This window comes from Rhipicephalus microplus, chromosome 3 (genome assembly GCF_043290135.1).
Source record: "Rhipicephalus microplus isolate Deutch F79 chromosome 3, USDA_Rmic, whole genome shotgun sequence".
Lineage (NCBI taxonomy): Eukaryota > Metazoa > Arthropoda > Arachnida > Ixodida > Ixodidae > Rhipicephalus > Rhipicephalus microplus.
The window spans coordinates 80,291,020-80,435,198 of NC_134702.1; positions in this window are offsets into that span (position 1 = coordinate 80,291,020).

Consider the following 144,179-nt stretch of genomic DNA (forward strand, 5'->3'; position numbering starts at 1 on the left):
TTCACGCCACTAATGCCTCATGAAAGAAATCTCTGACAAAACAATGTGGGAAACTAGCTCGGCCAGGCCTTTTTCTTCCACAACTACTGTGTCTGTTTCTTGTTATTATTCTGACTCGCATTGCCAATAACAGTGACATCGCTTTAGAGAAAAAGATAAAATACAACTTAAGCCCCGCCGCGGTGGTCTAGTGGCTAAGGTACTCGGCTGCTGACCCGCAGGGCGCGGGTTCGAATCCCGGCTGCGGCGGCTGCATTTCCGATGGAGGCGGAAATGTTGTAGGCCCGTGTGCTCAGATTTGGGTGCACGTTAAAGAACCCCAGGTGGTCTAAATTTCCGGAGCCCTCCACTACGGCGTCTCTCATAATCATATAGTGGTTTTGGGACGTTAAACCCCACAAATCAAAAATACAACTTAATTTATCTCATTTCCCGAAAAACGTCGGCAGCCACTGCATGGTTGCCACTTCCCACGTTTTAAGTTAAAAGAACAAAAACAAGCTTCCCTACACGACTCACCTTTCCCTAGTTTTTTTTCAGTATTCAGTATTCGAGAATTTGCATGTCTCGAATCTCCTTGCATTAGTTATACTTTGGTCACTAGGGTCAGCATCCCCGAAGATATGCGGGAGTCTCTTTCCCTAGAAAGAGTCAGGCTCTGACAAGAGCAGGGATTTTTTTCCTTATCCCCTTCAGGCGCGAATCATGATGCATCATCCGCAAATGTCTAAATTCTGCACTAAGAGACACGGTACTGCATTTCAAGAAAGAAAATTAAGAAATACGTCGTCGTTTTTGGTAACATCGCTAATTAACCTACTTAGTGTTTAGTTATTCTGCAGCCAGTCTTGTTCAAATAAAAAGAAGTAGTAGGGAATCCTAGGCTCTCAACTGACACGCAGTTCGTTTTTCGGTGCGTCTATTTTGAGCAAATAAAAATAATACATATCAAGTTGGTCCTGAAAGCGGCATGTTGAGTGAGCCGCCGATCAGTGAAGTGCCTTTATAGCAAAGCGATCGGCCGCAGTCATGAGCGCATTGGGGATGAGTAAAGACGGGTTAGCTATGCCGATGGGTAAGTTGATGCTGTTCCAAATGTATCATCCTGGTGACTTCGCACTTGTTGGAGGAACGGGCAAAAACAAGTTGCGCCCACTTACGGGGACGCTGTGCCTTCAAGAGTTCTAGAACCCAAAAGAATATACCACGAAAATATCTAACGAAGAAGAATAGAGTAAAAATGGTAAGCAGGAAGCATCAAGAAGCATGCTCGGGATTAGGCCCAGCGTATCTAAAAGGAGGCAGGGAATTAAGCATGCGAGGCGGGGAGGGGAGAGGGAAGCGCCGCTCTCAGAGGTTGGCTTGTTGATGCTAGGCGTGCTAACCCGTCAGTATTTGTTTGAGTCCAAGAAAAAAGAAGATGGAGCAGGAGCATCATGTAAAATGAGACAGAAACACGAAGATGAAGTGGCTTCGAAAGAGACTCGCTTGCGTATGCTAGCTCCACTCGATCCTTTTTAGGGGCGAAGCTCCTTATGGCGTGGCTTGTGCGTCCCTCGTAGTACTTAACCACCAGTGGCACATACCTGAAATAGGTATAACATTTGACCTCCAAGGTGGTGCCGGTGAGAGATTTCTTCTGTGCATTGTTTAACAATAAAAAGTAGTGCTCACTGTACATGCCAATGGCTGCTAATGGGAAATGAGAGACAGGAGCATTCGGCTTTTAGTTAACGCGCACGCTGCGATCCCCATTAGCAGCCAGTGGCATGTACATTGAGCACTATCGGACAAGAAAGGGTTGCTACATTATACTCGCTGGGTGTAACCTCCTTAGTTTAGAAAGGTTTAGCGAGCGTTGAGTCGCAGGGCCATGAATACAATGAACTAGTATATACCATGAATGAATTCAAGGTGGTTAAAGGGGGGAAGCAGATACGAAGCGCAAGCCGTAAGAAATTAAAAGCTGAATCCTCCTGTCTCTCATTTCACATTAGCAGCCACTGGCATGTACATTGAGAACTATCTGACAGAAAAAGGTTGCTACGTTATACTCGCTGGGCGTAACCTCCTTGGTTTTAGAAAGGTTTAGCGAGCATTGGGCCATAGTGCCATGAATACAGTGAACTAGTATATACATTTGCGTGTTCAAGAGATTCATATTATGCCGTCATATATATGTATATGTACAATGGGTACCGTTCGTACATGGAAAGAAAATTTCTAGCGTGTACAATGAAGAATACGTGCAGATATACGTACGCGTCATGAAGAACGAATACACATAGTGTACAGATATGCAACTTGAATAAAATGACAAACACCAGCCTACCTTCTCAGTATTGAAGTAATGACGTAGTAAATTTGTTATAAGAAGAATAAATCGTCATCTTTTGTTTAGAACAAACGTTCGCCGACTTCGAGTACCATATACTATAGTATAGGGGAGAGCAATATGCTGTCCTATTGTTTAGAACAAATGTTGGACGATTTAGAGTTCAATATACTCCATTAAGGGAGAGCAAAACGCCGTCCCGTGTGCCTTACACTTGATGAGGCCACCCAGCCAGTTTTCTTCCCTAAGGTGTACGAAAAATGGAATCAACGAGACATTGGCATGCCTAGCTTAACTTATCATGAAAAGCCTCCGTACTCAATCCGGTTATTTAGCAGAGTTGTGCTGTCTTTACCCATAGCGGTACTTAGATTCTAAGCATTAAAGAATACAGCAGGAAAACAAATCAAGTTGACATTTTGGCATGTAACCAAATAACTGTGGCGAAATGAGAACGCCTGGTATGGTGCCATTTAGGTGTCTGCTAGAAACTTCTCACCGAAGGGTAAGTTCAACCAATATAAGGTCTAATAGCTACCGAAACAAATAAACGAACGAACTCATGAACGAAAGAATGAATGAATGAAAAGAAATGCTAGCAGTTCCGAAGACATCGCCCGATGCTCAGCAGATGACAGATCCTAAAGGCCTAGCCCGGGCCAGTAATTCCTAGTTGGATCCTAATAAAGTTTATGGCCTCCCTGTGTACGAATACAATCGATGGATGAAGAGACTTAGAAATGGGACACATGCGACTATATACGTTTTGATGCATTGTATTTGCAGATTTCTGGTTTCTGCTTAATCTCTAAGGATAAGCATTGTGCTTGTGCAGGAGTATCTTAAGGGGCTTGATGTAAAGGTCCTGCCACAAAATGCTACTATATAGGTGTGACAATGCTTCATGGTGACATACACATACATGTCATTTGACAGGTTACGCGGCAAGTAACTACATTTTTCGAGCGTCTACTGGTGCATTGGCACGCAGTACCTTGACACTGTGTACTCCTCTTATAGTTTGGCGAGACGGCAAATGTACATGACGGCGATTCGGGGTGAGATAAATTGCTCTTAGTCGAGATTCAGGTTTGGCAAGTGATTCGACATTGGAGGTTAGATAAGCAGTTTGTCATGCAAAGCGGTGGCATGTTGTCCTGCACAAACGATCTTGCACAAACAGACATTTCTTCCTCCAGAATCGAGTGCATACGTGGCAACAAAGTCCAAAAGTGCGCTAGGTAAGAACACGCCTGAAACAACTGCTGGCACTGCTGTTGAGGTGGGGTGGTCCACTTCGCCGTCTTACAGCCGCTTCACATGTGCATGCCACCTGCATTTTTTTTTGGACAAAGGGCTGTATGTTTTTCGCTGAGAGCCCGCCGTGCCGCATTCTGCGCTCGAACGCCTCCTTTTCGCGCAAGCCTTCGTTGCGTTCACGTTGGGACCAACGACAAACGCTTTCTGCACTTCATTTCTGTAATGTCTTGCGGACACATGTTTCTTTTGCTCTTACGAAGGCACGACAATGCGCCTGGTCTTACTGCGGGCTTTCACGACGGCGGAAGAGGGGGAGGCGGCTTGGCTGAGCGTGCAGCCATATATATATCACAGGCCTCTACTATATACAGCGTCTCTCACATCATATCGTTGTTTACGGGGCATTAAACTCCAGATACTACCTTTACTATCTCCAGCTGACGTGCTGGCCTGGAACAAAGGACGTAACTTACGTTATATACGTATCAAAGCATCCGGGTTGGTTCGGGTTCTCACCTTCTTGGCTGGGGATTAAAGCTAAAGAGCACAGCTTGACTCCAATCTTATTCCTTTTTTTTATTTTCGCAACGCCGGTAATTGACATTTATATGTGGTGGGCTCAACGCATGAAACATCACATCTTTTCTGCGCTCTTTTTTTTCATGTCATGAACAAAGCTGGGTACAAAGCTAGGTACTGAACAAAGCTGGGTACCAGTAACCGTAAAGTGTCTCAAAAGTCTTGCCATATCGAACATTCTCGCGTTGAGCAGTTGATATAATGTCCTTTAACCAGAATACAGGGGCGTCAGTGATAATAGGGTGGGTAAGTTTTATGAGTTGGATGTTGTTGAAGTTTAGAGCAAGGAGTTCTCTTAATAAGCATGGCTATTTCTGTGTAGCAGTTGTTTAGAAACGACGAGAATAGGCAGTTTACACTCCTTAGATTTAGGTATTTGGGTATTCTGAAGCAATGGCCTTACTAAGAGTACACACGCCGATATTTTACGCCATTTACTGTACCATTTTAATGTTTTGCACTTTCCTAAAGATAAATAAGCTTTTTATCCTGTGCTACATTTTCCAGTAATGCTTGACGTAAGGAGTTGATTACAAAATGTTCGCGAAAGCAAGTATCAAAGCTTCCAGGAATTTCTAATTATTTTTATTTCACCTAGCTTATTGCTGGTGCGTTGCTGGCTCAGCTGCAAAGCCAAGCACATAGTTGGTGCTTGGTGCACCCGTTTCCAAACTAGTCATAGCAACTTTCTTTACAACTTTTTACACACTTACACACATAGCGGATCACTCTATTCATTCCTTTCCACAAGAAAGGACACATATCTGTGCCTGGTAAAAGAGACAAAGAGACTTGAAAACGTTTTACAAAACACTGCTTGCTGGGAATTCCTCATTACATGGGCAACAGACAATCGATTTTCACACTGATATGCCCTCTAAGAATTCTCTTTTGGCAACGGAGAGATGGAAGAAAATTTTACGTAAGCATTTTAAGGATTTAGTGTACGCACGTGTTAAGCAAGAAAAAGTTTACTTTTAACTATTTAAACCGAGCCTCATATGCTAGTGTCCTAACTCGTGATATAATGCCCTTTTTATAAAACACTTATCTGCAAGAGCTTTACAATGAGTTTGCTAGTAATTAATTGTGTCCAAATCAGGTTGTACTAAGAAAACTTCAAAAGTTCCAAAGCCGAATGTAATACAGAAAACAGGAAACTATTCTTTTGCTTTGTAGCTACATAGAGTTAACTAGGTCTTACTAATGCATTGAGGGACGCAGAGAAAGAAAGAACAGTAAAGAAGAGAAAGACATTGCCAACGATAGAGACGAAAAATAATGAAGCAATAGTAGTGCACGAAGGTTAAGAAACCTGCCCAAGTAACGATTCTTAAGGGCTTCATCGTGATCTTTTCCCTTTTTTATTCATGCACTGCTGACTCAGCATTCCAACAGATATATCTATTCCAGCTCATTTATGTGGAACCACCGGGCGCATTCAGGGCAGCAAAAGCACACCTAATTCAAAAGCTCCGTAGCTTCTCTTTCTTAGTTTTATTCTGCCTCGTTTCATCAATGTTCATGAAATGCGGTTTGAATAGTCAATCTATTAGAAGAGCTTCCACGAACATACAAGTTTAAAAAAGACAAAATGTCAGAGAATTCAAGTCAATGGTAGTAAAAGAAACAGCCTTACAAAAATTGGTACATGTGTCATGATTGAGTCAACTGGGAAACGGAGATATTTTCAGTTTGAGACATATCGCGTACGTGATCGTAAAGAGTTACCCTACTATGTTACCCTAAGAGAAGATGGCATTAGGGTTTGGTAGAAGGTAAACAGCCCTCAGTAAGGGTCGTTATTTCAATATTTCCGTGACATGTTAAGGTAAAAAAAACTGTGCCATGCGGCCAGGTCCTTCCCATAGTAGCACTTGCAACAAAACAACTTCAGACTAACAAGAATAATTTGTACTCGGTATCATTAACTACGCCAATGATTACGTAAAACCATGGGCACTGCTCGGCGCACAGAGGACAACCTAGGGTGGATGATGGTTAAAACGATTTACCAAAACCGTGTAGTTTCCCAGTATTCAGCACTCAGTCGCTGAAACGAACGTTTCCACACGTGGCGTTAGCTCCATCAAAAAGCATCTTTCATTGATGTTTGAAAGAAGGTCACATAACTTGCCAAAATGTTGACTTTGAGGCGGTGAAACTCCGTATCCAAGAATTTTTTTCATTGCTTTCAGCCTTCGTCTTAACATGAACTACCTCCTGATTTCCACTTTCTCGATTTTGTGCAGGAATTCTAGATTTTCGATGCACCCATTTTCTCTACTCTCAGCAGATATTCACACCTCTTTTGTTTCCGTTTCGGATCCGGCTGCCATTGCAGGTCCGTTTCCCGTTTCGATCGCTCGATACAGCACAGCATAAAACACACTAGGAGTATGATGAAAAGAAAAACAAAAGGACAAGGAGGTTAGCCAGTTGTAAAACCAGCTGCCAACTAAAAAAAAGAAAACAAAACGAGAACAATATTACTTTAGACGACACTACTTCAACTCTGTCTCTGAGACTAGTTTTGCGTGAAAAATGCAACGCTGTGAAAGCCTTCCGTGCCGAGGAGGGTTTTTGCCAGTGTCCCAAGACCTTTCCCTTCGAAAATGGGCATTTGTCAAGGCTATCGAACATCCTTGATAGTTTTTTGCACGTTCAAAGAATGAATGTAAACAGTTCATATGGATACCCGGCCACTTTGGAGATAGAGGCAATGAGCTCGCCCATGCCTATGCCCGAGAATTACTCTTCCAGACCTCCAACTCCGGCATATCGCACCCACCTTTAGCCCTGTGTATGAACCTGTTTCTCACATACGTAAAAATTCTGATACACCAAAGACTCGAAAAACAGAAACTCCTGCTCCCAGGAAAAAACCTTAGTAAGGAATCGCAAGTAGCGTGGCATCACCTGCAGTACCTGACCTACTCCAATCTATACAGGCTGTCTAAGATAAATACCAACACACACGCACCATGATGCACGCTCTACACCTCTAAAGTAGCCACCCTGTACCACACTGTATGGGAATTTCCACACAATCCACCTTTGCGATCTGAGACACCACACATCATAAAAGGGTGGAAGCCGGCTCTTCCGAGCTCGAATTGGAAAACCCAAGTGGCCCTCGTGGAACGTGCGAGGAAAGTGGACCGCAACAATTGGATTCCGGACTGGGGATATCACTAACCGATCTACTCGCGCGCTAAAGTGAATAGTTCTCTCTTGTTGCGTTCAAGCCTGGGCACTTACAAAGAAGGTGGTTGAATGTCCCCTCGCAACTACAATTGTCATATGACGGGCTACTGGCCATTCCCAATCGGAACTGGTAAGCCTTCTTGAATGTCACTCCCAGCCACAGGCGGCACAGGACTGTCTCCTCAGTTCTAGCGATTCCCGTCAAAATACGGAGTTGTAGATTCGAGCCCAACATGAGAAGACTTGAGTTGGTAAACTTCATCGAGTTCCACTGTGGGAGTGTCATTCAGGTGTTACTGAACGTAGGATTATTCCTTCTTGATAACGGTATGGGTAATAGAGAGATCATCAGCAGATTGAGCAGCTTCATATGAATATTCGCTTGCGTAGATAGCACAGTGGTCCGGTATCCACTGGTAGAGTATGTTGGGCATTAGTGATTAGGTAGAGTATGTTGGGTATTAGTGATTTTCTACTGTGTGGTGATGAAGCAATCTCGCGTCAGGGCGTTTGATTCATGACGATACGGTGACATAATTCCCTGGAAATCTGATCTGAAGTCGGATAAGACTGACCATGCATGCGTGCGGTGGTCCTTCAATTACGAACTCATGGACCACATGAATTTTATTGCACACATTTAACATGAACTGAAGGATGCATATGCACATTACTGTGCCTTTAGATTAAATTAGTGTCGTAAACTATAGGTACTAACATCAACAATAAGGTATATTTTCGAGGGTTTCGTTTCTTTGCTAGATACAAGCGAATGAATCCAACAGACATACCAAGCAAAGCACGAGCACCATCATTCATTAATTTCAATTACACAGCGGTACATATGGTGTAAATCTAAATATATAAAGTAGATAAAAATTACCATTTTGTTTTATAAGCTTTGAGCCTATCGCCTTCAAAGTACGCGCCCAACGCTTTATGAATTTAGCCACATATAACTCAAAAATAGTAGGTCAAAATCCCAACGATGAAAAAACGATATTCATTTACTTTATTTTAATTCAATTTACGTTATAATTGCTGCTCTACAGTTAAATGGAGCGACGAATGCGCCCTGTGCTTCTCTTGGCCCATTTGTAATGAAGATTTATATGGTACAATCAACAATAGCAGCACGTCCAATAGCCATTTAGTATACTGCGCTATTTAGTACTATCAACAGTAGCAACAGACCAAACAATTATTGTATTTTATTTTTTGATTACAGAAGACAAAAAGAGACAGAAATTAGGAGAAAGGACAGCTGATCCATCACTAGAATTTGGTGTTAGCGCACTCCAATGAAGTTGTGTGAGAAGATTTGCCTGCTTACCCCAGTACCATGCTATCCTTGTTGGAGAAATGGAAAAAAGACAGAATAAATAAAGAATCACATTAAAAAAGCGTTCTTTCGAAAAATTACACACAGTTGGGTAAGGCAGTCGACTTTGGTGCACCGTAAGCATCACAGCGTAAACAGCCATCCTTTAAAATTTTAGACTCCTTTGTTGAATTTTGTTCATTTCACTGTCGACAAAATGACACGGTAAATCACATCACCGAGGAGAAAAGTATTGAAGGCATGACTCACACCATTAAGAGATAAAAACTACTGGACCAGTAAATCAAGCTTGAAAAGCAGTGAAAACATGAGACACCTAATTCTGTTCAGAGTCTGAGAGAAAAGTTATAAAAGAAATCTTTAGTTTTTGTTCGCTTGGTTTTTATGGCGGGGAGCGGGCGGGGGCCGCTAGAACGAACAAAGGTGAAAAAAAAAACTTCCCCCCTACCCAAGAAAAGACATAGTAGAAGGTACATTGTTCCTTCCTCCACATGAGTGTCGCAATTTTGTTCAGTGGTTTCAAGGAATGACGGTCTCTATATGATGTGTGAATGGTTTAATAAAGCCAAGCGCGATGCCATCTCATTGCTTAGCGAGGACCTAATGACCCGGCACAGGTACGGGTGTCTTATATTTATTCAAAAGGTAAATGGAGACTATGACACCATGGAATATTCATGTTATGTGTATATATTCAACAAATGCAACCAATCGTAGTGATACGCATCAAATATGCACCCAAGTAGCCTCTGAGAACTGTACTGCCGAAAAAGAAATACTTAACCACTCCGTGATGCAGCCCGTGGTGCCAGAGCTTCGCCTGCAAGACTTCAGCGAGAAGGCCTTCACTGCGTTGTTGCGGCTTTTTATTCTTCCCACGATTGAGAACAGGGGCAGGGCTTCGCGAAGCAGAAAGAAACACGTTGTGCTGACTTAAAAAAAAATAACAATTGCAAAAACACGAGCTTTTAGGTGGTTGAGATTTTCTGTTCATGGGCAAAACGCAATCTTTAAGCGCATTCCCGGAGGCTGAAAAATAGAGAAGAAATGCAGCGTAGTTAACTTTTTGTAAGTGTTTCTAGATTGCAAATGCTTCTGTTATTTTTTTGACTTTCCGGACGAGTTGCGTTGGCCTACACTACCACTCGCTTTTTACTTTTTTCGTCTCCCTGATCTTCGCATTTAGGCTCGGGTGCTTAGAAACCTCTGAACAAACGTGCTCTTGTCGGAAGGACTGTGAGGGTGTACGAGGACTAAAGACACGTGGAGCGGTGAGATAATGTTCGGTTCCTAGTCAACGCTTTCGCACTGCGTCGAGCTGAAGTTGAAAGACATCATGTGCTTTCTTGAGTCCGGCTCAATGCTAGGGACAAAAGCCTTCATTGCTACATGGTCGAAACGCATGCGTTAGGCACCTGAAGTGAAAATGCACGAAATTGTATCTGCCTCTTATCTTTGCGTGTTTTCTTTATTTCTCCTTGTCTGGTACGACAGCCAACAATTTGCCAAGATCTTCGCGTGCCTGAACTGGTGAGTCAGGCTCCGCTACGCTGTATTTCCTCGCATGAACATAGGGTATACGGTGTATAAACTTAGCCAAATGACCCAATGTTAGTACACGTTAAAGAAAGCGTACTAAGCAAAAAAAATGACAGCAGATTCATGGAGTGCATGATGATTAGTGGGGTGCAGAATCTGTCAGGTCGTCTGCGCTGCCATCCGTCCGGTCGTTCTTGCTTCCGTCCGTCCGTGCAGCCGTCCTTCTAGAGAACACTCCAAGTAGCACCATTTCGCATCTTATCATCATATATTCATCATATAGAAGTACCGCCATCCAGCGGACATTCGAAGGACTAATCGAGAGGTGGCACGGCCGGACTAGAGGAGCGGCACGCGCACACTCTCTTATGGCCTGCGCTTAGTGTCTAGCGCACACCTTTCAACGCAGCTAGTTCATGGCATGGCGGCCCAACCCTCGCTAAACCTTGCTAAAGCAAAGGAGGTTACACCCAGCGAGTTTAATGGGGCAAACATTTCTGGTCAGATGGCGCTCAAAATGCGTCATTCTGTTACTATTTTTAGTAAACGTCATAATCAAGGCAAATTTCATTGGATTGGAGATTAATCCAATGATACTCATCTCTGTAGGTTATTTCATCAGAAACAACTATCTTTTTATGTATGACTAAAGTGCGCGGCTTTCCTTCTCCATTCAACTGAGTGCGCGTGTGCCGCTCCTCTAGTGCGGTGGTGAAGTGGTTACCTACTACTACAACGCACTACTACTACTACTACATACATTGCGGACGCACGACACACGCCTCAAGGAGCTTTGCTCCTAAAACTGCCGGTGCTACTTCATACTGTTTTACTTTTACTATTACCATGTAGTTTGTCTCACGTATTTTGAGACATGTAAGCAGAACAGCGACGATATTTTTTCACGTTTTTCTCGCATCTTGTTCGTTCTCACATTGTACAGAACCCCCTCCCCCCACTAAAACTAATGATCACATATTTCGTTTTTTTTATTTCATTGGTGGTGCCCCCAATTTTATTCAAAAGAACAATCAAGCCAGCCACATTCAAAAGTCACAGGCACCATCTCATTGGGGGTAGTATACGCAAATGGGCTTCACTGTCAACAGGTCTTTAAAAACCAGCATTTTATCTCTATTCTTGGGTTCCGTTTCATGCGGGTGAAGTTCTTGTAATTTTTAGGGGCGAAGCTTTTTAAGACGTTGATCTGTACATCTCTTGTATGTGTGTAGCAGTAGGTAACCACCGGTGGCACACACCCACTCTAGAGCGCGTATGTGCCACAGGGTATGCGAGATGGGAGATGGCGGTACTTGAAGTGTTCACTAGATGGAAGCACGGATGGACGGACAAACAGACTAGCAGGCGGATGGATGGATAAATAGACGCGCGGACGCACGAACGCATGGGCGCATGAACAGACAGACAGACAGATGGATGGATGCACGGAATCACGAATGGACGCACAAACAGACGTATGGACGCACGGATGGACGCACGGATAGTCGCGCGGACGGTCGCGCGGGCAGACGTAAGCAAGAACGAATGAGCGTACGGAAACACGGACGGGCAGATGGACCCATTGCCCCACACATCATCATTCACTCCGTGGATATGCTGTGGTTTCTTTTCTCACACCTTACATGTACATGTTTTAGTGCTATGTAAGTTCGCGATGAATGATCAGTCAATCGGTTGTTGCGAAATCTTCAAAAGATATACATGTTCTTATGGGAACGTAATTGCACTGAGGAGTGCTATATATGTATTTATATGCATGTGTACATATATGTTCAGTTGTGTAACCACGTTTTATGTGTTGTTAAGTAACTTTCTGTTTTAGGTCATGCGAATTGTGTGACTTGGTTACGCGTTCCACACATTTCGTTGTGCGAAGTCTTGCATTGTTCATCTTCCCACCCTACCGAAGTCCCCGACTAGTGATTGTAGTATTTCTGAATGCATAAATAAATAAATAAATAAATGAATAAATAAATAAATAAATAAATTTATTTATTTATTTATTTATTTATTTGACCAAGTGTAATCACCAAAGAAGACGCTGGGGCCTGATCCCCAGCGTCTTTCTTGATCATTACACTTGGCCATGACTGCGAATGCGTGCAGCTAACGGCAATGTGTCTGCTGGGCGGGCTTGGCTGCGTGATAGCGGTTGGCCCTGACTACACTACAACATGGAGTGACGATCGTCGACAAAGCGTCTCTGGTGGACAACACCGGCTGTTTTGCGCTGTTGCATGGTGCGCCTATGCTTGGGCATCTGTCAGTGTGTTTTCTGCAGGGCAAGGATGACCCTTGCGAGTGACACAAGGGCCATCCGACACCATGAATCAGACAACTCTGTCGCCTCAGTTTGCCGGTGTAGTCGTTTTCGGTGTTTACGAGTCGATCCGCGAAATGTATGAGTTAACAAAAACCATGGTATAGTGATCTACGAGGTGTTCAGTTGACGTGACGGGAGTCAAAACCCTGTAATTGCTGTCGTCAGCAAGCTCGCAAATGGTGTAGTTAGAATGATCAATGCTAGCACCATCTACACGGGGCGCATCGACAGGCTCGGCTATGTTGGCGTCTCAAGATCTTGACAAAACATTTAGATGTTCGCCGATTAAGTGTTCGTATGCATTGGCTTCGGAAAGTGAAACGCTTGCACACTCGATCAACGACTATGGCGAAGTTTGCACCTATGACGCCGACTGGCCAGGGACGATGTTTCTGCTATATACAGGCAGGTCTGGTTTTTAGGATGGTAGTAGTTTATCGGCTGATAGTTTTATGTCTTTAAGCATGATCAGCTTGGGGTGTGTGACTATGAGAGCAGCAACTTGGAGGTGGTGGTGATCTGTGGCAAGAACGTTTGATACCTGAGTCCCGGCGCAGAATGACAGATCTGAACCGCAAAGCCAAAATTGTGTTCTGTTTCTGTGCCTTCGGCGGGTCATTCAGCCCAGATGTCTCAGGATGTATTGCAGGTCACAATGGTGTCAGGATGATCCCTGTAACCTGACTAACTGGAGTGACGCCCGTCACTAGGGCCATGTGCAGTATCGGTCTCTGGCTGCGATGAAACGGAGTTGGGTAGTGAGAATGTGTGAAATAACATGTTGCGAGCTGCAGTGCAAAACTGCAGTTTCAAGGTAAAACCCTTCCTTACCTTCATCCTCGGAGGCGGTCTGATTAGGCTAAGCGGTGACAGAAAAATTGTAAATGAACATTGCGGCACCAAGCTGCTCACGTTATATTTATTTGAACGACAAGATTATGCCATGACATGGGTGTAAACAAAAGCGCCGTGCCATGTGCACCTTATGTGGCCAATTTCACTTAACTACATAAATGATATTGTCGCAGTGCAACGCGAACAAAAGATGACAGCAGTTTATGGCAACGAAAAGAGCGTGTTCAAGATCAGCTGTACAGCAAGACGCCTGCTTCGTTGTCGTCCCGAAAACCGCCTGACCCACTAGCTGGAATTTACAAAACATTCCTATCATCGTTCTTTTTCCTATAAACACGTGTCACTTGCCCCTCCTTATAAAAGCATCGCCCCGATGCTGATTCAGACCCACAGTACTTTTTTGCAGTGCAGTCAGTCGCTCACATACGGCTTCATACGCACTACAAGCACAAGTTCAGGCTAGTGCTGGCGACGCATCGGGCAGTGGACTGTCGGAGACGACCTCGCAGGTGACGCCACTGAGCTGGCGTGATACTCGGTATGGCCCTAACTATCACCTTAGCAGCTTCTCGGACAGTCCCGTTTTCGTACGTGTGTCCAAACCCACACTATGTCACCGATTTTTTACGTTACAGTTATATGGCGAGCATTGTAGTGGCCTGCGTCGTAGTCTTGTCGCTGGCGGATCCGTAAGCGGGCGAGCTGCCTAGCTTCTTCCACGCGTTCAGTGAACACGTCAGCGCCTGTGTCGGTAGCGTCCCATTCCTGTGGCAACATTGCATCCAGCATTGTCCGTTTCTCCCGTCCGTGAACAAAGCTGAATGGAGTCGTGCGAGTCGTTTCTTGTTTAGCCGTGTTGTATGCGAACGTGACATAGGGTAAAATTTCGTCCCTATTCTTATGTTGGACATCCACGTACATCGACAGCATGTCTTCAATCGTCTTGTTGAGGTGCTCAGTTAGTCCATTCGTTTGCGGGTGGTACGAAGTGGTCTTATGGTAAGTCGTTCCACTAAGCATCAGGACGTGGTCTAAAAGAGCTGCCGTAAGTGCTGTTCCGCGGTCTGTTATCACGATAGTCGGGGCACCGCGGGGTAGCATAATACTTTCTATGAAAAATCTTGCCACTTCTGCTGCGGTGCTCTTTTTAATAGCTTTTGTTTCGGCATACCTGGTTAGGCAGTCTGTTGCGACTATAACCCAGCGATTCCCTGCAGTAGAAGTAGGAAGGGGTCCCAAAATATCCATTCCTATCTGGTCAAACGGTGTACGTGGAACCTGAACTGGTTGCAGCTGACTGGCGGGTCTTTTGGAGGTGGAGCGGGTGGGGAGCTTCGAAGGGTGGTGGCGTACGTCATGGGACGTTGCTCAGGGGCAGGATCAGCTGTCGAAAATGCTTGGCGGATTTCGTCGCGGACGACTTGAGTGACAGATGCCGTGGATGTATCCACTACCAGAGTCCACAACCTTTGCAGTTCTTCACGAACAATCTCTCTAATCATGTCGCGCAAGGAGCTATGACTGTCAAACGTCACAGCAGCAGCCTTAATTTGGGGGCTGCTGCACAAGCGGTCATATTGTCGGCAGCGTTGGTGAAGGGCCCGCTCGAGAGCCGACGCTTCTTTGATGAAGTTCTCTACAGTGCTTGGCGGGTTGCGCAGAAGTCCGGCGAACAGCTGCTTTTTCACGCCACGCATGAGGTAGCGCAACTTCCTACCTTCGGTCATCTGCGTGTCAGCCCTCCGAAATAAACGTGTCATGTCTTCGGCAAACATGGCGACCGTTTCGTTGGGTTTTTGGACCCTTAGCTCTAGTAGTTAGTGGGCGCGCTCACGTCTGTCGACATTCGCAAAAGTTTCAACCATCTGCTGGTGAAAGTTGGTCTATATGGACAGGCTGCCTTCTCTGTTTTCGTACCAAGTACGAGCGCTGTCATCAAGATAGAAGTAGGCCCGGCCGAGCTTTTCCTGAGCAGACCACTGGTTGATCTTCGCAACACGATCATAGTGATCTAACCAGTCTTCTACATCTTCGTGTGCGCCACCACCAAAGCGTTCAGGCTCCAGGGATTGAAAAAACGTTACCTGGGATGAAGCGAGGGGACTAGAAACGTTTGCCAAAGTCGACAATATTATCCTCATAAACAACGACGCTGCTTTCCTGCTGTGCGCACATGACACCTGTCTTTTTACTTCTAGAAAAAAGTTCATCTAAAATTGTCGACAGAGCCCAAAGCGTACTTATGAATATACTGTGATTGTGGATTTCATTTGGAAAAAAAAACAAAAGATAGATTTCTATATCTTGAGGTACGGGAAATAATCCTCATGAATCTGCAACGCTTGACGGGATACCTGTGGAAATTGTGGAGAAGCATAAAGTTCTAGGCGTGACTTTTTTCACTGATATGACATGGTAATGTCATGTAAAATTATTGTCAAAATTCTTATCGCGTGCTGCTGGTGTTCTGTCGTGACGTCGGCATTTTCTCCTGGGAAAAGTTGAGGTGAACATCTGCCAAGCTCAGTTTTCCTCGCACATAAGGTACTGCCTGTTTGTCCGGGGCACTGCAACTATTGCAACTTAAAAATAATTCACTCATTGCAAAAAAAGCGCTGCGCCATATTGCAATTGTCCCACGCAGTTTCTCTGCAGGTTCTTGTGCCACTGCAAAAAAAAAATACTCAGTGTGAAACACATGTACAAGTTTTGACTAATTTATAACTACTTCCTTGGAAGGAAATCATTCCAAATATTTGCTAAATATTTGTCAAACATAAGTATACAACACGCGGTTTCACAAAGCTGAAGCTCGGACAGATGGCTTGTTCCTCGTTTTCGCACAAAATATTTCCTACACTTCCTTAGATACAAGTTACCCTACCTTCTTCATAAACGTGTAAGTAGTGACCGTAATGGTTTTGTGTTTACAGAAAGAGAAATTCGTGAATTTTTCGTCACCCTAGCATAGTATTCTTTGTAATGTACTTTTATTTATTTATTTATTTTTATTTATTTATTTATTTACAGATTACCTACATCGCCATATGGGCATTACGTAGGGAAGGAGAACAAAACCGATCCGTACAATGAAATGCGTAGCAAAACACATAAACACACGCAAAAAATCCCCGTGACGTTTATAAGGACACAAGTATGAATCAAGATAAAGATACATCTTTAAAACACATAGTACATATATAATCCAAGCAAAACTTCTCAGCATAGAAAAAATTAAAATTTACTTGTTATATTAACGAAGCAGTCAGTTAAGCTGTTCACTCTCTTACTGTTTGGGGGAAAAACGAGTAAAGACAAAGTGTTCGATTCGCATTTGTAGGTAGAAATATTTTTCCTATTATCACAGCGGGTGAATGTGAAGGGTGGTTCAGCAATGTAAATATGGTGATTTATTCCTGCGTTAGAGTGATATGTCAGGAGCAATAGTTTAAGCCATAGTTTCTGTTCACGTACGCCCAGCAGATCCCATCCTAAAATGGCCATCATTTGCTAAACCCTGGTGTAGGGGCTATGATTATTTAAAACAAACCTTGCTGCTTGGTTCGAAAGTTTTTCTATTTTATTTATAAGATAGTCTTGGTGGGGGTCCCATACTGCGCACCAATAATCAAGTATAGACCTGACCTGCAAAAAATATAAAGTTTCTTTGATTTCGCGTATCGCCTGTTTGAAATTCTTGCGAATAAAGTAAAATTATGTATAAAACGTCACCAGAATGACATTATACTTTCTATTGTGCTCTTTATCTTTGTCACGCTTATCGTTCATGAGTGGAGATACGGTTATTCAGTTGTAGCGGCGTTTCTTCGCTCTAGAGTTCTATTTGTAGAACATTGTTCTAAATATTTCTTTGTTTATTCTGCTCTAAATGTGATATATTTGTTAAAAGGTTGAATTAAGAAACTGCTGCCTTGTAAGTGGGACCCCCATCCGTTGAGGGAAAAAAACATGTTTGAAATAAAGATTTATTTAAGTTTTGATTTTCCTCTTCCCGTCTGTGTTAGTCGTGTGCAAATAGCAATTAAAATCTACATATAAGGCAGTATTGCGTCCTGCTTGCTTGCATCACATGCACATAGACCGCTGATGTCTGGGGCGTCCTTGCTGACTTTTCGCACACGCAGGCGTGGGTTAACTGCAAATACCCTGTCCCGGTAACTTGCCAGTGTCACTATGCCACAATTGAACATTCCACGCACCGATAACTCTGTTTCTCTTCTTTAGAAAATTCCTAAATTTAACTAAATACCCATATCGTGTTCAGAACCTTGCTAAGTCGAGTACATATTCTCAAAATCATTAAAGTTTCGTGAGCCACCCGGTATATACGAAATTAACATAGAGGCAGAAGGCGACTATTAGCTGCTTGCAACAACGCATACTTCTTATGAGTCCGCAGAGACCAAGTATTCTTCAGGCTTTAACACTTTTAAAGTCTTCCCAAGGCTGGCAAAAAAACAATTGTCTCTAACTAATGCGGAAAACTCGGAGGCGGGCAGACGAACTAGCACTGTCTTCCAATTCAGAACGCAAGTATGGCGCTATCTGTTGCCAAAAGTTGCCAGTGAGAGAGAGCATAAAACTATACACTAAACGTGTGCGCTCTGTGTGAGATTCATGTGGGTTTCTCGAGTAGTCACAGAAGAATCCGCGAACTTTGACAGCGGGGAGCTCTCGTAAGCAAAAGTCAGGCTGCTCCCCCCCCCCCCCCCCCACAGAAAAAGCTACGGGAAATACGCAATATACTCGATTGTCATAGCCCCCGATCACCTCGTCTGTGGTTTGTGGCTCTTTGCGAAATTGCAAGGCACAGCGATCGGCGCGCAAAAAGATCACCGAGGCGTAGTGAATAACAGGACACCTGTCGCTTTGTGACAGAGAAACAAGCATTTACGTGAATGCACCAACGAGCACGTCCGTGTTTTCGGTCTCCCTCTGACATTTTCTGCCGACACCAGCGCTTGTCCGTGTGCAGCGTCCCGCGTTGCGTGTCCGTTCGACAAGTGCGACGCATGAAACAAACACGGCCACATGCCCTTCAATTAGCAAATGCATCTGGCGCGTGATACTGTGAACAGCCTTTTGTTTCGTCATTTCCTCAATTGGCGGGACGATTTTGCTCTTCTCGGTCTTCCATTCCACCCGCGTCCTTCAATATTGCAAGCTCGTCTGTCCCAGCCCGTCGCTAACCCCCGAAAAAAAATTCTGTTGCTGATTTGACGATGCATGGCCTAATTTAGAAGCTAGTCGTTTGGTTGACGACTCAGCGGGAGCGATTTCAGCCGGTATCGACTTACATTTTCGTGTCTGGAATTGCGCAACAAATCGCTTTTTCGACCTAGGCCTTATTAGCAATTGTTTCTTTGTAATTTCTTTTGGACAGCAAGATTCTCTTCTTGACGTATTTAGCAACGAACACCTCATTACAGATATTCCACGACTATGTTAGCAATGCGCTCAAGGAAATAGTTGTACACCACTTACGTAGCTGAAGCACTCAGAATAATGCGAGTCACTACATCGCTTTCCTGCGAATGAGCTTCAGGAATCAATCTGCATCGCACGCAATGTACACCTTACTTAGGTCGCGTTACGAGATTCCTCAAATTTGTAATACGAAATACAAGTTAGCGGCCCCGCCGCGGTAGTCTAGTGGCTAAAGTACTCGGCTGTTGACCCGCAGGTCATGGGATTAAATCCCGGCTACGGCGGCTGTATTCCCGATGGAGGCGGAAATGTTGTATGCCCGTGTGCTCAGATTTCGGTGCATGTTAAAAAACCCCAAGCGTTTGAAATTTCCGGAGCCCTCCACTACGGTGTCTCTCATAATCATAACGTGGTTTTGGAATGTTAAACCTCTCATATCAGTCAATCAATCTATCAATACAAGTTAGCAGTAATACTAGATCACATCAAAGTGTGGTGATATACTTTAGTACAGACACTTTGTGCGCGATGAAAGTCAGAATGCGTGCTTTGGTTCAAAAGTTTAAACTTGCTGTTTATGTATGTATGTATGTATGTATGTGTGTATGTGTGTATGTGTGTATGTGTGTATGTGTGTATGTGTGTGTGTGTGTGTGTGTATGTATGTATGTATGTATGTATGTATGTATGTATGTATGTATGTATGTATGTATGTATGTATGTATGTATGTATGTATGTATGTATGTATGTATGTATGTATGTATGTATGTATGTATGCATGTATGTATGTTTGTATGTGCAAAACATTTCGAACATACCTATTGGCGTCGGAGCTAACTGCATGATTAAGTGAGGCAAGAAGAGCAGAACAAAATGGTGGTTCTGTGGGGCACAGGAACTGCCATTTACAGTGCTGGACTCATTTGCACTAGATAGCTTGTAAACATATGCGCAACAATATCTTTCCATTTTCAATTGACCTATGAGTACTGGAAAGAACAATCGCAACCAAGAGTTCGTAAATAAACAAAGAGAAAAAAAAACACTCTATTGAGGCCTGTAACGCGTGCATTATCGGAAATAGAGTCTTGATGAAAGTGCTGATTTTACCAAAAGCACAACAATTTCGCCTCGCAGAGCTGTTTCAGAAATATTTACACCGAGGTGGAATTCCGGGCATGTCGCCCACAAAGGTTCCAGTCAAAATAAATTTTAACAATTGTTCCTGTAAAGGAGGGAATCCTATGTTGATATTTAAGCGACGAGGCAAGCTGAACGCTTCCCTCAGAAAGATAAAGTTTGCATTTCATTGTTTCGACTTCTCTGTTCTCTTCTCACGTATATGGACGGTTTTATAAGAGGAAGAAGCCATCATATAAGATCAATTTCACTCTGGAGTCTTCATTGGCGTATCCAAGAGTATTAATGACTCGACCTTCAGGGAGAAAAGTAATTCATGTTGTTAACTAGTGAACTATGCCTCTTTTTCGCGAAAAGTAAAAGGGCTCCGGTAGGTCACACAGCTTCTCTTCTCTAGCAGCACTCTATCCTCAGGGTGCGCCTTGGTGTGTGTAACTCTCTTCACAAGTCCACTATTGCTACACAGCGTGCACGAACAATAACTTCACTAAATACAAGATGGCTTACGCTTCAAAGCTACTGTGAAGCGAAGCAGGGCACAATATAAATGACAACACTTCAGTCGATTTTATATATTAAGATAATATGTTAGATGTGGCAGGTATTTTCGACGTCAATTCTCCGTCTTCACTCCACATCATTAGACAATTTTTATTGTGCTGGCTTAGTATCATTGTTTCTCACACCGGAATTATTGAATAACCCTCCACTTTTGACAAAATATGACGATTTTATTGATAAAAGGCTCTCAGAAAAAGCTAGAATGAAAAAACGAAATCGGCAGATCCCACGTAACTGGGAATCGACGTTACCCGAAGCATGCGGAGGGAAGGTGACCGTGTTGCAGTTTTTTTTTATGGAGCCACACGTCATGAAGTGACGCTAAATTTATGTACAAATGTTGCACACACAGACATATCTTGAACAGTTGCAGAAGTTTATATAACCAGTTGTTTGCACTTGCGCAGCGATGTCAACTGAAAAATGCGTATTAGCAACGCCAGAAGCCGATATGAAGCGCTGATGCTCGCGAGGAAGGTGGCCCTGGACACTGCAACATAAATCAACTTAAGCGCATGGCAACTAACCACAATCGACGTTAACACGACGTGACGCCTGTATTGAAGGAGTTCATATGTAATGTCTATAAAATTGGGTAGGTAGCGCTGCAACCACTATTGACGTTTCACGAAGATTAGCGTCTATTTGAAAACTAGCTTCGAGAACTGGCGTAGTTCTGAGGTTAAAATGCGTCAATGCCATGAAGAATGCTTGAGGTTGATTCCAGCTGGGACACTGACATTTATTTTTTGGATTCGTCGGGTCGACGCTACTGATGTTAGGTATCTCGCTACCGATGTCAGGTAACGCTCAGGCGTTAAAATTGCCCATGTGTGTTCGCATCGTTCCTCGGTAGATACAGTGTCAATTACCTCTGCACATACCCGCATACCAGCGGCACATACTCGGCCATGGGGTATGTGTCACTCTGTGGCGCGAAGTGTTTGACGACGTAGGCGACGGGACTGTGACATTATCCATGTCTTGATCAGCGCGTCATATTCTTGAGAGCACCCAAACGAGAGCACCCAAACGTAAGCGGATAGATAGATAGATAGATAGATAGATAGATAGATAGATAGATAGATAGATAGATAGATACGCGCAAAGTCAACGAAGTTTGCTAAGAAATGCTTCGCATTTAATATATCTTCAATTGCCTAGACGGCAAGCTTCTCAAATGTGCTTGATGTGAACTATAACGCATCTTTTCTATGAATAAATTCTGCCTGCGAGAAAAGAAACATTTGCCAACACTCAAAAGCAACAGCTATTTCTACTCACGGTATTTGCCTTCCTTAAGTGATGGGACCTTCCAGGGCTTAGAAAGTTTAGTAATGAAATTTCACAACGTAGGCTGGGTGCTGGCTACAGAGTCACTGGCTACAAGTTACCTTAGTCTTTTAGAGCAACCCCTTAACTTTCTCCCCACATAAAAAATGCCAATACCAATAAAACGAACCACAGTAAACAGACATTGAACGGTCCCACGTCTTTCTTGCGAGGCGCAGTTGGCGATAGGCGCTCGCCGTGAGTCGTAAAAGACAGCCACCGGGCAACACATTTTGCGCCAGGCGGGCAATTTGAATCTGCACCGCGGAACAAGAGGTGCTTGCGGGCAAACGCTCGGCTTGTTTCTTCAAGAGCGCCACGTAGTTCATTTTGTATTGTTGCGTGCCTTGTATTCGGTGTTGCTGTGGGCACGACAGGGACGAGATAGAAATGGCGGAGGAGGATGATGCAGCGCTGCACAGCAGACGATCTGTTACGCGTGAATTGAAAAAGAAAAAAAAAAGTTGGTTGGAAGTGAGCATTATCGAGACTGGCTGAGCTGAACCTATTTTTTGCATGATTTTTATTTGTCGTTATGTGCTTTTTTTCCTTTTGGTAGTCGTCGTGTAAGAAAAGAAAAACTTGGAGCAAGCCAGTTAAGCGAAGCACTCAGAACTTCCTGAAGTGATTCCTACACCGGACCTAATAGAATCAAGAACGCTTCCGTACACAAACGTGCAAGAACACATGCACTACACAAATTAGTGTACTAGAACGGCACAGAATGGTGTATTTCATTTTGTGAAACTCGTTATATGCTCGGGCTGTTGGCATCGCCTGTCGTCGTAGCCCATCACTGTGGCTCTTGTCGTCAGCTGTCCCGATAAAGCAAGTAGCAAGTAGGACGGCATGCTCGCTCAGGAATTCTTTATAGACGGTAGTCTTTCTCGCGATACTTTAACAGAAAAACTTTGGTCTGCCTGTTTGTCTGCTCTTTTGTTTGGCTGTTTGTCACACGATTCAGCCAACTGAATGAGTGGGCATGGAACTTCAGCGAAGAGAGTGGGCATGGAACTTCAGCGAAGATGTACACGCATCTGACACCCTTCTGTTATATTGTGCAGATCTCGACCGTGATTGCCTCATGTACCAGTCCTTTGCCCGGAGCCGCGTCCGCGCACCCGGTAGCGTTCCTGGACACGCGCTTCAACCAAACCCTGCGATCACCTGACTTTCCCGCTTGCCAGCCTTCCGGATTGCGCGTTCGGGAATGCCTGCCGGTGCTCGACCCCCCCACAGTTATCAGCATCGACGGATGCATCAACTGGCAGCTATATAAGGAGCTGGATCTTCGGCCGCCCCTTTAGTGGGCATGGAACTTCAGCGAAGATGTACACGCATCTGACACCCTTCTGTTATATTGTGCAGATCTCGACCGTCATTGCCTCATGTACCAGTCCTTTGCCCGGAGTCGCGTCTGCGCACCCGGTAGCGTTCCTGGACACGCGCTTCAACCAAACCCTGCGATCACCTGACTTTCCCGCTTGCCAGCCTTCCGGATTGCGCGTTCGGGAATGCCTGCCGGTGCTCGACCCCCCACAGTTATCAGCATCGACGGATGCATCAACTGGCAGCTATATAAGGAGCTGGATCTTCGGCCGCCCCTTTAGTGGGCATGGAACTTCAGCGATGATGTACACGCATCTGACACCCTTCTGTTATATTGTGCAGATCTCGACCGTCATTGCCTCATGTACCAGTCCTTTGCCCGGAGTCGCGTCTGCGCACCCGGTAGCGTTCCTGGACACGCGCTTCAACCAAACCCTGCGATCACTTGACTTTCCCGCTTGCCAGCTTACCGGATTGCGCGTTCGGGAATGCCTGCCGGTGCTCGACCCCCCACAGTTATCAGCATCGACGGATGCATCAACTGGCAGCTATATAAGGAGCTGGATCTTCGGCCGCCCCTTTAGTGGGCATGGAACTTCAGCGAAGATGTACACGCATCTGACGCCCTTCTGTTATATTGTGCAGATCTCGACCGTCATTGCCTCATGTACCAGTCCTTTGCCCGGAGTCGCGTCTGCGCACCCGGTAGCGTTCCTGGACACGCGCTTCAACCAAACCCTGCGATCACCTGACTTTCCCGCTTGCCAGCCTTCCGGATTGCGCGTTCGGGAATGCCTGCCGGTGCTCGACCCCCCACAGTTATTAGCATCGACGGATGCATCAACTGGCAGCTATATAAGGAGCTGGATCTTCGGCCGCCCCTTTAGTGGGCATGGAACTTCAGCAAAGATGTACACGCATCTGACACCCTTCTGTTATATTGTGCAGGTTAGTTCACCGGTTTCCCTCTATGCTAAAAAAACAAACAACGTTTGTTTGCTGATGCTTCCATGCCCACAAGTTTTGCTTATGTCCATTTGCGAGTGCGTTCATGTCGTTAGGCTTCTGGCTATGTCCGGTGATGTTGAGGAAAACCCGGGCCCGCCAAAAGAAGATACGGGGAAGCAATACAACGAGTTAATCTCGTTGATTAAGGGGCTGCACTCTAAGATAGACGCAAAACACGAAGAACTTATGTAATTCATTAACGAAGTTAGAGAGGCGCAAGTGTCTCTTGAACAAAAAGTGGCAGAATTAGACAACCGATTATGCGCAGTTGAGGAATGTGTCCGGGTCTCAGACAGCGAGCCGAATCGTCAACGGCTACCAGAGGTACTTTCGGTTAACAAGCGCCTTGACGAATTTGAAGATCGCTCTCGCCGAGAAAACTAGATTTTTTATGGAATAGAAGATTGCGATTCGGAAACGTGGGCGCAATCAGAAGAAAAAGTTTGCCAAATCCTCAATGAAGCTCTGAAGCTAAACTTGGGAAGTAGCGACGACCGCATATCCCGCGCGCACAGGCTAGGCAGATTCGTAGTTGGCAAATCTCGACCAGTGATCGTAAAATTTGCTTCTTTTAAGTTCCGAGAAAGCATACTGCAGTCTAGAAGTAGTTTTCGCGAGTCTCATGTGTCAATCAGCGAGGATTTCTGCCGCGCAACAAGAAGCGTGCGCAAGAAGCTTTTTGCGTGCGCAAGAAGGCGAGTGGCGAGAAGTATACCGTCAAGTACAATAAGCTTTACATCAACAAAAAGTGCTTTGTGTACTCTCCGGTGACCGACAGCGTTTGTGAGCCGCATACACATGCGCAGAACTCATCAGAAGCTTCGTCCTCCGCTACGCATGCCGACGAAGATACGCTCTTATCCTAACAAAGTTCACCCCTCGGCCACTTATCGCAACTACTCAGTTTTATATTCTAACGTACGAAGTGTTCTTAACAAACGGGATGCATTATCTTCAATTTTTAATAACTGCGCCACCGATGTTGTAGTGTTAACGGAAACCTGGCTCACCCCTAGCATTGCAAGTGTAGAGCAGTTCGATTGTGAAAATAGTTATATCATTTACAGATGTGATAGAGAAGAATCGCCAGGAGGTGGTGTACTTATAGCCGTAGCTGATTATATAGTTTCTAGCCAAGTAGTAATAGCATCACCTTTAGAATTTGTCTGTGTTTCCCTCCATGTCAACTATCAAAATGTCATAATTTGTGGCTGTTACCGCCCTCCGAGTGCGACGCCAGTGTTTTGCGAGCAACTGCATGATGCTTTGTATGATATTGTCGAAAGGCACCCGCATACACCTGTTTTTCTTCTAGGCGATTTTAACTACCCGAAAATAAACTGGTCACTTCCTTTTTGTTCATTAAGCTCACTTTCAGCCGACAGTTTACATTTCGTGGAACTGTGCGAAGACTTTAACCTTACCCAACTCGTAACGCAGCCAACAAGAATGGGCCCCACTTCATCAAATGTTCTTGATCTGATTCTCACCACTGTACCAGACCTTGTCCATTCTATTTCATATATCCCAGACACAAGTGACCATTGTTTCGTGCACTTCAATCTAACAGGTTCTTTAAGGCGTCGGTCAAACAATCGGAAAACAATAAGAGACTACTCACGCGGCGATTATGACTCAATCAACAGTGAACTCGAATCGAATTTTGAGAGCTTTGCTAATGGCTTCTTTGATCGCAGTGTTCAACAACACTGGAACTTGTTCAAAATGAAAGTTGAATCTTTAATCATGCGATTCATTCCCACATACGTTATCAAGGGTCGCCAACGCCCCCCTTGGTTCTCAACTGACATAAAAAAAATTGCGGAATAAAAAGAAACGGTTGTTCCGTCAGGCAAAGCAGACTACTTCGTTCGCCCGTTGGCACGTGTACAAATCTGTCCTTTCCGAATACAGAGCAGCTATCAAGGAAGCCAAGCGCGTTTTTCTTAATAATACCCTTCCCTCAATTCTTGTAACCAACCCTTCTAAGTTTTGGAAAACTGTTAAACCTAGGCAAAAGAAAAACATTTCGCTTACGAACTCAGACGGGCAGCCAGTTTGCTGTGAAGAGTGTTGCATTGCATTAAATGATTTTTTGTTACTTCTTTTTCAAGTTGTTCTGCTTCTCCGTTGCCACAAATGCCTAGTCGTGATTTTTTACCCATGTATCCTGTTACCGTTGATGCCGTTGGAGTGCAAAATTTAATTCACAAGCTTAAGTTATCCTCTTCTTGTGGCGTAGATGAAATCAACTCAGTTTCTAAAAAACACTGCATTGTATTCATCAATTTACTTGTCCCTAATCTTTTCGCAATCTATTCAGACCTCCACTTTGCCGCTTGACTGGAAAGTGGGGAAGGTGGTCCCTCTGCACAAGTCTGGTAACACACAATCTCCTCTCAATTATAGACCAATTTCCCTAACCAGTGTTTCTTGTAAAATGTTAGAACATATAATTTACTCCAACCTTGTCTCATTCCTAGAATCAAACTCTTTTTTTACTCCCTACCAGCACGGATTCCGAAAAAGTTACTCATGTGAAACCCAACTTCTTTATTTTACTAATGACATAGCATCGGCTTTAGATCGTGGCTCACTTGTGCATTGCATTTTTCTTGACTTTCAAAAAGCTTTTGATAAAGTACCTCACCAATTACTCCTCCTGAAAATTAGTGCCTTAAACATTGATCCGAACATTCTTAAATGGATTGAATGCTTTCTGACTAATCGCACTCAGTTTGTAACAACTAATGACTATAACTCACCTCTTTCTAAAGTAACATCCGGCGTACCCCAAGGTTCCGTATTAGGCCCTTTACTTTTCCTTATATATATTAATGATCTCCCCGACAGCATTAACTCCACTATAAGGCTATTTGCAGACGATTGTGTAATTTACCGCAAAATAAACAATGAATCAGATAACCAATTTCTACAGTCAGACCTAGACACTGTCTCAACCTGGTGCAATAAATGGCTTATGACTCTCAACTCTAACAAATCTAAATGCATGTCAATAACCCGGCGATCTATTTCTCCCCCCTGTACCTACAGAATTAACGCAGTTCCCCTCCAGCATGTCTCTTCATATAAGTACCTCGGCGTTTAAATTACCAACAATCTATCTTGGCACACGCATGTTACCTACATCTGTAATAACGCTAACCGAACGCTAGGATACTTACGCCGCAACTTTTCTCGCGCTCCGCTGTCCCTCAAAATTTTATTATACCGATCACTAATTCGCCAAAGCTTGAGTACGCGTCCGCTATATGGGATCCCGTGCAGCAAAATTTAATCAACGCGTTAGAATCTGTTCAGAACCGCTCAGGTCGGTTCATTTGTTCTAATTATTCCCGTACTGCTAGCATATCACAAATAAAATCTAACCTTGACCTGCCCAATTTAACTGTCCGGAGGAAACTGGTGCGACTGCATTTTTTTTCATAAGATATTTTTTCACAATCCATCAATGAAGCGAGACCTCATTTCACAACCGTCATACCACTCATCGCACGTTGATCACCAGCATAAGGTTGCCACTACGTTTTGCCGCACCAAATTCTTTTCAGCAGCCTTCTTACCGAAAACAGCCGCCGATTGGAACCACCTTCCCTCTTCCGTTGTAACAATAACAGACCCTTTGTTATTCAAGACTGCAATTTCTCAGCAATGTTCGTAACTATACGCTGTTTCCATTAACTATCTTTGTCTTGTATGTGCTTGTATTCTTACTTATGCATTTTTAGTTGATTTATGTTGCCTTCGTGATTTGCGCATCTGACACTTGTTTCTTTTTTTTTGTCTTTTTTTCTTGTGTGTTATAAAATGTTGTACCCGCCCCGCCGCGGTGGTCTAGTGGCTAAGGTACTCGGCTGCTGACCCGCAGGGCGCGGGTTCGAATCCCGGCTGCGGCGGCTGCATTTCCGATGGAGGCGGAAATGTTGTAGGCCCGTGTGCTCAGATTTGGGTGCACGTTAAAGAACCCCAGGTGGTCTAAATTTCCGGAGCCCTCCACTACGGCGTCTCTCATAATCATATAGTGGTTTTGGGACGTTAAACCCCACATATCAATCAATCAAAATGTTGTACCCACCCCCTCTGTAATGCCCTACGGGCCCTGAGGGTATTCTAATAAATAAATAAATAAATAACTAGTGAACGTTCAAGATTTTGCTCAACACCCAGCCATCTTTATCTGGTGGCTGTGTTCACACTTTTGAAGATTGTCTATCAAACAGTAAATATTACGCATATCTGAGACGCAACATCCGTACGTGAGTTTTAGGTGGTGTGCTCTTATACTATAAATGCATAGATACCTGAATATAAATACTCTAGTATTTCTTACGATGCACTGACAATGCGACGACATGCACGAAAAAAGCGATGTTTTCTATGCCTCATTCAGACGATATGGCGCTGCCACCTACCAGTTCTACACAAGCTCCGTTCTCCGTTATTCACAAGCTTTCAATTCATGAAATAACTACCAGATTGCGTTCTAATCTCACGCAGCACCTCGAGACAGCATAATATCATCTTTTTGCAATGAGCGCCACCTGCAATGAGCACTGGGCGCTGTTTGAAGCAAGCAAAGTACACTGCCTTCTTATTTCTTACGTGTTTCTACAAACATGGCTCGTAGATTTATGAAAGGTGAGAACATGTGGTTTCAGTGCGAATTTCTGTCTCTAAAGTTTGGGTAAACTTGCTGTGCCTGTGACATTCTGCGAATTAATACGGTGCTTTCTGCGCTGAGAATTAGCGTAGAAACAACCTGCCATCACATGCAGCTAAAGCCTACCAACAACCTAAAAGCAACCAGATTGGTCTTCGGAATTGTCTATTTTTGCTTTTTCAAGGCCAACGCAGACATACGAACTCCAGAAACAGAAACTTGCGCTGAAACCAACCGCTCACACTTCTCATAGATGTACGGGATCATCACCAATGACATAGGCCTTCAATTCCTTTGAGGTTCCCCTCCCAGGCATTGTAGCCTCTCCAATTACCTACTACTCTTTCGTGCACATTTTGGATCTGGGGCTCACCGCTGTCACTGCGCAGCCGTTTGTTTTTGGGATAACCTTCTTCATTTTAGTGGACTAGGAATGAGAAGTGGGGCTTACCCAACTTTACGGCAGATATCTGTTCGTCATTATTGGATTTCTTTTTTTTGGTTCCTAGCACAAATACCGACTTGGCGAACACCCTCTTTAAAAGAGAGTGTGCTGCTGTAAATTCTCCCAGACGCCCACGCACAAGTCACGTGCATGAAGTGAGATCTGAAGTGATGAAGGAGACGGCAACGTTTCGGTGAAATACAACACTCATTGATATAGATCTTCGCCTTCACATCTCCATCCTCAGGCGTCATTTGATACCGAAGCACAATTTTTCCACATAGAATGGAAAAATTTCTCTTCGCACCACAGCACCCCAATTTCTTAAACTACTCATTTTAAAAAAAATCAGCAACTTCTATTGCCTCCAGAGAAAGACGACGTTGTGCATTAGCATTTTTATTGTGACAAGGTCTCTCAATCTGTGGTCTTAGTTCATTACCTGACGCCATCTCGCTTTGCGTGACTAGAGTGAAAACTGCTTATCAATCACGTCCCGCTTTTCAAAGATAGATGCATGAGAAATTCTGACACTACTATACTGTGCCGCAGGAGCCACTTCTATCACCAATTGGTCAAAAACAACACACAGGAAAAATGGCTATGGTTTAGTGTAGTTATGCCTGGGTGGCCGTATCAAGACGTATGATTAATCTTGATGTTTAGCTTGGTTCATTGTTCGGTTACGCTTCTCGAGGCTTGCCCCTCATTCTTCCTTTGCCTTCTCGGATCACTTTCTCTTCTCAGTTTTATTGCGACGACGAAGCCTGGGCTCTTTCACTCATAAACTCACTTTTAATATTTGTCGGCAAATCCAACCTAACCTCCCAATCTGTATATATGATGCAACGCCAGCTCCTCTTCTGATGTCATGTCATATGGCGCGGTGAGTGCCTCTGCCAGCGATCTAGTTGCTACAGGAAACAGTTCAGCTGACGGTGCGGCTACCAGCCATAGTTAAACTGCGAGAATGCGGCAAACTTAGCTCTCATAACGAAAGAAATATAATCTTTAAGCGAACATAATTTTGCAAACACTGGATGTAGCCTTACCCCCCGAATTCGAAACATTGTACCCCTTCAAGGCAACAACTTTTTTTGTTAATGCACTTCCTCTTCTTTTATTTGCGATATAGCGATGGCACATAATACCTTGTGTGCGAATGTGTATTAGATGTGCTTGGTAAGGCTGGTATCAATTGTGCGCTGAAGCATTCTCTTGTTGAATACGATCATATTTCCAGTGGCAAAATCTAGGCTAGTGTATTTGCAAGAGTGAAAGCCGGCTTGTCGTTGGGAAGTATACTTATAATAAATGTTTGAAAAAATTCAAAATAACACATGTAAGCATAAAAATAAAGATGCAAGAAAATCTCATTCTTTATCTCTTCCATTTTCAAAACCACGTGGTTAACAAGAGAGTAGACCGCAGAGCTTTGGTTCTCTCTGATAGTCTTCAACTTTCTAGCAATAGCCAGGTCAAAATGCACTTGTTAAATTGGTTGAATTTTCTTGCTTTTTTTAACCTAGAATTTTTTAATGCCGGGGCTCACCAAGAGTTCAATGACGTATTTTTGACATAGAAGAGTTGTCAGAAATGCGCACGATCAGAATAGAAAGTGAAAACTTCCGCCATAGTGGGTTGAACTGTTCATCTCTGCTCCTCGTTAACACAGGCTGCAGTACGCTATTCACTGCGTTATGGTCACATAATTTGAACCCTTGCAAGGAAGTATTACAACTTTCACGGCTCGTTTGGAGAGCCTATTTCACCACGCTATGCTCAATAACCATGTAACTGTTTGCGGCGGCGATATTAATATTGACATGCTGTCTAATGGAACTTCACAGCATGAGATGACGTGTTTGTTTGATAGCTTTGGATTGGCTAACATGATTAATATGCCAACAAGAGTTACTGCCTGTTCATCTACATTAATTGATGTCTTTCTCACGAGCATTAGTTCTGAGGATACTAAAGCTGGGACCATTTCATGCGACATTAGCGATCACCTTCCCATATTTTTAGCTATTAGGCAACGAATAAAAAAGAAACGACTTTCCATACCAGTGCGTTCTATAACATCCAAAAATCTTGAAAATTTTCGTCAGGAACTAATTAATACATCCTGGAACGATGTTCTCGCAAATGACAACCCGAACATTGCTGTCAATACATTCATAGAAAAATTCAAGGAGGTATATGACCATAACTTCCCTCGAATTACCCACCGCCCATCTAAAAAAATTAGGAAGCCATGGATCACACGGGACCTGTTGCATCAAATCAATGAAAAGAATGTAATGTATAATGCATTTCTCGTCTCTCGTGACCCACAGCTACTTAGTACCTTCAAAAAATTTCGTAATCGTCTAAATAAGGACATCCAAAAGGCTAGACAAAACTACTTTCATAACATTTTTATGCAATCAGCTGGAAATTCTGCTTCCACTTGGAAAAACATCAATAAAGTGTTAGGAACACCCACCTCAAATAGCGTAATTACGGAAATTACAATTAATGGTTGTGTTATTAATGGTAGTAACTTATCCAATACATTTAACGATTATCTAGTAAACTTAGCTTTTCCAGAAACATCTCTTGATGCGACATCATACGTTTCCAATAAATGCTCAAGTACTATGTTTGTAAGACCTACATGTGAAAGCGAGGTATATAAAACAATCATGCGGCTTAGAAATAGTAACTGCTGTGATTGTTTTGATTTTCAAATCAAACCAATTAAATACACCGCCGAAATAATTGCCCAACCATTTTCTGAAATCATTAACCTTTGTTTGGGAAAAGGAATTTTTCCTGCAATACTTCAAACTGCTAAAGTGTGCATCTTGTACAAAAAAGGAGATAAGAATAATTTAGCAAACTATAGACCCATCTCAATTTTGCCAGTATTCTCTAAAATAATAGAAAAAATTCTTCACTCCCAGCTGGCAGAATTCATTAACAAACATAATATGTTATGTGACGCACAATACGGTTTCAGGAAACATAGATCGACTGAGCTTGCCCTCCTTGATCAGAAATAGTTCATTCTACATAGCATAGAATGTAAACAACTAGTACTCGGTGTCTTTATCGATTTCAGTAAGGCCTTCGACTCTCTGAATAGACTATTACTTTTACGTAAGCTGGATTTATACGGTGTACGAGGTGTTGCTTTAGACTTGCTCGACTCATATCTAAGCAAAAGGAAACAATACGTGTGCATAAACAATTTTTCTTCGGTGACTAAACCAAATTCTCTTGGAGTGCCTCAGGGCAGTATTTTAGGTCCATTCCTGTTTAATTTGTATATAAATGATATTGTAAACATAGACCCTTCAGCAAAATTCGTTATTTATGCGGACGATACAAGCGTATTTTTTGCACATAACGATACTGACCAGTTGATTCAAAAAGGAAATAATATATTAGAGAAGATATATAAGTGGGCATGTTCCAATGGACTATTAATAAATGCGGAAAAAACCAAAGCAGTTATATTTCGAGCAAAAGGCAAGCAGGTACAAGTAAGTTCTCCGCTCTATCTTAATAACAGTCTGATTGAAATAGTTGACAATGTCAAAACATTAGGTATCGTATTTTCAAACAACATGCTATGGGATGCACAAGTAGAGCAGGTGGCAACAAAAACGGCACGTGTACTTGGTATAATTTATCGCAACAATTATCTACTTCCATTAAAAACAATACTTATTATTTATCATTCCTTATTTATGTCCTATGTAAACTATTGCTTTATAGTATGGGGTGACACAACACAAACAAATATTGAAAAGCTTACTAGACTTCAAACTAGATTTCTAAAAATTATTGCTAAGAAAGAACCATATCAATCAGTTATGTACATGCAACAAAAATATAAACTAATCAGTTTTCAAAATCTTTACAGTTACAACATTTGTAGGACTATAAAAAAAGAGCTGAAGCAAAAAACTGTACTATCTGACTTAGCCAACCTGCAACCTTCTGAAAATAAATACGATACCCGTAAGCATAACCTCTGGTTAATACCACGATCACGCACAAAGTATGGTGACCAAATGGTACGCAGTGTTATTCCCAGAATGTTGAATTATTTAAGCAGCAATGACGTAAATATAGAAACCATGACCACAAAAAATATTGCATCTCTGTTCTTATAAATTGTATTATGATGAAATCTACCCTTTTGTATCCGTTTGACCTCTTATGTATTTTTCAACACATGTATACACAGCCTCTTCAAGCTACTGATGTTTTGTTCTTCTATTCGTAGGAACTGTTGTATCCTGTTTACGTTCAGATTATGTAATTATTTTATTCCCAATAGCATGGGAATTTCTGTACATTATGCTTTTGTTCTCATTTGTATGCCATTGCTTGTGACCCATTTATTTTTAGGTAGCGGGAGCTAGTCAAGCTGTTTTAGTGCAGCTTTTACTCCCGCCATCCTTCATGTTGTACCAGACATGAAAATAAAGATTCAATTCATGTCAATTCAATATGCCTTTTATACCTATCGCAGTGGTCTAGCGTTCTTAGTAAAAAGTAGTAATTCATTATGAGCAAGAAGGTTTTGATTATGACCGCGGCATCTACGATTGGTTCCTTCAACACGTCGTTGCTAAGCATGCGTCTCATTCAGCGCATTTCTAATCGGAGTATGTGCAATTTGTAAACGCCAAACGCACCCCTAGGTGCTGAAGGTTTCCACAAGTGTCGGTTTCACTCATAGATTTTGTTGATTAATATGTGTGGTCCAACGTCCCAAAATCACCATATGATTATAAGATACGCCATAGTGGAGTGCTCTAAAAATTTCGACCACATGAGGTTCTTTAACGCGCACTGAAATCTGAGCACGCGGATCTATCGCATTTTCGCAACTATCGAAAATGCAGCTATTGAAGCTGGGATTCGATCCCGCCAACTGCGGGGTGTCACTGGATCATAGCCATCATTAATACCAAAAAAAATTCCAGTATATCCACGGAGTGAATGATAATGAATGGGGCGAGCGTCCGTCTATGCACCCACCCATCCGTCCGTCTGTCTATCTGTCCATCCGTCTGTTGTCTGTCTCTCTGTACGTACATCCGTCCACACATCTGTCCTGTCTGTCTGTCTGTCTGTCTGTGCGTCCGTCGATCCGTCCGTCTGTCTGTCAATTATACGAAAACTACTAACACTATCTAGTGATACCGTTTTCAAGGACGTATGCAGACAATGTGGTCTTGTGAGAAATTCCAAACACTAACTAAAAGTGGCTACATACTAATATTAGTACGACAGAGCAGACAATAACCCACACACTAAGAAACTTTGCCCCTAAAAATATATCTGCAACGCATAGAACAACTGCCTGGTTTGTCTGGATGTACCAAGCCCACGTTCGACGCTTACGCTGTCCCCGCGAAAACTCGTCGCCGGTCAACAGACAAGACACAACGTGCATTGCATTTCCCTCTGGTTGGGCTGTGGCGTTCATTAACTCCAACATGCAGGGAGTAGGTGGCCTCAGCCTCAGCCCAAGTTTGTCGTCCAATCAGTCGCGTTATTCTGGCTGTCACATCGCTTTGTCTGGATTCACACTCACCTGTGACTACAAGGACTTGTTTAATCATTGATGGATGTTAGTCGTCAGCGTGGAGATAGTCGGTTCAACTTGGACCGCTTAACCGCTGGACAATCCACGTTAAGTGGTGTTATGGCTATCAAGTACCAATACACATTGCGCTAGAGCTCTTCTAATAATGTACAGTAAACATTAAACTGGGTCTGCAGCAATGTTTTACTTATTCCTATATATGACGGAGGGACCAAATATGTTTTTTAAGCTGAACTCTGGCGCCTGTAAATTTAGCAAGTTGGCTGTTCCGTCCGTTTTCTGTGTGCGAAAAGTTTTGGTGGATGGAAAGGAGTGTTCTTGTTGCGACATTTCCCACTCAACCTCTTCAAGGCTCTAAGAAACACTCAATGCGGACACGTGTGGCATGCACAATGGCTTAACGAAGTGTCACACGGTTTCGAATGCTCCGCTGCTCGCTAATTCACTCTCACTGACTCTTCGTGGAGCGTGCTCAAGAGAATATTTCACCTTTGGCATTTGAAGCATAATTCGGCGCGGCTACAGGAAACTTTTTTCGAGCCATAATTATAGAGGGGGCAATCTAGCGCTAAGCTCTTCGCAGCAAAAAGTATACAGACGATGCACACCACTACCAATTTTCGCAGCACTTCCCTGAAAACTCGACGCTAGAAACACCGTCTGCCTCACCATCTTGGTTTTGATGGAAAACTGGGTAATGTTTAATGACAGTAGATACTCCCCTAATGCTTAAGAGCTGTCCTTGAAACAAGTGCAAAGAGTTCATCGCTTCGAGAATAGCGTCACATATTAAGAATAAGAGTGAAAAATTCAACTTAATTTTTGCTAACTGTAGTAATTCATGAAAAACTCCACGAAGTAGCTATTCATCGAACAGCCTCATGAGAGTTTGCAGATAAAAACGGCGCCAGCCTGTAATAAATCCCTTGGGGCTGGAAATTTACTTTTACAAACTCCTATATAAAAGTAAATTCGTCATTCCACCATTTTCTGCTCATAATGTATGAACATGAAAAGTCAAAGAATGTGAGTGTTTGCGGAAGTGTCACTAGGATCAAATCAAGAGTTTGAGCAAAACCCGTCTGTTCAGGATCAGAAATGAAGACAGTCAAAACACGACGCTGACCCGATAAAAGTGGAAAAGCTATTTTCTTTTATTTTTGCTTTTATTCAGGTCAGCGTCTCACTTCAATTGTTTCCTTGGTACCAAGAAAACTATCAGGGTTGTGGAATAGGTTTCTTCGATTCGTTACAAAGCTCGCCCTTACGACGCTTTATTCGAAAATGCTGTAAATAAGTGTTGGTTAAGTTCTATGTTTCACGTCGTATATATGGCAGCAAAGGTATCTGAAAAAAAAACTGTGGATCTAGATTGAAGAGACACTACACATACCTAAGCCACTCATGACACGAACACTTATCCTTCCACGTCAATACTCGATCACGTTGTACAGCACTATGTGAGTCATACTTTATCCTCTGCTGTAAATTGCAATAGCCGAAGTACACAAACGTCTTTGACGACACCGAAACACTAAAGCATGCATCCAAAATGTGTACTTGCTCTACTTTTTCTCCTCCGTCATCACAAAAAGACTATAGGTGTTTTTTCTCCTTCGAGGAACCAGTTGATACGTTCCAGTTATTTCACAGTCTGTGACGTTATGGAGTTAGACACTAAGAATATATAGAAATATGGGGCTCCACGCCTTGTTCAAATATTTTTTATAATTTCAGTGATACACACTTTAGCGTGACAACAGCAATGCCAGTCAGAGCTAGCAGGTGGAGGGACAAACTATTGTTGTACAAAAATAGCGAGCAAGTGTTTTCGTTCAGCCCCCTCCCCCTCTCCATCGCCTACAAATAACAGCGTACTCAATTTTGATTACGTATGACACACTTTGTGTAAACAAATTTGTATAAATTCCACGTCAAAAAAGTTGTAGAATGTGCAGGACAATGAAATAAGGAGCGGTGCTGTGGCTACGACGATAACCCTGGCTTGAAACCTATGTAGGCCATTCGAGAATTTTACTTCTCTTCTCTTTCCCTTTATGCAGGTTGCCACAAGTTTCACATTGTTCGCGGAGTTTATGGCAATTCCCTATAATAGTTTCTTCAACGATTTTTCTATTTTAGTGTGTCTGAGTCACCAAAATAACAAAAAAGAATACAGTTTGTGGAAAAGAATACAGCGTTTTAAGGTATTGTTTATGGCATGACTAAGACTAAGATAATGTAGTCTTTACCAAGGTTTTCTTTTTCCCATCAATTGCGGCTCACTTTTATGCGTTACCGAGATTTGACTCTCGCTCCTTTTGGGCACATGATTGTTTTCAAGTTGGCAAGCTGAGACTTTTTACTTTGTGCACCAGCACGAGTTGTTTTTGTCATTTACGCGAACTTCGCCATGTTAACCTACTGTAGCGCTTCTTTTCTAGCTGTCTATTTATGCTAGCGTCTGTAATACCAGGGTCTGAAATAATGAAACGGGGAAAAGTAAGCCCAAAGTGGTACTCGTTTGGGCTCCAACCTTGATGTCCTAGCATTATCTCTCGCTACCAGAAATCCTTTGTTTCCCGCGAATGGCAAGGTATTTCTAGGTCACGTCTTCCCCTCCACTGGGTATACATGCTCACAACAGTGTGTCTTTTTAAGAAACTCTACTTGTTTACTGATTCTACCGACCATTTTAAAATTTGTCCTTCGTCTCATCTGTTCCGTCTCTCCCTGTCGTCGTACTACTTGCGGCTCCTGCCTTATTTCCCCACCACCATTACTGCCTCTCGAGCCTAATGCCAGTTTCTTGTGGAAGAATATTCTCTGTCTCAGTCCTCGTTTTCCCCCACCATTTTCGCTCATTACCTTTGAATCGGCCTCCTCCCGGCAAGCACGCCACAACACGGTAAATACTGTCCTCCATGTATGTTACACGGCAAAGAATGAGGGGCTACCTTAGAGGGTTTCGTGATCATAGGTTGCTTTCTTCTGAGCTTGTTTTCAACCCTTTGTTCTGCCTTCATACTTTTTCTCAACATGAGGTAAGAAAGCGAGCGTGCGGAAGCGGTATAATATCGCCACTGATCCTCGAAGATGCACGTTTCTGGTGGACGAGGAATGCGTCAAGGTAAAATAAAAGCGTGGTCAGAAATAATCTTGGAGCGTATGAGAAGATACATAGATTTTCGCAGTGCTTTTTCTATAAGGTTTAGTTTGTTAAACGGTTCTCGAAAAATGGCTCAAGCAACCAGAGGTGATCGGCCACAAAATGTGTGGCAGTAAAATTTGTGAAAAAAAAGATAGACGAAAGCAAGATAATATGCAAAAGAGATCACTTATAGGAAGCAAGAGTATTTGTGTCAATGTCGTTTTTTTCATGAAATGATAAATGAAAATATAGAATATTATAAATATTTATAATAAAGATACATACCATCAGCTAAATAAACAAATTATGAATAATAGATGTACTTAAAGTAAAGTTTTTATATTGAGTAAACTTGTTACCAAATGTTTTGATGTCCTTAAGAAAGGCGAGTACAGTGCCTTCAGAAGAGTAGAATGACGTCAATTAGTGTGTCCAACCTCTACTGAAAAGCAAGGCCTTGTATATGTGTCTTCGTTGTGGGGAATTGCGAATTTATATCTTAGCGCTTCGGATTAACTATGGAAGTAGGAGTGCAGGATTCACGGTAGTAAGTTTGGGTAGCGTGACACTCCATAACATCCTGCTCCATGGAGTCTGTATTCAATAAGGCAGAGCAGACTACTCGTGTTTCCATTAAAGACGATAGTCTTTCTTGGGCACCTTCGACGCACAAATTTATGTTTGTCTGTTTGTGCCCTCTTAACAGTCCCCTAAGAGGCAGCAGACGATACCCCAAACGGCCGACCCCATCCTCAGCGCCCACCAATATTGCTCAAGATTCAGCGTTCATACTTGTGCGATTGTCTATTAAGAAGCAATTATTGCGCATATCTGAGGCACCATAACAACACGTCAATATTCTGTATGTGTGTCTTTTTACAAGAAAAGGCATACGTAGATAATTCTAAGGACCGTAGCATTTGTCACGTTGCGCTGGCCATGCAATGCTAGCACGAAAAGGCAAGCGCTTCCAACGCTTTGCTAAGACGACAGGGTGGTGGCACCTACCCATCGCCTTGCCTTCTACACCTTATCACCTCCGAGACGGGCGTGCACGCCGCGCGCTTCGGTTTTTAAGATAACTGCCAGATCGCGCTCATGTCTCGCGTGTGACGTGACTTGATGCTCTCGTTTGCCTCCACTGCACTCTAACACTGCACCTCCAGAATTCTATTCACCGTTTTTCTTGCTGAGAACATCAAATAAATGTTTTGTTCACTCTCTCCAGACGCAATACTATCGTCTTTAGGTGAAATTTGCAGTGTAACATGCATATACGGCGCCAATGTTTTCCCTCATGATGAGTAGTTCAACGCATTCGCTGCTTAAGAACCGTAGTCACCTGTAGTGTCACCGTATATTAATTGATGAGTGCCTCTGAGAAATCTGCCCGGAATCATCCAATTTCATTCTCATGTGCCCTTAGCATACTGGGTGGCAGAACAAGTAGAACGTCTTGGGGAACTTACGTATTCCGTGGCTGCAAATTTAAATAAACTCAACGTATTGCCACGCTTTCTACAATCGGATGTGCAGCACACGCTGCACACCAAAATTGTATTCTTATATACACCTTCCGCTGTATATAAAAATAATGGGCGCTCAAAGTAATACTTTCCTCTTGTATTAGTAAATGAGCAAGATGTGGCCAAATATGATAACGACTTATCACCATACGACTAAAATATTGTGGCAAACGCAATAATTTGATCATTGATACAACGCGTCTACCACAAGAAACATAAATGCCGAAAAGGTCAATATTCAAACCACCGCATTTTCGTTAAACCATGCGTGAAAAGCGATTTTGCACTGAACCGCAAGCGTTCTTTCGACGCAAAAGCATTGATTCGTCGTCTGTGTTCGCCCACTCTTGTCTTTACAAAGTTGTGAGCTGTGACTCATACTAGTAAAAATGAAGGCTGATCAACGTCACTATTTACACTATTCGATTGCGTAGAATCATTGGAGCACGGTACGAATTTTATTAGCCTACTGAAGTTCCACAGTATTTTAATTAATGTCAAACTTTTAGTTTAGAGTTAAAAGAAAATTATCGTTATCGCATGCGCAGACTGACACACAGGTGGGACGTCATTCGGCGTGCAATTAGTTATATCGGGGAGTTCAACCTCTCAAAACCTTGATGTAGCTATAATGCACAGTGTATAGTGCCCACAACATTATTTTGACGTCTAGCTTTATGGTGCACCCAACTTTAAGTAGAAGAGTGTTCTTGCATTTCACTCACATCAAACAGGATATAAAACCCACCATCATTGAGGTTCAAACCCCTATCATCGAGCTTAGTAGTCATTGTACTATGCTCAGTGTGGGGTCGCAATTTCGGGAGACCTCCACTACAGTGTCTCTCATATTCCCGTTCTACTTGTGGAACGTAAAATCTGATAATTATTTGACACACACACACACACACACACACACACACACACACACACACACACACACACACACACACACACACACACACACACACACACACACACACACGCACACGCACACGCACACACACAACGTACGCTTATGCAGACACACACGTTTATACTATATGCGCACGTACGCAAAAATGTCTGCAAATAAAACCGTACTTGCGTTAACTTTTCCGATAATACGCTATGGTTATCACACGAAGGCCGATGAATAATTAGTACCTTCAAACGAAAGCCTTAAAATTAATAACGGTTGTGTTATATGATGCGCATAACGTTGGCTCATGGCTTGCTTCGCGGAGGGCATTTCCTAAGGAGCTTCGTTGAACAAGTTCTTTAATAAGAGAGATAATACATGTCTTGCTTTAACAGCCTGTCCCATCTTTAACCATCTGGTTACTTCCATTACCTCGCTGGTAAGGGTGGGTTATGTAGGAGAACTCCTCAGAAGACAAGCTCTTGACAAACCGAGAGAGCGGAGTACTACATAGTAAAAGAAAAATCAAATGGGGATTCTGTACTTTTTGGCACACTACAATAACCTCGGCATGAAATATGGTGCTTTAGCAGGGCCCTTAAAAGTAACGTGTTTCTGTTTCTCAAGAAAAAAAAAAGCGGAAAAGATTTGGGGGAGAGCCCATGGAAAGATGAAAGATTCGTTTTTATTCTCATGGTCTGGGTATTCTCTGATTTTGCAGAGCTTTTCAGTAGTTGGGCTGACATCTCTTCAATTCTTAATACTTTTTTCGTTTTCTATAGATTCTTTTTCGGGTCTCATTCAGACAGCAGGAAAACGGATAATATATTATATATTTTTTTATTCGAATAACATTACACGTACTTGAAGCTTAATATTATCTGACTTTTATTATTTTTACTTCTTTATGACATCCTATGTTGGGGAATTTTCAAATGGTCTGCAACTGCTTCAATACTTATCTTGAATTCAACATGTCACGCCCCACCCGGAACAAGCACAACAAAACAATCGTAATGCCTTTCACGAGAACAAACGCTTACCGTCTATCCTTTTTCCCGAGAACGATAGCAGAATGGAACACTTTGTCACGCGACGTTACTAACTTAACTAATCAAAATGCTTTTTCAACGGCTATTCAAAATTGTGTATGATTGGAAGTGCTGGTCTTGTTCCCCTGTCCTATTGAACTAACATATTTCACGTGTTATCTTGCTACCATGCCACAACGCACACTGCATGTTTTTTTTTGTTTTTTTTTTTCACGCTTCCTGGTCAATGCGCGTAGTGTACTTTGTGTGTGCTTGCATTAGACTAGCATTGCCGGTTTTATTGTATATTCATGTAGCTATTTGTAACGAGAATTACTGCTGCTTTGCGAATCGTGGGCCGTGTTACTGATTGCGTGCGCTTGTGTGTCGTGACAATCTGTAAGCTTACTGTATTATTGCTTCCCTGTGTACCGCGGACCGTGTTACTGGTCGCGTGTAAACTTTGTGTTTAAACTCTGCACTGTACCACTCCTGCCCTGGCTGCCAAAGGGTGGCTGGCCGTATTGAATAAATAAAAAAAATAATAAAAAATAGTGCTATGGCTTTTTCATAAAATCGCGAAGAGGTTTTTCGAAAAAAAATAGTTATGTCAAAATACAAAATAAAAAAGCATAATGCTTTATCATGGTGGACTAAAATCAAACATATGGCAGGCATCTTTAAGTAAAAGGAGGCGTAATTCAAGGAAGGGGGGGGGGGGGTTGCACTCCGAAGTTAGGACTAGTTAATAACTGCCTGAAGAGCAGACATATTGTTTCTTATACAAAAGAGCAAAAACTTGGCACAAAGTCTAGAGATGAACCTTCATCAAAAGAAAGCAAAAGTGCAGAACGTTACCTCAGGCAAATAAACTTGTCTAAGTTAGATAGATATAGAGGAAGTGGTCAGAAGATGCTCTTTGTTCTCAGGCTGTTCAGCAAGGTTTATTTGATTATGGCGAGCACCCAGAGCAGTAGCGTTTTTGTATTTTTTAGTTTGCACTTTGGTTTGCTTCGTCCATGAGATTTCAGTGCGCCACCTCTAAAGCACCTCCTCCAGCTTTTACGGAAGAAACACGTTTTCTTTATAGCACAGGGATGCTATAGAAGCTGGCAACGGTCAGCGAAGACGGAAGAACGCTCGAAGAGGCAGGAAGACATTAGACGAGGTCAAACAAGAACGGGACCTGCTTCGACTAAATTGACTTCACAGTTTAAATGCTTTGAAGAGAAAATACAACGGATAACTGTTTCGCTCAAGGTGTATTTGAAAGCGTAACGAGGTCGCCAGGGTGAAGCAAGCAGCATCCGTTGTGCGCTGTGCTGCTTTCCGCGAGATCCACCTTTTGTAGGTTACTTCGTGCGCGCCTATATTTTTTTGCACATGAGTGCATGTGCGTGTGTGCGTATATGCGTGTGTTGGAAAAATGACGCGCTTGAGTTTGTGTTGAAGTCACGAGTGCGTTCGCGAACTCTGAACACAATAAAGTAAATTGTAGTAGAGCTGACTGGCTTGCCGATGGAAACCTATCCCCTTTTGTGTAGCGCGCAAGCCGACAAAGCACGAAGGAAGAAGACTAGCACTTGTCCCGTTGACTACGTGCTTCCCCCAACACAACAATGAATGGTTATAATTGAATGCCAAATTTAACTAACTTAGTTTAACTCACACTATGTGCGCGGGTCCATCATGTGAAAGTGCTCTTCCACACAATTCAATTTTCTATATTACAGGAAAAGAGAGCGCAGCACGAAATTATGTATTGTTTACAATTTTGAATATAACAGCTTATTCGTAGTCTCGAGCAAGGAGCTGTTGCGTGGCAACTTTTTATTCGTGAAATGGCTCCCTATGCTTACCCCACAATGCATTCACCGGACTTTTTTTTGTTTATTGAATGTATGTATTCAGCTGTATAGAGCAGGAGATAAGAAAGCTCGCTTGAAAGTAAATTAGTGGCGTATTTAGCTCATAAACGCGCTTACTCTGAGCTAAGATAACTGTAAGTGTAATCGTATGGTGCTCCGCTACTACTAGTTGTGCATACGCGCAGTATAAAGCGTTGCTTGACTGTATCACATCTCGTTTTCACATGAATTTGAACTCTCACGGTGGCTCCGCTTCTATCTTTTCTTTGACTTCATGACCAATGTAGTCACTCCAATGTAGTATCGTTCGTCGTGCGCCTTAGCAGATCTGCAAAATGACTGCTGAACGCAAGCCTGTCGCGCTCTCGCTTATGACTTTTCTCGTACCAGGAGTGTTGTACATCCACCGGACGATGCTGTATTTATATCTCAACCAGCACCGCAGTGAGCCGTGTTGGAGACGTTGACGAAGGACGCAATGGCGTTGCTTTGTATTGCTTTATGCCAGCGCTTAGTGCGTGCACTGGAGATGAAATGTGTCTCTTTTTGTGGATGTAATATGTTGCGCTGCATTCACACTTCCTCCCCAAGTAAAAAAAAAAAACGGTGGCGGAGCAGAAAATTACTTCGAATAAAGCCTAACATCAATCGTCTTATGAACACCTCTCTGAGCTAAGGAGGAGGGTGTTCGGTACTATCATTGTCTGTCCTGCTCATTTCTGTTTGCTCACAACTGAACAAAAAACAAACAGAACGAAGCAACCTGTACCGAAGCTCCTTACAGGCCTCATGAGCACCCTGTAACGAGCTCGAGACTTGTGATAAGACACCAGCAAGAAAAAAAAACACCTGCTCAATTCGAGGAACAGATAAGACCCACTAACACCCGACAGAAAGAAGGAAGGCAACACATGTTCGCCAAATATTCAGGAGTATGTGCAGAACTCGGAAGAGCCAGCAAGGAAGGCGGTGGAAGCTATTAGGCGCCGTTGAGGTGTCCCGGGCTTCAGCGAAGTTCTGCTCCAGCTTCGTTAGCTGGTGGAGATAGTTGGACCACCCGATTTTCGATGTTATGCTCTGTGCAATTTCGCCTTTAGGTGTATTGCCAGACACACTAATTTCGACACACTGCCTCTTTAGAGCCTTCCGGCTATTTACCTATGTTGTGTTTTCTTATATTGCCGTACAACGGTTGTGCAACACCTAAAGAGCTTTTTTCCGGATAACGTGCCAATGGCGAGTCACGCCATGTGTGATCGTTACAAAAGCATACAACAGAATACTTCTCGCATAAAGCGGAATTAACAGGACTTGGACGGACTGATAATACACTAAGCTGGAGTTCTTAGTGCGAGGGTAGGCTGAAGTGTTCTTCTGGCAAGAAGTAATCTTGAGGAGGCATTTACCTTTATAATACTTCCTTATACGAGACGATAGCCGTCTTCAGAGAAAAGCGCGCAAATTTTCAACAACGAAGTGCAAGCTGTTCTCTATCAAAAGACCGATTTAGCAGGATGCACAACTCCGCAACAGTTCCAACAGACCTTCATGCTCGTTGTGAGGCAGCCGAAAGCAACAAGGCAACACACCTTCTGAAATATAAGTGACATAAGAGTTCATTCCTGCCATAGAGTTTCATACAATATTATCTAGAAGGAAATCTGGCGCTAGTGTCTGCACAGGCTCCTACAGCGGCGCTTGTACCACCATAAGAATTACGGGAAGTACAGGCTTGGATTCGCTTCGGATGGATTACGTTTTTGAGATTCGCAACGCTTCTCTTTCGACTGTAAAACAAAGTGATATGAACGTATATGTGACAGGAACTTGCATCATTTATTTATACGCAAACTTTACCACAAAAATTTTCTGTGACCAGGCGGCAAACGTGTATCCCTATCCAAAAGTGTATCCTATCTAAAGTGTATCCAAAAAAGTACCCCTATCTTGACTTGTAGTCAAAAAGATAATAAAAACAGAGGATCTTTGGCTCAGTAATTTCCCACCACGCACTGCCGAGTGAGAGATTCAAGGTTCAACGTCACGCAACGGAATCTTTTGTTTTTGTGTTATTTCATTTCAATCTGTTAGTACCTGTTTTGCAACGTCCTATACAGAACGTAAATATTGCAGTGAAACTCTGGTGGACCCCAGCATAAAACACTTCCATGTTAAAAAGTGCTGAACTGACGATTAATAAAGGCGTAGTACCATAGTACATTATAAGGGAAAAATTCGCAAGCTTGACTGTATACGCAACACAGGAAAAATTCGCGAAATAGAAGCCTCTCTTTGGTGTCAATTCTCCGCAAAGCTCGGAACGTTTAAAATTCTTTACGAAGTCTTGCTCCCTGGAAATATGCGAAATATGTAGACAACGCAATTTAAGATATCGGTGCCAGAAAAGCCAGCACATTTTTTCAATAAAGAATAGCTCATGAGCTTTCAGAAACGTTGAAGCACATTACATGATTCGCTATGACGGGACAACAGGCTGAGTCTTCAAGGGATTAAAACCTGTAAGCGTCTACAACGCTCATTTCTATTATAAATTCGCCTGTATACAGGGCAGCAGCCTCAAAAAATGTTAACTAAAATTAATGAATTGCTGCTTCTTTGAGTAGTTATCCTTTTCTTTCGTTCTCAGTGTTTAAAGCAACACTAATATGAATGAGAAAAATCTGCGAATATGCCTTTAGGTTGCTCGCTACACGTTAGGTAAAATTTATATTCTCTCCACCGCATGAAAAACAACAAAAACGCTGTTTTTTTCTCGTCATTTGCCGCGAAGAACCACCTCTGACACGTGATACTTCGTTCTTTGCACTTACCTATGATTCCGCGAATATTCTGTGTCAGTCACAGGAGCATACCAGTTAAATTGGGAGCGAGAAACAAAAGCAATACTATTTTTCTCGGAAAATTTAATTGTTTCATGTCGCGTACTTGCGCTTTTTAGCTTCGACCATTTTTCGCACAATATCAAGAGTTCCAGAGTGCCCATGTTCTCCATAAATGTTATCTTCGGGCACCAAATAAGAGTTATATCAACATAAACTATTTTTTCGATTTTTTTTTGTTCGTTGCCATGACGGCCCCCTACGCTTAAGCGCTCTTCCTTCGAGCCAGTGAAATCTCTGCGGTTGGCTTACCACCAGAAAATTTCTTTTTAGTGCTGTCTGTAGATCGCTTGACCTCAAGTTCTGCAATCTGGTCGATGCTTAGCTTCCTGTCATCACTCTAAAAAAAAAAAACGTCTTTGACTCCAATGTGCTTCTTTCTTCTCGGCTCTCAGGTCATTGTTCCTCCAGCTGATTGGCATGAGTGTCACATCATTTTCACCTGCTGCAGCACTTGCCAGCCCTTCATAATTTTATTTACCTATGTATGTTTCAGAGGTGCGCGTCTTCACGAAACTTCATTTTCTAGAGATGGTAGACCCCTAATCTTTTTCCTACCGAAGGAATAGGAGAGGGAAGACCAAGAATGTGAATATAAAAATAAGAATGTTATTATTTTGCAGAAGCACTGCCCCTGAAACGCAAGTGCTTTTCAAGAAAACTCTGTATGTAAAGCTTTCTACACTGATTCTTGTTCCTGGAATTTGTCATGGACTCAGAAAAGTGGAATTCTTTTTCGCGGCATTAATTTCGCTGGTGCCGTAACTTTCCGCGATGCTGTAATTTATGCGTTGCCTGCGTTTACTGTGACTCTTTAGACGTGGTTGGATATGCTCGCCCATTTACTCTATTCGTTCTCTTTCTACAGATCAGGTAGTCTTGGTAAGCTCCGAAAAAATAAGATTCCTTTGTCTCGCAAAGAATTGCAGTTCTGCGTTCTCGGACATCTGTCTGGAAATTTCCACGAGCTGCTTCACACACGCAGTGTATAACATATCATCATTATCTCTTATTTTTATTTTATTTTGTTGCAATACTTCACAGGCCCCGGAAGAGACATGGAAATAGGGAGCTACACTTCAATACGTTATATATCGTATTATGAATGTGCAAACAGAATGAACAGAGTAAACAAAAACTAGAAATTAACAAACAATATAGCTAGAAATAGCCTTGAGAAGAAAAGTAGGAGATTACTAAATACAAACAGAAAAAAAATTCGGCATGTTGTAGGCCCGTGTGCTCAGATTTGGGTGCGCGTTAAAGAACCCCAGGTGCTCGAAATTTCTGGAGCCCTCCACTACGGTGTCTCTCATAATCATATTGTGGTTTTGAGACGTTAAACTTCACCAACCATCATCATCATCAAAAAATATCGGCAGCACAAGAGTAAGCCTTGCGCAGAAGTAATATAATACAAGTACAGCCACAGTACCTATTATAGTACAGCACCAATAGAACTGCATCACATTACATATTGTAATCAAAACAACGACGTGTGCCCCTGTAATGAAAAGACAAACGCTATCGTATCGACAAGTATCAATGCACAAGACTGTCACGAGAAATAATGAAAAAAAAACGTGAGCATAGTGTGTGGAAAATTTCTAGTTGAATTGAATGCAAAAGGCGTCGTAACATTTAAGCGTAGCAGTGTTATCGAGTATACTCTTCCAGAATAGGACGGAGAGAGGTAATGGTGAAAAATTAAATTATTGCATCGCACCATATTGGTGGGCGTAGATCTATGATTCACTTCGTACCAGATATGAGGCAATTTTTCCTACAAATTTCACAGTGCATGACAGACAGGTATTTGGGTGGTGAGATAGATGCATTGCTCTCAGTGTTGACGAAAATTTCTAACGTGTAACTATAGGCACATGTAGGTTATTTATTATTTATTTATTTATGACATACTGCAGGCCCCACAAGGGGCCCAAGCAGGAGGGGCATAATCACTCAAGTATAAACAAACCGACAATACAAGGTAAAATACAGCAACTTCTAAAAAGAAAAAGAAACATACTGTCTCAATTTTCTATATGTTCAATCCCATCAACACTACAGACAACAGATATGGGCAGATCATTCCAGTCAGATATGGTGCGTGGATAGAAGGAAAATTTGAAGACGTTTGTTCTGGCGCTGTAGGGGGTCAGGGATGCAGCGTGTCGATGTCGTGTACGCCGAGAAGTCAATGGCTGAATAAACTGATCAGGGCTAATGCCGAGTTTGTTGCTCTTAAGCTGGTAAAGAAATTTAAGCCTTTCTATTTTACGTCGTGCCTGCAACGTTTGGATCCCGTGCTCTTTCATGAGAGTAGTAGGCGAGTCTGATAAACGATATTTTGAGTAGATAAAGCGAACCGCTTTGCGCTGTATCATTTCAAGAGCCTGAATATTTTTTTGCTTGTGCGGGTCCCAAACTGAGCATGCGTATTCGAGTTTCGGTCTAATAATCGATGTGTATGCAAGAAGTTTAACACTTGGAGGAGCTAATTTAAGTTTGTGTCTGAGAAGGCAGAGCTTGCGAAAAGAGGACGCACAGACGTTGGAAACGTGCTGATTCCAACTTAGGTTGTTTGTAATGGTGACACCAAGGTACTTGTAACAACTGACTTCACAAAGCGGCCGTTCAGGAAGCTCATAGGAAAACGACAAGCTGTTCTTTTTAGTAATTTTCATGAAGACCGATTTTTCGGCATTTAACTTCATATTCCACCTTGTGCACCATGCCCGTATGCTAAGAAAATTAGAATTTAATTGAATTTGATCCTCGTGGCAAGTTATTTCGTTAAAAAGAATACAATCAACCGCAAATAGTCTAATTTGTACTGGGCTGGTAATCACATCAACAATATCATTAATATATATAACAAACAAAAGAGGGCCTAGTACACTACCTTGCGGAACGCCAGATGTGACGGGTAAAGATTTGGAACATTTATCATCAATACTAACATATTGCGTGCGGTCAGATAGATAAGAAGAAATCCAGTTTGTTATAAAGGCCGGAAGTCCAATTGCCTGTAGTTTGAGCATGAGTTGCGAATGTGGAACAAGGTCAAAGGCCTTTCGAAAATCCAGGAAAATTACGTCGACCTGGCCAGTCTTATCAAGGACGCCGGCAAAACTGTGAACAATAGAGGTTAATTGAGTGACAGTAGAAAATCCTTTTCTAAAACCATGTTGGAAGCAAGATAATAAACCGTTATCGTTGAGAAACTTGGAAATGTAGTTAACTATAATATGTTCTGAAATTTTACAGCAAGATGATGTTAATGAAATGAAACGATAATTACCAGGAACCATGACATCGCCTTTTTTAAACACGGGAACAATGCGTCCGACTTTCCTATCAAAGGGTAGGACACCAGAAGATAATGATGTGTTGAAAATTGCCACAAGAAAGGGTGATAATGCTTCAGCGTAACGGGAAAGAAAAACGTTCGGTATCCCGTCAGGACCAGGTGAAGACTTAGTTTTTAGGTTAAGCATCATAGAAATCACACCAGATATAGACACAATATCAGCATTGATTCTGCAATTTGAAACAATTTGGGGCATAGGCTCATGTACTGTCGAAAGTACACCGTGGAAATAAGCGTTGAAATGCTCAGCAATGTCTGCCTTATCAACGAGGAGCGCATTATCGTGACGTAATTTTTCAATAGGTTTTCTGTTGTTCGACAAGAAGTTCCAAAATTTCTGCGGAGCAGATCGAATGAAATTCGGCAACTCGTGCTCAAAATAACTTCGTTTAGCGGTTGCTACGGCTTGATTAAGGGCTAATTGAGTGGTTTGAATGATGTCACGAGAGGACACTCCTCGCTTCAGGCGTTTTAATTTTCTTTTCAAGTGTAAAATATCCCGTGAAATCCAAGGGGTTAGCTTACGCGTCTTTCTTACCTTGTCTGGAACAAAATGTTCGATACAGTGAAGACATGTTCTTGAAAGTATCCCACATTTGGGCAGTGTTAGAACCGTGGAAGTTGCTTAGGCGGAGTTCTAAATAATCTAACACAGATTCATCATGGGCACGGGAAAAATTTTTGACGCGAATACATTTAGCTCGAGGCACAGTACACACTTTTTCCACAGAGCATGAAAAAGACACCATATGGTGGTCAGAAAGACCATTTTCAATGCAGACATAATAATTTTGTATTGATTGACTTACAAAAACAAGGTCAAGTACAGAAGCACAGGTCATGCCGACACGTGTTGGTTGCTTCACCACCTGGCGCAAATCATGGCACATCATTATATCTAGTAGATACGAGGTTTGCGGGGATTGTCCGACAATGGCAAAAGCGGAGTCCCAATTTACGTTAGGCATGCTGAAATCGCCCACAAGAAATATTCTGTCATGCTTGTATGACGCCATGTGTTCGTGTAAGTCATGCAGAAACCGAGGAGGCGAGTCAGGTGCACGATACACAGCAAAGATAAGAAATGAACGCCCACAGAAGGATACCTTCAAAGAAAGGCTTTCGTGGTCGTCGATCTGATTAAGAAGCGTCGCATCAAGAGCACATTTTACGAGCACAGCAACACCGCCTCCGCTACGATTTCTATCTCGACGATACACCCGATAGGAGGAGGGAAAAACGACATCATCGCTGATATCGTCACACACCGGGTTTCCGTGATAACAACAATGTGCGGACTATTGCCAAGAAGAATGGACGCCAGTTGCTCGGATTTATTAACGATGCTGCGTGCGTTAATATTTAGGAGGCGCAGTTGTTTAGAATCGGGGCGTTCAGGTCATGTTTTATGTTTACTGGACTGGGAACTGGCAATTTTAATCCTCGAGTTTTTGCAGTCATCCCATACATACCTATCCCGATCAACCATAAGTTTGTCATGTACAAGATTAACCTTCTTGCCTTGTCTCTTTTCTTCTTTGGCGCTGTTCCAGAGCAGTTTACGTTTACGGAGTGTTTCCTTAGAATAGTCATTTTGAACAGAAATATCTGTACCCTTTAGCTTACGGGCATTCAATATAGTTTGCTGCTTTTCGTTGTAATCCTGAAAATATACGATAACTGGGCGACTGCCACCGGGCTTGCCTAATCTGTGAATTCTACCTACTGATTTGCATTTGACCTCAAGTTTATGTTCAAAAACCTCAGTGAGTACAGCTTCTTTCAGCATGTCCTCGGTTTCTTCCGGTGGCTCAGGTAGGCCGAAAACAACTAGGTTGGACCGCCTGCTCCTGTCTTCAAGATCAGTAATTTTAGCTTCAAGCGTGGCCACTGTCACCTTCAGAGCATAAATACAGGCAGTACGTTGTTCCAGTACAGCGAAACGCGAGTTCCAATCGGAAATAATTTTTTCCATGTTTTCTTGTTGCGCCTTTATCGCAGCTATGTCCGAAGAAATTTTGTTCTGACCATCCAGTAGCTCCTTCAGCATTTTCTCGACAGGCCCAGGGTTCACCTCAACATCCCCACACAGAAGTAATGAGCATACGCAGTAAACATCATACGCAATACAAAGGCACTGATGGGGGCACGGCAAGACCAGAAGACCAGGGCAATCGCTCCTTATTGTACAGTAGTGAGTACCCACCTGCACAATGCGGAAAAATGGCGTTTTAGGCCACATGTTCGCTCCGGGTCCGCCGTGCCCACTGAAGCTGAAGTTCTGGATGCCAACTTTTATAGGGGACGCAGACGAGGTCACATGATGCGAAGGGGGCGGAGCAAGCTCGATGACACGGTAGCAATTACTGGCGATGCAAGGGCCCATCTTGGGTGAATCCAAACGGCACGTGTAGGCTGTTGATACGTCGGTTGCGCAGTGCGTTCCGGCCAGACCGAACAGGAAAACCTGCACAATGCGGAAGAATGGCGTTTTAGGCCACATGTTCGCTCCGGGTCCGCCGTGCCCACTGAAGCTGAAGTTCTGGATGCCAACTTTTATAGGGGACGCAGACGAGGTCACATGATGCGAAGGGCGCGGAGCAAGCTCGATGACAGGGTAGCAATTACTGGCGATGCAAGGCCCCATCTTGGGTGAATCCAAACGGCACGTGTATGCTGTTGATACGTCGGTTGCGCAGTGCGTTCCGGCCAGACCGAACAGGAAAACCTGCACAATGCGGAAGAATGGCGTTTTAGGCCACATGTTCGCTCCGGGTCCGCCGTGCCCACTCACGGGGATGCTATTGCGAAACATCGGTGGTGTTTATGCTTAGGTGCACTGCCACAGCTAGGAGTCGAAGGTGTGGGGGGAAAAATTCGCACTAGGGGACGCGAAAAACTGGGCAGGTGAGCTTGAGTGATTGATGATTGATTGAATGATATGTGAGGTTTAACGTCCCAAAACCACCATATGATTATGACAGACGCCTTAGTGGAGGGCTCCAGAAATTTTGACCACCTGGGGTCCTTTAACGTGACCCAAATCTGAGCACATGGGCCTACAACATTTCCACCTCCATCGGAAATGCAGCCACCACAGCCGGGATTTGAACCCGCGACCTGCGGGTCAGCAGCCGAGTACCTTAGCCACTAGACCACCGCCACGGGGCTGGAGCAGATGATCTTAAAACTATTGTTGGTATAACGTTGAAACATCAGGGTGCGTGGCTTAGTTCAGTTGAGAAACATGAGAGGAGACTTCGCTCGGCAGTAGAAGTGATAAGATGATGATCATGATGGTGTTCATTATGGTAGTCAAGCGGAAAGCAAGACCACTTGAAGCGATTTGTGCGTCCCTGTGAAAGAGTGTTCGAGTGTTACTCTAATGATCTTCAAAGATGCAAGGAACCTATTGTGAAGTTAAGACCATTTTTGACAATTGGGGATGCCTTGCGAGACAGTACCAGATAGCAGTAATTCGTCTTTAAGGACCGGTATTACATATCTTCCTATTTGTGACAGCATTAAACATATCTGCTCAGAGTGGTTGACGCTTCTATCATTGTTCGGTTCTGTTGTGCGTGATTTTTGCATTCTGTCTCTGGAAGTGCTCCGTTTCCATCAAGCTTACACGAAGTTGCCGTTGGTGAACGTACTGCGCCCGATTGTATGCAATGACACCGAGTCTGGCAGTGATACTTTCAAGTGGCGTGAATACTTTGTGGCGATCTCAAACTTTGACTTTGCCTCATTTAATAGCCACATTTTTTATGGACACGTAAATTGAGAAAGCAAGACTAAGAACCTCTGTTTCTGAGGAGTGCTGCCACTTTGGATGGTGCGCCTTTCCTATAGTAGAATAACAAGTTCTTTTAGTTGTTAACCACTTTTTCAAACATGATCATTGACACCGTACTAGAATAGCTCAATGTTCTCCCACAGTGGAGAGCAATTTACTCTAAATCAATGAACATTTGTTTGAAGCACAGTGGATACAAATAATAAATGCTCAACGCAAATGCTGGGCTAGCCGCCCTGGATGCTCGACTCGCTAATATTTAGTTTCATTCGTAGAACGAACCAAAGAACAGGAAATTCAAAAAAAGGCAGGGATAATAATCCTTCTAGCAGGAGTGGTATACGCTAATTTACTCCAGAGAAACTCATGATGGAGTTTCAACGAGGACAAACGAGAGAGTAAGAGGATGGCACGCACACTCAACGCCACACTTCGCAGTCATGAAAACACCTTTAGTCTATCACCACCGCTGCAAGTGTGTTGTCTTTAGGAGACATTACGAAGAGGTGGTGACAGCGAGGAAAACATATCCCACAATAAACACGAAATGGCTGGAAAGACGAAGCCTGCCTGCCTGCTTTGAATTTTCAGCCCACTTTTTTCCGCAAAGCCGGTAATTAAGACCCACTCTCTACCGCTCTTCCGAGACTCATTGCCCCGGTGTGCATAATTCATTATCATCCTACTCACTCCGTATCTCTTTTCCACCAAACTAGACTTTGTCGAGTACCTCTTTGCGAAGAACGGCTGTGCAAGTGGAGAACTTTCTATGACCTGGAATGCAGCAGTCTTTTTGTTTTATAACGTTCTCATTTTCGTACACCTCGTCACTGGAAACTTGACGCGACCTTTCAACACTCAAAATTTATTTTCCCCACTCATTTTGAAGCCAGGCCCGATTAGTTAGTTTGAGTTTACAAAGTTCTTTTTTTTTGAGAATATAGTCCAGCAAAACTCGCAAAACAAAATCACCATTTCTTGCGGCAACTTGCAAGCAGCTCCGTGAGTACTCTTTTATTTATTTTTTCTTTGGGCATTGAAGCATCCCACGAGAACGCTGTCTTAATTACAGTGAACAGTGACAAATTTTTAGTGTTTTCCGGTGAGCTACGTTAAAGAGAATAATATCAAGAGTATCAACGTTACAACTGCGCACAACAGCAAGTTTACGAACGCCCAGAAGAGCGTCTACAGACTGAAGATATTTTCTCGTTTAGCGAAAGCGTTATCTTTTCATTTCCTCAAACTAAACAGCTTTCTGGACTTGCAGTACACTGTTTCGTCTTTAAGGCTCCTTTTTCTTTTCTGTTAGAAAGCCTGTAGTTTACTCCAACTTGCTCTTCCATCTTCACTGCCTTCTCAGGTATTAGTGAACAGCAGACCGACACAAACACGCCCTATCTCGGCAAAAACGCTCGATTTTTTTACCAAAAAAGGGAGATAATTTTCTGCAACAAAACTAGGCCCATTTTCACTTCGCTGGCTCGTTACCGTATACACGCGTGCACTGCTGGTTCGTAGTTCTTTCGAGCAAGCGAAATTGCGTGTCAAGACGAAGAGGTCAAAGATCTAAAAAAATATTTTTCGTTCCACGAAGATGACACAGTGGAACGCTAACGGATTAATTAAACTTCAAAATCTCATTATTTGAGTCCAAGTGCACCGTGTGTTTCTCAAACAAAGCGCTTTCATGGGTTCATACTGCATTGCTGTGAAACAAGATCTTGCTTACAGACAATTGTTTTCATTCGAGATGACATCTTTCACAATTTTATACATATTACGCAGGCAACAGGCGCCACTGTTCGCTCTCACGCAATATTGTCGCGGGGTCGTGACGTGGCCAAAGACAGAAAACTTCGTGTTGGGATTTAACTGTTTATTTGGGCGAACCTGTGCCCGGTAAAGGGAAAGTCTAATTACAGCAGCAGTCTTGCACAGATAGCAGTCTCGGACTGATAGCGGCGAACGCAGCGTCGGCCTTCGATCAACAACTGACAAGCGGCGAAGCGCGTCGGCATTTATACCCTTGCCGTCGAATGTTCTAGCGTTATCACTGCCGGTGGCGTAGGTTCCAGAACAATCTGTACCGTTCGCACAGTGGGCGGGATCTTATCGAAATGATCTACTACAGTCCGGAACCTTCTAGAAACCTGCAGGCGCGGTTTGCGCCGAGAATCGTGTGGTGTTTCGGAACAATAACAAAAACTTGTGAAATGGAACGTGGCATTGCCCCCCTCTGAAAAAAGGCATCGTCCCGATGCTTTAACTAAAGATGAAGGTACAATAATAATGGAAGAAAGTACAATGAATAAATTACAATACAACAATAATACAAAAAAACACTGTTTCAGTTTGTTAACGTGCATGAAACGGCTTGAGGCGCGCGACATGGACGACTTCAGGTCGCGATCTGCGTCGTTGAGAGTTCGTGATGCCGTCGGGGACAACCTCGTAATCAAGTGGACCGAGACGTCGAACCACCTTGTACGGTCCGAAGTACCGTCGCAGAAGCTTTTCACTTAGTCCACGTCGGCGTATCGGCGTCCACACCCAAACACGTTCACCGGGCTGGTATTCCACGAAGCGTCGTCGAAGGTTGTAACGGTGGCTGTCGGTCGTCTGTTGATTCTTGATACGAAGACGCGCAAGCTGTCGGGCTTCTTCGGCGCGTTGAAGGTACTCGCTCACATCGAGGTTTTCTTCGTCGGTGACGTTGGGTAACATGGCATCGAGCGTCGTTGCCGGGCTCCTTCCGTAGACCAATTTGTATGGAGATATCTGCGTCGTCTCCTGCACCGCCGTGTTGTATGCGAAGGTCACATACGGAAGAATGGCGTCCCACGTCTTGTGTTCGACATCGACGTACATTGACAGCATGTCGGCGATCGTCTTGTTAAGCCGCTCGGTGAGGCCGTTGGTCTGTGGGTGGTACGCTGTCGTCCGGCGGTGGTTTGTTTGGCTGTATGCCAAGATCGCTTGAGTTAAGTCGGCAGTGAATGCCGTTCCTCTGTCGGTGATAAGGACCTCCGGGGCGCCGTGACGTAGGACGATATTTTCGACGAAAAACTTAGCTACCTCGGATGCACTGCCTTTTGGCAGGGCTTTTGTCTTGGCGTAGCGGGTGAGGTAGTCGGTAGCTACCACGATCCACTTGTTTCCGAAAGCCGACGTCGGGAACGGCCACAGTAGGTCCATACCAATCTGCTGGAAAGGTCGGCAAGGTGGATCAATTGGCTGCAGAAGTCCCGCTGGCCTTGTCGGCGATGTCTTGCGTTGCTGACAGTCCCGGCATGTCCTCACATAACGAGTGACGTCGGTGGTAAGACGTGGCCAGTAGTACCTTTCTTGTATCCTCGCGAGCGTGCGGGAAACACCGAGGTGCCCTGCCGTCGGATCGTCGTGCAGGGCCTGCAGGAGTTCTGGTCGCAGAGCAGAAGGCACCACAAGGAGGTACTTAGCTCGAAGCGGTGAAAAGTTTTTCTTTTGTAGAAGACCGTTTCGTAGAAAGAACGACGCAAGTGCGCGCTTGAATACCTTCGGGACTTCGGTGGTCCTGCCTTCGAGGTATTCTATTAGGGCTTTAGGTTCCGGGTCGGCCCGCTGTCGTTCAGCGAAGTCGTTGGTAGTTATCGTTCCCAAGAAGTAGTCGTCATCCGAGTCGTCGGGTTGCGGTTGGTCGACAGGCGCACGAGAGAGACAGTCAGCGTCGGAGTGTTTTTTGCCGGACTTGTAAATGACAGTAATGTCATATTCTTGAAGTCTCAGGCTCCATCGTGCGAGGCGACCTGAAGGGTCCTTCAAGGTGGCTAGCCAACACAAGGCGTGGTGGTCGCTCACAACTTTGAAGGGCCTGCCGTAGAGGTAGGGGCGAAATTTCGACGTAGCCCAGATGATGGCGAGGCACTCCTTTTCTGTTGTGGAATAATTTGCTTCTGCTTTGGATAGCGATCGGCTGGCGTAACTAATAACCCTTTCAAGTCCGTCAGCCCTCTGCACAAGAACGGCGCCAAGACCTACGCTGCTTGCGTCAGTATGTATTTCTGTCTCGGCGAATTCGTCGAAATGGGCAAGTAACGGAGGCGTCTGGAGGCGATGTTTCAGCTCCTGGAAAGCGTGTTCCTGTGGTGTTTCCCACTTGAACTCCGAGTCGGCCTTGGTAAGGTTAGTGAGAGGATCGGCGATGCGGGCGAAGTTTTTCACGAACCGCCTATAATAGGCGCACAGGCCCAGAAATCGGCGCACGGCCTTCTTGTCAGTGGGCGGAGGGAAATCGGCGATGGCGGCTGTTTTCCGTGGATCGGGACGAACTCCAGACTTGCTGATAACGTGCCCAAGAAACTAGAGCTCCTCATACGCAAATCATCACTTTTCTGACTTCAGTGTGAGTCCGGACGTCTTGATGGCTTGAAGTACAGCTTCAAGGCGCCGAAGATGCTCGTCGAAACTCGAGGAAAACACGACGACGTCGTCCAAGTACACAAGGCAAGTCTGCCACTTCAATCCTGCCAGTACTGTATCCATAACGCGTTGAAAAGTTGCAGGCGCTGAGCAAAGGCCGAAGGGCATCACCTTCAACTCGAAGAGGCCGTCCGGTGTTATAAACGCCGTCTTCTCTCGGTCTCTTTCGTCGACTTCGATTTGCCAATAGCCAGTCTTGAGGTCCATTGACGAGAAGTACTTGGCGTTATGGAGCCGATCAAGGGCGTCGTCTATTCGTGGGAGAGGATACACGTCCTTTCTTGTGATTTTGTTCAGGCGGCGATAATCTACGCAGAAACGTAGGGTCCCATCCTTTTTCTTCACTAACACCACGGGGGATGCCCACGGACTCTTGGACGGCTGGATAATGTCATCCCGCAGCATTTCATCAACTTGTCTCTTCATTGTCTCACGTTCTCGCGACGAAACCCTGTACGGACTCTGACGGAGTGGTCTGGCATTTTCTTCGGTTATGATTCGATGTTTCGTGATTGGGGTCTGCCGAATTTTCGATGACGACGAAAAGCAATCTTCGTATTGCAGGAGCAGGGCCTTGAGCTGTTCTTGCTTATCGTTCGGAAGTCTGGGATTGACGTCGAAAGCTATGGGAGGGGCTTGGTTCCTCTGAGCAGGTTCCGCAGAATCGGCGAGGGCGAAAGCACTGGTGGCTTCGACAATTTCTTCGATGTATGCGACCGTTGTTCCTTTGTTCACATGTTTGTACTCATTGCTGAAATTCGTGAGCATAACCGTTGCTTTGCCTCCCCGCAGCTCTGCAATTCCTCTTGTGACGCAAATATTTCGGGTGACCAACAGATGCTGACTGCCTTCAACGACGCCTTCCAAGTCAGGTGATTTAGGAGCGCCGACTGAAATAATGACGCTTGAGCGAGGCGGAATGGTGACTTGTTCTTCCAACACATTCAAGGCATGGTGTCCTGACGGCGTGCGCGGCGGTAGTGCTTCTTCTGTGGATAACGTTATCGACCTTCTTTTTAGGTTGATGACAGCACCATGGAGGCATAAGAAGTCCATGCCAAGGATGACATCTCTCGAGCAACGCTGTAGGACTACGAAGTCTGTAGGATAAATACGGCCGTTAATGGTGACTCTCGCTGTGCAGATTCCTGCAGGCGTCACGAGATGACCTCCGGCTGTGCGGATTTCAGGGCCTTTCCAAGCTGTCCTAACTTTCTTTAACTTCGCGGCGAACGACCCACTGATGACAGAATAGTAGGCTCCAGTATCGACGAGAGCAGTCACACTGTGGCCGTCGATAAGAACGTCGAGGTCGCTAGTTCGCCGTCTCGCATTACAGTTAGGGCGTGGCGTCGGGTCACGGCTGCGTCGGCTTGTTCCGCTGCTTCCATGTTGCGTCGTCCGGCCACCTTCGGTAAGTGAGCTTTTGCCTTCAGGGCTTTTTCTGGTTGGGGTTGTGTTCAAAAAGCTCCGTCGCGTCGGCGTCGTCGTCGGAGGATCTTCGGTAGTTCGTCGCACAGCAACCGCACCTCCATCGGTTGCTGCCCTTAGTTTCCCGGATACGGGCTAGGAGACCGGCCCCGCGTTGGACCAGAGTACTGCCGGGGGTGCGGTGACATGCGGCGGCTGGGCGACGGTGAACGGGAAGGACTTCGTGGTGTCCATTGAGTTCCTTCCAGGTAGTCGGCGATGTCACGTGGCCGATCTCCTGGCTGCGGACGCGGTGCATTGACGGCGAAGCCACGCAGTCCCATCTGTCGGTACTGGCAACGGCGGTATGTGTGCCCGGCCTCGCCGCAATGGTAGCAGAGCGGGCGGTTGTCAGGCGCACGCCAAACGTCCGCTTTTCTCGGTGCACAGCGCTGGCCCGCTGGGGAACTGTAGAACGTCGGTTGGGGTGGTGGCGGCGGTGGCGTCTGGCGACGGAAGTGTGACGGGGCGGCGTTTTTGCGTGGACGGGGTGGAGCGTTGTGGTGCACTGCAGCGGCGTAGCTCATAGTTTCTGGCTCGGGCGGCGGTGTTTCGGGAATTCGAAGCGATTGCCGGACTTCTTCTCGCACAATGTCGGCGATCGAATCCCCTTGAGGCTGCGCCGAAGGCAACAGTTTGCGCAGCTCTTCCCGCACGATCGCTCGGATCGTTTCATGCAGGTCGTCGGAGTCACTGGCTTGAGCAGCAGCGCATTCTTGAGTCAGGCGACGATTATACTGTCTGGTGCGCATGTCCAGCGTTTTTTCGATGGTGGTCGCCTCGGATACAAATTCTTGGACGGTGTTCGGTGGATTCCTCATTAGTCCCGCGAAGAGCTCCTGTTTGACCCCTCGCATGAGGAAACGAACTTTCTTTTCCTCAGTCATGTCTGGGTCAGCGTGACGGAATAGGCGGGTCATCTCCTCTGTGAAAATTCCAACCTTTTCATTTGGTAGCTGAACCCGGGTCTCGAGTAGAGCAGCGGCCCTCTCTTTGCGAGCGACGCTTGCGAACGTTTGAAGAAATGCGTCGCAGAAGACATCCCACATTCGGAGCGTGGACTCCCGATTCTCTAGCCAGGTCCTTGCGGTGTCTTCCAGGTAGAAGTACACACGACGGAGCTTTTCTTCGTTGTCCCGGTGGTTGAGGGCGGCCACACGGTCGTATGTTTCTAGCCAGGTTTCCGGGTCTTCAAACGATGAGCCATGGAACGTTGGTGGTTCCTTGGGTTGATAAATGACGATCGCGGGCTGGGACGCTCCGGTTGTCATTGTCGCTGCAGTCGAGGTCATGGTCTTGGTCTTCCGCGCCTTGTCTTGTAGCAGGCCGTACTCTGGTGGGAGACCTTGCTGTCGGCGGCTTGTTCGCTGCTCTTGGTTGGCGTCGGTGTCTTCTCCGCGAAGGGGGCTGGGTTCACGGCTTGACGGGAACGTCTGGTACATGAACGAAGCAGCACCTCCACCAGATGTCACGGGGTCGTGACGTGGCCAAAGACAGAAAACTTCGTGTTGGGATTTAACTGTTTATTTGGGCGAACCTGTGCCCGGTAAAGGGAAAGTCTAATTACAGCAGCAGTCTTGCACAGATAGCAGTCTCGGACTGATAGCGGCGAACGCAGCGTCGGCCTTCGATCAACAACTGACAAGCGGCGAAGCGCGTCGGCATTTATACCCTTGCCGTCGAATGTTCTAGCGTTATCACTGGCGGTGGCGTAGGTTCCAGAACAATCTGTACCTTTCGCACAGTGGGCGGGATCTTATCGAAATGATCTACTACAGTCCGGAACCTTCTAGAAACCTGCAGGCGCGGTTTGCGCCGAGAATCGTGTGGTGTTTCGGAACGATAACAAAACCTTGTGAAATGGAACGTGGCAATATGGTTCCTAAACGTGCGCCGTTCCCGTCGTTTCAATGTCTCTCTTATGTTTGTTGTGATTCTCCATTTTCAACTAGAGTGACATTAAAACAAAGACTTGGAGACGAGCTTTTGTTTACTCACGATGCTTTTTTTAGATAAACATTTTGAAACCAATCTGAATTTCACCAATTGCTCTGTACCTATTGCCGACCGGTTGTTGTTGTTGTTGTTTCCCTGTGCAAATGGCTCGTACCCAAAGAAGGGGATTGGCCGATTATAAGGTGAATTTGCCCTAAACTCTCAGCATTGCGTCATTCCTACAAATGTTTTGTAACTTAATTTTGATTTGAAATACCGATATCAAGTTTGCAGAAAAAAAAGAAGAAAAATAGTGAGACAGTAATTTAGCAAGGAAATCGTTTAGTCGCAGTGATGTATTCTTGAACGGCGAATAAAACATCCCTGTGGCTGAAACCCAGTGTAGAAGCTCCAAATAAAAGAAGATCAGGTTGTGATAGTTGCAAGCCCAGTCTTTAAAGAGGTGGTGCTAGTATGCTTTGCCTGAATAAATCTTTGCCTGAATATTGCCGACCGGTTGTATCTTCTCTCCGTAGTCTTCTTCGTGATTGTCGGCCAGTCACACTGAACTATTATATGTGATATAAAAAGCCAGGCATCTCCCCTAAGAGAAACACGACGAGTGGGTGACGCACTGCAAACTGTTTACACGTGATTCTTTTCGACCCTGGCGTCCTATAAAAAGGACAGGAAAAAACATTTTGCTGCCAAACATGACATAATGAAGGCAGATATTTAAAAATAAGTCTCAATACGCCTGCGCAAGCATGGGTAGTGATTTTTTCGTTGACGTTTTTATTGGAACTCTGCAAAGTGGAAAACAAGATTACGGAATGCGATAACAATTACTCTCGCCACAAAGAAATAATAAATGACACCTTACTGGTTTACTACTATATCAGTAGCTGTCGTACTTTTTCATGTTGTTTCTGACATGTTTAACCTGCAATATACTAAGTGGGACTTTCCTAACACTATTGTATAGCCCACAGCACTAGACAATCTTCATTTCCTAAATATAGGACACCAGGGCTCAGTGGTTGTCAGACCTCTGAATGCATTCAGGCTAATCCAGATGTGTAGCTCTTGTAAAAGTTCTCTATTTTTATTCTGGTCGAGAAACCTGCCCACATCACTTAGATAATATGTAAAGGGTTTCGTCTCCTCATGGCAGACTGAGGCCCGGCCCTAAACCTGCTGGTTTCTTATAAAAAAGTTTATTCCTCCTCCTCTAACAGTGAGGCAGTACGAAATTAATTTTAATTCATTTTATGAAATATAGTAATGGTGCGTGATGGAGCTTGAAGAAGACAATGGTGAAGTGTAGTTCAATCAGCTGGCCCTTAAAAACATAGGCGGAATCGATTCTGGTGCTGCAAAGCAGGTTTCGGCAATCTTTTAAATACGAACCATTTCTTAGTGAACTTCGGCGACTTTGAGTCTGTCTGTCTATCTATCTATCTATCTATCTATCTATCTATCTATCTATCTATCTATCTATCTATCTATCTATCTATCTATCTATCTATCTATCTATCTATCTATCTATCTATCTATCTATCTATCTATCTATCTATCTATCTATCTATCTATCTATCTATCTATCTATCTATCTATCTATCTATCTATCTATCTATCTATCTATCTATCTATCTATCTATCTATCCGCTTACGTTGCGGCACTCTGGCGGTCACCCGCCTTACTTGGCGTGAACCAAAATTAGCATAGGAGGGTAAGATGGTTTGACGAATATGACACACTGGTCAAGGCATGAATAATGTCACAATCCCGTCAGGTACGTTGTCGAACACTTCCCTCTTAACAGTGGCGTATAACCAAGGGTGGGTGGGGCCACCGTATGCGGGTATGTGCCACGGGTGATTGACAATTAGTATCTACCGAGGAACTACGAGAACACACATGCGCATTTTTAATGTACGAGCGTCAAGAAATACGCGACATCGGTAGCGTGGACCCCATGAATGCAGAGAATAAATGTCAGGGTCCCAGCTCGAATCGAACCCAAGCATTCTGCGTGGGAAAGAATTTTACCACAAAGCTACGTCAGGTATCTGAACTGGTTTTCAAATACACGCTGATCGTCGTGAAACGTCAATAGGTGTTGCAGTGCTACATACCCAATTTGATAAACATTACATATTTACTCCTTTGATACAGCCGTCAAGTCGGGTTAACGTAATTTATGGTTAGGTGCCTTGCGCTGAAGTTGATTTATGTAGCAGTGCCCAGGGCTAGCATCTTGGCGAGCATCAGCGCCTGATTTCAGCTTCTGGTGTTGCTAATACGCATGTTTCAGTTCGCATCGTTGCTCTAGTGCAAGCAACTGGTTATATAAACAATTTTAACACTTCAATATATGTCTGTGTGTGAAACATTTGTAGGTTTATTTAGCGTCATCTCATGACGTGTCACTCAATAAAAAAAATCCAACACGATCACCTTCGCTCCGCATGTTTCGCATAACGTTGATTCCAAGGTACGTGAGATCTGCCGAATTTGTTGGATCTTCCCAAGTGTTCAATAAGTAGACGTTGGCCAATCAAGTGCAATAAAGTGCTGTGTATCATAAGCGCAAAGACTTGCTATTGGACAGTTTAGGTGATGTAACTAATAAGTGGGGGCTATATGTTAGTTTCACAACAATACCTTCCCCTAACTGGGTTAAAGATATAAATCTATTCAAATTCACCGTATTTCACTTTGCAACCACTAAGCCCTGCTGTTTCGTATGTAGGAATGGAGCCATTTTCCTTGTATACTGAAATATTGCTCAGAAAAAAAAATATTTTTGTGTTCTTAAGATTGTAGTAACTCCAAATCAACGAGAAACAAGAATATCTGCTGGTCAAAAAAAAAATCAGGACTGAAAGGGTTAAATCCCCCATAACCTTGCCCACTCGCGCGTGCAAATATGTGATAACGCGTGCCAACAGTATCTACCACGTGTTCTCGCCATTAAGCCACTGCTTCCCGTGCCCTAAATTCCAGGGTAGCAGCTTGTTGGCGGAGTGTCCGTTTTTCTGCTGCCTCCACAGCTCTCACCTCCGGGTAACTTTCTGTCGGCGTTGTCTTTCTCGATTGAGGGTGCATTCACGATCGTTTTCATACGTGGTAGAAGCAAATTGTCTGATATGGTGTGCGCCTATTCTTCATTGTAATCAGCGTTATCGGGTGTTGTCTGCTTCGAAGCTGCCTTTCTAGAGTGAGAGCACGTTCACATTTGTATGCATCCATGCAGAATGTTTGTCGCGAACTCGCTTATTGTTTATCGTCGCCAGCGTCGTCCTTATCAGCATATAGTGGCTACACTGTATCTTCATCAGCGCCATCGCGATCGTCATCAGGAGCATGGACAATGCTCAATGGACAAACTTAGTCTTTAGGCTCCTTCAACCATAATACGTATGCTTAATCAATGACCAGCTGTGCTTCTAGTGAGCCTTTTTGGAAAATTTTATAACTTGAACTGAGATTATTTTTGCACTTTTCAATAAATCGTTGCTGACATTATTACGTTTCCCGCACCTGACTTGGGCACTATAGTTCCATGTTATGTATGCGGGGCTGTTTTTTAGCCATGTTGCCTACATTTAGTTGTCATAAAATATGAAAACTTCCTAGTCTTGAATAAGGATTCGTTGAAGGCAGCAAGAAACTAAAGTGTTCTAGATAGAAGGTACTGCAGTTTTGCTTAAATCGGATCGGTTAGCTCAACGAAGCTCCAGTGCGTGAGCCATTTATTGTGAGGCTGTGAATTAACTGCGGCATTTGTGAATTTCCGCTTTGCATTAGCGAATAGTGACAGCCTTCACACGAATAAAACTGCACAAGGTGTGTCTTGCTGCTTTATTTTTTGTCGGATTTTTCTCATACATAGTAGCCTCCTTGGCTTGCATCCTGCACAAAGTAGTGCGCGTACTTGATATGCCGTGAAAGGTGCACTTTTATGCGGGATTTTAATTTTGGGTTTTATTTTTCTAAGTCAAGTGTGCGCCTCACCAGCCTATTATAACTGAGGTGTCCATCACGTCCCTTACCACCGCAAAGACTGATCAGGTAATCGTGTCGTGCCGAATACAGTCACCAATCACTGAAAATGGTCGTAAGTTACGGTACGCATTGAGTTTCAGAATCGAGCAGCGCCCTTTAGACGGCGCCTGACCTAAAACTTCTGCAACGATGCTTCATGTTAAGCCGGTTATCGAAAATCAACCGAGCATCTAGAGAGCTGCTCAATTTCAAGTTATTGTCTTGCTATGTAAAGATATAAGTAGAAAAATAAAACTGGTTTTTGTTCTCCAAAATTTCAACATAAGCCTGACGTAACGCAGCCATATCGGCAAAATGTGACATTCATCGCCATGTGGCAAGATCAACAATAGTGCACCATGTGATTAAAAGAAACAGACATAAAAGTTCATCAAGAACAAACGGCAAAATACACCGTTTTTACAATCACGTCTATTGCTTTCTTTGTTTGTTTTTCTTTTCTACGCAAAGGTGGCTTGCAGCCTTAACAAGCATAAAAAGTAATACCAAAAACTTCATCACGAACCTCACCTCACTCCCCTTGATAAAGACTACGTCATCAGGATAAAACCTACGCTTGTGATGTTCAGTAAAGATTCTTGCATATTGCAGGCATTACGCTTGAATGTATTTTCTAAAAACAGATTCGAAAATAACATTTCAAGAACACTTTGAACATGTTGGTTTTTCAAAAAGTATATCAGGAAGTAAAGAAAGAATAACACCACTAAAATTGCGCATCAAGATGCCAAAGACAACTGTCAATAAATGCCAGAACTTTGGAACCCTTAGTGCCACAGAAAAGACCAGCTGAAAGGAAAGGCTAAATCAATTATTCCACTGATTCTGCAACTGGAAATATAGAAATTAAGTAGGAATTCAGTTGTTCTGACTCCAAAGTTGTTCATAGGAACAATTCACGAAAAATAAAATCTAAACTGCTGCATTGCTCTAAACGCTGTCTCGTAGAAAAAAAGCAAGACAAAACACTTGAACCGAAGTGCGAAAAGCCTTAGGTAATAAAAAGAAGACGAAGGTAGTTTCACTGGATTGCTTTTCTTGAAGAAAGGATTTATTTTATAACTTGGAAAGCTAAGAGCTGATACCGATCGTTGCCAGTATTTACGCGTAGTGTCAGAGCTCTATTTTCTACTTTCCGAGAACGTTGGTTTTTTTTTTTTTTTGGAGGCCAGAACTTTCGGAGAACACGACAAAACTTCTCCATCAGCGTGGAAGTCTCGAACATCTACATAACCCTAATTTGGCTTTTGTGGAACCTGCGCACAAGAAAAATACACGATAGAAAATAAGGGCACGAATGGACGATTTTTTAAGTAGATAATAAAACAATATTATTTAACCCTAGCCAGTCAAACATGTGCTACCTTGCGCGAAACGATAAATTGAAAAAAAAATTACTACAACCTGATTGAAGGCACTTCAATCGGTCTTTTTTATTCTGTGTTTTTACTACGTGTTTGTTTATTACACTATTAATTTATTGCCCTGGAAACCGGAAACACCAAGTGGTGCATTGGGGTTTACACAAGTTATTGTTTAGGAAAAGCAATAAGAACTACTAAGCAGTGCTGGGTGCTAGTCGATGACGTAGAAGCTTCCTTTTATCTATCAAAGTGCAATTTTCGCGCCATGGGTAATCAAAGTTCTGAGTATAAAAGTTCTCAATTTTTAATCGAGCCTCAAATAGTGCTTTTTGAGACCTGAAATTTGTGGCGAAGGTCTAGGAAATGCAATGCCGAGGTTTTCAGCGTCCGAAATTTTAGACTTTTTACATTGTATACACTAGATTACACCTGGAGTAAATACTCGACATTTCATTTATTTATTTTGCTGCTTTCGTGGATGATTAATATGCAAGGGGTCCTCCACAATAATGTTTTTTATTATAAAGCAAATATCACTTTGCAAATGTTATGACTCAGAGTTTTATAAAACTCCGATGAACGCATATGCAAGTTTTGTAGGATCACGTCTTCTTAAATGCTGTAAAATAAACACAATGTTCAAGCACCAGTGGCAGAATATACATCAACAGGATAATTTTAATGAAGATTGTATTCTTGTCCTCAGTGCTTAAGCGGAACAAGTTACTTGCGCATTTGAAAGCATGCAACTGTTTAAATTTCGGCGTGCTCTTGGCAGAGGCACTGAGCTATGTTTGAAATTCTTTAAAAGCACTTCAGAGTTACGATTTTCACTATTCCTTATTGTCTGAAATTTTGAGGACCAAAAAAAAGCAAAAATGGTTTGTCAACATTGCATGCATTCGCTGAAAGAAACTGGTTGATAGGCTTTCGAAACAATGAATCAGTAAGGCATGCGAACCGCTCAATTATTAGCATATCAGATGCTGGAAGCGTGATTACTATTGCATTGGTAATAATACAGGAATTTTTTTAAAATATCGTAAATATGCGGAGAAAAGTTCCAGTGATAACCGTTCGTAAGCTCTCAAGACGTATTCTCTATTTGGCTAACCATACTTCTGGCCGTCTGCATTCCTGTATCTAAAACACAGAAAGGTCATGATACTTTGAAAAGAACCTGAAATTTCAAAAATGTTTTGGAGAAAATGAATGCACTGTGTTGTTTTTTTATAGCACTCTTTGTATTTTTGTCTATAATATCCCTTTTTTTGTCATCACGACGTGTTTGGTGTAGTCAGTATGTGAAGTAACTCTCTTTAAATAACACAGATATATCGAAAATATGGGACAGTTGTAATTATTTGCAATAGTTGTTTAGTATGACAAGCTGTAAATTTGATTGTATTGCTAAATTTAAAGTTGTCATTCTTCCGTTCTCATAAAAATGAGCCTATGCTTCGAGTACCACATAAGGTTGCAAAGCTCCAGTTTTCTTCTAGCATGGTGAAAAAAATTTACAACGTGCCGACACTGTCCCAATCCGTAGGATGGAAAACAGCTGAAACCATGCATCCCGCTTCGTCAGTGGTGAAAGCTTGACTGATAATAGATAGACCCTGTACCAACAATCTGCAAATATCCAACACAACAAACAATCGAAGCCATGAACACACTTAAATCACCCTGTAATTAGACATTGCCACCTAAAAAAATCAGAAAAAACACACGGCAATCTAGTCTGCTGAATGCTTGCTCAAACTATATAATCACCTCAACAACACGCTCACCGCTTATAATTATCGCTTGAAGTAGGTGCACTGCGCAAACTGTAATCGTGGAAGCTTTTAAGCAGGTATACATTCGCATCTTACCCATTCAGTCGTCTGCTAAATACACAAGACGCACTGCTTGAAAACTAGGAGCTGCTACAACGCTTCTAATCCTTACACTCACGCGCGTGCCCGACATTCATCACCGTTTTCAAGCACGCCGCCTTAATGACTCCGAAATCCCGGCTGTGTAAGACGGTTCACTGCTTGGCAGGTAAGTGCGTGACGCCTATCCACAGCCTCATTTAGGAACACTCGTGTGATGACAAACGTTTGTCTAATACGAGCCCACACGAGTTGTTCATAGCAAGAGAGAAGGCTTACGTTCAATCCACTGTAACTATGAACGCGGAAAGAACTTGCTTATAACCACAATGCTAGTGCTGCACAGTATTTGCAGATTAAAAAGTTCACCTGGATTGAAAGAAGGACGATAATTCAGGTACAAGGCGAGGTATACTGCATTATGCTCTTGACAACGAGTAGTCTTGCCATTTCAGAAAACAGCCCATTTATTTTGACGAATGCACAGCCACTTCTGGCTCTTTCTGGGTGAGCTGCACACTCACAGTCATGAAAAAAAACAAAAACAAAACTAGAACATGATACAAAGCAGGAAGTGTCACGAAATATTGCATTTAAGAGAAGATCAGATATGGCAGCCTTGTGAATTAAAAAGAGCGTGAGTCGTAATTTTTCTCAATTGATTTTCTAGGAATCACGGTTCGCAGCCCGATTCATATCATAATATCATTTGAGGTTACCTGTTCTACACTCACAATATAATAAGTGATGTCGTAGTGAAGAGCTCCAACTATTGCCACCACCCGGGGCTCCTTAACGTGTACCTAAATATATGCACGCGCACCTCTAGCATTTCAAGTTTTCTCAAATGCGGCTGTCATGGCCAACCGCTTGCAATTCACTGCAGTTAGGTATACAGCAAACACAAAAAGTTTGCGAATCATAAGCCACAATAATGAAGTGACATAAAAATAACAAAGGGGTCCGTTAACGAAAAACTCTTCATTAAAAATAGACCATCAACATTTTTGGGACATTAAACACATGAATTTTAAAATACGTACCTGACATCTTGAAAAATGCCTGCTTAAATTCGAATAACAAATACACACTCACACAAACCTACAAGAGGATGTGCCGTGAAAAATACCGTTGTATAGACAATGACGTGTGCCATATAGATACACTATCAGTCATGCAGTGAATGCAAGAACTGAATGCAAGAAAAACGCAGTGAGCTCACAGGCTTAATCTTCGAGCTCCTAGATGTTATTTAAAGCAATGTGAACTACAGGACAGGTAGACAATTACAATGCTTACTCGCAACTGATAAGCTTATTAGAAAATGTTCTTGGGCTTTTATGCTTAATTTTTGTGTCATATCCTCTTGCTGCATATATGGTCTTATAACTGCTTACTGATCGTTGTTGTTTTTTTGCTTTTAAATGCGAAACATTTCTTAGCGAACTTCAGCGACTTTGAGCGTATCTATCTATCTAAGTAGCCGCCTAGGACTTTTAGCTCCCCTGGCCATTTCAATAATGTTATCAATAGCAACTTCGTATGACATAACATGACTATATAAAGAGCATATTTGCCTAGTCATGACATAAAAGTTATGTCATGTATATCATGAATGTCATAATTTACATTTCATGGTCCTGCAGCTCTTTCGGTGGTTTCGTTCACATGGCATGTTATGAAACTGTTATCGTAGGACATGATTGCATGGCGAACACCAGCCACAGACCCTCACATGAAAATCATGACATTCGTGTCATGTAACAACATGACTACTTGTCACGCTCATGATGCGCTCGCGGCCGTTTCAACAGTGTCACATAAAGCAAATTTCGTATTAAAGTACGTGAACGAATGACGAAGTTATGATAATGGTGCAAACATGATAAACATGAGATGCTTGTCATGTAACAACATGACTACGTGCGACACTCATGATGCGCTCGTAGCCGTTTCGCCCGCTTCACATGTGTATTAGACTCGATATTACGCGACGCGAATGGACGACATAAGTAAATGTCACATCAAACATGATAATGACGACTTGCGTGTCGTGTAACATCATACATGCCACACTCATGATGCGCTCGCGGCCGTTTCGCTAAGTTCCCATATGCAAAATTTGGTATTACATGACGTCAATGGATCACGAAGGCATGTGACTGGTGCAAACATGAAAATCATGAGATGCGTGTCATGTGAGAACATGACTACACGCCACTGTCAAGCCGCCAATACTTTTCGACGTGACGCGGTGTGCGAGCTCACCGGCGTTCACTTCGCGTCACGCCGGCGTTGCCACGCCAGGTGCCGGTCCTGCCATATACTCTCAGGCGCGCACCGTGCTGCGTTGCTTTGACGCATGCGCGTTTCAGCGCGTCCGGCGTCCCTTCGTCACGAAAAGAGGGAAACGCAGTGTTGTCTGGATAACGCATTGGCACACAGTAATGTTACTCTAAGGCATCGCACAAAATTCAGCATGCTACGTTTCGCGCCGGTTGCCGTCGGGCCGGCCGACGGACGTTGGTCGCGCCTGGCGTCAGACTATGGAGTGCTCGCGTTTTGATAACGTAGCGTCGCTGTGCCCAACGCGCGCATGTGTCAATGGAGTATGTCATGGAGTATATTGAGCCCATAGAGTATATGGAGTATATTGAGTCATGGAGTATATTGAGCCCTTCATGATGCACTCGCGGCCGTTTTGCTTCCTCCACACATACCAAATTTGGTGTTACGTTACGTCAATGGATGACGAAATATATGACTGGTGCAAGCATCATTACCCTGACACGCGTGTCTTGTAAGAACATGACAACGTACCACGCTCATAACGTGCTCGTGGTCGTTTTGCTAGCTCCACATATACTAAATTTGGTATCACGTGACTTGAGTAGATGAAGGTAAACCACACACCAAAATGTGATAATCATGACACGGAAGTCATGTGTGGCATCATTTACTTCCACCTCGAAACGTTGGGCTTATTTCAAAGTGACATATCAACATTTCTCATTCGTGCTTCGCATATCATCGATTGCCAGTTTACGTGGAATCTGCCAATTTTTTCTTGGCTTTGTTTGTATTGGTAAATTTTCATGTGGTGGCAGATGCGCAGTGGGTTTGGTCATTTATATATGTTTTTTGTGCTCCTAAAGATTTTGCCAGTTACAAATAGGCGTTTTAAGAGTCTACTTCTTGTCCTATAGTTGTAGCTGCTTTAGTTAACATGAAACGATTACCAACTAGACCAGTTGTCGGCCTTGCTATAATCTTTTCTACATCTGTAATCTATAATCTTCTCTACAGCTCTACAGTGACTACATCTGCTTCTTATTATCGTTTGATGTATTTGTTTTTGTGTTTCGTTCATATCAAAATACTCACTTCGCCATTCGCATGAAAACAAGAATGCCCGAGCGCACAGCAAGCTTCGCAAATGATGGTTCGATCGACTAACTGACGAAGAGGTTAGAGAAAAAGAAAAGAGGTTAGAAAGAATTTAGGAGGAGAAGGAAAAGAGTTTCAAGGCGGTACATTAAAAAATAAGACCACAATATGCCCATTTCGGGTCAGCTGTAAGATGGGCGCTTACGCACAATTGAAACCACCTCGGGTCTTCTTTCTTCCCACCTTGCAGAGAAGAGAATGGTTGTATAGGGAGCAATATATTATTAGGTTCTGTGTCGCGCCCCACCGCGGTGGTCTAGTGGCTAAGGTGCTCGGCTGCTGACCCTTAGGTCGCGGGTTCGTATCCCGGCTGCGGCGGCTTCATTTCCGATGGAGGCGGAAATGTCGTAGGCCCGTGTGCTGAGATTTGGGTGCACGTTAAAGAACCCCATGTGGTCGAAATTTCCGGAGCCCTCCACTACGGCGTCTCTCGTAATCATATGATGGTTTTGGGACGTTAAACCTTACAAATCAATCGGTTCTGGGTCACTTCATCTCAAAGTGTCAGTACCCCTTCGGTCTGTTTGTAAAAGAGTGAAAACCTATATTGACATGGCGCTGTGCGACCGTTTCGCTTTATTCCCCGCTTTGTGATAGCTTGCACGTGCCCCTCCTCTTGGAACGCGTTTCTTAAACACACCTTTCGGTGATATGCAGAAAATGAGCTCGTGGCAAGTGTGGCGCCATATTTTGCCTTCTCTCTCATTTTTGTTCCCTGTTCTTTCTCTGTCGTGCCACGAATATTTCGTTGAAAGCGGCTGACTCCTTCATAAATTGAAGTGCTTGAGCCGAGGCTGGCGTATAACCCCCCCCCCCCCCCCCCCCAAAAAAAAAGAACGTGAATGTATTTTTTTTTTCAAAATGAAAAACTACCCATCAGAGAAGACAATATTAATGGGAATGGTCCTTATTAGTCTGGTGAATCATCGACGTATTCAAAGCAATGGCATTACCTTTCCTAGATGTTTTTCCGTTCTATACACCCGCCGCTTGTGGTATTATCTTTCTTTGATTCCTTTTCCTTTTATACATCCGCCGCTGGTGTTATCTGTTGTCGAGGGTGACGCCATGAATTTAGTTCTAAATTTCCTTTTTATTTATACGTTTTCGAGCCCGATAATTGCAAATTTAGCACTCACGAGCTTCAGAAGGACTTATAAACATTGCAGGATGGCAAAATTCCAAAAAACGTGACGCAGGTGGACGTGGCGTGAATTAAATGCTAGGTGTTGTGCAGTTTTATTTTTTAAAAGTAACTTATATTGCACCAAATAAAAAAAAGTTTTGATCATTAGCGAGTAGGCATGCAATAACAAAATAAAAAGGAAGCACAGTACTACTTTCTTGTTGTTCTCAATATATGAATCTATTCGTGCTTGAAAGCAGACCTAAACTTTTTGCACCATGTAGCCATAGTGTACTTTGCTGCTGTTTTTCCATTGAGAGTTATGTCTAATGGTAACACTTTTTCAATGACATGCTTGTGTGTGTGTGTGCTCGCATGTGTGTCGGTATTCGATCTCTGCAAAGGCGGTGTCGAGAAACGCAAATCACGAAATACATACGTGAATCCAGAGCTTGTAATACCAAGAAAATTGCGTCCTCTATGTATGTAGTAGTTGCAAATAGCCCCCTCTCACTTAGTTCTTAGAATCTCTGCTGGAAGGCGGTACTTGTATATGATGAATATATGATGAAAACATGCGAGATCACAGTACTTGCAGGGTTAACTAGGTAAACGAATGCGTGGACGGAAGGACAGATAAACAAACAGACAGGCAGGCAGGACACAAGACAAGACGGGACACAAGACAAAACAGGACAGAAGACAAAACAGACAGATGCGAACAGTGGACGGACGATTCGCGGTTTACCGATCAAACCCTCCGAAGCTTCACTTCACTCATCATCATTCACTCCATGAATATGCTGTGATTCTTTGTTACACCCGTCGGAAATATTCATTCATGCGCGCCATTTCTTCGACTCTTTGTGGGCGCAGCTTCATTATTGATCTGTAGAGGCCATTGTCCGCTTTTTCTATATGCAAACTTTCAAACCGAGTTTTTTCCACTTTTTCTTGGTTTTGCAAAGGCTAAGTCTCGCTAAAGGATTCGTATGCAGTTAACTGTTAACATGATGTTCCCGTTCAGCCCTTCATTTGTGTCCGACATCTCTTTGTCCACTGTACAGGTTGCCTTTTGCAGCCTCTTCTCCTACAACACCGCAGCGCTTGGTGCGTAGTCCTGCAGATTCCAGATGTGTGTCTATTGTTCCTTTGTTCGCAGCCCCTGACCAACCTTTTGTTCTGCATCATCCTTTTTGAAGGAAACATAGTTGGCGCATTCTGAAAGAGAAGGCAGAGTGCAGCAAACACTGGTTTTTTATTCTAATCTGTACCGCCTATGAGGCGTGAGTAGTCAGCCTTGCTTGGTCAGAGAAGTTGCGGGGAAAATGCCCTGGGCGTCCCGCGGGGTGTTCTCTGTTCTAGGCAGAGTATGAACGCATTTTGATTTCAAGTGATTGGTTTGATAGTTTTGTCGGTAATTTTCCAGCAAGTTTTTCTATATGCTTCAAAAATTGCGCTATCATTTACCTGGTACTGTTTCATTTTGTGTTTGAGGGACTACCCTGATATTCCCAGTGCAGCTTCCTTTCTACAATGTTCGGTGTCTACAAGAGTATGAAGTTGGGTGTGTTGGTAAGACATAACTACTAACGTAGCGCGTAAAGTAGTCAGTAGCCTCTATTGCACGGCAGACGCTAGTTATGGTAGGTGCTTTCTTTCTGAGCAGACGCAATATTACCGCTGCTTTGCATGTCTCATGGAGTGAGAAGCCGCGCGGGTCTGCTCTCTAGAGGTATATTCTCCTTCTTCCTTCGCCTTGGAAAATATCAAGAAAACAATTATAGGGTGGCTAGTCAATCTACTTTACGTAATCATTTTTCTCTATTCGCAAAGCGAAATACATATAGCCTAGATAAAATCTCTCCGTAACCATGATTTTACCCCCCACTCTTCGCTCCATGATGCGAATAATTGACCCTTCTTCTTTTTAACCCTTGAAGTTTGTAGGAAACCTTTTCGTCGTGCTTGTCACATTGCTTGAGATCTTACTCGAGTTAAAATGAGAACATTTGGCAGTATTGTCGACATCGTTAGACACTTGCTGTCTCCATACCCAGCACAATAAAAGTTCTTCCCACCTTCAACCATGCCAAATAGAACAGAGCACAGACTCCAAGGAGTGTAGTATGAGCTGGCATGCAATTTAGTTGATAACGTTTCACGTGATGCACGCTCAGACAATGAATACTCTAGTGTCATGCCAATGGCTGAGTTTTCTATAATGGTACTAATGCATTTGGTCCTTCCCGTTTCACTAGAGCCTGCTCGAACGTTTAAGTGCTTGCAGAACAGTCTATTAACATGCAACATTAACGTTGATAATCATCATCATCATCATCATCATCATCACTCTGACTACGTTCACTGCAGGACAAAGGCCTCTTTCATAATCCGCCAGTCAACTCGGTCCTGTGCTTGCTGCTATCATTTTACACCCTCAAACATCCTAATCACATCGGCCCACCTAACTTTTTGTCTCCCCATAACCGGCTTGCCTTATCTGGCAAACCAGTCAGTAACCCTTAATGACCAGCGGTTATCCTGCCTGCGCGCTACATGCTCGACCCGTGTTCATTACTTCTTCTTGATTTCAACTATGATATTCTTAGCCCCGGTTTGTTCTCTCATCCACACTGTTCTTTTCTTGTCCCTTAGGTTAGAACAATTTTTTTTCGTTTCTGTTGCTTGCTGTGTCGTCCTCAATTTAAGCAGAACCCTCTTTGTAAGCCTCCAAGTTCCTGCTCCATAGGTAGGTGCTGGAAAGATGCAGCGATTATGTACTTTCCTCTTGAGGGATAGTGGCAATCTACCAGCAGAGTCCTTTGAAGGACTCTGCTACTAGTCATGATTTGAGAGTGCTTGCTGAATGTGCTCCACCCTATTCTTCTTCTTACAGTTACTTTAATCTCCTGGTTCAACCTCGCAATTATTACCTGTCCTCAGTAGACCTACTCTTTTAAAACTTCAAGTGCACTATTATTTATCTCGAAGCACTGTTCTCTCACAAGGTTGTTGTACATTACTTTCGTTTTCTGCATAATAACTTCACCTACCTCTCTGCTCTATTTTTCTCATTCAGTAACCATGAGTTGCATTTCGTCCCCTGAGTTGTCCAGCAATGCAATGTCATCTGCACAGCGCAGGTTCCCAAGGTACTCTTCATTAGCTCTTATCCCCAATTCTTTTCATTCGAGCCCTCTGAAAACCTCATGTAAGGACGCGGTAAATAGAAGAGAAGAGATTGTATTCCCTTTTCTTACACCCTTCTTGATTGGTACTCGGTCGCTTTTTTTATGGAGTACTATGGTGGCAGCTGATCCTGTGTATATTTGTTTATAAAGGATTTGTCGACGCCCTGACTCTGCAATGTCTGCATGACTGATGATATTTCTTCTGAATCAAATTGACTTCTTGTAACGTATGAAAGCTATATGTATAGTAGTTGGCTGTATTCTGAGCATTTTTCTATCACTTGAAGTCAGCATGAACGTGTTCGATTGTTGAGTAGCCTGTTCGAAATTTGGCTTGTTGCTTTGATTCCTTTGGTGTTACTTTGGTGTCTCCAGACGGGGAGGGCACCAGCTTTTTGAAAGAATGCTAACAGCATCTTACGTAAGAAAGGAGATGAGAAGAACCAGAAAAATTGCAGGCCGATAAGCTTGCTTTGTGTCGTATACAAGCCATTTACAAAGGTAATTGCTAACAGAATTAAGACAACATTAGGATTCAATCAAGCAAAGGAACATTAACGTTCACAGTAAACAACTTTCTAAAAGTGTTTTGAAGTAGAGGATTCACAAACTACTGCAAGAAATCATTATATCCACCGCAAGTACTAGAAATTACGAACAAATAAGGAACTCAAAGGAGATAAATTATTCAGTCAGAATATCAGTAAATAATATTCTGACTTTGTGAATATCAGTGAGTAATAATCAGGGACCGAGTGCGTCAGCATAAGCAGAAAACACGTCGTGTAAGCGTAAGTACGGTACGCGCGTTAACGAATAGAGAAGACACGTACAGGCGAACAGTTATAACTGTAGAATAAGTATGAGAACGAAAACTTCAGCTAATTGGTAGGAGTTCATTTTTCGCTGATTCAGCACAGAAAGAATGAAGAGAAAGAAACCAGCACTTCTTAATTATTTGCGTTCATCCTCGTAAAGACAGCAGCGACACCTGAAGCGTACTGCAGCCTGTCTCACATGTCCCGAAAAAGGGGGTAGAGCATAATGTCAGCAACGAGAACAAAAGCAAAGACAGAACAGGCTCAAGAATAATTGTGTGTGCATAAGTAAAGACGCGCATGCTTCCGCGTGAGCTTCTCGCATAAACAATCAGTACGCACCTCACGTGTCAGGGGCATTTGCCTTATTGTCACGGCACTGGACGTCAGATAAGTGCAACGTGTAAAGGTGGAACGCTGGCAGCTTGCAGAGACGAAGACAGATCGTTTGCGCTGTCAGTAAGGCAGCATCACGGGGTTGCAAAAGTGGGCACGTTTCTCACACACTTTGGTTTCACATTATTAGGAGTGCTTTCGGGGAAAGTTAAGACATCTCTGCAGGTCGCGGACAGTACGCGCTGAAGGCGACCATTCAGGTCAGTTGTCCCTTCAAGTACTACGTGGTGAGGGAGAAGCACGTGGAGCGTTGTTTCATATATGCGCCTCCCAGACGGTTGCGTCAGAGAAAGATATAAGCAGGGATACTTATGGCCTGTAAGAAAGAATGTGCCAGATTACGGAAAGTCATTCCACAAACCCGCTCTTACTACTGTATTCGAAGCATCTCTTATCGTACTGCAGCAATTCTAGCTTCCATAAATCGACGCATCAATCCGTCTATCTATCTGCCTACGTCTCGGTGCTCTCATTATCACCCCCTAACTTTTTGTAAAATCAGAAAAAGCATGTGAGGGTAAGAGGAGTCGATGAAAGGGCAAGTACGGCAGATGAATTTTTAACACCTCCGGCCCTTTAAAGCTCTTCAATTAAGCGAACGTTTTTTAAATTCTGCCGCCATGAATGTGTGATCTTTGCGGCCGAAAATTGCATTCTAACCTTGATATTGTGTACAGGAATGCGCACCCTTCAAAGTGCACAATATCAGTTAAAACAAACACCTCGCCTAACTAACCTCTTTGCAATTGTACGAAATATTTTCGGCTAAATATTTTGCTCGGCCAACGAAGAATGCTCCGTATTCGATCATAAAGTTCCCACATACACACAAAATAGAAACGAGAACACCCGCGAGAACTTCATCGTTGCTTCTCTGTTCAAAATAAGTGTACTGGCTCATTCTGCATCACACGTAGTGCATGCCCCCACAGATGACATGAAACGAAGCCTCCCTCGACGGTTGAGCATGCTGGAATCTCTCTGCGGTGCTGCCCCCACAACTGCATTCTCTTTCGAGCGCCTCAGGAGATAGGATGCCTGCCCTAGAAACCAATTATTCCGGTCGTCCAATAAGCGGCGGCTTTGTGGGGGAGCTCTCAGAGGACGCTTCACGTACAACCGCATGTGGGATGCCGAACCTGGTTCGCAGCTGTGGCACTTTAATTATACCACTTATAAGGTCTGCTGTAAATGCCCCTGCATACGTGTACGAAAGGCAAGTATACAGATGTGAGACACTCGTGTAATCTTGATAATAATTATGATAATAATAAGAAGAACAACAATTATAATAATAATAATATTAAAAATAATGGGTCCACCGCTGCTTATGCAGGGAAATCTTTTTGCATAGGTACTCTAAACTCATCTTGCTTTCATGTGTGTTAAGGAAAACGTAAGTTTAAGGACTTGTTTTATTTGTTGGGCATAGTAATAATGAAAACTAAAACAATAATGCCTGGGAAAGCATAGTGAATAATATTAGGAGTAACTGTAGTGTAAAAGTGAGGAAAAAAAGGAAACTTGCCACCGGCAGAATCTGAACTGGCGACCTTCGAATAACGCGTCCGATGCTTTACTGATGAGCTGTGGTGATGGCCATGCCTACGTCTACATCATGGATTGCATGTGAATTTATATGTAGGAGCGTCAGTAAGCACCACCTCTTGTCATGATAGCTATCATCGATACAGTGGAGCTGACCCAGGTTTGAACTTTTTTTGACAATAATTTTGTCTCTTGAGCTGATGAGTTCTGTAGAAACCCGCAAAGTGGCGAGTGGCGAGGCTGCTTCTTCTTGCTCTTCTATAAGTGCACCTGTCCACCACTTTTTATTTTCACCATCCGAATGTATCTCCCACCTTTACTCAAAAAGTTGGTTGGAGCAACACCTTTTACCCCCGCGCTTCGTGGTCTTGCGTTATTTAGCACGGACCTTAGACGAGCTTTTGTGACGCTCAAGCAGCCAAGAAGTCTGCGTATCGCGAACACGTTCGGCCATGTTGTTGTAGTGCTTGCGGAGCTCGACCTGGTCACCCAAAAGTCGTGGTATCGACCCCAGCGTATACACTTCGACGAATTCCTGTCTACTGTTCGATGTGACTGCCTGAGCACTACAATGTCAATATTTTCAAGATAAATATTATGGCTCCTCTCAATTGTTTCGGATGTTTTGGGGCTTAAAACTCTGCCATTGTTATTAGTTACGTCCGACTGTGAAGCATGTCTGTAAATAGCTGCCCGCTTGCAGTGTAGTGTATCAAGTGAAGCGTAACCATGCCGGCTATGTATTTTGCACATGTAAACATATAGCAAATTATGCAGTCCAAAGAATATTACATTTCTATTCGTATAACTTTGTAAGGTACATTTATTAGTTGCTCAACATGCAGTTCATATCCTGTAAAAATGTACTGGAAATATCGCCAACAACCCACCATAAAGCGCATGCCATTTAGATAATACTGACGACCCTGTTCTAACGTGACTGCTGACGTTGACAAACCATAAGGGGCATAGTGTAATAATAATAATTGTTGTTGTTCAACGCCCCAAAAGCACAATATATTTAGGAGAGGCACCATAGTGGTAGGCTCCGGAAATTTTGAGCCTAAATATAAGCTCATAGTCCTCAAGCATATTCGCCAGCATTGAACATAGCTCTGCCACCACCAATATCAGCAGACGAATGATTTTGCCACTAGATTACTTTGGCGGGTAAGCTATACTAACCACCAGTGCACGTCAGTGTAGGGAACATTCTTGGTAGGTCCCCGATGCACACAGAACTATATTGCCTTTAACGCCATTCCGAGGCGTAGCAATTGTCTGAAAGCCGGAAAAATTCAGCATATACAATTACTGACTGGCTGTTTCGGTGGTGGTGGTGGTGGTGAAAACGTATTTTTTTATATATTTATTTACATGAAATTTTCTGCGGAGAAGCTCCGAGTAGTCGGAGATGCTTGGCTTGCGGTGGGGGGGGGGCCCTTAGTCCAGGGCTCCGCTTGCAGCAGCCGCTCTGCGGGCCCGGTTGATCAGACTCAGTTGATCTTCCAGGTTCTCGCTGGCCAGCAGCTCCTCCCATCGCTCCGCTGTTGGATTTTGTACTGGTTGTAAGGCTGTAATGGCCTGACACTCCCACGTGACGTGGTACAGAGTGGCTTTAGCTGAACACCATGGACAGAGAGGAGAGTATGCCGAGGGGTGCATTTTACTCAGGATGTGCAAATTCGAAAACGTGCCGGTTTGAATTTGCCTCCAGCTGACCGATTCCTTTTTAATTAGTGTTCAGTGTGGTAGCGAATAAGCTTTCCTAAGTCCTCTGTAATAGTTTAGAATGGCCGAATAGTCGCAAGGGACCGGAAGGAGTTCCTCAGGGGCGGAGTTGGAAGGTGCTCGGCTCGCATACCCTCGAGCTACCCTATCCGCTGCTTGATTCCCCTCCAGTCCCATGTGGCCCGGAGTCCATATAATTCGATGCCGAATTCTGAGTGGATGTGTAATGGAATGCTCGCCGGTGTCTGCAACGCTCAAGATGACGTTGAGAGCGGGTTGGCTGATGCGCCCCTGTAGGTAGTTGCGGCAAGCTGCTTGAGAGTCCGTGAGAACTGTCAGCGACCTTCGTTGTCTGTAGCCGAGGGCGAGAGCGAGCGCGATGGCAGTTTCTTCAGCATCGGTGATGTTGCGGCACCGCACAGAAGCGCTGGTACATTCTGTGAGTGTGTGGTCCACGACTGTGGCTACAGCCTTATTGTTCTCAAGGTCGTAGTTGGCGGCGTCAACATAGTACGTAGTGTTTTTGTGTGCATAAACTCGCTCGAAGGCTTCCACTCTGGCTTCCCTCCGGCCCTGATGTAGTCGGGGATCCATATTGCGGGGGATGGGAGCGACCTTATAAGTGGCACGAAGTTGGTCCGGAATGGGCTTGCGACGAGCTGCGTCGTGAAACTGGCTGATGTAGCCGAGGCGTAGGAGCAGGTCACGGCCTGTAGGTGTTTGCTTGAGCCGTTGCAGTTGTGTGGCGAGTTGTGCTTCACAAAGTTCTTCAAAGGTGTTCTGCAGGCCCAATGCGAGGAGCTTGCTAGAAGTTTCGCGCGGAGGTGATTCCACAAAGCGTTCGATGTTCCCAATTTTATTGGAGTTCATACAAACGCTACCTTGCTGGCTTTGTTTTAGGCCGTATTAACCACTTCATTTTGAGAGTGATCACGTAGATGCATATCAATGTATAGGCAACAAAAAAGACCCCAACAGGGAAAATCACCTAAAAATGGCAGCATATCCACGGGGTGAATGATGGAGAGTGGGGCGAAGCATCCGTCCGTCCATTCGTTCTTGCTTCCATCCATTAATGCGTTCGTCTGTGTGACCGTTCGTGCGTGAATACGCCCAACCGTACGTGCGTCTGTTCGTGCGTCCGCACGTCCTTCCATGCGTCCGTCCCTGCGTTCGTCCTTGCATCCACCCCTGCGTGCGTCCATGCGTCCATCCGTCCGTGCGTCCGTCCATGCATCTGTCTGTGTGTCCCTTCGTTCATCCAGTCAACACTCCAAGTACCTCCATCTCACATCTTTTCATCATATATTCCGCATATAGAAACACTGCCATCCAGCGGGCATTCCAAGGACTAAACGAGAGGTGGCACACGCACACTTTTTTACGGCTTGCGCTTCGTGTCCACTTACCACCTTTAACCACCTCGAACTCATGGTATATAGTAGTTCACTGTATTCATGGCACTGCGGACCAACGCTCGCTAAACCTTTCTAAAACCATGGTAGTTATGCCCAGCGACTATAACGTAGCAACCCTTTCTTGTCAGATAGTACTTAATGTACATGCCAATGGCTGCTAATGGGGAATGAGGGACAGGAGAATTCGGCTTCTAGTTAAAGCGCACGCTGCGAAGTTTTGATTGTTCAATAACGCACAGGAGCAATCTCCCACCAGCACCACCTTGCAGGTCAAAGCGTAAGACATGTTACGTACTACGACGAGGGATGAACGGGTGCCGCTTTAAAGAGCTTCGCCCCTAAAACGCCCATATCAGCCACTGTAATGCAGCAGCCCTGCATGGATAAATCTGTTCGCTTGAGGAGGGCAAACACGTCCCGTTGTATGGACTAAGTGCTCCACCAGTCATATTTCCATATTCATACAGTTAATAATAGATGACCATTTGTTTGCGTTAAGGTATGTTTTAGTACTTATCTTACATGCTTAATACATAACTCCGAGAAGATGGCATCGGAAACCAAAATGATGCAGGCTACTTTGGTGTCCAATGAAGATGTTGGCTCAGCAAAATTTTGATTTACCAAAACGTTTAGTACACTCCAGCAAAATACCCCGATAGCTCTTATGTCCACATTCAAAACGTGCTCACACATTTTAATGCTTTTACTACAGTGAATAAAACTATATGTTCATTTTTTCACATATTTGCACGCAAACTAAGTTACAGACAAAACATTACTGCATTTACTAGATTCTAACGTGATCAATATTGTAACGCAAGGGGTATTTTAATTTCGTCAAGCGAAAAAAAAAAGATCGGTATTTGATAGTAATGCGCCGGGCAACATAGAGCACTGTATGCCCTCTATTATGGCAGAGCGCTCACGTGCTTCTATCTAGAACAATATTTTCTTTATAATAGTCACTACCGTTAAATGGCAAGGTCATGTTTAGTAAATGAATCTGTATGTTGTATATGTTATGCAGTGGGATAGCGGTACACCACTGCCTCAGAAAACAATAACAATTCTCCTTTTGTAAACTATGTGACCATAAATAAAGAAATATAAAATGAAAGAAAAAAGAAAAAGACAAAGAAAAAAAGAAGAAAACAAATAAAACAAACTAACGAATAATTCACAGTACCTCGCACTTTTCTTATGTTCTTATGGGAGCGCAATGAGCTAGCTTCCCATACCGTGTATAGGTGTGGGAAGTTAGCCTAGGGGAATATGTATCTGCAGTGTTAAATGGTGCAGCGCTAAGCCATCCCGGATAAAAAAATGGCAGCATATCCACGGAGTGAATGATAGGGTGGGGCGAAACATTCGTCCGTCCATTCGTTCTTGCTTCCGTCCGTTCCTGCGTACGTCTGTGTAACCGTCCATGCGTCCATCCACCCGTCCGTGTGTGCGTCTGTTCGTGTGTCTGTCCCTGCGTTTTTCCATGCTTCGGCGCCTGCGTCCGTTCAAGCGTCCATCCATGCATCTGTCTGTGTGTCCGTTCGTCCATCTATTCAGCACTCCAAGTACCCCCATCTCGCATCTTTTCATCATATATTCTCCATATAGAAGCACCGCCATCCAGCGGACATTTCAAGGACTAAACGGGAGGTGGCACATGCACACTTTCTTACGGCTTGCGCTTCGGGTTTACTTTCCACCTTTAACCACCTCGAGTTCATGGTATATACTAGTTCACTGTATTCATGGCTATGCAGCCCAACGCTCGCTAAACCTTTCTAAAACCAAGGAGGTTACACCCAGCCAGTATAACGTAGCAACCCTTTCTTGTCGGATCGTGCTCAATGTACATGCCAATAGCTGCTAATGGGGATCGCAGCGATTGATTGATTGATATGTGGGGTTTAACGTCCCAAAACCACTATATGATTATGAGAGACGCCGTAGTGGAGGGCTCCGGAAATTTAGACCACCTGGGGTTCTTTAACGTGCACCCAAATCTGAGCACACGGGCCTACAACATTTCCGCCTCCATCGGAAATGCAGCCGCCGCAGCCGGGATTCGAACCCGCGCACTGCGGGTCAGCAGCCGAGTACCTTAGCCACTAGACCACCGCGGCGGGGCAGGGGGATCGCAGCGGGTGCGTTACCTAAAGGCCGAATGCTCCTGTCTCTCATTCCCCCTTAGCAGCCATTAACATGTGCATTGAGCACTATCTTTTATTGTTCAACAACGCACAGAAGAAATCTCTCACCGGAACCACCTTGGAGGTCAAAATCGTAAGGACCGCTATTTCGAGTATGTGCCATTGGTGGTTACGTACTACGAGGGATGCACAAGCCACGCCATAAGGAGCTTCGCCCCTAAAAGTGCCAAGGGCAGCCAGCGCAGGTTTTACAATTAATGGTAACGTGCCCATTGGTAATGCGTCAAGAAGAGCTGTTTGCAGCTGTCATTCAAAAGTCGGCTGACTAAAACAAACGGTTACAACTTAAAACGCGTAAGGGCATGGCTGTTCGGTGAAGAACGCTCCGAACGAGTTTAATAAAGTGCTGGCATATCTACAGGTACGAGATTGATCAAGGTACAAGATTGAACCCTGAGCCTACCATTCAAAAGAAGGCCCCATGGTTGACTACGTGACGTGCAATAAAGTTGCATTTATCTCGCGTCAACGTTACGCCCATATTGATAAAATCTGAAAGTGTTTATTTGTAACTCATGTGCAACCTGTGTATTTTAAGCAAAGATGTTTCTGTAGTGCAAAGCAAGTACAAAATAAAACATATTTTATGTTCCCTGATAGCACAAAGCTGAGCGCAGAACATGCGGCGAATTAATGCGCACATGCGAACGCACGCCCTTTATAATTGGGACTTTATATGTCTCAAGATTCGAGTGATTCGGCATCGTCCCTGTCAACTTTTGACGCTCGGTTGCACCATGGCCGGGCTAGAGAAGCGGCACGCGCGTGTGCGTGGTGCTCCTATAGCACGGTTGTAGAATTCACCTTCGCTTGTTTCCAGTCTTTAAACCGAATAGTTATTTTTCTTGTACGTCATTTACAGATCATAGATGAAACTTTCTATTATAGAGACCTTAGCGCCTTATACCAAAGACATTAAGACGTCATCGCAATCTAATATTGATAGCTAACTATCTACGCAATGACATGTTTATTTCGTTTTTCCCGGTTCACTGTAGGGTAAAACGTATTACCTTGTTATCTTTTTTAAATGCGAAGCATTTCTAAGCGAACTTCAGCGACTTTGAGCGTATCTATCTATCTATCTATCTATCTATCTATCTATCTATCTATCTATCTATCTATCTATCTATCTATCTATCTATCTATCTATCTATCTATCTATCTATCTATCTATCTATCTATCTATCTATCTATCTATCTATCTATCTATCTATCTATCTATCTATCTATCTATCTATCTATCTATCTATCTATCTATCTATCTATCTATCTATCTATCTATCTATCTATCTATCTATCTATCTATCTATCTAGCCGCCTACGATTTTTAGCTCTCGTGGCCGTTTCGATAATGTTATCGACACCGAACATGGTATGGCGTAACATGACTGTATTAAGAACATAGTTGACTAGTCATGACATGAAAATCACCACATGTATCTCATGAATGTCATGGTTTACATATCATACTCCTGCAGATCTTGCGGTGGTTTCGTTCACATGGCATGTTGAAAAACTAGTATGGTATGGCATGATTGCATGGCGAACACAAGCGACAGACTCTAACATGAAAATCATAAAATGCGTGCCATGTAACAACATGACTACATACCACGCTCATGAGGCGCTCGTGGCCGTTTCGCTAGCGTCACATATACCAAATTTGGTATTACAGTACGAGCATGGATTACGAAGGTATGTGACTGGTGCGAACATGATAATAATGAAATACTTGTCATGTAACATCACTAAATTCCGCTTTCATGATGCACTGGCGGAAGTTTCGCTAGCTTCACATATGCCAAATTTGGTATTCCGTGACGCCAGTGGATGACGAAGGTAAACTGGTGCAAACATGATAATCATGAGATGCATGTCATGTGAGAACAAGACTACATGCCACAATCAAGCCGGCAATACATTTCGACGTGACGCGGTGCGCCCGCTTGCCGGCGTTCATTTCGTCGCGTCACGCCGGCGTTGGCACGCCAGGCGCCGGTCCTGCCATATACTCGCAGGCACGCTCCACGCTGCATTGCTTTGATCCATGGGCGTTTCAGCACGTCCGTTGTCCCTCCGTCACGAAAAGAGGGAGACGCAATGTTGTCTGGGTAACGCATCTGCGCGAAATGCAGCATGTCGCATTTCGCTCCGGTTGTCGTCGGGTCGCGCCGACAGACGCAGGTTGCGCCCATCTCGCCAGGCGTCAGACTATAGAGTGCTTGAGTTTTGCTAACGTAGCGTAACCTAACGTAACGTAGCGTCGCTGTGGCCAGCATGCGCGCGCGTCAGCGCTACATTGAAGTGTATATATCTATATATATATCTATATATATATATATATATATATATATATATATATATATGAGGCCCTTCGTGATGCGCTCGTGGACGTTTTGCTAGCTCCACATATGAAACTTTGGTGTTACGTGATGTCAATGGATGACGAAATATATGACTAATAGAAACATGATAATCCTGACACGCGTGTCATGTAAGAGCATGACAACATACCACGCTCATAGCGTGCTCGCAGCCGTTTCGATAGCTCCACACATACTAAATTTGGTATCAAGTGACGTGAATCGCTGACGAAAGTAAACGACTCATCCAAACATGATAATCATGACACCGAAGTCATGTACGGCATTCTTTAACTCCACCTTGTAAGGCAGTGCTGATATTAAAGATACATACCAACATTTCTCATTCATGCTTTGCATATAATCGATTGCCACTGTACGTGGGATCTGCCAATTTTTCTTTTTATTAGCAGAGTTCCAGTCGTAAGAAAATATATGAGAGAGAGAGAAAAAAATAAAGCAGAAAGGGTGCTAAACTATTTGTCCGGTTGTTCACGTTTTACATAGGGTAAGAGAAATAAGTAATAATATTGGATAAAGAAGAGAACGCGAACAACAGTTAAGTACGATGATATTGATGTTTGCTTCATCGAAGGCATCAACAATTCACAGAACCTTGGGTCTTTTAAAAAGCATGGAAACTTGTACAGTGTAGGAGGTTGTACAGCGCTGCATTCAAGAAGGGCCTCGTTTCGAGTGTGGCAGGCTGTAAGTGTAAAGCCAAGTACGTGAGGTTGAGATGTAAGTTGATGAATTGGATTCTCTACACCTCTGTTCATACCCTCGGGACGGTTTTCTGCTTTCCCATAGTAGAGTACTTCGTGCTCTAAATCGTCAATTACGTTTTTTTAATATAAAATTTCTTGACCTGTTAGCCAGGTTGCCGTAGGGTAGATTTACAAACAGCCAGAGTTCATGCTAAAAGAAGCATAAGTAGCCATACCATTTGATTTTCTCGCCACATTTGTAGCCAAATAGAACGAAAGTTGTATCGTGTCGAGACTTCTTATTATTGTTACTACTATAAAATAAGTACGATTTCAAATATGAAAGACCATGTGCATAATTGTTGGACTTCGCTTGGTTTTTGGGCCACATGTGAGCTACAAAGATATAATATATATTTAGTCACATTTATTTACTTATTTATCATTCATTACTTCATCCTCAAAGGCGCGCCTAGCGTCCGTCACGCTAGTCGCGCCTAGCGTCAGACTACTCACACTTTGCTAACTTAGCGTCGCTGGACCCAGCGTGCGCGCGCGTCAATGCTACATTGGAGTGTATTAGACCCTTCCTGATGCACTCGCAGAAGTTTCGCGCAGCTCTACATATTCCAGATTTGGTGTTACGTGACGTCAATGGATGATGAAAAAAATGGCAGCAAATCTACGGGGTGAATGATGGAGAGTGGGGCGAAGCATCTGCCCGTTCATTCGCTCTTGCTTCCTTCCTTCAAATTCGTCCTCTGGGTGATCGTCCGTGCTTCCATTCCGTGCTTCCAATTTTTCATAACCCCTTGGGTGAAACCAAGTAGGTTTAAAAAATTGCTGGATTGCAAGCTCCCGCAAGCCAGCACACGTGAACCCAGCTTTTGCACTCCCAAGATTTCAGAAACAGGCTATTTTCTGGCGGTTCCCACTTATATATCAAGTGGCTTTGATTTGTTCTTCTGAGGCTTACGTTAAATATAAATTGAAAGCTAGTTGTTTACGATGAAATAATCCGAAGAGACAGCTATCAGAGACTTAATCTATAGCAAAATTTGCCTTGAATTCATTGCTTAGAAAGAAAACTAGTAACATAAGGACTCACTTTGAGCGCTATCTGACCCGTGAAAGTTGCCACGTTAGACTCGTTGGGCGTGCGAGGAAAACGCTCCTTCTCAATCGCCTAATGCCAACAGCTCATCCAAGGAGGTTTAAAAAAATTGCTGGAGCGGAAGCTGCCACGATGCTTTGCCAGCAGTAGTGAAGCTGGCGTTTGCCCTCCAAAGACCTCAGGAACATGCTATTTTCTGGTGGTGCCCACTTAGACATCAAGTGGCTTTGATTTGTTACTCTAAAGTCTACGTAATCATACTCTAAAAGATACTTGTTTCCGAAGACAAAAATCTACATAGACGGGTATCGGCGACCTAATCTCCAATAAAATTTGCCTTTAATTTGAGGCTTACTAAAAAATACTAGTAACACAAGGACGCACTTTGAGCACTATCTGACCCGAAAAAGTTGCCACGTTAAAATCGTTGGGCGTGCGAAAAAAACGCTCCTCCTCAATAGCTCATCATGCCCATAGTAAAATGGCTGCCACTGCCGCCATCTTACGCTTGGCACAGCTACACTCATGCACGAGAATTTCCACTCCAGCATTTTTTTAATATCTTGAGCCCATCATGCCCCTAGTAAGATGGCTGCCGCAGCCGCCATCTTATAGTTGGCACGGCTTCAACCGTGGGCAAAAATTTACACTCCAGCATTTTTATGAAACCTCCTTCGGTGAAACAGGCTGAATTGGCCGCGCCCTCAGTTCTGTTTAACGACCATTTCGCAGAGCCACATAGCAGCGTTCCTGTTGCTTCGCGAACTTGAGCTTCGGGTCGTAAGGGGTTCTTGAACCTGCTTGGTTGTATAAATGAATTGCAATATGAACAGCCATCAGGACTGCGACAAACATAACCACGTCTTTCTGAAATGCTTCTCACTTTGTCACGATCAACACAGCTGTTGTTGAAATACAATAAAATGTAATAAAAGGTTGTCGACCAATAAAAAATTAAAAATTTGATGCAGTAGCAGTATTTTGGCGGCTTGTACTGATTATTTATTGCAGCAAACGACCTTCGAAACTCGCACTATTTTAGAGGTTTATTTTAACGACCAAATTCCACCGCACTTGAGATACTGCTTAGGAATTACGCATTATGTTTGGAACAGGTGCCTCTCCTATACCCATGGTTTCCCAGCGCATTTAACCAACGTCCTCCCCTTACTCTGCACAGACCTAGAAACGTCATTAGTAGTGAATGGATATACATCTGAACTTAATGAAGTAAGTAGACGCATTCGACAAGGCTGTCCCCTCTCCGCAATTCTCTTTGTATTATGCATAGATCCACTATAGGAACAAATTCACAAATGCACTTCGATACACGGTTTTCCTCTCACAGGCTTGGGCGAAGTGAAAGTAGCGGCATATGCCGATGACATATCGTTGTTCATTCGGAACATAGCTAGCTACAGGGCCTTTTTGCGAATATTTCACACGTATTGTTACCAGTCGGGAATACGTCCTAATTCGGGAAAAAGCAAGGCATTGTGCTTTGGGATGCACATTGAAGAGTTCCCTGACGGCGTCAAAATCGTCGAAGGAGTTAAAGTCTTAGGTGTAACTTTCCTTTCGACTGGTGAGGTAGCCCGCACCAAATGAAAAAAAAAATCCACCACAAAGTGCAAAGACGCATTGAAGTCGCCAGAGCCTTTCAACATCCTTTTACTGGAAGAGCTTATCTAATTAAATCAAGCATAACAGCGCCACTGCTTTATGTAGTCAGAATTGCTCGACAATGCACCTCGTCGGGTTTTGCTGAGAGTGGCTACTGCGTACGGCTCCTTTTTTTGGGGGATGGCCACGCCGGAGCTGTCGCTAGAGCCTTGGTCCGCCTGCCAGTAAAATGGGGAGGGCTCAGTGTACCCAACCTTGATGTAATGTGCCGCATGTTGGGTCTCAAAAACACCTGGGCACTCTTAGAGAACTCATCGTATCGACGCAGGCAACTTGTAGTGTATTTGCTAGGAACCTCTAGAAGACTTTTTGGTTTAGCAAACGACACGGGACGAGCTTCTGAGCAACCACCGGAGTATTAAACACACGTTATAAAATCTTTGCAACAATGGCGAAATGATTTTCTAGTTCAAGAACTTATTGAAATGGCCCCAACCGACATGAGCGAACTAATAGCATTTAAAAGCCTATTTGAGGAAGAACGCCGGAAATGCCGAGCGAAAAGACGCTTGACTCTTACAAACACGTCTCTCCCCTCCGAAATCCGTGACCTAAACTGGCTTAGGGAATGGAAGGCTTTACCGACGGCCGACCGCCTTGCGGCGTGGGGCGTGGTGCCCTCCGCCACATTCCCGCAATGCGGTCGCGTCGAAACACAGAACCATGTCTTCCATGAATGTATAGTAGCGCGCACCTTTAGGCGCATGGCTATCAGAATGTTCCAACTAAGTATGCAGTGGAAGTCTAGCCACAGGGATAACTTTGTCGTACTCTTCATGGCTATCGGAGCCTTCGTCTTGTGGAAACGAAGGGGATTGGCCCGCCTGAGGGGACACCCCAAGAGAGCCATGTTTCCCGTACTACATCGGCTAAGAAACATAATGCTTATGCATCTTAACGCAGAACTAGTCATGCTGGGAGAGGAGGCTTTCCTCCGACGCTGGTCTACGCGATTTATTATCGGAAAAAACAACAGAGTGCCCATGCCTTTCCTCCCCTATAGAGGAGGTGGGCTAGAGCTTGTACCACTGTGACATTACAGTGTGTATTTTTCTTTTCTTCTTTAGAAACATGGCCTTTTTGTGCAATATTGTTCTTGAGCGCGAGAGCAAATTGTCCTCACGGGTGAATGCAAAACATCACCCTACACTGTTAATGACCCCCTCCCTTTGTTTGTTCATATATCCTTACTGTTTATTCAAGTTTAATCATCTCGATGTCATGAATGTCCTGCTTTGTTGTACAAATTTTGCATGGTACGTGACTGCATACGCTTTAAGTTCTTTCGCTGTATATAACAGCTTGCATTGTACATACGCATTGATCACCATTGTCCATTTTTCTGTGTGCACATAAGCTGTGTAAGATATATCTGGAAATAAGATTCTCTTAAACCACTCTCCTATACTTTTTGTGTCCATGTTTTCTTACTCGTACACTCTAAGGCAAAAGGGTGGTTCGTCCTTTCGTTCACTAATCGGGCTTCCACAACCAATAATCTCTTTAAAGACTAACGGCACCGGGTCTAACAGTTAGTGTCCACAGACGAGCTCGAGAGACTAACATTTAGTCCTCACATATAAACCTTAGTGCGTAACCATTAGTCCCACAATTCACCTCAAAGGACTAACATTTAGTCCTGACATTTGCACCTTATAGGGCAACTGTTATTTTCCACATTTACACCTTACATGGCAACCAATATTCCTCACAGTTGCGCCTTGACGGATGAACGGTTGATGCTCTCAAATACTCCAAACGGATGAACTTATCTCCAGTTCAAACATTGTTTTTAAAATTTATTTTCCAGCTAACCTAATACTTTTTTGCCTGTTTTTCTGCGCAGTGAGCAACAAATAACGCAGTAAAGAATACGCGAAAAAGTAGTTAGCCACCTATGTGTAGCTGCTTTCGAAGTCACGGCAACAACGAAAGACAAAAGTGAGACATCGAAATCTTTTATTTTTCTACATACACATGAAGTTTCTGCATTCTTTTAGGTAAATTCATGGTGACGTGTACAAGTTCAGTCTCGTTGTCACATCTTGTTCACTCCTTGTGGAGCTTCTCCGACGGAAGCGATATATGACAGGCATTGCAGACGACAGCGCACGCAGCCTTCTGACTGTTCTGTTCTCCCGGCTGTACGTAAAATAAGGCAGTAAAAATAGTTAGACACACGCGACAAAACATGAAGATGCACGCATATGACAACTGCGTGCAAGTTAATATGCGTGTAAAATATGCCACACAAGCACACCTTTGTGGGTCACATTTTACACTTGCGTGTAAAATATGATACACAAATAACTTTACCTTCACTTTACCGCAACGTGTTTTCGACAACTTCCGACACAGCGACGAGGACTCAGCCCAATATCGTCAGCCCAGAGCTCATCATGGCGGCGAAGACAGGTGAGCATTCGATGAGCGAGCGTATGGGAGACCGACGGCAATGGCGGCCAATTTTCAGGCGGTCGCAAAGCACAGGCAAACTGCAGACGCTTAAGCTTACCTTCGCGGTGCATTTCGTGCGTGCGATATACAACATGACCGAGCCCGTTGCCGGCAAGAATCCGTATCGCACACGCGACGAGTAGAATAAAGAATGATAACCTACTAGTGAAAGAATCCAGCGCTGATTGCTGCCCAATGTCGGACTGAACGGACTGAAGTATATATCTGATAGGCCTGCTGTCTTCTCGGCCGCCATGTTGGCTTTCTCAACTGTTGCTGTCGTGTGTTGGTCGTGACTATCTTGAAGCCAGAGATATACAGCGCGGCGTGGTGACGTGTCGAGACTTGCTCAAGACTTCATGGGTGCAGCACAACGTAAAAGCAGCAGCCCACGCTCATCCAAGCGTACACACAAGCACCACGTCGTAATTCCTACATCGCCGAATCCAGGCGGCCGTGGTCGAGCACTCCGAGGGCGACGCAACGCGAACCGTCGCCAGGAAAATACTGGGGAAAGACTGAGCCAGGAAAGGAAGAGGATGGCTTGTGACCTTGGCAACGCTTTGCGCACTGCCTGCATTCCCCTGGTGGTTCATCTCTTTGGAGCGTGTTTTGAGACTAAGTAGTTTGCAGGCGGCACACTTCCCTCTTTGGTTCCTCCTCAACGGCCTTTCCGTTCATCTCGCGCCTATTGGGCTCCGTTACTCCTTTTTCGGGTAATTTTTTTCTTAGTGTGTAGGTTGTATAAAAAACTTTCGTGGCTACACTATGCATTTATGTAAATATGTATTGATTGTGCCACACCATCTGATCTACATAAATACTTAAGTGATCATGAAGTTTGTATATATTGTATAATGCATTGTAATGTAAATTATGTATAATATAATGAAAGTGTGGGTACGCCTCAGCTCATAGTAACACTCGGTGTAAACTTTTCATAAAACTGCACATTTTTGTTTTAACGTTTCATGTACTTTGTGGTAAATGGTTTGGGCGTGTTTATTGCTGTCTTTATTATTTTAACACTGCTTCCAATAATTTGGTTTGTAGCACGACTGAATAATTTTTTTCTAAACACCACTCACCAATTGTGAGGCCTACGGCATGGCTTTCATATCTCTCATAGTAGAGTACCAAGTACTGTAAATTCTTAACCACTTTCTCTAAAGACGCAATATAAAAGAGGTATTCACTATTTACCTCTTCACATATCTTGGCTTCCGGGACATCTTTCAGCTCTCCCTTAATAGAGTACTAAGTACACTGAATCATTATTGTCACAGAACGAGCGTTAAAAATGGGCGCGCCCCCAAATTCTTGCGATAATGCGTGGAAGAGACGCCGCGAGGTCAAAAGAAAAAAAAAGAAAACAAACATCCAAGGCTCCCCGGGCGCGCGCTTCTCCCCTCGGAAGCGTGGCTTCGCCGACGAACCTCCTCACCCCACATCGGCGGCCGAGCAAGCACTGGAAATTTCTAGACGGAAAGGGGCGTGTTATGGCGGGTTGAGTCTTCTGTCGGGGACGGCCCTGGTACAGTCTCACGCCTTCCCCCAGCCTTCGCTGCGTATCGTGCCGACGAAATGACGAGAGCCATCTGGAATCTCGCGCGGAAGGTATTTAATCGAGCAGCCAGGACGAGAGAGCAGGAGAAGACGGAAGTTAGCGCCTGAGAGCGTAGGGTATCCCGCCGTGTAGTCGGCGAAGGTTTTGTCCGTAGGGACAAAGCAGGAGAAGACGTGAGGTTTCCTGGAAGAGAAACTTCGAAGAAGACGGAAGTTAGCCCCAGAGCGCGTAGGGATTCCGCCGTGTAGTCGGCGAAGGTTTTGTCCGTGGAGACAAAGCAGGAGAAGATAATTTCCACCTGAGGGTTGACGACTCGAGCTACAGGCAAGAGTGTGTGGTTACCGCTATCGAGCGAAGACGCGTGGCAACAGATGCGTGTGGGAAGCCGACGTGTTTCCGGCAAAGAAGTTTGAAGCTTGGAGAGTGGCCAATTGAAGACGCGAGGTTTCCTGGAAGAGAAACTTCGGCGAGGTTTCCTGGAAGAGAAATTTCGGTGGCTGGGGAATGACAACAACGCTGGACTTTGAGTGAGTGATTATCGGAAGAGTTTCATCTAGACTTGTGTTCCAAGAACTTTGGACTGAATAGGTTTTTTATCTTTTTAGTCTTTAAGTGTCTTGATTGTTCAATGCAGGCGACTGCATTGTAGTGCGTATTGTAGTCTGAGTCCGTTGTTTCGAGTGTGGCTGATTGTACTGTGTAGTACGTTGTTTGTTTGGTGACATATTGTACTCAACTATTGTGGAGTGTGCATATTTCTGTATTGTTTTGATCTGCCATTATTGAGAATATAATTTTGTTTGTTTATCAACTCTCGGCTCTGTCTTGTTCTTTGGGCCACAGCCGGCGTCCGCTGGCCCACCAAAAAGGACCACTTCTGAATTGTCCACGCTTTCGTGGTGCGGTTCGGGGGGCCGATACTTCGGCCCTCGGAATTAGCCCGGCGATCGCCTCCCTAATTAACGGGACCTGTGTGACAATTAATCTGGCGTCCGCGACAGGACCTTTTGGTGCACAGTGTGCTCAAAGTAGTGAGAAAGAGCCTCGAGTTGTTGATAGTGCTATCAGAACGATTTTGTGTGTTGTTCAGTGTTCTCGTTAACGAGTGCAGGGGAGTGTTCCGATAAACTGATTTAGGCAGATACTTTTTGCACGCGGCAAGCCTGCATTTGCGAGACACGATGGATCTCGAAAAGTTAGTAGCTCTTGGTGAGAAGATGGGTCTTTCTGGCGCTGAACTATGGAAGTGGGTCACCCAGAAGGAGAAAGAGGAAAAAGAGAGGGCCAAAGAAGAAAAGGCAGCTGAGCTGGAAAAAGAAAGATTGGCGGTCGAAAGATCCAAAGCCGAAAAAGAAGCTGAGTTGGAACGAGAGAGGTTGGCAGCTGAGAGAGCCAAGGAAGAAAAAGCAGCTGAGTTGGAGAGAGAAAAGCTGGCAGCTGAAAAGGCGAAAGAAGAAAGAGAGGCAAAGGAGCGACTGCTGAAAGAAGAAAGACAGCAGCAATTGAAGTTGGAGCTGGAGAGAGAGAAGTTGGCAGCCGAAAGGGCGAGAGAAGAAAGAGAAGTGGAGATGGCTGAAAGGGAACGGCAGCGGCAGCACGAAATTGAACACGAGCGGCTCCGTTTGCAACAGCGAAGCGAAACTCCTGTCCAAGCTAGAGTTGAAAGCAGCGAACAGGAAGATCATGGCTTCCGCTTGAGCCCAAGCAAGCTGCTCGTAGCGTTTGATGATAGGAAGGATGACCTTGACGCGTACCTTCACAGATTTGAGACGATTGCGAGGAGCCAGAATTGGCCGGAACATCAATGGGCAACTGCTTTGAGTACTTGCTTGAGTGGCGAAGCGCTCAGTGTGTACAGGACCGATGCAGCAAACTATGCGAAGGTGAAAGCTGCTTTGCTGAAGCGATTTAGATTCACTGTGGAAGGATTCCGGGACAGATTTCGGACAGGAAAGCCAGCTGACGGTGAGACGGCTACGCAGTACGCCGCCCGACTTAGCCATTATTTCGACAGATGGATTGAACTTTCAGGGACAGCGCAGGAGTACGATGAACTTAGAGAGTTCCTAATTAGAGAACAATTTCTTACTAGTTGCCACCCAAGTCTGCCGCTGTACTTGAAAGAGAGGAAGGCTGAGTCACTTGAAGGCATGCTCCAATTGGCTGATCAATTCTTGGAAGCGCAAGGTGGAACTAATTTGGCCAAGGTCAAGATGGAGTGTCCCGAAGACTCGAAAAATTCGGCACCCGAACCAAAGAAGCGTGCACTGGAGAGTGTTCAGCGATGTTTCTTGTGTAAACGAGTGGGTCATCGTGCGAGCAACTGTCGTACTAACTTTACGAGCCCTACGGTAGTAAAATGTTTTAAGTGTGGACAGACTGGGCACAAAGCAGACGCATGTCGAAACGGAGCGAGTCAAACTCACCAGGTATCCTTTGTGCAAGCGGCACCGAAATCCGGTAATAATGCCGTCACCGACGGATTCGTAGAGTTGAAAACTGGGGAGAAAATTCCTATTGTGGGTGCTGTAATGTCAAAACGGCCAACCGGTGTTGTGAAAGGAATGCCAACGCTGCCTGGAAAAGTTGCGGGCAAGAAGGTTACGGTGTGAAGAGACACCGGTAGCTCCACTGTTATCGTGCGGAGAAATTTGGTACGGGAAGATGAGTTAACAAGCAAAACTAAACCAGTTTGCCTAATTGACCGTATGGTTCGGATGCTTCCCGAAGCAGAAATTGAGGTTGAAACCCCGTACTTCAGCGGGAAGGTTACTGCTCTATGCATGACGACCCCCCTGTACGACCTTGTCATCGGAAACATCGACGGGGCGCGAGAACCGAATGATCCGGAATGTTTTGGAGAAGACCCTAAGATAGAGCCCTCGCCAACCCAGCGACCGCGAGATACAGTGGAGGAGCATCCCGTGACGGATCTCACTCGAGCCCAAGGCGAAGCCACGGTGCAAGAGACAGTGAATGAGAAGATTATTGTGCTGAATGAGTTCACGTGCTGGGCAGCTGGACTTACGTCGGCACGACCTCAACCGACCGACAGTGTAAAGGTAACGGAGTCGGCCAGCCAGGCCAAATGTCGGGACATGAACAAGCGGGTAAATGGCCGGGCAGGATTGGTTGAGCGTCATGACCCGTTAACGGTGTCCGAGGTGATAACGATGGCTGAGACGCCGCCTCAGACCCCGTCGTTGGAAAGGGCTCGCCGAAAAAGAACAAGGAAAAACAAGAAGAGATCGAGCGAGCACCGCAAGAAAGGACGCAAGCGAAGCTCGAAATACACCTATAGGTGTTGAGGTGGAATCGGAATATGTTTGGCAGGGCTGAGTGACATATGTTGTGTTAATGTTCTTGTTATCCTGTGCCACAAGTGTATGTCGAGCGAGTGAAAGTGTTCTGTGCGATGATGTGATGTATAGTGTTCTGTAATTGTTGTAAAGACAGAACTTTGTACGTTTGTATTGTTTGGAATGTGTGATGAAGTGTTGTAGTCATGTACCTGCGGCTATATTTTATGTGTTGTGGAATTGAACTACAATGTGCGATTGTATTGAGCGATCTATTGTGAATGTGAAGTGTCATGAGCGACGGTTTGTGTTACAGTCTTTCAGAGTGTGTAGTGACTGTTCGCGCTCGTTTGTGTGGTTTTGAATATTATGAGATAATATTCTTAAATTGGGGGCAGTGTCACAGAACGAGCGCTAAAATTGGCGCACCGCCAAATTCTTGCAATAACGCGCGAGAGAGACGCCGCGAGGTCAAAAGAAAAAAAAAGAAAACAAACATCCAAGGCTCCCCGGGCGCGCGCTTCTCCCCTCGGAAGCGTGGCTTCGCCGACGAACCTCCTCACACCACATCGGCAGCCGAGCAAGCACTGGAAATTTCTAGATGGAAAGGGGCGTGTTATGCCGGGTTGAGTCTTCTGTCGGGGATGGCCCTGGTACAGTCTCGCGCCTTCCCCCAGCCTTCGCTGCGTATCGCGCCGACGAAATGACGAGAACCTTCTGGAATCTCGCGCGGAAGGTATTTATTCGAGCAGCCAGGACGAGAGAGCAGAAGAAGACGGAAGTTAGCGCCAGAGCGCGTAGGGTATCCTGCCGTGTAGTCGGCGAAGGTTTTGTCCGTAGGGACAAAGCAGGAGAAGACGTGAGGTTTCCTGGAAGAGAAACTTCGAAAAAGACGGAAGTTAGCGCCAGAGCGCGTAGGGATTCCGCCGTGTAGTCGGCGAAGGTTTTGTCCGTAGAGACAAAGCAGGAAAAGATAACTTCCACCTGAGGAGTGACGACTCGAGCTACCAGCAAGAGTGTGTGGTTACCGCTATCGAGCGAAGACGCGTGCCAACAGATGCGTGTGGGAAGCCGACGTGTTTCCGGCAAAGAAGTTTGAAGCTTGGAGAGTGGCCAATTGAAGGCGCGAGGTTTCCTGGAAGAGAAACTTCGGCGAGGTTTCCTGGAAGAGAAACTTCGGGGGCTGGGGAACGACAACAACGCTGGACTTTGAGTGAGTGATTATCGAAAGAGTTTCATCTAGACTTGTGTTCCAAGAACTTTGGACTGAATAGGTTTTCTATCTCTCTAGTCTTTAAGTGTCTTGGTTGTTCAATGCAGGTGACTGCATTGTAGTGCATATTGTTGTCTGAGTCCGTTGTTTCGAGTGTGGCTGATTGTACTGTGTAGTACGTTGTTTGTTTTGTGACATATTGTACTCAACTATTGTGGAGTGTGCATATTTGTGTATTGTTTTGATCTGCCATTATTGAGAATATAATTTTGTTTGTTTATCAACTCTCGGCTCTGACTTGTTCTTTGGGCCACAGCCGGCGTCCGCTGGCGCGCTAAAAAGGACCACTTCTAAATTGTCCACGCTTTCGTGGTGCGGTTCAGGGGGCCGATACTTCGGCCCTTGGAATTAGCCCGGCGATCACCTCCCTAGTTAATGGGACCTGTGTGACAATTAACCACTTCTAAACATACGTTTTTTTTCACACTGTGCATGAGGGACACTTACCGCTCGCCATAGTAGAGTATGCATAAAACTCTAAATCATCAAACATTTTTTTCTAAAACCAAGTCCAGGCGCGGCTCGAGCATAATTTTTGTCCATGTAGCCTCATCAAGTGTGAGGCCCAAAGGACGGCTTTCAGCTCTCGTAGAGTAGTTCTGACTACTTTTTTTTGAGAGACACCATGAAGAAGCTTCTGTAATGCGATCTGGGTCGGCTTTCTGCCCTCCTATTGGAGAGTACCACCTATTCGAAAGCGCGAAACACTTTTTTATACACACCATGCATTCCAAATTGTGGAACACTTTTACTAAACACATGTCCCATAGCAGAGTACCAACTACTCTGTATCGTTGAACACTCTTTCCAAACACATTTAATCTTAGTCGAGACTGAGGACGGCTTGCCGCTGTCTGCAGTAGAGTACGATGCACTCTAAATTGCTGAACACTTTGAAACACGTCCTATAGTTGAGAACGAAGTACTCGAAGTCGCTGAACACTTTTTGTAAACTTGACCATAGATAAGAAGCGATGATGTCCTAAACGACGTAGTTCTTAAACGATACTCACAGTTCTTTTAACCACATCAAGTATAATGACCACGGGACGGCTTTATGCTCTCCTATAGTAGAGTACCGAGTACTCTAACTCGTTAACCACTTTTTCTAAACACGCTCATAGTTTTTTGTACCCCTCTTGTACAACCACATTTATTTTTCGAAAGACTTTCTGCTCTCCCATTGTTAAATGGTCAAGTACTCTAAATCGTTGAACGCTTTTTTTCTAAATCTACTCGAGTAATTAGGGAGAGCTTCGCGCTCGCCCATAGTAGAGTACTATCATGGTCCAATGAAACCCGAACATAATCAAGCCTTCACGATAGTATAGGGCGCGCCGTCCATTTACCACTACGAACAGGCACGCATATATGTGTAAAGCTGCCGAGCAGTATGCGTGCGTCTATCAATGGTGATTACATGACGGCACACACTACACTATCGCCAAGGGCTTGGCACTGTTCGGGTTTCTTTTTACGCTGATAGTGCGTAGTGCTTTAACTTGAGAATCATGTTTTTCTAAACACGTGTTCTTGGTCTTGTTGAAAACACGCCACTGTTTTAAACATCCTGAACCGCGATGGCTCACTGCTCTTTCCTAGTAGGGTTTATGTAGTACTCTAAATCGTCCACTGTTTTTCCTAACACGCGATATTGAAACTGGGACAGCTTATCGACCTCCCATTGTAAACGTTACTCTGAATCTTCAAATGTTTCTTCTGACCACAGTAGTGGCTGCTTCACCTACTCATTGTTGCCTGTGCTTTCTGTCCCTGGCGCAACCACTGCGAGGCAGTTGCAGTAGGTCGTCGCTGTGCCCTCTTTTCCCGATCTTGGTGCAGCTGTATGCAGAGCTTATTTCTGCTCTGTCTGATCAGCTCTGAAATTTTGCTGGCACTGGCTCTGCCTTTTCTTGTTCGTCCGTAAGAGGCCTGGGAATTAAGCTTTCCTTTTGGCCTGAATCGTTTTGGAGAAAGAGAGAGCGAAACAACTTTATTTAAGTGAAAAAATAATTCACAGAGGAATTGCGACCAGGCCGTGCCTGGCCGCCACCTCCTCAGTTAGCTGTATGGTTCGGATCTGTACTTCTAGGCTCGTATCTCGGAGTAGTTTTTCCCATGCCTCGAACGAGAGAGTGGTCTGGAGATCAGGCGGGGGTCAATCCTCGCTGCAGTCTCATAGTAAAGGAGATAGGGAGGCAACGGAGCCACATTTTGAGCAATGCGGACTTAACAGATCGGGGTAAATGTGTGCGCATACCAGCGGGCCCGGGAACTAGTTCGTTTTGAGGCGACGCCTTGTGATTTCTCGTGGTTTAGTGAGTTTGGGATGTGGAGGTGGTTTTATTCGACGTGCGAGGCGATAGTGCTGAGCGATTTCGCGATAGAATGTGAAGGGCTCGCCGGGGTTCTCTGAGTTTGTGGCGGGGCCCACTGCTCGGTTGACAAATTCTCAAGCTTGTTGGTGGGCGGCCTCGTTCCCCAGGTTTCTTGCGTGCACCGGGACCCAGATAAGAGATATGGGAGGCGGATCCTCGTCCTCCAAGTAGGCGAGAGACTCAAGGAGCCGTAAGGTACCGGGAGCAACGATACCGCTAGCGAAATCGGAGATAGCGGTTTGCGAGTCACTGAGGATCGTAGTGGACCCGGAGGACACCGCGAGAGCTATGACCGCTTCCTCGGCTTCGGCGGGGTGCAGGGCACAGACAGAGTTGGCTACTCGCAAGATTTCGTCAGTGTTGATGGGGGTGCGAGAAGTTATTAGGCTGAGTGCGTACGCGCTTGGTTGAGACGGGTAGCGGGTCGCGTTCACGTAGGCCACATCGCGCCGCGAGGCGTAGTCGTCGTGTAAGGCTTGGGCTCGTGCTCGCCGTGTACCGTTGTGGTGTCCTGCAAGCATGTTTTTGGCAGTGGTTTGGTGAGAAAACGTCGACGTAAAGTCGGAGGTATAGAGACCGGGTCTGCACTCGATGGCGAGGCGGAGAGTCATATGCGAGCGAGTATCCAGCGGCCGGTCTTGCTACCGCGAAGTCTCTGAATCTGTGCCGTGCGACGCGCTTCGATGAGTTTGTTGACTGTATTGTGCATGCCAAGGCTGAGAATATGCGACGTAGAGGTCGTGCGAATGAGTCCAAGAGCCGTCTTGTACACTTTGCGAATCAGTTGGTCCAGTTTGTTCCTCCCGCATCTCAATAGGTGCAGGTATGGTAGCGTATACGTGAGACGAGATGTGACGAAGGCGTGGATCAGCTGGAGTAGCTCTTTTTCTTTGATACCCTGCTTTCTAACGGACACGCGAGCAATGAGGCTGGTTGTTTGAGTGACGGCAACGGTGAGCCATTCCAGTGCGATAGTGTTACGTTGATTTGATTGAATGAATAGACATAAAATGCGCGTATGGTCAACTTGTGGTACGGCTACACCGGTGACATAAATTTGGATGGCCGGTTGGGGAGGGTACTTGTTCCTACGGTGGTCAGGAAGACGAAGCAGCAAAAGCTCCGACCTGCTCTCCGATCACGTGAGGCGTGCCTGCGTCGCGTGGCTAACGACGGCATTGGCCGCACGTTGGAGGGTCTCCTCTATCCATCGTCTGAACCCATAGTCGTCTACAGCGTGATGTCATCTGCATAGATGGTATGACGAAGGCCCAGGATGCCATCGAGGGAAAAAGGCGGCGTGCGCATAGTAAGGTTAATTATAAATGGAGACAAAATTGCTCCTCGAGTGGGGCCTGTGTCTCCGAGTGGGAGGTGTTTAGAGGCGGAGCCACCGGCTAACGATATTCCAACAGTACGGCACAAAAGGAAGTCACATACGTAGTTATACGTACGTTCACCCGGGTCAATGGCGGCAAGGTTTGAGGCGATGGCTTCTTGTCGCACCGAGTCAAATGCCTTACGAAGATCTAGACCGAGCAGGCGTGAGTGGCGGCCTAGGGTACGAAGGAGGCCATGGTGTATTTGCACTAGCGCGTTTAGCGTCGATAGAGGGCACGAAAGTCGAGCATCGTGGGAGGGAGAAGGTCATTTTCTTCAGCGCAGGTCTGTAATCTGGCAGAGACAACGTGTTCTATTAGCTTGCCAATGCAAGATGTGATCGATATGGAGCGTAAGTTGGCGATGTCCATCTTCTTGCTTAGTTTGGTGATAAATACGAGCCTCGCGTGTCTCCACTCTTGTGGTTTGTGGCCCGAGTGCCAGCACTCGTTAGCGTACCGCGTGAGCGCAGCCACTGATTTCACGTCAAGATTTCGGAAAGACTTGTTGTCTACGCCATTGGGACCAGGCTCCGACGTTTTGCGAAATTTGAGCATTGTGGCGTAGATTTCCGCCTCTGTAATATCTTCGACCATACGAGGGTTCGGTTTTCCACTGTGCGGGGGGAAAGCGCTCCGGCGGTGCGTTTTGCTGGCCGAGTTTCGCGTAACGACGAGCCAACTCTTCGAGTAGCTGGGAGTCCGTGCCAGGGTAACGATGTAGCAGCCGGTGAAGCGGTTTTTGCGCAGGCGACTTGGACGCACAGAGATCGAGCAAGTGTAGTAGTAGGCGCCACGTTCTCTTGGCGCTCGTCTGCCCATTGAGACTGTCACACGACTGACTCCAATGCTGTCTCGCGAGGGCGAGGCTGTGGTTGTCAATTTCGCACGCTAGCACTTCAATGCGGCGGTGTAATTTCTTGTTGTGACGCTTCAGGCGCCACCTGCGCATGAGAACAGTGTGTACGTCCCTAATGTAGAGGAGGCGCGAGTTTGTTGTGGGCAAGTGGGTGGCTGTCTCCACTTCACGGGTTGTGACTTGCACGAGCTCTTTCAAGGAAGCGATTCATTTGTTGATGTCCGTAATTGTGTCGAAGACTTGTTCTTCACGCAACTGGCGGAATTTGGGCCAATCGCTAATGTGAGCTGTGGGTTTCGGCTTCTTGCTGAGGCGTGTTTAAATTGCTATCGCGAGGATGTTGAGGTTACTGCCCACTAAAAGGCCCGTGTTTTCCAAGTAGCATGCGTAACATTCTTGCACAGTACTAGGTCCGGCGAATTGTCATGGCACACACTGATGCTTATGCCTGTGGAGGCGGCTGCGGTTCGCTAAGTAGGGTAAGGCGAAGGTCTTGTACTAACGACCATAGCTTTCTGCCTTTCGGATCCGTGTGCGTGTAGCTACAATCGGGATGTCATGCGTTAAAATCGCCGAGCAAGAGCAGCTGCGCGTCTCCGACGAGAGCGATCGTCTCATTGAAGAGGCGAGACAAGTCTGTCGGTTTCTCACGGAGTGAACTGTATGCATTCAGGACGAAGGGTGACTTGCCTGTGCGTTTGCGTGGTAGAACCTCTACAATCGTATGCCGAATATCCGTTGCTTGCAATTCGTGCTGTACAGCTGTGAGGCTGCTGTGAATGAGCGTGAATGTGCAGGGTGAAGCATGCGTATTAGGCTTATGGTAGGTTACGTAACCGGAGAGGGTGGAGAGAGTAAACGTCTCTCGCAAGGCGATAACATGCGGGGCCCGTTCCGTCGCCTGCGGATCAGCTTGCAGTTTCTGTACGAGCTGCTTTAGGTGGCTCTGTTTCTTACGGTACCACCTGCAGTTCCACTGGCCTACGGTCAGTGTGGCACACACCATGATTAAGCTATTGTCAGCTAGGGGCCTACCTGCAGCATGCCAGGTTGGCAGAACGTGGGTGGATGCTCGCGGCGCTCGAGCCGTGCATAGATGTCGACGCTGGTGGACTCCGTGTTGTTTTCGAGAGCATTCAGTGAATTATTGGTGGCCTCCGTATAACTCTTCAGGGCGTTAAATGAGGTGTTCATGTCCGCATTGGCTTGTTGTGAGTGTTGAAACGGACTTCGAGTTTCGCGTCTAGGGTGCTGAGAGCCGCAGATACTGTTTTGGAGACCGCCGTAGTGATATCAGTTTTGGCATGAAGCGACGCGGGGGAGGTGTTTGCTTCGCGCTTACCCGCGGGCTGCGATTGCGGCTGGGATGGAAAAGAAACCGCCTTCATCGGTTCCGACGCGGTCGAAGCTGGTTGCTCAAGGATTTTCTCTAGCTTTGCTTCTAATGACTGGATGTACTGTGTGAGGTTTTCTATATGAGCATTAGTTTAGAGAGCTGAGACAGCTGCGAGGAATGTGGTGCCTTGAGTGAGGACTTCTCTCTGACCAACTCCCTCACCTGTGGATCCTGTGATGACGTCGGTGACGCTTTGAGCGACGCTCGGGCTCCTTGGGCCCAGCAAGTTTCTTGAAACCAGGCTTGGATGTTGACTCTGAAAATCCCTGGGACGAACCAGGGGCGGAGGAGAGAGGCGACGAGGACGAGTAGAGGTAGCTAGCAGAACGGGACCATGATCGGGACTTGGACCATGACTTCGACCGTGACTTGGACCTGGATTGAGACCGGGGCCTGAACCAGGACCTCGACCAGGACCGGCCACGGTTGCGTGGTCCGGAATTGTCGGTTTGTTGCTGCTGCTTGGGCTGGCCGAGAGGCGGGTACGTCTGCTCTTGGGACGGCGAGTGATTGGTGTGAAGGATTGATAGCTGCTGCGGTTGTGTCTCTTCGTCGGGTGCTTGCGCCGGTGCTTAGCCGGACGGGGTAGGCTTCTTAACAAAACGGTATTTGCAGTTCAATGTGTTCGTTGCGTGAGCGCCCTTACAAACGATGCAGCGGGCACGGCATGTCGGTTGAGCGCCCTTTAGGATCAGCGGGTGTTCTTCGCCACAACGCGCACAGCGGTTGCGGTTTGGATGAAGGCATACGTCCTATCGATGATTCACGTTGCTGCAGTTAAAGCACATTATGTGGTAGGTAAAGCATGGACAGGCTGACATAGTTTACTGTGACCTGAACGAGGCTTTTCACGTATCACACTCGCTGTTTTTTTGTGCGTGAAACTTGTAAACTTTGAGGTTCACTCGTCTGTTGTGAATCTCTTACGCAGCTATCTGCTTAATAGATCATGTTATGCGGCCCTAAAGGAACAAACGCCTTTTTTGTACAAAGGGAATAGCGGAGTTCTTCAAGGGTAAGTATTAGGCCCACTCTTCTTTTTAATTATCGTCAGCGATGTTTTTGTCATTCTTTATTCTTCTTTTCTCTTGTGTAATGATAACATCAATACAATTTGAGAAAATTCATTGAGTGAACTAGTTTCGCTTGCTGCAGTACGATTTGTGTTGTTTATATGAATGGTGCGACCACAATAACCTTTCCCTGACTACCTCAAACAGCAAGTTCCTTAGTACATCTCGCAAAACATCCATCGGGTCATTTTCATACTCTCTCAATACCGTGTGGTTATGTAAGGTTTATGATTTCAGTGATCTTGGTATTCTTTTTGATAGTATGCTCAATTTTTCAGCCCACACTGAACGTACTGCCTTGTGAGGCCTTCATTCGTGCGGTTGTGTTTGCGGAATCTCTCGAGAATTCAGTTCTCTTGCATCATTTCAGATATTGTATACCACCATATGTATTTCTCAACTAGAGTGTGCATCTTTCATCTGGAATGCATCGCTAAATGTGGCAGTAACGCCATTGAGCGGGTCAATAAAACTTTTATAAGCGTTTATGACCATCCTTTCGCAATAAATGACTCTACATCTCGTGCTAACACTGCTGTAATATTCTCATTGCCTTCACTTCCCTGCCGACCAAATCACGCTGACTGCTTATTTATTTACAAACCAGTTTATCGCATAATATCCTACCCTTTGCATCTAAGTTGTGTAAATTTTTAGAGGGAATCGATCATTTCATGCACCTGCCAGCTTATTTCAACAGTTTTCCGCTCAGAGAATACAAAGTCTAAATAACGTTAACTTTCATGATCTTGATATTTTTCGCAGTCCACTTTCATTGTTGTGTCAGCTTTGCACTATCTTGTCATGGCTTTTCACAATGTACAGATTATTTCCTTTTCTGTTATTTAGGAAGCCTAACACATTACGATGGTTATAGCGCGAGAACAAAACGACGACACAGAGACAAGAAGGACACGAAAGACACGAGCGTCTCTGTGTCGTCGTTTTGTTCTCGCGCTATAACTATCGTCATGCCATACCAACTAGCCCAAGCTGCCACACTCCTAACACATAGTTGTGCATATACCCCTTCATTTTTACTGCAATTCCATATATTCAAGACTTGTATTTTATTATTCCTATTTCGTGCTGATTTCTTTTTTCTGTGTGTTTACGCTCCTTTTATCAGATTTTTTTCTGATGACTTTATTGTATTGTGGTTTTTATCGTCTGATATTTCCGTGCGCTTGCACAAAGATTCTATAATTGTTCCTAGGTGGGTAAATATAAACTCATGGATTATTGATTACATTATTATTATTATTATTATTATTATTATTATTATTATTATTAGAAGTAGTAGAAGTAGTAGTAGTAGTAGTAGTACTTGACGTAGCCCGGTGAAAAACTAACTCCTGGCATGTGCATTGTGCGCATCCTGTCATGCACATCATTTAGAGAACCATTGGTATATACGAATGACAGTTGAGAGTAGCAAAAAAAGGGAAATTATTCCAAGATAAGAAATGAATAATTATTGAGAATGAAACAAAAAATGAAGAACTTGCCGTCGACTTCCAGCCCAAATTATTGAAAACTGCTTTTGGTAAGCTGACACGGCACAAGCAGAAGGTGATTTAGTCAGTGACTTTATTATGTAATAGAAATTTCATATTTTTTTAAGGGCAAAGCATTGAGCACATCTGATAAGGCTTATGGCAATATTTCTAGCAAAGGAAAGGCGTGACGGTGGCCGCGATTTAATGATAAGCTAAATGGCGTGATTCTTGGTATGGATGAAAAATGTATAGTATTCAATAAACCGTATGGTGTAATAAAATATTGAAACTTCGGACTCACACCTTCAAGTAAATACGCACTGACGCTGTAAAAGTTCCAAACGGCTTCCTATTGCAAGACTAACTTCACAGCGCTTGTGGGTTGCCGTAGAAATAGCAATGTGATCTTGGCAGCAGGACGGCCATTCTGGCTATTCACCATGAAGCTAAACAAATAGCCCAAACTACTGAAGTTGGACTCAGCGTTGAAGTAAAAGGAACCTAAAGAAATCGCACTAGTAATAACGGGGCAGCAAGTTTTCTTTCTTTTTTTTTGCTTAACGCAGAGTCACCTGACACTTTTTTCAGATAAAACAAAGGATGAACAATGAAAACGCGTCCGCGGAAATTCAGCTTTTAGGGCTATCTCGTTTAAAGAAAATGCCTCTGACGCACCTTGTTTGTAAGCTGAAGCTACTCAAATTGTATGAAATATTCATGTTTTTTACCCGCGGTCTCTGTTTTGTCATTTACTTTTCTTTCTGGTGGTGTATGTTGGTGGCACGAATAGGTTTATAAGGACTGCGTGACTTGCATGCAACATTGAAAGTAGAAACGATAGATGCGTTTCCTTACGCCGAATGCGGCAGGACACAACCGGACTCAAAGCAATCTCTTTTTTCTTTGAAATGTTCTAAACTGGCCATCACACCACACAGTATATTTGAAAGAGGCCAAGCAACATGGCCATTGCATGAATAATATTATAAACAGTAGAAGAATACGCGTGTTTCTAAGTGGCCTAGTTGCTGTCAGCGCAGTACGGCTTGTTGATGAAAGCAAAGATAAAACCCATGAGTTTGGCTAATACTGACACGCTTTTAGATTATAAAAAAAAGATCAGTTATCAATAAAGTAGGTTTTAAAAAGTCCCATGATATGGTTATTTTTCTTTCATTATTGATTTCGCACTACTGTTCCCTCCTTACGCTCCAAAAATTATATACATATAGCGGATATGCCTGCTGTCACTGTTGCGTGTAATTACAGTGAGAACACAACCGCGTTGTTCAAGAAACAGTCGTAATTCATTGAGGCAACCAAAACGTTCAAGTACTTACTATTTAAAAACTGCGCAATGGTTGTATTGTTCGAATAGTTGTCTCTTATTTTATCTGAATAGAAAAAGTCAGAGCTTTGCCGCCAAGGCGAAGCAATGAACGCGATAGCAACGAATTGGAAAACCACGCGCCGAATGGCAAGCAGATCGAAGCGTGCCCCTTCTTTCTCACGCACAAAGGACGGACGAAACGTACTCACAGGTACAGATTAACGCGAATAAGCGTCTGAGTTGTTACTTCGCTGTGTCTGAAAAGCGCGTTCTTTTCACAAATGGAGGCTGTGCGATGATTGCAGTGACCTTTGTGTGCCCGGTAACTGCAACAGAATCATTCCGACGAAACCCAAAGGCTAGCCAAGACGTACGATTCTCCCCACTGCAAGATAAGCGTGCGTGATCGAGCGTGCACCCCCTTATTCTCTACGCGGGCCAAAGTACGCGTGAGAGATGAGAGCTACCGCACGCTCACTGCGCCATCTTGCTGATAATGCTGAAATCATGATAGTTCCCCCCAAAACGGTAACCAACCGCGGTAAGGGTAGATGTGAATAGCTTGTCGTTTGAACGTTGAAAGGGGTACCTATCGGTGGCTCAGTGGTTAACATCTCGAATTCAAGACTTGAAGGTCCCACGTTCGACTCTGCGCGCCGGAGCCTTTGTCTGAGATTTCTTTATTTCGCGCTTATATATATATATATATATATATATATATATATATATATATATATATATATATATATATATATATATATATATATATATATATAGATACGGTGCATGACGCCGACGTCAACGCTGACGACCACACCGTCGCTGACGGCGAAAGTAAGCCGAGAGTGCCCTTATAATTGCTATGGCAATAAAAACATTCTTCCAGCTTTCCACTCCATCAAGTATTGCCGGAAAGGCGTGTATAAATTCGTAATGCATGCCTATAAGTCTCAGAAAATTGCTGGATAAAAATAATGCCGCAGGTAACACCGTGAGGGCATTCTGATAGCAGTAGCGTGTCGTTATATACTATTTATTTTTGAAGCAGCAGCGTGGATTAACATCTACAAGCATTCCAATGAACGTTATACCTCCACCCATGATTGATTGTAGTCCATTAACTGAGGGAAGTATATGACGATGCGCTTTCCCAGCCCATTGCAGCTTAGAATGAGTCGTTTTCACACCCTCTTTTTCAGTTTCGACAGCGATGACCCGGAATATATTGATGGATCTTCTCGTATAGTGTATATATAAACGAAAAATCCGTGAACATAAGTAGGTTAGCTACAGAATAAACGACATAGGGAGCCAGCATGTGCAATGCACTAAGTGAAGTGCCTTCTGCGTTGGAGAGGTTACGAAAGGTGTACTTTGCTGCATATCCTGGCTACAGCGATGATAGATGACACAAGCATGACAACAGAACGATATTATACATCAAAATTGTGCGATATTGAGAAAGAAGAGCGAAAAAGAAAAGAGCAAGGTTCGCTGACATTGGTACGGTCCTAAAGAGAATCAACGGTGTCTGAGAGTTTCATCAGCAGCCTTTAGGGACGTAGGGGCGTACAAGCGATCTTCCATAGGCCGTAAGTTGCCACTTTTTGTGGTCTTCAGCGATAGCGCAGCAACAGGACTCCCGGTGTTATTTTCTGGTGCATGAGATGTGCGATTTGCCTCACAGTGGCCGTTGTCCCTTGAAGTTAAAGTTGGCTAATCAAAAGGTGGGCCCAAGGCTCTTATTTGGTAGCATTTCTGTAGCTCAAAGCCAATAAGAAAGTAAGTTGCTGGAAGATGGGTTTCATCGTGCCATAGTCCCGAGCCCCCATTCCATAAAAAGCACCCTCTCTAGTATTTAGAGTAATAACGACCAAACTTTCGAGAGTACTTAACAGTAAAACAGTATACAGATAAAAGTATAAGCGGCATATAATATTTACAGAGGGAACAGCAGATATGACTTTAACAATGTGAGGAATACATTCACATATGATTGCTTATCTGTGCCTGTTTCGCTCAGCATCTTACAGGTAGGGTGTTTTTGTTGCTCTTTCTAGGTGGACTAAAATTTTGAATTTAGTTCAAGAAAAGTTATTGTGGGATAATAGTTGACACTTACAACGATGGGGCGAGCGAAACAACGCAAACACTTATGTTTCGGGGACCTTGACGTTTCTCTTCTAACCGTATCTTCTCGCCCACTTTTTAGGAGCTTGCTCCTTATGCTCGAGCCTTATTTATTTGTCTCACCGTAGTAGCCACGCTCCCTCTGGAGAAGAGACAGGTTCAGAATGAAACGTGATACTCGCGTCTCTCTTCTTGTACGAGGGCACGCTGGGAAAGCGACACTCTGCTAGCAAAAAGCGAGCTCTGACGCGAAACGCAACCGACGTGACTGGCGTACATCCGGGCGTTCATGGTAGGCACCCTTCCAAGCCAAGGGTCCCTGGAGACTTCCGATCAAATCCGCTGACTTTCGAGGAGTAGAGTGGCAGGGGGAGGTGCTTCTATGAGCCTTCACTATAATAATAATAATAATAATAATAATAATAATAATAATAATAATAATAATAATAATAATAATAATAATAATAATAATAATAATAATAATAATAATAATAATAATAATAATAATAATACTTGTTAGTGTTTACTGTCGTAAAACCTTCGCTGCCCATGATAGAACACGTCTTTGTATGATAGTCGAGTTAATGTATGGTTTACCAGAATGACGGTTTACCAGATTACTCCTCCGGAGCAAGCTCGTTCTTCATCATTCACTTCGTGGATATGGCGTCATTTTTTTACCCCAAACACGTGCCGGCTAGTTTAGCTTTCGATTCGTTTCAGACATTTCTTAGATATATTTCTCCATATAGGCGGCTTCTACATACGAAGTTGACCACAAGTTCAACGCAAACTCAAGTTTTTTTTTCAATAAATGTTTAAGCTATTGATCTTAAGTTCCCAATGCACGCTTATTAAAATTTGCCCATTAGTGCTTCCAGAAGACTTTATAAGACGAAAAGTTTTGTTCGAGGGGTTCTTCTGAAAGCGTTCTTAATTCAATTTCCTTTGCTCCATTGAGCCATTTCGAAGGTGAATTCATCGATTCCCATTTCCTATAGACACCTCGCAACAATAATTTCAAAGTAAACACCTAAAATTTGGTGATTTCAACTCGGAATCGTGCACAATTACTTTATGCCGTGAATGTGAAGCTCTTATGGGAGAAGCCATCGTTACATGAAGGTAAACTTAAAAGCTGTTCTGGCGGTAAAAATATTTCGTGGATCCTATCAAATTTTCATACTTGGCATGGAACTGCAATCTTCAATAGGATGCGTAGTAATGCTTTTGATTTCTGAAGGAAACAATCGGTTAGGGGTCGTTAATTTAGCATGACAGATATTCTGCGTATAAATAACCTTAAACACACAGCTTGTCGCTGTGTCCTGTTGCTAGGGTGTGTCCTGTAGGCATGGTGAGTCATAAAAAAACATACGTGTGTGGGCCTCAAAAATTGTTAAATTCTACTACTGGCCACCTGTCCACTGAACATAAAGAAGGCAACAGCCCAACATATGTCTGACGACGTTAGCGAAGCAGGAACGCCTTTTTCTACGCGTCGTAGGTAATGAAAACCGGCCATGTAGGGAACAAAATGATGTACACATCAGGCTTCGCTCCCGAAGTTTAGCGTTAATTGCTATGAAACACTCTTCCTCGCATGCTTCACTCTCCCCCGACCCCCCCCCCCCCCGTTTTCAATAAATGCGAAGCATTTCTTAGCAAACTTCGGCGAATTTGCGCGTATCTATCTATCTATCTATCTATCTATCTATCTATCTATCTATCTATCTATCTATCTATCTATCTATCTATCTATCTATCTATCTATCTAGCCGTCTAGGACATTTAGCTCTCCTGGCCATTTCGATAATGGTTTTAATACCAAACTTGGTATGGCACCCCATGACTATATGAGTAACATATTTGAGTAGTCATACCATAAAAATCATGATATGAATGTCACGAATGTCGTGATTTACAATTCATGGTCCTGCAGCTGTTACGGTGGTTTCTCTACATGGCATGTTGCAAAACTGAGATGGTATGACATGATTGCATGGTAAACACAAGCCACAGACCCTAACATAAATATCATGACATGCGTGTCATGCAATATCATGACTACATGCGAAGCTCATGATGCGCTCGCGGGCGTTTCGCTGGCGTCACTTATACAAAATTTGGTAATATGGGACGCGAATGGCTGACGAAGGTATGTGATTGGTGCAAGCATGATAATCATAGGATGCGTGTCATGTAACACATCACTACATGCCACGCTCATGATGCGCTGGCGACCGCTTCGCAAACTTCACTTATGCCAAATTTGGTACAACTGGACGTGAATGGATGACGAAGGTATGATACTGGTGCGAACATAATCAACATGAGATGCGTGTCATGTAACATCATACCACACTCATGATGCGTTCGCGGCCATTTCGATAGCTTCCCATGTGCCAAACTCGATATTACGCGATCTGAACAGACGACATAGGTAAATGACACATACAAACATGATAATCATGACATACGTGCCATGTAACAACATCACTACATGCCACACTCATGATGCACTCGCGGCAGTTTCGCTAGTTTTACATATCCGAAATTTGGTATTACGGGCGCCAATGAATCACGAAGGTAAGTGAATGGTGCAAACATGATAATCATGAGACATGTCATGTGAGAACATGACTGCATGTTGCAGTCAAGGCGCAAATACTTTTCGACGTGTCTCGGTGTGCGTGCTCCCCGGCGTTCATTTCGTCGGGCAACGTCGGCGTTGCCATACCAGGCACCGATCCTGCCATATACTCGCGGGTGTGCGCCGTGCTTCATCGCATGGACACATGCGCGGTTCAGTGCGTCCGGCGTCCCTCTGTTATGAAAAGAGGGAAACACAGTGTTGCCTGGGTAACCAATCGGCGCGAAATGCAGCATCTCGCTTTTTCATGCCGTTCGCCATCGGGCCGCGCCGACGGACGCTGGTCGTGCCAGTCGCACCTGGCGTCACACTGTAGAGTGCTCGCGTTTTCCTTACGTAGCGGCGCTGTGCCCAGCGTGCGCGCACGTCAACGCTACATTGGAGAAATTGGGCCCTTCATGATGCGCTCGCGGCCGTTTTGCTAGCTCCCCATATACCAAATTTGGTGTTACGTGCCGTGAATGAAGGACGGAAATATATGACTGGTGCAAACATGATAGTCCTGACACGCGTGTGATGTAAGAACATGACAATATACCATGCCCAAAGCGTTGTCGAGGACGTTTCGCTAGCGCCACGTATAATAAATTTGGTATCACGTGACATCAATTGATTTGAAGGTAAACGACATATCAAAACATGATAATCATGACACGGAAGTCATGTACGGCATCATTTACCTCCGACTCGTAACATTGTGCTGATTTCAAAGTGGCACATGAACCTCACTAATGCGTGCTTCGCAAATCATGGATTCCCACTGTACGTGGCATTTGCCAACTTTTTATTGAGCCGCCACTGAAAAACATTTTTAGAGGCGAAACTTCTTAAAGCGGCACCCGTTAGTCCCTCGTCGTAGTACGTAACATGTCTCACGCTTTGACCTGCAAGGTGGTGTCAGTGGAAGCTCTCTCCTGTGCGTTGTTGAACAATAAAAAAAAATGGCTGCATATCCACGGAGTGAATAATGAGGAGCGGGGCGAAGCATTCGTCCGTGCATTCGTTCTTGCTTCCGTCCTTTCCTGCGTACGTCTGTGTAACCGTCCATGCGTCCATCCACCCGTCCATGCGTGCGTCTGTTCGTGCGTCCGTCCCTGCGTTCGTCCTTGCATCCGCGCCTGCGTCCGTTCATGCATCCATCCATGCATCTGTCTGTGTGTCCGTTCGTCCATCTACTCAGCACTCCAAGTACCACCATTTCGCATCTTTTCATCGTATATTCTCCATATAGGAGCACCACCATCAAGCCGACATTTCAAGGACTAAACGGGAGGTGGCACATGCACACTTTCTTACGGCTTGCGCTTCGGGTTTACTTCCCACCTTTAACCACCTCGAGTTCATTCATGGTATATACAAGTTCATTATATTCATGGCACTGCGGCTCAACGCTCGCTAAACCTTTCTAAAGCTAAGGAGGTTACACCCAGCGAGTATAACGTAGCAACCCTTTCTTGTCAGATCGTGCTCAATGTACATGCCAATAGCTGCTAATGGGGATCGCAGCGTGCGCGTTACCTAAAGGCCAAATGCTCCTGTCTCTCATTCCCCCTTAGCAGCTATTAACATGTGCATTAAGCACTATCTTTTATTATTCAACAAAGCACAGAAGAAATCTCTCACCGGAACCACTTAGGAGGTCAAAATCTTGAGGACTGCTATTTTTGGGTATGTGCCACTGCTGCTTACGTTTACGAGGGACGCACAAGCCACGCCATAAGGAGTTCACTGTGACGTAGTGATGTTAGTCGTGAAATATAGATGTGCAGAAGTGTATGTGCCCTGTTGCTGGAATGGTATGAAGCCTTTGTGTTCTGTACATGCTGTAAATAAACTTTTTCTAAACAAGGAGTTTTACCCCTAAAAATCGCCGCATGCGCGTTAACTAGAAGCTGAATTCTCCTGTCTCTCATATACCATAAACAGCCATTGGCATGTACATTGAGCATTATCTGACAAGGAAGGGTTCCTACGTTATACTCGCTGGGCGTAACCTCCTTGGTTTTAAAAAGGTTTAGCGAGCGTTCGGCCACAGTGCCATGAATACAGTGAACTAGTGTATACCATGAACTCGAGCTGGTTAAAGGCGGGAAGTAAACACGAAGCGCAAGCCATAAAAAAGTGTGCGTGTGCAACCTCTAGTTTAGTATATGGAATGTCTGCTGGATGGCGGTGCTTCTATATGCGGAATATATGATGAAAAAATGTGAAATGGTGGTACTTGGAGTGTTGACTAGATTGACTAACGCACACAGACAGATGCAAGGATGGATGCACGGATGGCGGCACGGATGGATGGACGCATAGACGGACGCGGGGGCAGATGCATGGACGAACACACGGACGATCACACAGACAGACACATGGACGGACGGAAGCAAGAACGAATGGACGGACGGATGCATCGCCCCACTCTCCATCATTCACACCGTGGGTGTGCTGCCATTTTTTTCTTATGCGCTTGTGAAGTTAAAACGCAAACACAATATCATCCCTGCCTAAATGTACAGTATAAAGACAAAAATATATCGGTCCTGAGAGACTTCGTCAGTCAAATACCAGGAAATGATCGATGACCAAAAAATCAAGTCGAATTGGTGATACTAAGAATCTTTGAAGCATCGTTGTTATTAGCTTTCATTTGGACCCCCCCCCCCCCCCTAAATTTTGTCTTCCTTATTTTCTGTGAGGTATATTCAATTACTTAAATTGTTCCAGTCAACAAAACAGTATGTACAATATTCTTGCCATTGATATCCCAGCATCACGCATGGAAGCGTCCGAGTATTGTCCACAATTTACCCAGCACCACTATTAGTAAAAGCCATCGATGGATTCACCAGCCTTCAAACGCAAAACTCCCCTTGTTCCAACGTGATGAGAGCAAGCGCACAGCGCTTGCTGAAGCATTTTTAGCAGCGTTTCAACCGTATGATAACATGTGAGAGATAAATAAAAAGAGTAAGGCAAAAAGGGTACTAAAATATTTGCCCGGTTGGGTACGCTTCACGTAGGTAAGGAAAACAGGTAATAATAATAGATAAAAAAGAGAACACAAAAAACAGTTAAGTACGATGATATTGATATTTGCTTCACCGAAGGCATCAACCATTCAGGAAACTTTACAGTCTTTTAAAAAGCATTTAAACTTGTACAGTGAAGGAGGTTGTACAGCGCTGCATTCAAGAAGGGCCTCGTTTGAAGTGTTGCAGGCTGTAAGGGTAAAACCAAGTATGTGAGGTTGAGATGTATGTTAATGCATTGCATTCTCTAGGAACGGCTTTCTGCTCTCCCATAGTAGAGTACTTGGTGCTCTAAATCGTGAATTACGTTTTTTTAATATAAAATTTCTTGACCTGTTAGCCAGGTTGCCGTAGGGTAGATTTACAAACAGCCAGAGTTCATGCTAAAGCAAGCATAAGTAACCATACCATTTGATTTTCTCGCCCCATTTGTAGCCAAATCGAACGAAAGTTTATCGTGACGAGACTTCTTATTCTTGTTACTACTTTAAAATAAGTACGATTTCAAATATGAAAGACCACGTGCATAATTGTTGGACTTCGCTTGGTTTTTGGGCCACATGTGAGCTACAAAGATATTTATTTATTTAGTTACATTTATTTACTTATTTATCATTCATTACTTCAACCTCAAAGGCGCGTCTAGCGTCCATCACGCTAGTCGCGCCAAGCGTCAGACTACTCACGCTTTGCTAACGTAGCGTCGCTGGGCCCAGCGTGCGCGCGCGTCAACGCTACATAGGAGTGTATTGGAACCTTCCTGGTGCGCTCGCGGAAGTTTCGCTAGCTCTACATATTTCAGATTTGGTGTTACGTGACGTCAATGGATGATGGAAAAAATGGCAGCAAATCCACGGGGTGAATGATGGACAGTGGGGCGAAGCATCTGCCCGTTCATTAGTTCTTGCTTCCTTCCGTCAAATGCGTCCGTCTGTGTGATCGTCCGTGCTTCCATTCGCCCGTCCGTGCGTGTGTCTGTTCGTGCGTCCGTGCGTCCATTCATGCGTCCGTCCCTGCTTTCGTTCATGCATCCACCCCTGCGTCCGTCTATGCGTCCATCCGTCCGTGCAGCCATCCATGCGTCCGTCCATGCATCAGTCTGTGTGTCCGTTCGTCCATCTAGTCAAACACTCCAAGTACCATCATCTCGCATCTTTTCATCATATATTCCGCATATAGAAGCACCGCCATCCAGCGGACATTACAAGGTCTAAATGAGAGGTGGCACACGCACACTTTCTTACGGCTTGCGCTTCGTGTGTACTTTCCACCTTTAACTATATATACTAGTTCACTGAATTCATGGTACTGCGGCCCAATGCTCGCAAAACGTTTCTAAAACCAAGGAGGTGACGCCCAGCGAGTATAACGTAGCAACCGTTTCTTGTCAGATAGTGCTCAATGTGCATGCCAATGGTTGCTAATGGGGAAGGAGAGACAGGAGAATTCGGCTTCTAGTTAACGTGCACGCCGCGAATTTCCTATTCTTCAACAACGCACAGGAGAATTCTCCCACTGGTACCACCTTGCAGGTCAAAGCGTAAGGCATGGTACGCACTACTACGAGAGACAAATGGCAGCGCTTGAAGGAGCTTCGCCCCTAAAACTGTCTCGAATGACTACCGCAGACACCCTTTGGAATTTTACACCATTTTGTCGAAGGTAAACCTGATGAGATGGAGATGATGCAGCAGCGCTCCGCACAGGTAGCGTCACGGGTTGAACGGCGCTAACAGCGGCTACTGCACGCGTGCTGCCGTTCTCAGCTGTCGGTGAAACCAAGGAGGTTTGGAAAAAAAAAGTACTGCAGTGGAAAATCTCAGAAACACGCTCCTTTCTGGAGGTGCCCACTTAGAGATCAAGTGGCTTTGCTTTATTGGTCTAAAGGCTACATTAACTATAAAAAAAGATAGTTCTTTCGGAAGAAATATTCCGCAGAGACTAGTATCTTTGACATAACCCCCAATGAAATTCGCCTTGAATTCGAGGTTTACCAAAAAAAAATATAGTGGCACTATACGCACTTTAGCACTATGTGGCCCCAAAAAGTTGCCACGTTAAACTCATTGGGCGTGCGAAAAAAACGCTCTTTCTGAGTCGCCGACATCAACATCTCATCAGCCGCTGGTAATATGGCTGCCGCAGCCATATTACCAGCGGCTGCAAAGAAGCAGCGGCTGCAATTAGCACGTCTGCAAAGAAGGGAGGAATTTTATTCCTCCCTTCTTTGCAGACGTGCCGTGCGAATCGCAGCTGGGGCGAGGAGTGCGCGACGCGCCAGATCCTTTTCCGAAACGGTGAGTGGGTGGTTTTTATATCTAAGTAATAAGAAAACTGGCTACTATTTTCACCAGGGGTTAATTTTTAATGTAGCCATAAGGCAGCCATAGCGCCAACTTGTTATTTCTGTCACCAGGCGGGTTCGTCGTAGCTAATTTGGTGCATGGTAGTTACCAACGGCAACCCTGCCTTGTTGATAGTGTTACGACTCAACCTTGCAATCAAATAACAACTAGTCTGCATTAATACCCTTGTGCAAGTGTGGCAGTTCGAAGCATAGTTTATGATTGCGGTCTCTGCACCATTTTACATTATCTCGCTACCAATTGCTGGGTAATTGTTTCTGTTCAATAAATAGTTAAAATAGCATTGTTGACTCGAAACCTAGAGCGACTCAACAGACTTTAATTAGGCTTGTTCAAGTAGAGTTGATGTTCTGGTTTCTAAAAATTTAAGCCCGTTCCTCTTACTTTTTGTCTTGTTTTTATTGTTCATAATGTATTGTGCATAAATTGACATTTCTTGACAAATGTCCTTTGGTTACATAGCATTTCACAGCAAGCCATGGTAATGCAGAGCATCAATGTGTCAGGCGTTGTGTAGATGTTAACATATGTGCTTTATTTAAAATATACTTATCATTTCTTTGTAAAATATTCGCATCCACATCTCCACTAAGTCTATGCTGCGTAAATTTACGCTTTTTTTTGCCCGATGTATTGCCCTTGACAGTGGGCTTTTGAATTTATTAACTTTTGCTTGCAAGGTGCCCTGTCTAGTTATTTTTCCCTTCGGTGTGTGAAAGATAAACGCGTGTACCGATAAAAAAGCACTTGAGTTAAATAAATGAAGGTGAAGATACCTGAAAAAACCTAGGCCATTAACACAGACAAGATAATAAAAAGTGGCTGTAATAAAAGTCCAAGGGATCAAAATTACGTCCTGAAGGTCTCAAAAGTTCACTTTAAAGAAACCTTGAAATAGTTCGGAAGAATTTGTACAAATGAATTGGGCCACTAGAGCAAATCCTAAGGGTCATTCACAAAAAAATTTGTGTCCTTTTCGTGAAGTGTATATTTTATAACAACGCTTTGAAGCTGCCAATTGCTACAATCAATGCAGATCGCACCAACTCAGCCAAACACGTTTTTAACCCACCGTTCAGAGCGTGACATGCTCTGCCCAATATGTGTAACTGCATCTGCAGATCTGTTGACTATGGAACGTGCAGCACAGGCCTCGAGCAGGCGGCAGAGCTTAGCCCCGAGCGCTCGAAGGAAGATTGGAAATAGTTGAGGAGGAAAGCCAGAGCGGAGAAGGAGGGTACACATTTATTTCTCGTAGCTAAGTTAATAAGGGGTAAATTGATGGATTAACTGTTCCAATCATTTCTTCCAGTAGGGGTCATAAAAAACGGAAAGTGATAAAAAACCGCTTCATAGATCTTTAAACAGAACGTGCATACATAACGCAGTTTCAACCAAGTATTCGTGGCCTTTATTATGTCATTCTCTGCCATTTTATCAGTGCTCCTTGCGTCAATTGTTTGAGTGAGGACAACCTACTGCTCAAGAAGCTTGTTACCAGAGATGACACGTGCCTGAATATTAGCTTTTCGACCAAACGTAAAGTACTCTTGGTATTGCTCAGAGTATTGGAACAAATTGTATTCCAAACGCTCCTAGTATACCTAAGTGTTGGAAGTATTCCTTAAAAAAACACCAAAACGCGTGAGGCATAAGTCACTCTCGATCGCAGGCATACGCACGGCGGAGGTGTGGGATTCAAAGAATCCCCCACCTCCCCTATCTACAAAGACATTGTTTGAGGGGAGCGAGAAATAGGGCGAAGTCAGTACCATACATCTACAATATAGGAAGGGGAGGGTGCTGCAATAATCCTTCGCCCCCTTCCTTGAAGGGGAACCCTGCGCATGCTGATGTTCTCGACATATTTCATGCAGCAAAAAAAAAAGCTGAGCCACTTTCCAGTAGAGGGTTCTTCGTTAAAATTAGTAATAAAGCGAAGAACCCAGATACAAATGCGAGTTTTCGGCGATAATAAAAAAGTCACAGCTTTGCCACAAAGACGAAGCAATGGACGCAATAGAAATCAATTGGAAGGTCACACGCAGAATGGTAAGCATATTGAAACGTGCCCTGCGGTTCTCACGTGCAAATTACGCACTGAAAGTTCTCACAGGTACAGATTCACGTGAATGAGACTCTCCGTTGTTACTTCGCTATGTCTGAAAAGCGCGCGATTTTCGCAAACGAAGACTACAATGATTGCAGTGACCTTTGCGCGCCCGGTAACTACAACAGAATCGTTCCAGGTTAAGCCCTAAGCCAGCCAAGACCTGCGATTCTCCCCGCGAGATAAGGGCGCGCGAGGGAGCGTCACCCTTCTCCTTTATGCGGGGCAAAGTATGCGTGAGAGACTAGAGAGCGCGCCGCCGCGCGATGTTGTGACACGTGCTCATTGCGCCATTTTGCTGGTAATGCTGAAAATACGATAGTCCCCGCCCCGCCCCCCTCCCGCCGAGTTCCATCAACAGAGGTAAACGGTAGATATAAATAGCTTGTTGTTTAAATGTTGAAGAATGTGCGCCATGGTGGCGCAGTACCTAACACTTCGCATTCACGACGCAGAGCTCCCACGCTCAATTCCGCGCGCCGCAGTCCCTTCTAAATTACATATACGGTGAGTGTCGACGCCGGAGGCAAAATTCAGCCGAGAGTGTCTATATATTTGCTATCAGAAATAAAAAGCAATATGAAGCATGTTATGCATGAGGAGTTGTTACAAACGTAAGGAAAGGGAAGCTATACATAAGCGTATCAAAAGGTGTTTCAGCATTCATAGCTTCTAATGAAACCAGGAAAAAGTAGAAAAATAGTTCAAGACGGAAACCCAGTAATCTCTCCTCACAGAGATAGAAAGAACATGAAATACAGTGATATAAAATTTTCTTAGGCCAACTATTTTTTCTAAATTCTCAGATTACGAAAGCCTTCCTAAGTGCCACGATGAAGAGAGCACTTTCATTCATGTTTTCTTTTATTCGGAAGATGTTTTAAAAGAAGGCACAGAAACAGTACCCCAGGGTGGCACACGTTTTTTTTTAAATATTCATACTTGTCGCCAGGGCCCGGGAGGCGATTGTGGCCAGAGGATTCCTGGAATAAGGAACCCTCCCACCTAGGGTGACCCCGAGCTCACAAACTTGGGAACACTGTCTCAAAAAATAAATGTTGATTTCCTCATCATCATTCGTGTGTGTTTCGTTCACCTCACTTCATAATTTTTTAACTGTTTTGGAGAAAAATGATAGCAAGGATAGTATGTTTTTTCTCTTTCAGGTGTTTTCTTACTCAGAGCATCAACAACTCTTTCGGAGCTTATCTCAAGATTTGATGTTAGTCCTTATTGCGAGAGCATTTGCGTTGTGGGAGCAAACTCCCCAATTAGCAGTAATGCCTTTTCTTATGATAATATTTTTTCGGTAACCAAACAAATGAGGTTGACGAAGTTTCATCTCTATGAGCTATGTCTCTCTGAGCTACTTTCAGGCGCATAATATTCATTCCTCGAATACGTATTGTTCATATCACAAGTATCTTGTGGCACTGATCAGTTGGGATAATATTTCACATATTATTCCATGTGCCAAGTGAAAGAACAACAGTAGGTGGGTATTCCTTCTTCTTTATTGCTGGTTGTTTCAAGTGGGACAAAGTGCTTATTATACCTCTTCGTGATTTGTGCTTCCTTGGCGAATCTTACGTGAAGAGGAAACCACGAATTCGCATGTGTTACAGATTTGCATAAAAAATTTTAATAAAATGGAAGCTTTAGCTTTCTCCCCAAACACACAGTGGCAGCCCTGTGTGACGCCTCCTGGCTACATCACTGATTCGGAAGTATGTGGATGTCTAAAAATATGCAAATGAGAACGTAGAGGCCCACGCCATTTGTGAAGTATTCTCACACAGCCACTACTGCATTTCTCGGTGAACGAATCATGTTAGAGCATTTCTCTGAAGGCCATTAGGTAAAAAACAGGGCTCGCTGGAGACACAGAATTAGAATGGCACGAACGCAGAGTCGATTGCTGGGTTGGACTAACTTATTATCCTGGTTGTTAAGAACGACAGAGTGAAGCCAGCCCGCAAGACGCTTTGATTTGCATAAATGGAATTTCGTGACCAGAACTGGCTGAGCGGCTGTTTGTTTTCAACGTCCTGTTTTCTCTTCGGCTTCCCGCAAGTTGCAACGTGGCGCGATTTCGCGCTAGACCGTGCAAGACAACAGCTAATTGTGCCGAAAAACTCACTCATTCTATTCAACGACGTGGAAAATTTGTGCAATTGAGCTCGTTTCTCAATGAAGCGAAACAGAACTGACAAACTGATTTTGCAGACAACGCGCTTCAAGAAGCGTTCGGATGTCCTTTATATGTGAAGCTCCTCACGCTGTAAGTCGTTCTCTCCGTAGTAGTAGCATTAGTAGTAGCACGGCCGATGCATCAAAGCGCACAAGGTGCTCGCTTTAATCCAGCGGCCGTGGTGGCAGTATGAATCCACATCTAGTCTATGAATAGTTCAATAGGTTGCGTTGTGTGCATTAAAAGTCCTTGGAAATAATATCACTAAAAGGCATTAGTGGTCTTCGTATAGTTCACGACGTCGTATATTTGCCCGATAAATGGACGGGCTGTCAGGCAGACGGACGGACGGACAGACAGACAGACAGACAGACAGACAGACAGACAGACAAACAGACAGACAGACAGACAGACAGACAGACAGACAGACAGACAGACAGACAGACAGACAGACAGACAGACAGACAGACAGACAGACAGACAGATAAACGGATGGATAGGCAGATGAACGCACAGACAGACAGGCATATGGACCACAGACAGACAGAGTCAGATGTACGTAACCACAGATGGACGGAAGGCAAAAGCACGGACGGACGGAATGACGGGCGCATGGACGGCGGATGCGTACACAGACAGATGGAAGGAAGCATGCACGAACGGACGAAAACATGGGTGAACGGACGGACGGATGCACAGACGGACGGAAGCACGCATGGACAGAACCACCGACGGAAACACAGATGACCGGACGAATGAATGGCCGAACGGATGAACGGAAGTACGGATGGATAGACGGGCCAACGGAAGCACGGACAGACGGATGAACGAAAGCCCAAACGGACGAAATCACGGACGGACGGAAGCATGAACAGACTTACGGATGGATGGACGGACGGATGCATGGACGGATGGTTAAGCGCTTCGCCCCACTTATCAATATTCAACCTGTGAATATGCTGTAAGTTTTTTTCTGCAAATGGCCAGAATACTGGTGGCATGCCTATCACCAATTGCATCAAAGTCGGGGATGCTTGGAATAACGATACGTAGATCTTAAGCAAGACCCTTGAACAATAGTGGTAGCAAATGGGCCTGGTCTTTGGTCGAGACTCCCAATATCATACAAAAAACCTTGAGTGATTGTCGCAGCCGCAGTTATATTGCAGGGTGCACATGTCTTTCGACAAATGTTTTGTCAATTTTACATAATGAAGATAGCGACATGGACGAATACCCATTGTAGAACGTATTAAGCACATTATTAAAGAGTACTTATCTGCGTTGCTTTTTACAACATAACAGTGGCCCCAGCCTTTGTTGGAAACGGAGTTATAAAATTACGGTGGTAAGATGAGCAGGCAATCGCTGACAGTCTAGTTACTGTAGTCGGTTACAACGTAAGAATAAATACACGCTCCGCCCCCAGTACTGCAGCACACCTGTCATTGATCTGTGCCAAAGGGAATAATAGTGACTTCTACTAACCTTAAGCATATTTTTGCTGGTAATGCGAATACTACGCATAATATAAATTATTATTTTATTGTTCCTTGTTCAATTGTTACGTTTCGCATAGCTGGTTAATCGAAATTTTCAATGAACATTTTTAAGAAGAGAACTATTCAACCAAAAACTGGTGAAATTATTACGAGCTGATCCGCAAGATCTGCTTGACGTAACGTAAATGGCCGAGTTCAATTTGCTAAAACGTATATGCAAACTCTGCCAAGGTGGGATGGTGACTGCTGTGGCCGGAGCAATATTTATACTTTGGCTGTAACTGACTATAAAGTACTGGCGAATAAAGATAGCCAGTGAGGAAACCCTAATTTTTTTTGAAAGACAAATATCTAAAACCATGTACTACAATGGTTGGTGTCATAAACAAGATGTAGCGATTGGCTGCCGAAAAAAATAAAGGAACTAAACTCGTAACTGCCAGTCATGATATTCGTTAGCGACCGCGATTACAAAATAATAATAATTGTTAATGCTTAACGCCCCGAAACCACCATATGTATATGAGAGGCGTTGTAGTGGAGGGCTCCGAAAATTTCGACCAACAGGGTTTTATTAACATTCTCCTAAATCTGAGCACACGAGCCTCAAGCATTTTAGCCTCTATCGAAAATGTGGCCACCAAGGCCGAGATGAAATCCCTCAACCAGCGGGTCAGCAGTAGACTACCTTAGCCACCGGACCGCCGTAATGCACAACCTGAAGCAATTCGGCCGACACACGTTGTCTTCTGGAACATTATTGCACTTGTGGTTTTCTAAAAAACTATTCGCACAAGATTGGTTGAAAGCTGCACACTAATTTTAGATGGTGGCATGTGCTGCTTGCCGACTCATGGTGTGGCACCAATTATGGCGGTAAGATACATTTCCTTAGTTGAAGTTGATACACTCTTACCAGAACACAAAACAGACTACGGTCACAAAGGCATTGCGTGGCCTAAGGAGGCACGTGGCGGTGACATGTACGATTGATGTTTGACAGATTCACATTCTTACGTGAATTATTTCTCATGAACAGGTTCCCGCTCACACACACGCACGCGCACACACGCACGCACGCATACACGAATACGGTGTGAATACGCACGCCCGTCTCACTTACGTGCCACTGCTGTTCACGACAACAATGCATGCAACAGCATACTTTTCATACTCCTCCTTTGATGCATATCAAACCCAGGCAAGCTGGCAGACAAGATCAACTCGTGTGATTTGAGAAGACAAGGTTGAAGATTTAAAGTTATCTTCTAGGGGAGATCTGTACGCAGCCCCTCTTTTTGTTGAGAGCAAGCTGTGAACGCTTTACGGTGTGTTTAAAAAGTGATCAAGGAATAAGAGTACCTTGTACCCAACTAGGCGAAAGCAGCGAGCCGTTCATGTGTGTTCAGAAATTGTTGCTAGTGGTTTAGAGTGCTTGTTGCTCCACTGTGAGAGAGCAAAAAGCCGTACCGTGGGTCCCGCAATTCATGAAGTGAAGTGAAATGAACCTTATTTGGTCCTGGAGAACTGGTCAGACGCCCCCCTAAGAGGTGTCCGCCGCTGTTGCTGGCCGCGTTCACGCCGGAAGTGGAAGACCATGGCCCTCCGCCCGTTCGCAGGCCTCCTGGATTGACGAGTATTGGACTGAGAGCTCGGGACTTTTGAGCGCCCTCTCCCAGTCTTTTTCTGTGCTAAACTTTGCGCCATGTAACGCCGGGCCCTGCCAGAGCATGTGAGCGAGTGTGCAGTTATGTGCCTGACAACTAGGGCATCCTGGAGTTATGCCATCAGCAAAGTGGCTGAATGTGCTACGAGATGGGAATGAAACATTTCATGAGGTTCTGTCGACAACAACTCTGTCAGATTCGTCGATTCACTGAGTACAAGAATCATTAAATGTTTAGACAGAATGGTTAACGACTCAGAGCACATGGTACTCTACTGTGAAAACTGAAAGGCGTTTCATGGGACTCACACTCTGCATGTGTGTTCAGAAAAAGTGGTGAACAATTTAAAGTGCTTGGTACTATAGTGCGTAGAATATATTGGCTAGTTTGCCATTCGCCAGCTGTTTTAAATGGGCTCCGCCACGGTGGTCTAGTGGCTTAGGTACTCGGCTGCTGATCCGCAGGTCGCTGGATTGAATTCCGGCTGTGACAGCTGCATTTCCGATGGAGGCGGAAATGCTGTAGGCCCGTGCGCTGAGACTTGGGTGCGCGTTGAAGAACCTCAGGTGGTCAAAATTTCTGGAGCCCTAGAGTACACCGTCTGTCATAATCATAAGGTGGTTTTGGGACGTTAAACCCCCAATATCATCATCATCATCATCATCATCATCTTTTCAATGAAGGAATGTGGCACCGAGTTGTCTGAATGCCCGCAGTTGCCGCGAGGGGTGCTGCCAAGAGGGTCGGAGCGTTGGGCTAGGAAGGTAGTCAGCTACTTTACATGAAGATTGTCCATACAAAATGTAGGAAGCGAACCAGAAAATTGACTGGTAAATACTTAGAAAACAGCAGGGGGCCAAACCAAAAAATGGCAGTGGCTTAGCTCAGCTATGCCAGGATATACGTAGCGTTAGCAAAGGTTCAGCTGATTATTCTTAGCTTTCCAGATATCATGCTTACAGCTGTTCCAATGACACACACACATGGTATACGTATTATGTGGCACATGTATATTTATTTTGCCGGGCAACTACTTCAGGATCTGATGAGTTAAGCTTCTCCGCTCTACTGCACCGTTGAGCAGCACTTGCACTCTCCCTCTCCATGGCTATACCACAGTGGCAAATGCCAGTCAGAGGTGCTATCAAGCGGCTCCAGCACAGTGTCAGATGGCGACTGCACAGGGAAAGCGCGCGTCGGCGTCGATATGTCTACGAAGGCTATGACGGCACACTTCTGGAAAGCGCACACCGGCGGCGGAGAGTCGCGCGCGGCCGCGGCCGAGTGCGAGGGAGGGGCCGGCTTTGATGCGTGACACCACTGATCGTCTGCGCAGCGCATCGCATTGCGCGCACACCGGCGGCAAGCCGCGCGCGGCGGCGGCGGAGTATCATTGCGCATGCGCAGACTAGTGCCACGCAAAATCGGCTCAGCGAAGCCAGTGTAGTTAACGCTACAAAAGAATTATCGGTTAAGAAGAAGGTGAAGGAAGCTGAGACCGATATGTGGAAAATCGGCATGATTAAGAAGTCTGCATTAGAGATCTTTTGAGCTTTTAAGAAAGAAATTGCCAAGGAAAGGATCTATGATAATACTCGGGGTAGTTCTCTACTGTTTGAGGCCGGGACGGGAGTATTGCAAACCAAGACCTATCGGGCCAAATACGAAGGGGTAGACACGGTATGCAGTGCGTGTGGAGAGAAAGAGGAAACTGCCAAACACTTGATAATGTTCTGTAAAGGGCTTCACCGTATAGTTCAGCATGATGGCGCAGAGTTTTTCAAAGCACTGTGGTTTAGAGACAAAGAGGGCAAAATAGACTTTAAGCGGGTAGAACTAGCTAGAAAGAGGTTATCTGATTGGTAGCTAAAGTCAAGGCACGAGTGAAAATTAAACCATTCACGGCATAGTACGAGTTCTCAACCTCACTATTTAAAGAAAAAAAAAGAAATCTAGTTTTTGGTTCACTAAGTATTACAGCATGGTGGCGCGAGCCACCGCCCGATCTAAAGGGTACAGCCATATCAATCCATCCATCCATCCAGCCGACACCGTATGTCGTCTGCTTGGCACAACCGATTTGCAGTGGTTGCGTGGATTTTAATTGTGAAGCATTAAAGCATTTTTTAGCGAACTTGGGCGACATTGCCCGTATCTATCTATCTATCTATCTATCTATCTATCTATCTATCTATCTATCTATCTATCTATCTATCTATCTATCTATCTATCTATCTATCTATCTATCTATCTATCTATCTATCTATCTATCTGTCTATCTGTTATCTATCTATCTATCTATCTATATATCTATCTATCTATCTATCTATCTATCTATCATCTAGCCGCCTACGACATTTAGCTCTCCTGGCCGTTTCGGTACTGGTATCATTACCAAGGTGGAAGGTGGTAGGTGAACCGCAAGTGGACATGGAGGAGCCCTAATGGCGAAAATAAGAACGAAATAGACTTTATAATGAGTGCACACCCTGGAATCGTGCAGGATGTGGAAGTGATTGGCAAGGTACGATGCAGTGACCATAGACTGGTACGGTCTCGAATTCGCCTAGACTTGAAGAAGGAACGACAGAAACTGATACGCAAGAAGCCAATCAATCAGCTAGCACTGAGAGGGAAAGTACAGGAATTCAGAGTGTCGCTGCAGAACAGGTACTCTGCTCTTAGTGAGGAAACCAACCTTAGCGTAGATACAATGAATGATAATCTGACGAATATCATTACGGAGTGTGCAGTGGAAGTTGGAGGCAGGGTAGTTAGACAGGACACTGGCAAACTTTCCCAGGAAACGAAGAACCTAATTAAGAAGCGTCAAATTATGAAAGTGTCAAGTACAACAGACAAAATAGAACTGGCAGAGCTTTCGAAGTTGATTAATAGACGTAAGGTATGCGATGTAAGAAGGTATAACATGGAGAGAATTGAACACGCTCTGAAAAACGGAGGAAGTGTGAAAGCATTGAAGAGGAAACTTGGGATAGGCAAAAGTCGGATGTATGCACTAAGTGACAAAGAAGGCAAAATAACTACCAATATGGATAGGATAGTTAAAATAGCGGAGGAGTTCTACAGAGATCTGTACAGTAGCCGAGACAACCACGACCTTAATACTATAAGAACTAGCAGTAACCCAGATTACACCCCACCAGTAATGATAGAAGAAGTCAGAAAAGCTTTGGAGAGCATGCAAAGGGGCAAAGCTGCTGGTGAGGATCAGGTAACATCAGATCTGCTGAAAGATGGAGGGCAGATTGTGTTAGGAAAACTAGCCACCCTGTTTACGAGGTGTCTCCTGACGGGAAGAGTACCAGAGTCTTGGAAGAACGCTAACATCATCTTAATACATAAGAAAGGAGATGACAAGGACTTGAAGAATTACAGGCCGATCAGCTTGCTCTCTGTAGTATACAAGCTATTTACAAAGGTAATTGCTAACAGAGTAAAGAAAACATTAGAATTCAATCAACCAAAGGAACAAGCAGGATTTCGAACAGGCTACTCAACAATTGACCACATTCATACTATCAATCAGGTAATAGAAAAATGCTCAGAGTATAACCAACCACTATACATAGCCTTCATAGGTTACGAGAAGGCGTTTGATTCAGTAGAAATATCAGCCGTCATGCAAACACTGCGGAATCAGGGCGTAGATGAAGTATATATAAACATTCTGGAAGAAATCTACAGGGGATCAACTGCTACCATAGTGCTTCATAAAGAAAGCAACAGAATACCAATCAAGAAGGGTGTAAGGCAGGGGGACACAATTTCCCCAATGCTATTTACCGCGTGCTTACAGGAGGTTTTCAGAAGCCTAGAATGGGAACAGTTAGGGATAAGAGTCACTGGAGAATACCTTAGTAACCTGCGCTTCGCCGATGACATTGCATTGCTGAGTAACTCGGGGGACGAATTGCAACTCATGATTACGGAGTTAGACAAGGAGAGCAGAAAGGTGGGTCTTAAAATTAATCTGCAGAAAACGAAAGTAATGTACAACAACCTCGGCAAGAAGCAGTGCTTCGAGATAGGTAACAGTGCACTTGAAGTTGTAAAAGACTATGTCTACTTAGGGCAGGTAATAACCGCAGAGCCGAACCACGAGATTGAAGTAACTAGAAGAATAAGAATGGGGTGGAGCACATTCGGCAAGCACTCTCAAATTATGACAGGTAGATTGCCACTATCCCTCAAGAGGAAGGTATATAACAGCTGTATCTTGCCGGTACTTAGCTACGGAGCAGAAACCTGGAGACTTACAAAGAGGGTTCAGCTTAAATTGAGGACGACGCAGCGAGCAATGGAAAGAAAAATGGTAGGTGTAACCTTAAGAGACAAGAAGAGAGCAGAGTGGATTAGGGAAGAAACGGGGGTTAAGGATATCATAGCTGAAATCAAGAAGAAATGGACATGGGCAGGGCATGTAGCGCGTAGATAGGATAACCGCTGGTCATTAAGGGTAACTGACTGGATTCCCAGAGAAGGGAAGCGGGTTAGGGGGAGACAGAAGGTTAGGTGGGCAGAGGAGATTAAGAAGTTTGCGGGTATAAATTGGCAGCAGCAAGCACAGGACCGGGTTAACTGGCGGAACATGGGAGAGGCCTTTGTCCTGCAGTGGACGTAGTCAGGCTGATGATGATGATGATGATCATTACCAAACTTGGTATGGCATAACATGCCTGTAGCAAGATCATATTTGACTAGTCACAACATGAAAATTATGACATGCATGTCACGGATGTCATGATTTACATGACTTAATGCTACGCCCATGATGCGCTCGCGGCCGTTTCGCTAGCTTCACATGTACTAAATTCAGTATTACGTGACACGTGTGGACAACATGGGTAAATGACACATCTAGACATGATAATCCCTACATGCGTGTCATATAACAACGTGACTACATGACACACTCATGATGCGCTCGCGACCGTTTCGATAGCTTCACATATGCTAAATTTGGCCTTATGTGACGTCATTGGATGACAAAGGTGTGTTACTAGTGCAAACATGATAATCATGGTACGCGTGTCATGTAACAACAGGACTACATGCAATGCTCATGATGCGCTGGTGGTCGTTTCACTACCTTCACGTATACCAAATTTGGTATTACGGGACATGAATGGATGTCGAAGTTATGGGACTGGTGCAAACATAATAAACATGAGATGCGTGTCATGTAATAACATGACTACATGCTACGCTCATGGTGCGCTCGCGTCCGTTTCGCAAGCTTCATATGTACTAAATTCGGTATTACATGACGCGAAAGGACGACTTAGGTAAATGACTCATCGAAACATAATAATAATCAATACATGCGTGTCATGTAACAACATGATTACCTGTCACACTCCTGATGCGCTCACGGCCGTTTCGCTAGCTTCACATATGCTAAATTTTGTATAAAGTGGTGTCATTGGATGGTGAAGGTATGTGACTGGTGCAAAAAAGTGTTATGTGAGAACATGACTACATGCCACAGTCAAGGCGCCAATACATTTCGACGTGACCCGGTAGCGTGCGCGCCGGCATTGCCACGCCAGGCGCAGGTCCTGCCATATACTGGCAGGCGCGCACCGCACTGCGTTGCTTTGACGCATGCGCGTTTCAGCGCGTGCGGCGTCCCTCCGTCTTGAAAAGAAGCAGACGCAGTGCTGTCTTGTTAATGCATCGGCGCGAAACGCAGCGTGCGCATTTCCCGCCGATTACCGTCGGGCCGTGCCGACGGACGCTGGTCGCGTTGGTAGCACCTGGCGTCAAGCTATAGGGGGTGGTGGAAACATATTTATTTAATTAATTACATGAAATTTTCTGCGGAGAAGCTCCGAGTAGTCGGACATGCTTGGCTTGCGGTGAGGGGGCCCTTAGTCCAGGGCTCCGCTTGCAGCAGCCGCTCTGCGGGCCCGGTTGATCAGACTCAATTGATCTTCCAGGTTCTCGCTGGCCAGCAGCTCCTCCCATCGCTCCGCTGTTAGATTTTGTACTGGTTGTAAGGCTGTAATGGCCTGACACTCCCACGTGACGTGGTACAGAGTGGCTTTAGCTGTACACCATGGGCAGAGAGGAGAGTATGCCGAGGGGTGCATTTTACTCAGGATGTGCAAATTTGAAAACGTGCCGGTTTGAATTTGCCTCCAGCTGACCGATTTCTCTTTATTTAGTGTTCGGTGTGGTAGCGAATAAGCTTTCCTAAGTCCTCTGTAATGGTTTAGGATGGCCGAATAGTCGCAAGGGACCGGAACGAGTTCCTCAGGGGCGGAGTTGGAAGGTGCTCGGCTCGCATACCCTCGAGCTACCCTATCCGCTGCCTGATTCCCCTCCAGTCCCATGTGGCCCGGAGTCCATATAATCCGATGCCAAATTCTGAGTGGATGTGTAATGGAATGCTCGCCAGTGTCTGTAACGCTCATGATGACGCTGAGAGCGGGTTGGCTGATGCGCCCCTGTAGGTAGTTGCGGCAAGCTGCTTGAGAGTCCGTGAGAACTGTCAGCGACCTTCGTTATCTGTAGCCGAGGGCGAGAGCGAGCGCGATGGCAGTTTCTTCAGCATCGGTGATGTTGCGGCACCGCACGGAAGCGCTGGTACGTTCTGTGAGTGTGTGGTGCACGACTGTGGCTACAGCCTTATTGTTTGCATGGTCGTAGTTGGCGGCGTCAACATAGTACCTAGTGTTTTTGTGTGCATAAGTTCACTCGAGGGCTTCCACTCTGGCTTCCCTCCGGCCCTGATGTAGTCGGGGATCCATATTGCGGGGGACGGGAGCGACCTTATAAGTGGCACGAAGTTGGTCCGGAATGGGCTTGCGATGAGCTGCGTCGTGAAACTGGCTGATGTAGCCGAGGCGTAGGAGCAGGTCACGGCCTGTAGGTGTTTGCTTGAGCCGTTGCAGTTGTGTGGCGAGTTGCGCTTCACAAAGTTCTTCAAAGGTGTTGTGTAGGCCTAATGCGAGGAGCTTGCTAGAAGGAGTACCCGGTGGTAGCTTGAGTGCCGCTTTGTAGGCCTTGCGGAGCATTGCGTCTACTTGGCCCTGTTCGCTTTTGGTGAGGCGTTGGCAGGGCAAACTGTATGTCACCCTACTGACCACGAGGCTACGTATGAGTTTCAGGGTGTCCTCCTCGCGCATGCCATGGCGACGAGTGGCTACCCGAGATATCATTCGGGCCACTTGCAGTGTAGTGGTGCGGAGAAGGGAAAGTGTGTGATTCACATGGCGGTTTGACTGTACACACATGCCTAATTTTCGAATGATGGATTTCTCTGGGATTTGTTTGCCAGCAAGGACAACCTGAAGGCGGGAGCCTTGGTTGTTCTGCGTCGATGGTGGGAGCTTGCGTCGATAAATTCGTAGAAGCTCAGATTTTTCTGTTGCAGAGGCCAGGCCTCGTGCCTGCGCGTATTGTTCGACGCATGTGGCTGCCTGCTGCAGGTTATATTCTTTTTCTCCAAGGGACCCCCGCGTGGCCCAGACGGTGATATCGTCCGCATACATTGTGTGATGGATGCCATCGATGCGGTGGAGTTCATGTGCCAGGCCAACCATAGCTACATTAAAGAGTAGCGGGGAAATCACTGAGCCCTGCGGGGTGCCCTTGTTCGGAACCTTGATAACATCTGATCGGATGGAGCCGAGACCGACTGTGGCAGCGCGGTCCGACAAGAAGGCGTGAACATAACTGTAGACGCGCTGCCCACAATGAAGGGCCTCGAGGCTCTCAAGTATGGCCTGGTGGCTAACGTTATCAAATGCGCCCTTAATGTCTAAAGTCAAGATAATGTTTTCTCCTTGCTAGGGGCGTTATCAATGACTTCTTTTAATTGTAGCAGTACATCTTGCGTTGAAAGATGTGCCCGGAACCCGTACATTGAGTGCGGGAAAAGGTCATTGTCTTCGAGGTAATCTTGCACGCGATTAGTGATGACGCGCTCGAAGAGTTTACCAAGGCAGGAAGTGAGGGATATTGGTCGGAGGTTTTCGATCTGAAGTTTTTTGCCCGGCTTCGGTATCATTATGACCTCCACGTGCTTCCATTCAGGAGGAAGCGTGCCACGTTGCCAATGATCATTGAAAAACGCCGTGATTTCTTGTACGGCGCTGTAGTTGAGATTCCTGATAAGGGAGTACATGATTCCGTCTGCCCCAGCAGCTGTGTTGTGATTGCTGCTGCGAATGGCTGCGTAAACTTCGTTCACCGTTATTGGTCGGTCGAGAGTGTCATTGGCACGTCCACGATACGCAGCTTGAGATGCGGGTGGGTAGAAATCGCCAAAGCATTTTCGCCGGACTTGATCCAGCAGCTCATCGTCAGTACCCTCAAAGGCGTGTATGAGGCGCATGACTGACTTATTCGTCTCATTTTTTGTGCGAGTGGGGTCCATCAAAGCGCGCAAAATTTGCCACGTGCGGGCTGTGCCCAATGAGCCTCGAAGAAAGTCGCTAAACTGGGCCCAATTGAGTCGCGCCAGTTCTGTAGCGTACTGCTCTGCCTGAGTGGGGAGTGTGGCGATCCTTAGCTTGAGGCGTCGGTTATGTTTTTGCCTCCTCCATCTGCGGATGAGGCTTCTTCGGGCTTCCCACAGATGTAGCAGATGGCCGTCCACTTCCGGCAGTGCAGGTGTTCTGTTAATGGTGGAGGTCCAACGCTCTCGAATTTCTTTAATTTGGGTGCACCAGTCGGTGAGGCTTGTGAGGCTGTCGAGTGAATATTCGCTCTCACGACGAAAGGCGTCCCAGTTTGTGATGCGTGCTTCTCCAATAGACCGACGCGCTGCGCTCTCTGTAACTTTTGTGCGGAGAATGAAGTGGTCGCTGCCCAAGGATTCCTGCAGGTTGTCCCAGTTATAGTTTGCACGGCCACGGGCGAAGGTGAGATCGGGGCAAGTGTCCCTGCACACACTGTTGCCGATCCGGGTAGGGAACGCGGGATCCGTAAGCAGTTCAAGCTGAAATTTTTCAGTGGCAGCCGCAAGCTGTTTGCCTTTGACATCCGAACGGTTGTAACCCCAGCGTTCGTCGAGAGCGTGGAAGTCGCCGAGCAGTAAGAGTTCTTTTTCCTGGGCCAATTGGCAGGCACCTTGGACGAGGGCATGGAAATCAGTGTTTTTTCTGCTTTGGGGCGCTATATACGTTGACAATGATGATACTTCGCTTTTCTCCTTTCTTTTTTGCCTGAGAACTAGCTCCACAATCACATGTTCTGTGTTGGTGTCTGGGATATTGTCTAAGCCAACTGCGGTTAGCGCTTTGTCAATCAGGATGGCCGCTTTGCCCTTTGTTTGACTATTATAGGACTCATAACCTGAAAATATGGGTGGCGTTCCGGGCTCCTGAAGCGCTATGACATCTGGCCGAGCAAGGTGTGTGTTAATGTACTGTTGGAGGAGGTTCCGCTTTCTGCGGAAGCCGCGGCAGTTCTATTGCCAAACTTCTAAATGTTCGCCAATGAGTGGGGCTGTGCTGCCCATGGTTAATTCGTTGAGTGGAAAGGCGTGGGTATCGGAATCTCGGCTTGCGACGCCGATGTAGGAGTGAGGGTGAGGGCGCTGGGTGTCAATGCGGGGGTAGCGAGGATTTCGGATGCATGTGATTCCAATCCTAGTCTATGGTAACCTTGATCTGTCGTGGCGTGCGAGCTACGAGTGGCCCTCCTCCTGCGTATGTTTTCGCCTGTTTCAGCAATTTGCGCCTCGAAGCGTGTCTCGAGGGAGTCGAGGCGTTCTCCGAACTACGTGAATACGGCACTGAATTGTTGCGATAGCTGCTGCGCGAGCGTTGAGAGCATTTCGCGTAACTCTTCGCGTGTGACTGTGGTGCCCGACGCAGCAGGAATTGATAGCGCCGTTTTAGGGGTCTTCTGTCTCTTGGGGTAGGTTGGGGGTTTTTTTCGGGGAGTCGGGCGGCGATCCAAGACGTGCCATTAGGGCATGAAGTTGAGAACTGTCCTTTGCTTGACGTGCCCTGACGGCCGCCAGCTCCTGTTTGAGTTTTATGTTTTCCGCGAGAAGGTGTTCGTATGTGGTGGACAGGGTATTGAGTGGAGCGATGGGAGGATCTACATTTGCTGACCAGCTCACCTTATTGTCGGCACCGGCTGATGGAGTGGGATTGGGCTTCTCATTATGCTTGCTGGAGGCGTGCTGGGACTGTTGACAGGTGGGTTGCTGCTGCTGCTGCCCCTTGGTCATCTGGTTCTTCGGATGTTGTCGCTGCTGTGGTTGCTGCTGTTGGCCAGGTTCCACAGAAGGGAGGGGCGGGAAGGACTGTGACCTCGAGCGTGAGCGGGAGTGGCTGCATGAGGTCTCGTTTTCCTTGCTGAACCACCTACGTTTGGGAGTGGGTGGGTTACGATGGGGGTTGCGACCCCTGGCTGGTGCTGCTGGTTGAGGAGGTGGCCGTGGGCGCGGGGCCTTCAGTCTCTGAGAGCACTCTTTCGCGCCCGTTAAGTGGGCATCTCCACACAAGTCACATTTGGGAGCACAGGGGTGACCGTCAACGGGGTTGAGGATACCACACTGCCGACACACGGGAGTGTTTGGCGTGGGGCATACGTCTGAGCGGTGCCCCGGTTGTAAGCAGACTTAGCAGGCTTGTCGCGTCGGCTTGTACGGATGGCAGGCCACCTGCCCACCGTGATACAGTACATATCGGGGCAGAAGGGGGCCTTCAAAAGTGATCACGGCAGATTTGGTAGCACCAAGCATTCGTGCACTGTGCACTGTCACTTCCTGCGTGCGCACGCGGAGGTTGGCGGTGAGTTCTTCCGGAGTTGTGCCAGGGTCTATCCCATGAATAACTCCCCGCAAGGTGCCCTCAGGGGCCGCCACATATGTATTGAATTTGTAGGTCTTCCTCTCAAGCGTGAGGGTGGTGATCCGACGAAGAATTTCGGCCGTCTCAACATGTGGCGTGCTGGCAATGATGATGTTCGACCCGGGGCGAGTATGTATAATGAAATGATCACCAGTACAATGTTGTCGTGAATTGCCCGCCAGTGCTACGGCTCGGGAGATTTGATGCGTAGTGAAATTCCGAATGGCCAGGCCCTTTTTCGGGCGCATGATGATCTTTATGTCCGTGCGTGGAAGCGGCGGCTGCTTCCGTCGTAGCTGGCGCGGCTTCGTTACGGGTGGTGGTGTTCGCGCCGGTGCGACGCCGGCCGCGTCTGCCTGCGCAGCAGGAGCGCTCGCACCCGCAGCTGCCCCGGCGTTGACGTGGCTGGGCGGAGTGCTTGCAGGACCGGCCGGCTGCATCAATTCCGCTCTAGCTTTGTCGAATTTTTTCTGGCGTTGACGCTGGCGACGGGAAATCGCCAGTTTCCAGTTGGCGTCGGTGTCGCTCGCCGCTCCCAGCGATGCAGACGATGTAGGATGGTGCACGGCAACTTCATTTTCGCTTGCCGAGGTGAGCTCGTCGAGGTCGAGAGATTCCGTGTTAACATGAATGTCGTTGGGGCTGAATGCAGGTTGAACGCATCCGGTAGTAGTCACGTCAGCAGTTGGCGTAGTGCTAGCTTCCATATTGTTGTGGAAGGGGTCCCACGGTTAGGCCTAGTCACCCGTACTCGCACAGGCGAGCTGGGTCGACGCTTAGGCCTAGCGGCCCAGCGCTCACATGGGTTCTTCTGAACGCGATAGAGCAAAATGGAGATGCTCTACAGCCTCGGGAAGGGTGTGCGGTTCCCAGGACAGTTAAAACTTGATGATCCAACACAGTGCCGGCGACAATATCGAAGTAATCCGGTCAACGAGAGCGAGCGGACGCCGGAGCGCGTCCGCTCGCTCCAGCGTCCAAGTGCGTCTCTCCTCAAGCTATGGTGGTGGTGGTGGTAAAAAACATTCATTACAGAAAAAGTCTACTAGAGAGTGCCGACGTGGCCCATCGGCGTGCTAGAGTGGCAAGACCCTGTTCCGGGACGCCAGTGGAGCTGGAAGCTGCCCGTGCGCGCTCCACCAAGGAGCGTTGCGCAGCCAAGGTAGAGCAGCCGAGCAGGTGCTCCTCCCAAGCCTCTCTAGTTGGGATAGGAAAAGGGGATGAAAAAGGGACGGGATTAACTGGGCACGATGCTACGACGTGATATGTGTCGGCGAGGACATGACAGGTCGAGCAGGTGCCATTGATTTCTGGCAAAAAGTGCCTGGCGACCGCCGGACTGATAAAGGTGTTCGTCTGCAGGCGGCGTAGCAGTCGTTCGTCCGCTTTCTCCAGACCGCGTGCGGGGTGCGTGTAGAGGCGGCGCGAAGCCCGGTAATAAGCCAAAATTTCGCGAAAGCGCGTCAGGTTGGTATTGCCAGATTCCGTCTCGGGACATGGAGGGGCAACGGCCCGGACAGGAGAAGCGCGGGCAGCGGCATTTGCCGCCTCGTTGCCGGGCAGGCCCGAGTGGCCTGGGTTCCAGACTATACGAATGGGATGAGGGTTAAAGCGCCAAGAGGCTGCCTGTAGTAGGCTAGCCGCCAGCGGGGCAATGGAACCCTGAAGGTACTGAGAACAGGCCGAGCGCGAGTCCGTCAGGATGGTGCGTGAGGTAGGGTGAGAGGCGGCCAAAGCTATGGCAAGCTATATAGAGTGCTCGAGTTTTGCTAAGAAAGCGTTGCTGTGCCCAGCGTGCGCGCGCGTCTGCTTTACGTTGGAGTATATTGGACCCTTGGATTTTCATGCAATACTAACTAGAGAGGAATCTGGCACTGCGATCGTGTACCTCCATGGAAATTATGGGTAGTACAGGCTTCGGATTGGATAGGGTTAACTGGCGAAGTGTCTATGGACTTCTTTCAACAGTTTCAGTTTCGTTCTTCGCGCAGCGCGGGTAGTGGGTTGCGGTGAGAGAGGCGCCAGCAGTGTCTTTGTTGTTGGAAGAGGCTGATGACCACAAGATCTCCTGATTTTTTGTGATGTTGGATCTTTAGGAGTCATATTTGACAGTTTAAATGGTCCACTCACTGCTGCGCATAGATGTCGCGTCTCATGCCAAAGCAGGATATTGCCTCGAGTTCATGTTTTTTACGAGCGCGTCTTGCCTTAGCTTGTTTGAAATTGACTGCAAAGCGATGACGAAGCAAGGTAGACGCACCGTCACATTCCGCTGACTCGACTTCACAACAAAATCAGAGGTGCGTTGAGGGCATACCACTGGGACGGTCGCTCCTAGCGTCACAGAAGACGAAACGGTAAGTCTTTCACATTTATTACTGTATTGTTATTTACATAAATAGATAATACCTACCTTTGAGAGAAAAACAGGCATGTTTGTTTTTAAGTGCTGTAAGAAATAATTCATTAAAACTTGATGCCAAATCTAGAACGCAATGGGGCAGCGTTGCGAACCCCGCTGGTTGAATTTGCCGAGGTTTCTTTTTTGCCGTCTGGTCGCGAATACTTTTTGTAATGAAGTCTGCGCGGAAATATTTGAAGCAAGTTAGAATTAAATCTGAGTTCATATCACTTTGTTTTACACCCGAAAAAGAAGCGTTGCGAATCTCAAGAATGTAATCCATCCAAAGCGCATCCGAAGCCTGTACTTCTCATAAGTCCCATGGGGGTACAAGTGCCGCTAAAGGAGTCCGCGTAGACACTAGCGCCAGATTCCGCTTTAGGCAGTATTTTATGAAACTCTATAATTGGGCCCTTCTTGATGCGTTCGCGGCCGTTTTCCTAGCTCCACATGCACCAAGTTTATTGTTACGTGACGTCACGGAATGATGAAGGTATATGACTGCTGCAAACAGGATAATCCTGACACGCGTGTCATGTAAAAGCATGACAACATACAGCGGTCATAGCGTGCTCGTCGGCAGTTCGCTAGCTCCACATATATTAAATTTGGTATCACCTCACGTCAATTGATGACGAAGGTAAACGACACATTCCAAACATGATAATCATGAGACAGAAGTCATGTTCGGCATAATTTACCTCCACTTGGTAACGTTGTGCTCATTTTAGAGTGACACATCAACCTTTCTCATTCGTGCTTCGCATATCATCGATTCCTACTGTACGTGGGATCTGGGAATTTTTTTGTGTTCGTGCGTTCAGTGTTATTACCGGATTGTGTGTTTGCTGTTCGTGTCGTCACAGGGTAAGTGAGTGGTTGTCGTGTATTTGTGCCCGTCACAAGGATAATTGTCATGTGAACATAGAATACCGAAGCCAAGGGGATCAAAGGAAAGGACCTCCTTTGTACCGTATGTACAACTGCCTATACTGTTGAAACTAACAGTGACTGCCATTATTTATGACCCTTTCATACGAAGCGCGTCTCGCAGAAACGGGCAGAAGGATAAGGAAGCAGACAGTAGACTGCCACCAACTGCTGTGTTTTGTAATAAACACTTTGATGAGAGTTTTGTCAAATGTGTGCTTACCATAACCGCGAACGACGTGCTCAGCGAAATTCTCCAAGACCAGCCACGCCTCAAACAGGATGTGGTACCCATAATATTTCCTGTATATTTTGAGCGAATCGAAAGCGAAGTACTAGCAAAACAACAAAAAATAAATTTGTCTGTAGACATTTCAGCAGAGCAGGCGCTGCAGCAGCGCTCCGAAGCGAGCTCGGCCATTGGAGAATCTTGTATCCTGAAGGTAAAGTGCGCCACAAGCTGAGGATCCTAAATAGCTAGGGCGCGAAATTTTCAAGCTGAACGGCCACCACTGCAAGTCGTCATCGGACACAAAAGAGCAATTTGCTTCATCCATGTCGGACAGCGATGAACCGCACATGTCGGCCGTATTGGCAGACAAGTGCCAAAAGTGTCGATCCCTACCAGCAGGAATGGTAGCTTACGCCTAATACAAAAGTGAAGGGCATATCCTCACGTCCTGTTCATTAAAATGATGTACATCTAACGGGCTCAATTTGCCTACAAGCAACCGTTGCTCCAGCATTCTAGCCGCCGTACGCTGTACCGCAGAGTATACAAGAAAAATCAAGGGGACCTCACGCGTATTAACGTAGCCACATCTTTTAGTTTCCGAAAAAGGTCGTCGTAGTTGGTTGTTGTTTAATGAAAACAAAATTTTGACAAGGAGTACTTCTTCGGAACGACATTTTTTTTTTGAAAAAGAAAATTATCGCATCTTGGACCCAGATGCCCAACGCCAAAGAAACAGCGGAGCCGGTGGGCATCAATTGAGGTATACTTCTGGCTATTGCTGTTTTGCTATGAATGGCTCGGTAGGCTAGCTGGTGTTGCATCATGGAAGGCTACGCAGCGCACATTGACGGGGACGTAGGAAGAACACTCAACACATCCATTCTTCATTTGTCCCTGTCTACGTGTTTACTGTAGGCTTTCTTGTTTTGCCAAAGTTTCAATTTCTTGGTTCTTTTTCACTCTATTTCTTCTTTTTTCTACATCTTTCGTGCAGGTCTTTTTTGTATATGTTCAATTGTATTGCTTTCTTTCTTATTAACGGCCTTTTTCTAAACTTCTCGCAGCCTCTTTTTTATCTTTTTTTGCTCAATTTCTTTTCAGTGTTTCGTTATATTTCTTTTTCCGTACTATATATTTTGCTCTATCCTCTTCTCACCATGGATTCCCCTTTCCGCAGTTTTCCATATATAATTGCGATACACAAGGCTGTATGGCGAGAGATTTGTCAATGTGACATTTTGGGCTATTTGGTTATATTACTCATATATGCTTCAATATTTGGAATAGCGCAAATACACTCGAACAAGGAAAAGACAAGGCGCTAAACAAGCGAGAGAACTCCCCCCAGCCCCTCTGGAATCCTTCTCCTTCTCGGCACCACTAATGAGTTGAATAAGTATTCATTACTTCATATAGATTTATTGGTGTCATATGCACGTTGAGGTGTTTTGCTTTATAAAAAAATCTTTGTTAATAAAAGGTATGTTTCCTAAACTTTTTATATAACTGATAATTAAGAAAATAATGGCAGACGGTCTCTTTATATAGCGGCTACCTTTACAGCCAATTAGGACAATAGAATTTAATACTCACAGCATATACGCGACTATTTATGAGAAGAGGAAAGAAATGGATGCTGAAAATCTTCTTGAATGTTGCTCCGAATGTGTTACTGGATAACGTAAATTATTGTATAAAACACTCTTGGATTCCTTCTGTGTGGAAGGTAGCTAAAGTGATACCCCTGCTTAAAGATAAAAACAAGGGACTTACTTTAGACAACATTCGACCAATTTCGTTTTGATTGAGAGATTACTACATGCACAGAAAACTAAATTTGTTACTGTTAATTAATTATTAAGCCCCTGTCAAATTGGTTATAAAACAGGAATATCTATCTGGTGTGCTCACATTGATTTCGAGAGCAGAATCCAGCTACCACGGCGACAGAAACAGTATGCAGCATTAGTTACACCAGATATATCCGAAGTCTACGATAGTGTCGAATACCAAATTTTACTAAAAAGTTTAGGGAGATTGCCTTGCCTGATTTTTCATTGCGTGGATGACTGAGTTCTCACTGGACAGAGAGTTTTACTGTGTACAGGGTGGGATATCAACAGAGAAATTCAGACAGACACGAAGTGTTCCACAAGGAGTGCTTTTGTCCCCGCTCCTCTTTAATTTCTTGCTTAGCTCCATTCCTCGTCATCAAAAAATGAGCACGTATGTTTACGCAGATAACATAGGATTCTTTGTACCTGCGGATGACATAAAATCACTTTAAACCTTTTTACAGAAATACTTATCTACCTAAGAAGCTTGTCTAGACAGCATTTGTTGATGTGCAGAAATGCGCAGTTCTAGCGTTCTCCCCACAAGACAATATAAATATAGCCCTCTCATTCCACCAAGCATATATTCTCTAAGTGCAAACACTCAAGTACTTCGGAATAATATAGGATGGAAAGCTCCACTGGAGGATGCATATCAAACATTCAGTCACCAAAGCGTCACGTGCGTTAGGCCTACTCACGAGGATTAGTAACAGTCGATGAAGCATGTGGACAGATGCCTTAATAACCAGTTGTACATACGCCCTATACTGGAGTATGGGTGTGCCTTATTTTTTGGTGTACCAGCATAGAAGATACGTCCGTTAGTTCTAATTGAGCGCCAAGTACTTCGCTGGTGCCTGGGCTTACCCAAATTTGTAGCAAACTCTGTTCTATATAAGAAATCACGAATTCCTTCTTTGCCTGTTAGATTCAAACAATTAACGATTCAAACATTCTTAAGAGTCTACGACTCACCGATAAGACAAGAAGAATATATATTTATCAATGATCCAGCTCTGTTCTTTATTATAACACGGCACCGCTTTCATACCCCCCAGGTGATTGTTACCCAGAAGCTGTTGGACACATTGCAGATAAGGCTTAATGATATGGTGCCTATGAGTGGCAGGTTCAGTGAATCATTCATATCTTATGACGATATACTTCCTAACTAAGCGAAATTACTGCCTAGAAATCTTCTGAATGGCATTTTTCAAGAGCACTTCAATCAAATTGGTTCTACAGTTGTGCTAGCAACTGATGCTTTGCAGTGTGAAGA